Below are 144,179 nucleotides of genomic sequence, written 5' to 3' on the forward strand. Positions count from 1 at the left end.
TGATTGGTTTGCGATGTGTTTGCCGTGGCCAGGATCCACAGTAACAGGCTTTAACAGAATGCCTTGCGTGCCCCAAGTATCTAGTAAGCGTTTGGGAACTGGTTCTTACCGTAATTATCAGAATGAAAGGCACTCATAGGAAATGCATTGAATAAAGTAGTGTGCCATAAGCAGTAGAAGTTTACTGAGTAAATACTATGTGCATGCAGAATGCACTCCAGAAGGAGTGCTTTATCTTCCCATCAGAGACAAGGGCCTTTGTAGAGGTTTCATGAGTCAGGGCAACTGAGAAGATCCCTGAGTAGTAGTATTAAAAACATCCATACAGATGAGTTTTCTGTTATTTTGCTATGTGTTAACTTTTTCAAAAGCCAAGAGTAAAAAAAAAAAAAAAGCTAAGAGTATTTATTCTGTGACTCATACTAGACTTTATTTCAAAGGAAAAAAATGCCCTCTGTAAGTAATTTATTAATATTTTGATTATTGATGCTTTTTTAAAGGTAAAAACTGATACATCCTATACACAGCAAACAGAATTACCTCTTCAGCTGAGACCTGAAAATCTCGAAATACATAAGATAATGAAGTAAACGTAGTTGCAGGAAAATATGTCACTTATGCAGATTCTTTACCATCTGAGCCACCAGGGAAGCCCGTACATATTGTACAGTCCTATTAATTTTCTTATATTGAATGGCAGCTTAATAGCTATTCAAACTGAATTAAAAGTGAACATTCCTTTTTTAGAAAATGAAATGTAAATATCACTGTATTTTATGATATATTCACAGTTTGTATATTAAATATTAAATCACCAGGGTGTCTGTGTTCTATCACTTCTACTACAAATATGTCACTTTCTAATTAACAGAGAATTTTTCTTTCAATTTGCTTTTAAGTTTACAATATATAATATTTGACTTATTGAAAAAAAATCTGTAATTTATTCCTTTGTTTAGTAAAGATCTATAGCTTGTCTATAGTTTTTTATGGTAAAATATGCATAACAAAATTTACTACTTGAATCATTTTTAAGTGCACAGTTCAATGGCATTAAGGAAATTCATATTGTTGTGCAGCCATCACCATCATCCATTTCCTAGACTTTTTTCATCTTCCTAAACTGAAACTCTGTCCCCATTAAACACTAACTCCCATTTCCCAGACCCTGACAACCACCATTCTGTCTCTATGAATCTGACTACTTTAGGTATGATTCCATGAAGTAGAATATTTGTCCCTTTGCAACTAGCTGATTTCACTTAGCGTTAATGTCTCCAAGGTTCAACCTATGTGGTAGCATGTGCTGGAATTTCTTTCCTCTTTAAGGCTGAATACTACTCTGTTGTACACATGTATCACATTTTGTTTATCCATTCATCCGGAGATGGACTCTCGGGTGGCTTCCATCTCTTGGCCATTGTGAAGAGTGCTGCCATGCATATGGGCGTACTGTTTAGATTCTTTTAAAAATTAACAGAACAGTGCTGACTTTTAACAAGGCCATACATACTGTATGTAAAACACAAGATATTTTTGGCTGACACTTACTTAACCTCAGAATCTGGACCTTGGTGCAATATGAGAAGAGATTCATTTGTCAGTATGTGTCACCAAGGATTACACTGGGGATATATAAAGTCAGTCACTCCATACATAGACTATGTATAGTCAGTCTTTCAAATTATAGACAGCAATATATTTAAAGAGAGGACTCAAAACCTTTGAAACATTTTTTTTCACCCAGTCTTGAGCTATTTGGTAGGAAGGCTAGTCAGGTAGACTTAAAGTTCAAAGGCAGTCCATTTAACATAGTCAATTTCAAATGAAGGTAAAGCTCTTATATCTGAAGGCTATAGAAAAAAAGTATACTATTGATAGAATTCTGGATAACTTAATGTACAGTAAATCTCAAATAGTCTATTCCACCATATATTTGACATATTTGTCAAAAAAGTTGCCAAAAAAGCAAGTTACAAAAGGAATCTATTTTATAGCCAATGTTTATCAACAATTTGTAGAGTGAAGAAAGGAAAGGGAAATACTGGACTCACTGCAGCTGTCAGAGAAAGCCTTTGCATGCAGGCTGACCTGGATTTTAATCCTGGCTGCCAGATTTTCTAGGGGTTTGATTAGGCAAGACCCTTAATCTCTCTAAACCTCAGTGGTTTTATCTATAAAATGATAACCGTAAAGTTTTTGCTTTTTGGGTAGTCCTGAGACACAAAAATCTAGGTATCATATTCATTCTGGATTGGGTTATATGTACATATAATTTATCATGTACATAATTGATCAAAATAAACATTACACATTTCTACAACTATTAAACACAGTGAAAATTTTAACAGAAATAGATCTCTTAATGAGAAGAAAGAGCTTTTTTTCCTCCCAATAAGTTAATGGATCTATTAATAATGATTATTTCTTCCAATTCACGGGGTCGAAGAGTTGGACACGACTGAGCAACTGAACTGATAACTGATTTCTTCCAAGAATGAGATAGGATTCAGCATCCCTATCATCTTTGCTTTGTGTTTCTATAGATGCAAGCGCTGAGTAAAGCTGAGGGTATAATGCATTCAAAGTTGGACTCTTCTCTCCCCAGATCTTCCCCTGCTGGTTTCATTTCACTTTTCAGGTCTCAGCTCAAATGTGACCCTCCTCAAGGAGACCTCTCCTAATGGTGGGATCAAAAGTAATCCTTCTGAACCCGGTTATACAATCATCATCGCACCTGTCACTCTCTGCAGGTGTCTTGTTCAGGGACTTCCATTGCTCCTCTGGGCTAGACTGTCAGTTCTTGTGCCAGGAACCTTGTCTGTCTTGGTGATGCCTGGGAGGCACTGTGCTATAAATGCTGTTGGGTGAATGAATGATGCACTTATATGAAAGGATCACTCATTTATGGAGCAGCCACCAGTAAAGAAACCAGGCTCTCTATCATCAAACCAAGATCCTCCAAGCAACACAATGGAAGAGGAACCTCCTTGTGGGTCCGGGAGTCTAAGCTTGTATCCTGAGATTCACCCTGTGGTATAAATGATATTCCAGTCTAGCAACTAAAGTGTTAGTCCCTCAGTCGTGTTTAACTCTTTGCGACCCCATACCAGGCTCCTCTGTCCATGGATTCTTCAGGCAAGAATACTGGAGTGGGTTGCCATTCCCTTCTCCAGGGAGCAACTAAACAGCTCAGTATAACAAAAGAGAAGTAAACACATAAGAGTAACTGCAACCAGACAATCTGGGAGATTTCCTGTCTGGGATCCTACACATGGTTGGAAATGTGTGGAGACATTTTGGGTCAGTGTCGGGTGGAGAGAATGCCTATATTTAGTTGGCCCCCGGCCAGTATCAACAGTCCTGTAGTAACTGACTGGAAAACTGCTTGCTGCATCCCTTGCTGGAAAACTGCGCCTTTGTACCTCATCTTAGCTTCTAACACCCAGGGGTGCTTTCAAGCTAAGGCAGACAACGTGAGTCCCCATCCCTGTCTGAAGCCTGTTTTCTAAGATCAAGTTTTCAACAGAGCCTTCTCTTCCCAAATGACCATCAGAAAGAAAGCCCACTGCATCTGGAGACAGCACAACCACATCCACCCCATCCAAACAGCACAACCCAGGACCATCAGCCCCAAAGCAGTTAGAGGTGACTTTAATACTATGGTTACTATGACTTTAATACTATGGTATGGGTGTGGCAGGGTGGGATGAGGAAGGTGCTGGGGGGAGGGGAAGAGTGACTCTGGTTGATGGAGGAAAAGCCAGCCTAGCAGGTGATGGATTAAATAGAGTTAATAGATTAAATTATTTAAAACAGCTGCTCCCTGTGCATTACAGTTTACCCTTTTTAAGCAAACATACAACCAAACAAGAACATTCCAACTCTGAGGCTCCCGCAATGTTCCCTGAAACACTCCCTTAGTCTAGTCTTAGTGCTTGTTTTTCCCTCTGATTAACCCAAATGGCCAGCTATTTTGTAAACTGTCTTCAGGATTAGATTTATTTTATAAAGGTTTTGTGCCCTGTAAAGACACAAATGCTGGAAGTTCCCTAGTGGCCTAGTGGTTAGGATTCCAGGCTTTTACTGCTATGGCAGCTTCCTACCCTGGTTGAGGAACTGAGATCTCAAGCCAGAGGCACAGATCAAAGGAAAAAAAAAAAAAAAAAGGTGCACCATTGTTTTTGCTGAGCAGATTAGGCAGACCTGAGGGTGAAAATATACAGCGTATTGTCACCCTGCTTATTTAACTTATATGCAGAGTACATCATGAGAAATGCTGGAATGGAAGAAACACAAGCTGGAATCAAGATTGCTGGGAGAAATATCAATAACCTCAGTAATGCAGATGATAACCACCCTTATGGCAGAAAGTGAAGAGGAACTGAAAAGCCTCTTGATGAAAGTGAAAGAGGAGAGTGAAAAAGTTGGCTTAAAACTCAACATTCAGAAAATGAAGATCATGGCATCTGGTCCCATCACTTCATGGGAAATAGATGGGGAAACAGTAGAAACAGTGTTAGATTTTATTTTTTGGGGCTCCAAAATCACTGCAGACGGTGACTGCAGCCATGAAATTAAAAGATGCTTACTCCTTGGAAGGAAAGTTATGACCAACCTAGACAGCGTATTCAAAAGCAGAGACATTACTTTGCCAACAAAGGTCCGTCTAGTCAAGGCTATGGTTTTTCCAGTTGTCATGTATGGATGTGAGAGTTGGACTGTGAAGAAGGCTGAGCGCGGAAGAATTGATGCTTTTGAACTGTGGTGCTGGAGAAGACTCTTGAGAGTCCCTTGGACTGCAAGGAGATCCAACCAGTCCATTCTGAAGGAGATTAGCCCTGGGTGTTCATTGGAAGGACTGATGCTGAAGCTGAAACTCCAGTACTTTGGCCACCTCATGCGAAGAGTTGACTCATTGAAAAAGACTCTGATGCTGGGAGGGATTAGGGGCAGGAGGAGAAGGGGACAGAGGATGAGATGGCTGGATGGCATCACTGACTCGATGGACGTGAGTCTGAGTGAACGCCAGGAGTTGGTGATGGACAGGGAGGTCTGGCGTGCTGCGATTCATGGGGTTGCAGAGTCGGACACGACTGAGCGACTGAACTGAACTGAATTGAACCGAGGGTGAAAAATAATAGTCTTCCCAGAATGTTTTCCTGTTACAATTTAACCTTGAGTTTGAGAAGTGCCCTTTAGCAGAAAGATTCAAAAATCTTGCTTGTCTATCTTTACTGTCTATTAATAAAATTGAGATGAGAGGAGAAAGAAAAAAGAAAAACCATCGACTTTACTGAACGGAAAGAAATAGTGTTTAGTATGTTTCATACAGAGCCCACATGTCATTCTTCCTAACCCCAGATGCAGCAAGAAATTTATTGAGCATCTACTATACCCTCAAGACACAGTTGACTCAAGACTGCTGTTGCATGTACATGTATTAGTACCTTTTAAACGCATTATCAAATATTTTACACCCAGTGTTTATATTATAAACATTTCACTAATATTGAAAAATTTGGTATGCAAAACTGAAAAGGGCTGGTTGTCATTAACTTAAAAAGCTGCCTTAATTCATTTACTCCAGCTGCTGGCCTTGAGTGAGGATGCGGGAAAATAGAAATGCAAATCACTTGCGGGAGTCCCCCTCAGTTGTAGGAAACATCTAAAATAGGGTTTTGTTTTTCGATTTCACGAACACGTGGAAATTGTTTCAGGCTTCCTTTTATCACGGAAAGGCGCGGTCGACCCCAAGTCTTTCCAACAAGAGTGGCTTTTCTCAGGCAACACACCAAGATATAGCTTTAGAATTTCTTTCTAGGCCAAGGGTTCTTCACTTTTAAAATGGAATACAAGCCATTGAGGAAGGCGAGAGCGTCCACAGCCCAAGGCCCCGCGACCTCTCGGGACGCGACAGGCCGTTTCTCGCGGGATCGGGTGGGGCCTACGTCACTGAAGCGTCACAGGAAGGGGCGGAGTCTCGCGCTGTGGCGGGAAAAGAGACTCCTGGGAAGCGCTGGGAGGCCGTTCCCGCCTCCGTACGGCCCTCGCCGCCGCGCCCGCAACCAGCACTATGCCAGCGGCCGGCTCCGAGCCGTCGCGCCCGCCGTCGCCGCCCGGCGTGCAGGAGCAGAGCGCCGAGCCGCGGCCGCCGCCGCCGCCGCACGGGGAGCTGCAGTACCTGGGGCAGATAGAACACATCCTCCGCTGCGGCTTCCGGAGGGATGACCGCACCGGCACTGGCACCCTGTCGGTGTTCGGGATGCAGGCGCGGTACAACTTGAGAGGTGAGGCGGCCGCGTCATGGGGGCGGGCGGGCCCGGTGCGCGCGGAGCTGCGGTGGGGAGAGCGCTGCGGACAGGCCGGGCCCAGCGACGGGCGTTTAGCCCTAACCTCTGCTGCGTGAGTAAGGGGAATGGCTTTGGCGCCACTTTACAGACGCCGAAACTGGCTCGGACTCGAGACGTGAACTTGCATAAGGTCACACGGACTGGACGGACGGAGCAGGGAGGTAAAAGCAGGCCCTCTGGCTCTTAATCACCCTGCTATGCTTTCTCTGTCCTAAGCGGGCTTGGCTCTGCAGCGCTAGCCCCAGACTTGAGTGCGGGAGAGGATCTGCCCAGGCTTGACCGAGGCCTTGATTGCAGGCCCCTTTTTCGCCACTCGTCTTCTCTCCGCGTTGACTGTTGCGCTTTGTTTTTAAAAATTGGAGCTCAGGTGGCGTGGGCGGGGCCTCGGCGTGAGGAGACCGTTGGCAAGCAGGGGCGGAAACTTGGGCCTCGTGACGGTTATCGCATCTGGTCCAGCGAGCCAGCTTTCCTCCCTAATCTTGAAACAGAAACGCGAGAATCGGAGAAGTTCTTATTAATTTTTTTTGGGGGGGGGTGAGGGGGGGACCGTGCCACAAGGCTTGCGAGTTCTTAGAACCTGGGCCACAGCAGCGAAAGTGGGGAGTCCTAACCAGTGGACCTCCAGGGAATTCCCTTTTTTGCTTCGCTGGTGGCTCAGCTGGTGAAGAATCCGCCTGCAATGCGGGAGCCCTGGGTTCGATCCCTGGGTTGGAAAGATCCCCTGGAGAAAGGAACGGTTACCCAGTCCTGTTTTCTGGCCTGGAGAATTCCATGGACCGTATATATAGTCCGTGGGGTCGCAAAGAGTCGGACACGAATGAGCGACTTTCACTTTCCTGGGGAGAAATGTGTCTTGGAAGTTGTTAGTGCCAGGCTCTCAGGGGACAAACAGGTGGGATGGGGGTCGGCCTCAGACAAACGTCCGTGAAATAGGTGTGGAGGGTGATTGTGAGTGGGGAGACCAGCTGTTGAAGGAGGTGTACCCAGGTCAGGGCAGAAACCCTCTGCCACACACCCATTGCAGAGACTGGAAAATCCGGAGCTGCTGTGACCAGATTGGCTTGGACAGCTTGGGGAGTTTTGTCTTGAGTAGAGGGATTCACCTTCCTGCAGCTCCTGCATGGTAGCCTCCCGTGAGCCACAGGCGTCATTTTAACTCCAGCGTCTCTGCTTAGACTTGGGCGCTGTTGGTTATCTTCGCCTATCTTCAGCTTCCTCATGTGCTCAAACTGGAGGGAAATGATCCCCCAAATGGAGGGAGTGTAGGTGCTTGAAGACTCTGCCCTTGTTACATGAGTATCACCTGTACAGTCGGCTGAATAGGTACTGAATTTAGAGATAAGCTTTTACATTTTTCGCAGCTGTTTGATGCAGACTTACCACCTCCTGGTGCCTGTAAAATGGAGATCATAATGGAGCCTCAAGTAGGATTGTATTGAGGATCAGATAGGATTGTGCATATCAGGTGTTTAAACATATAAGTATTTTTAGTTCAGTTAAAAATTAAAGGTTGAGGGCTTCCCTGGGCCTCCCTGGTTAAGACACCATACAGTACAGGGGGCATGGGGTTCAAGCTGTTATAGGGGGAACTAGGATCCCACATACAAAATGGATAACCAACAAGGATCTGTTAACACAGAACTATAACACATGGAACTGTGCTCAATGTTAGGGAGCAGCCTGGATGGGAGGGGAGGTGGGGGAGAATGGATACCTTTATGCCTGAATCTCTTTGCTGTTTGTCTGAAACTATCATAACATTGTTCATCGGCACGAAATAAAAAGTTCAAAAAGAAAAAAGGAAACAAAAATTAAAAAAATATATAAATAAAGGTTAATTTTCTTTGCAAATATTTAAGAACTAAGAGAGTCCCTTGGACTGCAAGGAGATCCAACCAGTCCATCCTGAAGGAGATCAGTTCTGGGTGTTCATTGGAAGGACTGATGTTGAAGCTGAAACTCCAATACTTTGGCCACCTGATGTGAAGAGCTGACTCATTTGAAAAGACCCTGATGCTGGGAAAGATTGAGGGCAGGAGAAGGGGACGACAGAGGATGAGATGGCTGGATGGCATCACCAACTCCATGGACATACATGGGTTTGGGTGGACTCCAGGAGTTGGTGATGGACGGGGAGGCCTGGCATGCTGCGGTTCATGGGGTCGCAAAGAGTCGGACACGACTGAGCGACTGAACTGAACTGACTCACTTTTAGCCAGGGCAATATCTACTGTTACCTGGTGGTGAGCCTGTTCTTCCTGGCAAGGTAATCGTGCAGTAGGAGCCTTCACGCTGTGTCCTAGGGCACATTCTGTGTGTTCTCTTCAAACCTCTGGGAAGGGTTTGCACTAACTGGGTAGTGGCTGCTGGCTCTTTCCCTGTCCACATGGGCCTCCCCGCCCCATCTCTCTGTGTGAAATTCCTGTGTCTGGTGGTCAAGGGGTGCAGGAGGGTGATCTCACCTGAAGTGTGTCACTGACTTGGGGCTGCAGCCTTGGGAACCCCACTCTGATCAGGGGGTGCCCACGTGGCAGAAGTCACAGGTTTCCAGCTCCTCTGCAGTCAGTTCCCAGGCCTTCTCTCCTGGGGCATGTCCTCTCTTTTTACAGAAAAAGTTGGATGGCATGTTCTGTCTTCTCATCTTGAAATTACATGGCAAACTGTTTTCCAGATGAATTTCCTCTGCTGACAACCAAACGTGTTTTCTGGAAAGGTGTTTTGGAGGAGTTGCTGTGGTTTATCAAGGTAAAGAAGTTGCTGCTATTGGAAGTCAACAATCTGTTGTCAGTACAGCACCAGCAAAATCCTTTTAAAAGTGCATCATGTCACTCCTTGGCCTAAAGTCTTTAGTGGCTCCTGTTTTATTCAAGGTCCTTACAGTCCTGTCTCTGCTCTGGCCTCAGCCAGAGTCATGCTCGCTCTGCTCCTCTCACCCTGGCCTCCTTGCTGATCTTTGAGCACACCAGGATGTCCCCATTTGGGGCTGGTCCTCACCGCTCCTGCTCCTTGGAATCCCTACCCCTATGTAGCACCCTCACCTTCAACTCTCTATTCAGTTTTCCCTGCCTCCGATCTAAAACCATGATTACCCCCACTCCTCCTTTGTTTTTTCTCTAGAGAAGCCTCATCTTATATATATATATAATGTCTTCTCCCTTTACCCTCTTCAAGGGAGAAGGCAGACAAATGAATAAAATACTATCATTTAAAAAATTTTTATTTAAAAATTTTTTGACGTTTAGAAAAGTACTATAAGCTCCACGAGGGCAGAGAATTTCTCTTGTCTGCTGTTGCGTCCCCTGGAACACAGCCTGCCGCACAGTAGGCACTCACAGGGATTGCTGACTGAATATAGATCCCAGCCGTGCTCTCCTGGGGGGTAAGTTAGAAGAGGCTCTTGAGTATTAAGCTGAGCACGGTGATGGTGGGCAGTGGCCACACCTGTGTCTCCCCTGCATCTCTTCTTCATCTCCCCTTCATCTCACTGGTCTGAGACTCTGGCCAACACTGCTCACAGGGTGCCTAAAGAGATGGGCTCTCTTCTGCGCTGGGCTCAAGCTTGGGCTTTCTTCTGTGGCTTGTATCGTCTTGGGCCAAAGCAGGCCCAAGACCGCAATGCATTTTAGCAAAGGTTGAGGTTTGGATACAGATCTCAAAAGAGCATGTTTGCAGACAAGCTAGAGCCCAGGCTGAATGGATGGGGAGGGAGACTTTTGAAGCAACATGAGTGAACAAGAAATGAGTCACTGAAAGTGAAAATAATTAGTACAAACTCAATGACAGAAAGGGAAGAACTGAGATGCTCAGAAATAGAGATCATGCACTTGTTTGATCATAAAGCTGGAGTGCAGGATTCCAGTGAGTCCTCACCAGGAAGACAGCAGACCCGCCTCTGATAGTCACTCCATGGGTGACTCAAGATAGAGGAGTTGGCGTACCTACACTTCAGCTGGTGTCTTTGGGCAAGATGGGGAGATGCAGTCTGTGCCTTGGTTTGTATCTGTTGAGGGCCAAGCATTTGCTTGTATTATCTACTCATCCCAGTAATGTGGGTGGTGATTGCTACTTCTGTGCTCTTGGGTGCAGATACTGAGGCTAGAGGGGTCAGGGAGCTGGTCAGAGGAGAAGTGAGGAGACAGCAGGCCCAGCACCCAGGTGTGTGGCCTCACTGCCTGCTTGTAACCATTACAGCACATCCTACCCAGAGGCCAAATGGGGTCTTGACCTGGATGCACCATCAGGATACATGGACCACCTCTAATGAGATGAAATACATAAGAGGAACATAAAGCTTATACTTGGCACCAAAAAAACAAAACAAAAAAACCCACAAAAACCCGCCAACCTGTACTTTGCAAGTACAGGTTGATGAACATAACTTGACAGTGGATCTTGTAAAGGTATGTGGCTGACATATTTGACAAAAGCTAATACTGATCAGGCCTGTCCGTGGAAACATCCTATATACCAGGTCTAAGACGCACCAAACACATTGCGAGTGTGGAGTAGATTCCTTCTGGGGTGTTACACTTAGTCACAAGACACATTTAGTTAAGAAACAGAACTGTTAGATGCGAGCACTGAAAGGACTTGGAGATGTTTAGAAGTCCTGGTTGAGAATAGGGAAAAGGATTTGAGAGAGTAGTTGCAAAGAAGGATCAGACTGTCTCGGGGGTCTTTGGAAAGTCTGGGCTGGGACCAGCCTGCCTAGTGATGGGGCTCGTCAGGTACTGCCCCTATCTGTCAGCACAGGCCCACTTGTGGGCTTGGAATTCACTGGATGCCGCATCTCTTACAGGGATCCACCAACGCTAAGGAACTCTCTTCCAAGGGAGTGAAAATTTGGGATGCCAATGGGTCCCGAGACTTCTTGGATGGCCTGGGCTTCTCCGACAGAGCTGAAGGGGATTTAGGCCCAGTTTATGGCTTCCAGTGGAGGCATTTTGGGGCTGAATACAAAGATATGGATTCAGGTGAGGAGCTGGAGGGGGGCCTTGGATTTCCTGAGTGCCTTTCACAGACTGGGTTTGTCTTGTGGCTGCAAGTGAAGCCTGGGGGATAGGAAGCTGATGATGGGGAAATGGATATATAACTTGGACCTTGTGAGAGGCTGCTTCGCATCCAGGGGGAGGGTCGGGTCACATACCAGGTGGTCAGCACTTGTGGGTCTGGGCACCTTCCGTACCTTGTTCATCAGCAGACAGTGACCTGGTGGGTCGGTCGGTCGCTGTGTTGGAGGCAGGTTGGAAGTTCATCTGGGGATGAGTCCCAGGGACTGACTGCCCTGTGGTCACCTTGATCTTCCTTTTGAAGACTGAACCACCCAGCACGCTGCCGGTGGCGCTGATGTGACAGCACCCGTCTTGATCGCCCTCTCCTCCCCACCCTGGTGGGGTGGAGATGAAACATCTCACTCCTGGACGCCCACCCTCCTCTGTCACTTGGTGGCACCACCTCTCACACAAATTAGCATTGGTAAAACCCACAGCCCTTAACAGATTTCTCCAGCTTTGCAAATTTGTGTGCAGTTTCAGCCCATGGAGATTTATGTAGCCATCAGCACAATCAAGACACAAAACTGTTCCATTACAGGTCATCTTTTTAAAAATCTTTTTCTGGAACTGTGATAGTGACAGGGCTTTCTTTCCCCAAATTAAGAACTCCTGGACTCAAGCATAGTCTGACTCCAGCAAATAGACATTTAACCATAGAGATGGAAGGCTTTGCACATCTCAGCTTCCAGTTCAGAGGCGGCAAGTTCAGAGACCAGACATGAGAGAAAAGTACAGGGTGGTAGATAATAGACAGGTTTCCTGATGTTTACAGGTCAGTAGCAGTTTAGATGTTACATTGTAATTTTTGGTAGGAATGTTGGAAGGCTAGTATCTAGATGACAAAAAGGAATCCTCATCATGGGTTGTTGGACCATGTAGGGTAGGAAACATTCTACTGCAGATGCAGCCCTGCCTGGCAGTGAAGTGGGACAGGAATCGCCAATGGTACAGACACGATGTCCCCTGGGGACCGCTGGAAGAAACTGATTGTTGAGGATGAAGGAGGTTTAGCGATAGGAGAAGGGGAAGGAGGGACACCCTGGCCAAGTATTTAAAAGTCTCTTAAGTAGTGGGAAAATAGACTTATGGCTCCAGAGGACAGACCTAGGAGCCCAGACTCAACATAACCCAGCAAAGTATGAGACATCAGTACTGTTCACTGGATATTGTGTGACTGGGCCGGCGGGGCCTCGGGGGGAGGACAGCGTGCTCGGTGACCTGGGGCCCTCTCCTGGGGTGCCATGGTTCACATGTGCGGTGGTCTCTTCTTTTTGCCAATTCTGCAGAGTATTCAGGTCAAGGAGTAGATCAACTGCAAAAAGTGATCGACACAATCAAAACCAACCCTAACGACAGAAGAATCATCCTGTGTGCTTGGAATCCAAAAGGTTGATGGTGCCCCAGTCATCCTCCCGTGTCCTAACTGAGCCTTGAGCAGAGGCACCGGGTCGGAGGTGGTCCTGGGAACTGTCCCCAGCTGCACAGCTGCTCGTGTGACCCTGGTCATCTCCCAAGTGGCCCCGTTTTTACCTTCAGAGAGCGACCTTGGGCCCAGATGGAATTAATTTGTGTTTATGGGCTTTAATTATAAAAGTACCCATGAAAGTTTAACATTTTAAATTGGGACAGTTGGAATTTCAGATCGCCTCCATCTCACTATTATGAGCCTTTTTAAACAGTTGTAAAATTAAGTTCTCCTGAGGTGTAGTAAATAGCCTGAGTGGAATTTTTGCATTAATGATAGCAATTTGAGTACAGGAGGGTGAGCCTGAGTCACCAGTCTCTTATGGTCCCTGCAAATGAATTAATTCCCCCTGTACTTGTGGCTTGGTGCCACGGAGGTGGCCCAAGTAATTTATTTCAGCTCGGATGAGAGCGGGTGGCCTCAGCAGTCCTTGTACATCCACAGAGGTCTCACAGTGATGGGCAGGTCTCTGTCGGCGTTATGCCAATCTGGGGTGGGAATGGTTCGTGGGGGTCACTGGCCCAGTGGCTCTTCTCACCATCTCCACTGTAAGAGCTGGCTTCTGCTGCTTTTTGCTTTGCTTAGTTATGTTCCTTAAAAACCACCTCCTCTCCTGACTTGGACGTGTTGGCCCCTCAGATCTGCCTCTCATGGCCCTCCCCCCATGCCACGCCCTCTGCCAGTTCTACGTGGTGAATGGGGAGTTGTCCTGCCAGTTGTACCAGCGGTCGGGGGACATGGGCCTGGGTGTGCCCTTCAACATTGCCAGCTACGCCCTGCTCACCTACATGATCGCACACATCACGGACCTGAAGGTGGGCTGCTCTGGGTGGGGTGGAGCGGGGGACTAGCCTAGAACACTGGGCTGTGAGGTCCTGTCACGTGGGAGAACTGATGGCTGAGAATTCCAGCTCTTTGTAGTCTTTAGATGCGCTCTGTGTAAATGAATGAACTGCTTGCTCACTGACTTGCCTGGAGCAGTTAATATGACTTTGGATCAACTTTTCTCAAAAGCAATACTGGTTAAATTTTCTTGTGAAGAGCTTTGGAATGTCTGCATGCCCACGTGTTTTTACATGCTGTGTTATAAAGGAACTCAAACTAAAGCCTTGACAGTTTCGCTTTCTTCTGTGGGGTTTAGCCAGGTGACTTCGTGCACACTCTGGGAGATGCACACATTTACCTGAATCACATCGAGCCACTGAAAACTCAGGTAAGAAATGTACCTGTCACACTTTGGGGTCTGGTACCTTCTCTTGAGACCTTGTCCATATGGGATGTGTCCCTCTTGTAATAGATGTTCTCCTCCAGGCTCTGATGGAGCTAAGAGGACAGTCTTCCAGGTCTCTGGATGGTGATGGACAGGCAGGGACCAGCAGATGGGCCCCAGTGGCCACAGACACTGAACGTGACAGGTGCTGTGAGGTACTGCACGAGTATATATTCTTTCCCATTATGGTTTGTCCTAGGACATTGAATGTAGTTCCTGTGCTATACAGTAGGTTCTGTTTACCCATTTTATGTATATCAGTTTGTACTTGCTAATTGTAGCCCTCCACTCCCTTCCCCCTTGGAAACCACCAGGCTCTTCTCTGTCCATGATACTGTTTCTGCTTCAGGGATAGGTTCATTTGTATCACGTTAGATCCCACACTTCAGTGATGTCATGTGGTATTTGTCCTTCTGACTTTGCTTAGTATGATTTCCAGGTCCATCCATGTAGCTGCTAATGGCCTTTCATTCTTTTTATGGCTGAGTAGTATTCCATTCTGTGTGTACATGTGTGTGTATGTATCTGTATATATACATGTGTGCAGATATATACATATGCACAAACCTGATGGTTGTGTCCTTCTCTTGGCTATTGTGAATAATGCTGCTATGAATACAGGGGTGCATGTATCCTTGAATTATAGTTTTATCTAGATATATGTCCAGGAGTGGAATTGCTGGGTCATCTGGTAATTGTATTTTTGGTTTCCTGAGGAACTTTTCATACTGTTTTCACCAGTGGCTGCATCTGTTTACAGTCCCACTAGTATAGAAAGATTCCCTTTCTCCACACCCTCTCCAGCATTTTATACTTTTTAATGATGGCCATTTTGACTGGTGTGAGGTGGAACCTAATTCTGGCTTTGATTTGCATTTCTCTAATTAGTGATGTTGAATATTGTTTCATGTATCTTCTTTGGAGAACTGTCTCTTTAGGTCATCCGCCCATTTTGAAATTGGGTTTTTCTTGTTGAGTGTATTACAGAGCTGTTTGTGTATTTTGGAAATTAAGCCGTTGTCAGTTGCATTGTTTACAAATATTTTCTGTAGATTTTTTAGTTTTATGGTTTCCTTTTGCACATCTTACAAGCTGTGCAAAAGCTTGTAAGTTAGATTAGGTCCCCTTTGTTTATTTTTATTTCTATTGCTTTGGGAGACTGACCTAAGAAAACGTTGATATGATTTATATCAGAATATTTTACCCGTGTTCTCTTCTAGGAGTTTTATGGTGTTGTCTTATTAAGCCTTTAAGCCAGTTTATTTTCAACAAAGGATGATTTAAGTGGCAATTTTAAAAAAGGAGTGTCTTAATGAACTCTGAAGGAAAGGAAAAAAACTTGAACCAGAAACCTTTAGCCCCTTCTGGTTAGATCTGGGAGAGGGTGACCCCAGGGTTCATCTGGATACTCTGGTCATGCTGACAGAGGAGGAGGGCATGCCCTGTGTCCTCGTCCTCCTTGCTGCTGGTCCAGCCCAGGAGTCCTGGCTTCATCCCTATGAGTTGTCAACATGTGTCCTCTTTCCTTGTCCTTTCTGCCAGGGACAGTTGGGCTAGGCATCATGGGACTCAAGTAAACATCCTGTAACTACTTCTTAAAGTAAAAAACCGTGCCTTGTTTTTAACAAATTTAAGAACTTAAAGCCAGTGAACCACCAAGGCTCCTGACACCATGTGATCCACTGATCACCCTTCACTCTCCACGGGGTGAGAGAATGGGTCAGCAGCATTTAGTAACGAGGAGCGAGGTATCTTCAGTATTCCACCCCTACAAAATAATACTTGCCTGGCAAAATACTGTGATTTGTTTCATGAAGGGGCATGGGGAGCAAAAATTAAAGCAGGGCGTATGGATCTGGGAAGATAATGGTCTTATGTTGTTTTTAGCTGCAGCGAGAACCAAGGCCTTTCCCCAAGCTCAAAATCCTTCGAAAAGTTGAGACAATCGATGACTTCCAGGCCGAAGACTTTCAGATTGAAGGCTACAATCCTCATCCGACTATTAAAATGGAAATGGCTGTCTAGAGTGCTTTTAAAGGCATTGTTTGAAGGATATTTACACCCAGGTAAAAGTTCACTGGGCTCTAAAGGCGAAGGATCTAGGCCAAAACGTGTTAGTGATCTGTTGGTTGTTATCCATTAACTTTTAAGAATGTTGCCACTGGCAAATAAGAGCTGTGCTGTTCTCTTAGTAATAAAAGGCCTTGGGTTTGGGTGACTCACTGAGGGTGTCTGTACATACAGTGATTTTGAATAAAGACAGGAAAGAGAATTTATATATATTAATTCAAATTTCATAGTGTTTTTAGGAAAATGGTCAGTGCATTTCAAGAATTATATACACTATTTCCCTAAATCTGAGCAAGCTGGGTAACACCCATCCGTCATGTTAATGCCTAGTGTGGTTATGAACGTTTAAAGTTTTATATCTTGCTACAATAAATGTTCTGCGTTCATGTTTAAAACTATTATTTATCTGTGTAGTTCCTGCCTAAAGTAGATTAACTGAACCCTCCTAAATAAACACACATGTGCTGTGTTCTGGTTTGGATGTGGCTTAGAGAGGGAATATTTTAGAAATGCTGAGTAAGCTAGTTCACCCTGTTTTTCTGTGTTTCATCTAATTCTGGCTTTCTTTATCATTAAAAAACAATGATTATCTAGAATAAAGGCTTTAAGGGTTATAAAAATAGTTGATACCATTTTACCCTCATTAGCTTCAGCACAGTGTGAATTCTCTTGCTCAGTGTAAGCCTATTAGAGAGAGAGGCTGAGCCACCTCAGGGCCGTCAGTGATTTTTTAAACTTTTGTTGCAGAGCAGATACTGCACAGTGCTGCAGCACTGTCTGTATTACACTGACTTATGACAAGTGTCTTTTTTAAAAAGATTAAGGAAGTATTTCAGCATGCTGCTTGTTTTCAAAGTACAGTTCAACGTCTAGGTATCAGCGTGTGATGAAAAATTTAGGAACATCTTCCTGTACTTTGAATTAATTGGAGCTATTTTTGTTTAAATACTACACAGGAGAATTTTTTCTGCTAAAAGAATCAAGTAATAATGATGACTAAGCTGATCCCTGAGGTTAGTACGACTTTTAGCTGAACTTGTCTTGATTGGTAGGATGATTTTTTTTTTTTCTTCTATTTTTGTAAAACCAGACCCAAGAAATCTTAAGCCTTTTCACTTAAAGCAAAAGGTGTCAGAGCTGAGTGCTTAATTCCCTTGAGCACTTAGAAGCTTCTTCCAGACTTCACCATCTGGATAGCGGTGTCTCTTTACCGAGTCCTCCTTCATTTCTGTTGAATAACCAGCATCCTATCAAAGACAAAAAATGGAGTTGTTAATAACCTCCCAGAACAAAAGCCATTTATTTTACTTACTTCTGCTGCTCCAAGAAATGCTTTTAAGTCTCAGCCAGAGGCAACTGCATTAACATTTTTAAAAGTTCAGTTTGTTTGAAATGGTAGAGAGATGCCCTGCTGCTTCACAGGGTTAGGTAACTAATCACACTTCCTTAGTTCCACCTCTGCTGGTGAAAATGAGCCCCGATCTCTTGAACAGGAGGGTCAATGAAACAGATTTAAAAAAAAAAAAGGTGCAGTCCAAACCTTTTGCTAACTTGCTAGATGGTGCCTGGTTTTTCGTTCTGTTGCACGGGGCGGGGGGCAAGGAGTGCGTGTTTTCAGGTCCAGCTAGTGGGGAAAGGCTGCTGGGAGAGAAGTCTTGTTGGGCTATTTCACCCCAAACCCTGACCTTTGTGCCTGGGGACTTAAGACTAAAGAACCATTTGTTTCTAGATAATGAAAACGGACTCAGAGGAGACCAAGCTTTGTGCCCGGGGGTGGGGGTGGGGGTCTAGCTCTCCAGAACAGTAGGGCGGGGCCAGCAGACCTTCTGAGGAAGCCTGGGGGTGGGGGCACTGCAGGCTCACCTTTGGAGGCATGTAGGCAGCCTCCCTGATCAGCACAGGGTACTTGAAATGCTCATGCAGGTGGTCGACATATTCACACATCCTGGGAGGAAGGAGTCAGGTTGGAGTAACAATGCCTTCAGTTAGATGGGCTGCTGGGCAGAGGGCCGAACACCACTGAGAGAGATGGACTCGGTCTAGGGGTGGCTGATACCCCATGGTTCTAGGCAAACCCTTCAGCCTTTTTCTCATCCCTGAAAACCTGCAGGACCTTTCAAGGTTGGTCGAAACCTACTCCCCTCCTTGGTTCTGTTTTGCAGAACTGAAATGGGGGAGGCAGAAACCCTAGGAGTGGTGGTTTTTAGTTTAAAATCTCTCAGGTGTTTTAAAACTCAGCTGAAGAACCAAATATTGCTTTACAGAAGAAGTCCCCGTAAGACCCTCCCAGGTCCCCGTAGACAGACTCCTCAGTCCTGAACTTGATGTTCACCTTTCCCAGGCATGTCTTCATGCTCTCACTACATACTCCTAGTGATGTCTGAAGTACGGTATTTAATTCTGGGAAGAAAGAAAAGCATCGTAAAACCGTATGTGTGCAGGTGACTAGAAGGAGACTGTCCTAATTTAAAACTCATCTGGGGCATGTTGAGAAATGAGATGGAACTAAAAGATGCAGCCAGATGATGAAGACTCCAGCGTTGGGAAGAGACTGGACAGAGGCAGACAGTATGTGATGAAAGCGAGGCTTTAGAAAGTCAAAAATAGCAACTGGGTTTTGGGTTTGCATTTGGTTTCAACTCTCCCCCTTCCCCACCCCCCCGCCCCCAACTTATGTACCTAGAAAACAGCTACCAGGAAACCACCCTTTAAAAGAAAGAAGACTATATTTAGAGGTGGGTCTCTAAACTGAGTTCTAGGATGTGCCAAGTGGCCAGGGTTCTTTGTGGTCTGAGAGGCAGTACTGACGGTAACGCCACATCACTGACCTGTCTTGGAGGCTTGCAGAGACGGATATGAAGTCAAATATGATCAGATGCTGCACCAGTTCACAGAGGCCAACTCCCCCGGCGTGTGGGCACACAGGAACTAGAAGTGTAGACAGGTTGCCACTGAGTGCCAAGGAGGGCAGAGGGGGAGGTATGAAGGGGGAATCTGTGGCTTTTCTTAGTGTCTGCAGGTGATTATATCATTAATATTTAGGACTGAAAATCAAAGATTGCCTGATTAAGCTTGAGTTAGAAAAATGTCAGCATGGCAACTCCAGAGGGAAGCAGGGTATGTGATGTGTGGGGACATGGTGCCTGGTCCGCGGCCCCATGGCACCCTTACTTTCAAACTTCTTGGCCATCAGCAACACTGAGAGGTTCTCGTTGACACTTCCCAGCCTGCAGCTGTCAATCTGCAGAAACTTCAGGGCTTTCGCCTGCAGGAGTTGCTTAAATATCACTCTATTGTGGCACTGGAAAGAGAATTAAAACACACCAACAGGAGAGTCAGCCCTCGCCTTCAGGGTCTATGAACCTGGCACCGTGCCCACTCCAAGTCACTCGACAGTGGCCTCCTGGGAGTCTGGACTGTATGCATTCTTTATCCTCTGGGCGTGAGGCGAGCCCTGACAGGCAGGAGGGGACCACCTGCTCACCTCATTACAAGTCTGCTGGCAGAAGTGTGTGTGTGTGTGTCTCATGTAAAAGACCATAAGACTGTGTGTCAGTCTTTTGTGTGTCGCATAAAAGACCATCTATCAGGGCGTGGCCGCCACCAGCACTGGTAAGTGGGAGAAGCAGCATCGGGATGAGATACAGGGACCACGGTGAACAGGTGACCCGGGCGACAAACAGACACAGGGCAGAAGAGCGCGGCTCCCTTGGCCAGGAGAGCCAAGAACCCGCTCCTCACACAGCGCCGCTCGTGGGCAGTCTGTCGCGGGTTTTCGCAGGCACTTGTGCTCGTTGACAAGCAAAGAGAGGGAACACTGTGTGTTTAAGTAGTTTTGAGGCTGACTTTCTTAAACGGGGCCTACTAGACCCCTGCAGCTTTACATTGCTGCCTTGTAAATTCTGATGAGATACTTTGAAAAAGATCAGTGACCTGAGTCACAGGAATTGTAGAAGAATCTACAAACTCTTGACCATGTCTTGCTGTAAAGTAACCCCATTTCTTAGATGAAGAAAACCTCCCATCGCAGAACACAGGTGGTGTAGCCTCGTGGGCAGTGTCCCCAGGCAGTACCAGTGTGTGCCACCCCAAGGAGATGTCTCCTACCTGTTCTCCTGTGGCCACGCCGATGCCCAGGGGGGCCAGTGCCTGTGAATACAAGGCAACCTGATGTCACTTTCCTGTTTTTGAACTGACACTCCTAATTGAAAATATTTTTGGGCTGTTCAGCTATTTAGAGCCGAAGGAAAGAGCCCTGCTTTGGAGCTGTGTGAAGTTTCAGGTGCCGCAGAAGCGGGGCACTGGACCTCCTGGGTCTGATGGCATCACGAGTTCACATCCCACAGCTTGTTCCTCCCCCTGACTCCTCCTTTATAAGTGACCCCCTCTGGCTTCATAGTCAGTGCTGTGAACCTAGCTAATGGGAGACTCCCTGAGACATAGGATGTTTCTCACATTCTTATGCACGGAGTTCTTCTGACACCTGAAGGGGAGAGAAGCCAAGAGGGCCCTCAGTTTGGGTGGATCTGCCCTGGTTCAAGGGCTCTAGGGGAAACTGAGGGGCAGCCTTCTATGGGTCCGCCTGACCTTGACCTTAGCAAACCTCCACTTTGTTTCAGTCTGGGTGAGTAAAAGATCTGAATATCAGTTAGATTTCTGTATTTACAAAGTACAGGAATCAGGTCTGGTGACCTCTGGGTTGCTGGTGGCCTTTCAACTTCTAGTGATTACTCTCTCTAGGATAAATAGCAGTGTGAGAGGGAACAAGCCCAGGAATCCTAGGGTCTGAGACCACTGCTCTAGCAGCAGCAGTTTCTCTACCTTGGAAATGGCAGCGTGTCCCAGAATGTCGTCAGGGGAGGTGGGCTCCTCAATCCACAGTGGCTTGAACTCGGCCAGCTTTGTCATCCACTCCACGGCCTCGGGCACGTCCCAGCGCTGGTTGGCGTCCATCATCTGAAAGGGGAGAGAGACCCTTCAAGGGGAGGCTTACCCACTGCTGACCCTGCTGCAGGGCTGTGCCTCCAGGGAGGAAGTGCTGTCTGTTACTTGTGGTCACTCAGCGCCACGACTGTGGGGCCCAGCATGTAACTGAACAAAGGGGCTGCTGAGATGAGCCTGACATGCCGTCTCGGAGATGGCATCACTCGGAGCTGCTGTGAGATCCAGAAGTGCCCTGGGCTGGGCCCAGAAGTGCTGGCTGGCTCTGAAGCTCCAGCCTGATCTGCATTTGTGCATGTATGCTCAGTCGTGTCTGACTCTGTGACCCCATGTAGCCAACCAGGCTCCTCTGTCCATGGGATTTTCCAGGCAAGAATACAGGAGTGCATTGCCATTTCTTCCAGGGGATCTTCCTGAGCCAAGGACTGAACTCATGTCTCCTGCATTGGCAGGCAGATTCTTTACCACTTAACCTGGGAAGCCCAGCCTGCATTTAGAAACCACCAAAATACATTTGTCTTGCAAGGTTCGTAGTTTGTAGGAACTGTTTCATCACATTCTGAATCACTCACAGTTAATGCTGAGTTTGTTCTCAATGGTCTCTTACTGGCTATTGTCTACTCTGGTTGGCACGATAATAAATAACGCCAACTGTATCATTCATTAAGCACCTACTGCACAGGCATTTTACGGATCCTGTTGCATTTAATGTCATAATAACTTTATGAGGCAGTTCATATTAACCCATGCTACAGAGAGGAAAGCTGACATGCAAAGGAGTAACTTGCAATAAGTCAAGTAAATGATGATTTCAAGTCTAGGCCTCTGGAAGCCAGGTGCTGAGTGTGCAGAGGTAAGAAAGGGCTTCTCTGTCTCTGACATCATCATGCTTGGCCAAGTCAGACCCAGAGACGGATTTCTCTGGTAGAATGTGCTGAGTGGTACACCCAGAATCGATCTGTGTCATAAATTATTTAGATGAGGATGACCTCAGAAGACAAAAGTAGTGTTAATTCATATACAAATAATGGAGCTTTTGATCCTAGGTCAAGGACTCAAACTTCTATTTTAATATATGAAACATGCTTCCAGAACAATTTAAGACTATCTAACTGTGACTTTCTTTAAGGAAAATATTTTACATGTAATAAACATAAAAATACACAGGAGTGGCTGATCCTTACATTTATCTCACCAAAAGTTACAGATTCTTGAGCAGTGGCTCCCAGAAACCCACCTACTCAAAGGCAGCCGGGCGGATTTGTTAAGAAGGGAATTAAATGATTGACACACTGGGGCACCAATGGGAGACCTGTTTGTTCAGGCACAACCACACTAGCACAGAGGAACAATCTCTAAATCCATCTTACTGAATGGTTCTGCAGAATAAAATAGTTAAAAACTACCCACCCTCTCACTGATGTTTGTTGGTTTTCAGCTGTTTTTAAGATTTGCGTACTCCAAGGCCTCAAAGCTGTACCTCTGACATACAGTGTTAAAAATTCCCAATGTTCTTTAATCCTCGCTTGAAGCAGCTTGTTTTGGCCCTAGCCAGAGACTTCCCAGGTAGCACTAGTAAAGAAACTGCCTGCCAATGCAGGAGACATAAGAGGTGGGTTTGATCCCTGGGTCAGGAAGATCTCCTGGAGAAGGAAATGGCAACCCACTCCCGTAATCTTGCCTAGAGAACCCCTTGGACGGAGGAGCCTGGTGGGCTACAATCCATGGGGTTGCAAAAAGCTGGACATGACAGAAGCGACACAGCAGAGGCCTCGTAAGAGGCTGCTTGCTTCTCAGCGGCCAGGGAGGGTACTTACCAGTGTCTTCTCAGGCCCAATCATGTTTCTGACGAGTCGGCATCTACGGATGTCATCCTGGAGATCAGCACCAACTTTTACCTTAAACCTGTAACATAAATTTCATCTCATAATTTAGATCTGTTCACTGACTCAGTGGACATTTGGATTTTCTTTAGAAGTGACTGTTTCAGTAATTTACAGGTCCTGTCTTCCAGTAAACTCTTGCCCTTTCCTAATCAGTGTTCAGACAAGCCACTCAAAAATAACCCTGTAAGCATCTCTAAACAGAGATGCTCAGTATCAGGGCAGTAACTCTAAATGACCTGCTGACCTCAAGTCCAGGAGTGGACAGAGCACTAGAACTTTAATAAGATGATGGGTTTTGCTGTGCCATGGAAGGGAATTAAGAGGTGTGGTCAGACCTGGTAGGTGAGCCATATTCCTCTCCCCTCGCTCACTAGCTTCTGTCCTGCATGCGGGCATCAGCCTGCTGCTCTGGAGCCTGGATGGTCTGAGGTTCCCTACATTCCACTATGCCCACCCTGTGTGCTGACAAAAAGCCCCTCTTACATCCTCTGTGCTCAGCACCAAACACTGAAGACGACCTTTCCATCCTGGGTGGAAGCCTCAGGAGGACTCTCTGAGCTCAGGGGCCTAGGAGACCTCTCCTGGGCCTTCTCTGACCCCCGGTGGTCACGTGTCAGCCTCTCCCGGCTACTCAGAAGGAGGAAAGGTGCCAGCACTCACGAGCACCTGCTGCCAACCCCAGCCATGCTGGTCCTTTTCAGAAACAGCAACTTGGAGCGAGAACCATGAAATCTATAATTCCCAGTTTAGAGAGAAAACAAGGTTCAGAGAGGTTGAGCAATATCCCCATGATCACACAGCAGGTACTCACAGGGAGTGGGGAAAAGGCACAATGTTGATTCCAAATCCATCACATCCCAAGTGTCCTTCCAGTGCCCCACGCTGCCTCCATCAAGTTCTCACTTCCCTAGCCCTTAGCTGAGGAGTCAACAGGAATTCCATGCCTCTCAATGTTTCGTGGGCATGCAAATCACCCAGGGATCTTGTTAAAATGCAGATTTTTGGTACATGCATACAATGGAGTATTACCCAGCCACTAAAAAGAATGAAAGATTACCATTTGAAGCCACATGGATGCACCTAGACATTGTTATACTGAGTGAAGTCAGACAAAAAATACATCACTTATAAGTGGAATCTAAAAAAGTTACAGATGAACTTATTTATACAACAGATGTAGAGTCATGGATGTAGAAAACAAACATGGTTACCAGGGTTATGGTAAGGTAAGGTAAGTCGCTTCAGTCGTGTCCAACTCTGTGCGACCCCATAGACGGCAGCCCAACAGGCTCCCCTGTCCCTGGGATTCTCCAGGCAAGAACACTGGAGTGGGTTGCCATTTCCTTCTCCAATGCATGAAAGTAAAAAGTGAAAGTGAAGTTGCTCAGTCGTGTCCGACTCTTAGTGACCCCATGGACTGCAGCCTACCTGGCTCCTCCGTCCATGGTATTTTCCAGGCAAGAGTACTGGAGTGGGGTGCCATCGCCTTCTCCGTACCAGGGGGTGGGGGAGGGATAAACTGGGAGACAGGGATTGACAGATACACACTACTATTTATAAAACACATAACTAGTAAGGGCCTTCTGTATAGCACAGGGAGCTCTACTCAATATTCTGTAATGGCCTATATAGGAAAAGAACCCCCCAAAAGTGGATATATGTGTATGTGTAACTGATTTACTTTGCTATACACCTGAAACTAACAACTTTGTAAACCAACTATACTCCAATGAAATTTTTTTTTTAAAGTCACACAAAAAATACAGATTTTGATGTAGCAGGTCTGGGTTAAGGCTCAAGATTCTGCATTTTAAGTTAATTGGAGACTTTTTTTTAGTCCTTATCATTTATCAAGCAACCTACACAAATAATTTTCTTAATCTACCACAGCTGCAGCGGGGCTGGCTGGCACTCCTGCTCCACAGACCACTCTCAGACCAGCAGGAGGCAGGTGGCCAGATTCCTACAGAAATCCAAGTGACAGGCACACCGTCCACCGTGAGCCACACGTATGGACTCGCAGTAGTCACAGACAACCACAGCTAACCCAGAGGAAACCCCAGGTTGCCCAGGGGTCCGTAACCACACAGCAGGATGGACAAGAAGTGCAGGGGGATAGGCTGCAGAGGAGGTGGCCTGCGGAAGAGGAGGAGCTTGGCTCTTGGGAGAATTCCCAGGAGAATCATTGGGACCAATGGCTGGAAGGTATAGGGGAGTCCAGGGTTCATTACATCAAAGCTCTTCTAACACTCAGAACCCTTCCACTACACACAGACGCCCTACCAAGCTCAGTGCGTCTGAAAGTTTTCACACACAAGCTGAATCAACGCTTGGTACTGCAGTAAAGACTGGCTTTCTATTCTGGGTCGATGCTTGAAATCAATGATCTCATTTCACTCTGATGTGCCAGGATTCTAACTAGACTCGTCCTTGGATAAAGCTGGAAATCAGTGATCTCTTTTGACTCTGATGTTCCAGAATTCTAACTAGGCTCATATCTTATCTTTGGACAAAGGGCCTCAGATGAAACTTCTGAGTCCCAACATGCCAGGCTGCTCCTGGCGAATCCTGACCTCTCTGGTGCCCTTGGCTTCTGGCTCCTCTCTACAACCGGCCTCACTTGCCAACTGCAGAGTCAAGTTCACGATCACCCAAATGAGTTACCTGGTCCAGCCGTCCTTGAGCGCCTCGCTGCAGAGCTGTGGGGAAAGGAGCAGAGCCATCAATACACACCCTCCCTGGTCTCAGCAGCACCTCAGTCATCTCGGACTCGGCTTCACAAATGCTTCGGCCGCACCGTGAACCAGAAGAACAACCACATGTTGTTGAAATTCAGAGCACAAACAGCTTAGCCAACAGAGCAAGGCTGTTTGGTGACTTTCCTTCCTCATCTCTATGGGAACCACTTCATTCATTGTCACAACACCCCTGGTGGGAGGAATGGAGCATCTCTGTCCCTCTTTTTAAAGCTGGGATAGTCTGTAGCGTCCAGAGACCGAGCCGATGAATGAGTAACAGCCAGAAGCTGGTCCCCCTTCTCTGTCAGCTGCAGGTGAGCACAGGGCGATGAGAAAGGGGAGTGATGCAGCCATGGGCCACCTCTGGTCCTTGAGCATCACACAGGGCAGCGTTCATCGGGATCCTCAAAACCGCTGGGACAGCTATCATTTCCCACCTCGCAGTGAGGAAGCCAACGCAGAGCATGGTCAGGGGTCATGTTATACAAGGTCACACCATTGCTTCTGCCTGGAGGTGGCCTGCCCGTCCAGAACCGAGGCGGGCTTGCCAGGCTATAGAGCCCTGCGTCCACAAGGGAAACGCCTCTCCTTTTATGTGGAATGTGTCCATGTATCCAGGATGAAGCCTGGAACCCACAATGATTCAGGAAGGCCAAGAGGAAAATGTCACATCTCCTGCTGTCTACAGAAGCCGGTTCCGCAGCCTACCTGCTTCAGCGTGGCGTCAGGGTAGCCCAGCCAGGCGCACGATGTGGTGTAGGCGGGGTAGCCATGTGCCAGCATTTGCTCCTCTGTGGAAACAAAACCACCTTCAACAGTTTGCGCCTGCAGGACCTCCAGCTGTAGAATCATCTGTGGCTGAAGTGCTGCCCATGGAGAATCCAGCTATTCTGCCTGCCCTGTTCATCCTCATCCCCCAGCCCCAAGGACGTCACGCTGGGGCCAGGTTACCCTCCGGAAGGCCCCGCTGGCCAAGCCTTCCCCTGTCATGCGGTGTGACCCTAAAGCCAGCCCTGCTCCTGGCAGTGGCCGAGGTGAACCCTGACCTAAGACGTAACCCTTGGAGGCTGCTGCATCCATACCCAACCATCTGTGGGGGATGGAGTGGGGGACGTGATGTGAGCCCCCAAGGACAGGGACCTGCAGAGGTGCACAACGAGAGAAAAATAATGAGAGAATTTCCTCACAACCCACCTCGCTCTTTTTTCCCGACCTGACTTTGCTGCAGAATTTCTGGAAAAAATAAAAAGCGTCATACTCTTTTAGACAACGAGGCTCTGGGCCTGGTGGCTGCCAGGTCAAAATAGACCAGGAAGCTCCCGGTGTGTGGGGACAACTCACCGCAGGCTTCCTCCTCCGTCAGGACGTCAGTGATGTACCTGAAATCGATGCAGGACACCAGTGTCCGGGGGTCCTGGCGGCGAGACGGCAGGATGGAAAGGCCCACGTCAGTCCACAAGTGGATCTCGGTTCTAAGAATCTGCTTACGCTGGGCCTGGGCTCATTCTGTCCTGGAAAGGCCCTTTGGGCCCCCTCCTCCTCCCACCCTGCCCTCGGGGCTCTGGCTTCCCTGGAGAGGCCCACACTCTCAGCTGGGCCTCTGGCTGAGACCTCCCCCCACCAGTCTCAGTCAGTCTGTTGGGAAGCAGGTTGTACCGTGACCAGCAGTACCTACGCCACGGTGACTCTTCACTGTCATCAAAGCCCTTTGAACGTGGAGATTCTGCTTCTTTTAAGACCACTGGCTTTGAAAGAGGGAATAGGATCCAAAAGAATGAAAACTCCACAGCGGGGCAATCTCAGCTACCTCCTAGTGGTCATCAGATCATTCAATTCTGGGGGCCACCTCTGGCACCTCCCTGGAGAGGCCAGTCTAGAGCCTGCAGGTGGCCCAAGAGGTCCATGCCCATCCTTCAGGTGATGCCCCATGCCACCTGCAACCATGTCAGAAATCATGCGACAGCCTTTCGTTTCCACTTTCCTCCAACAATCTTCAAGGGCACGGTTCTTTGTTTCTCCTTAATTATCAGGCCAAATAATAACCAGGGCCTTTGTTAACCACCAGATTTTCAGTGACCATCCAAGACATTGCCCCGAGGTGGCTGAAGCTCAAAGAGGTTAAGAGGCATGCTGAAGGTCACACAGCCAGCAAGTGATGGAGCCCGGATTGAAAGCCAGGTCTGCCTGGGTCTGATGTTCACTCCCTTTAACCTGCCCAGTTTCCTCCTCCTTGGCAGTGAGATGCTTGTCGCTGGTATCAACGTGTCAAGGAGAAAGGAAAGGGCAGAGGCCTATCCTTAGAATTCACCCTGGGCTCCTCCTCAAGGGTCTGATCTAACATTTGCTTTTGATGTCAAAGCGACCAGATAATATCTTAGTAATAACACTTTGGTCTTCAGAGTTTGAAGCACTTTTCTCAACTAGTTTTTGAACCAATTCCGTGGCGTTTCTAGAGAAGTTAGGATTATTCCCTTTTCATAGTCAGGAAACAGAAGCTTGAGAATTTGTATCACACGTGGAAGGAAGCACCGGAGTGGGGTAGGTGGGACCCATCAGACACCCCTGCCCGTGTGAGCACAGCTCTCTGCCACCTCAAACACCAGAGAAGGAATACTGGACCTGACTGCATGCTGCCTGACAGGAGCACAGTGACTGATCCAGAGACAATGTTGAATGTATCCACTGATAATCGAAGGGCATGGAATCCATGAGATCCATTTTATTTACAGAAAACGGAGTATTAAAGAATTTACTTACCATGTCAACAAGTAACTTCCACAGAGGCTTGAAGAAAAGAAAAGATTTGTAAAACATGTGTGAGGCACCCACGTGCTTTCCAACAATAAATGTGCTAGTGGAAAATTCCCCCTATCAGCCCAATGCCTGCCGGTGCCCCAACCCACTGGCTCCAGCTGGCTCTCACCTCTGTGACCTGCTTTTCTCAGCCCTTTCTAACCTACTCCGATGATGTCCCAAATGCTGCCAATATCCCTCTGGGCAGACAAGCAATCGAACAATTCTTCTTATGTCCCCTGGGAGCCTACTGTACATGCCTTTGCTCGAAGGGGGAGTTGTGTTCCTCTGTCGTGTGCTGTATGTTCCATGGGGTCAGAGCTGCTGCTGGAGGATTACCTTCCCCTCCTGCTTGGCCCACAGGTCCCACACGGCGTTGAGCACGGCCGCCGTGGCCAGATGCACCACACCCTTCTCAGGACCGATCTGGTTAGGAAACAAAACACACCAGCACTTCTTAGAAAAGAAAAGGATCTTTAGGTCTCCTAGTCAGGGACATGCTTCATGAATTAAAAGGCAGCAATGGAAGCTCTGCCCTAATGCTGGGTAAGATTGAAGGCAGGAGGAGAAGGGGACGACAGAGGATGAGATGGCTGGATGGCATCACCAACTCAATGGACATGAGTTTGAGTAAACTCCGGGAGTTGGTGATGGACAGGGAGGCCTGGCGTGCTGCGTTCACGGGGTTGCAAAGCGTCAGACATGACTGAGCAACTGAACTGAGCTGAACGGAAACTCACTTGGAGGTTAAGCTCTTCTCCAGTAGTTTGCAACCTATAGAAGATCTGGAAGAACATTACAAAAAACTCCTGTATATTTCCTCTCTCTTTGTATTTACATATGTATATACATGCACAAACACACACATATATACACAGGTAAATAAAATACATAAGGAACATTTATTTTACTGAGTCACTTGAGAGTAAGTTGTAGATCCCATGCCCCCTTAATCCTAAATACTTATATATATATATAAGTATATATACTTATAGTATAGTTCCTAAAAACAAGGACATTCTCTCACACAGCCATAGTGCAAAGATCAGGGAATATAATATTGATAGAACACTATTATCTATGAAGACAGTCCATAATCAAATTGCACCAACTGTCTCAATAATGTACTTTCTGTAATTTACAAATGGCATTTAGCTGACATGTCACTTTAGTCTCTTTTCATCTGGAGCAAATTTTCTTTTCTAAAAAAATAATTATTAGTATTTTCAAGGACAGAGTTCCTCCAGCTGGGTTATCTGCAGCCCCATCGTGATTAGACTGCGATGCTGCCACTGCATTCTTGTTGCTGTTATCAGGGCTGTTATTGTTTAGGGCTTCTCTAGTGGCCCAGATGATAAAGAATCCACCTGTCAATGCAGGAGATGCAGGTTCCATCCCTGGGTCAGGAAGACCCCCTGGAGGAGGAAATGGCAACCCACTCCAGTATCCTTGACTGGGAAATCCCATGGATAGGGGAGCCTGGCGGGCTACAGTTCACGGGGACTCAAAGAGTCAGATAGGACTGAGCACGCACATATTATCTTTTAGTGCTAGGGTAAGTTAGTATCCTTTAGGCTTCTTCACTGTGTGGTTACCATTTCCCTTCCAAAGTAAGGAGATTAACGTTGCCCCTAAGTTTTAGCATCCACTGATTGTTCCTGCCTCAGTCAGTTACAGCCATGGTGCTTGCAATACGGTGGTTTTCTAACGTTACCATTCCCGTTATATTAGTTTGTATTCTGTGGTAATGACAAGCTTTCCTTTGTTGGTTGTTTGCTATCTGAATGGACTTAGGGACTCTTAGGTTAGTCAATGATTTATCAACCATGACTACCGCATTGTTTTTTTCTTAAAGCAAAGGATATAGTAAGAGTCTTTATTCCAAGTACCAAAATTCAGAAATAAGGAAAACAAGTAAAATGCCAACAGTTAAATATTTATGACGTAGTTAAATACCACCTTTATTGAATCGCCCCAGATTCGACCAATGGGAACTCCTTCCAGGGGATGCTTTTAAAGCAAGTTTCACTCAGTTTGCAGAAGTTAAGAATGAAATCCGAGGCAATGTGAACAATGTGCCTTTCTCTGTGCTCAGGAGATTGAACAGTTGGAAGAAGACAGAGCTGATGTCAGGAGACATGGGCAAGGTGTCAGCTACTGGACTGACCTTGAAAAAGTGAAAGTGTTAGTCGCTCAGTCTTGTCTGATTCTTTGCGACCCCATGGACTTAGCCTGCCAGGCTCCTCTGTCCATGGGATTCTCCAGACAAGAATATACGAATGGGTTGTCATTCCTTTCTCCAAGGGATATTCCTGAGCTGGGATTGAACCCAGGTCTCTTGCATTGCAGGCAGATTCTTTACTACTGAGCCAGCAGGAAAACCCTGATCTAACTGTGATAAAATTCCATCTCTAGAATCTCACTTTTTTCATGCTTTGAACTTAAGGTTCAAATACAGTCCTACACACATAAAGGCGCTCTGGTCTCTCTCTCCTTAACTTTTGCTCTTCTCTTACGTTTCTGTCCTTAATAACCTCCTCCCACAACTTCAATTCCTCTCCTATTATTTCTCTCTAAAAGGTTCCCATTTGGCACTTTATCTTCTAGGGAGTCTAGACCACTTCTTTCCATTCAGGGAGCAGAGATGAGGTCTGGAAGGGCAGCGATAGCTCTTGGGATCCAAGTATGTCCAGAGTCAAGTCTCACAGAAAGGACTAGATTACCTTAAAATACTGACTGTCCACCTGGTTCAAGCCCTAATTCATCTGACTGAGATGTTTACCTTAATATCTTAAACCTGTGTCTGTTTTCACAGTTGTTACAATCCAAGGACATGAGACTTCAGGAATGCTATTTACAGAATAGTTTCGCAAAGCAAGACACCTTACCCATCTGAGCTGCCCATCACTCGTGAGCTGCCTGTAGAAACCTCTGAAATCCCCAACAATGTCGCCAAGGTCCTTGTTCAGCACGTGGGGGGCCAGAGCATTCACAGCACAGACAACTGTGAAAGAGGATACAATTCTTGTTTAGTGTTGGTGTGAATAAATTAAGACACGCAAGTACCGCAAACGAAAGTGGGCATTTTATGAAGATAATTTTAAATATAAAAGGTACATGCCTTTAAAAATTGCCTCAAATATGTCATCTGTGGTTGTTACAACTAATAAACAGAATAGTTGTTCACCTATATTCAGAGCTTAATTCCTGAACAGAGCAAATCCATTTTGATTGGCTGCCACATGAAAAGAACATAGACCTGAAAGTTTAAAGCATGTTCCCAAATCATTCTCCTGTTCACTTTGTAAAGTGTCCATATGTCAGCTGCAAAACACAATCTTGCTATTAAATTGTTCCCAAGTAATAATAAGACTGATTTATAGAATTTTTAGAAATGTCTTTTCATCATTGTCAAGTATAGAATATATCTTGAATTCACAATGTAACTATATTAAAGATGAAATGAATTTGCAATTAGCTTAATATTTACATGTAAAATGTTAAAGTACATGAAAAAACTTCATGAACATTAAACTAATTTGAAGGTTAACCTTCATTTGGGTCAGCATTACCATCAATTACTTATTTTTGGTATTCTACTTAAATAAGAATTTGTAGTGTTATTTCAGATGAAGAATCAGTTAAAAAAAAAAACAACTGTCTGCAAAGACCCTTTTATTGTTTGCTCAATCTATAAAACTATGTTTAAATGGCCAGAATAATCAACTTAGCCTCAAAGCAATGAATTTATTATAAAAAATGTTGATTGACTTTCTGTTTGGCATAGCCGTTGCTTCAATATTAAAATTCTCACATCACTTCATAGGGTAGTCTCAGAGACACAGTTTTACTTTAGACAGACCTTAGGAGAAAGACATTTTGAAAGTATTTGAACATGTTCACAGGATACGCTTGGCTTCTGCGTGACACAGCCCTCAGGTGATGCTCATACTGAGTATTTAGGGCTGATCCCCATACCTTCCGTGTTCTCTAGGGCTCTTCTTACTAGGATGTGGAATGATTCCAGTTCAGACATTTACCCCCTCGAGTTCTGGGAAGACAGAGCTCCCCTCACCCCTTGGTGATTGGTGCTCTTAGATTAGAGACGTGAAGAGTAAGCTGGCAGCTCAGAGAGACCTGTATCAATACCTGCATCAAACCTCCGTCTCACTAAGGAGAGGGTTACACAACAGACTGGTTTGTGTCACAGAGCAAATGCATTTAACGAACTTTGAGGATGAGCGCATCTTTTTTGGCTCCAACAGAAGCACAAACAACACCAGTACATTCATCGAGAGGATATGGATTCTTCTCCCTCAGACTGAGTCCACTGAAAGAAGTTTACTAAAATTTGGCGGCTTCCATAGAAACTGGGTTGTGGTGACCTAACTCCAGGCTTCCCTGGTGGCTCAGATGGTATAGAAACCACCTGCAATGCAGAAGACACAGGTTCAATCCCTGGGTCCAGAATATCCCCTGGAGGAAGAAATGGCAACCCAATCCAGTATTCTTGCCTGGAAAACCCCACAGACAGAGGAGTCTGGTGGGCTACAGTCCATGGGGTCGCAGAGTCAGCCTGATTCCGGTGTCTGAAAAGATGAGTGGGAAATCTGTCTGGAGAAACTTGGGCCTTGAAGGCAGCTTACTGTTGACTGAAGCCAGGGCTCTCTCCTGTGACTACAACTGCCTAAAACTTTCTGGGATCCTCCTGCCCGGGAAGGACAAGTCAGAAAGGCTACAGAGAACGCGGGTCTGAGCTCTCATGCTGCCAGGAACCCTTGTGGCTGGCTATTTAGTCTCTTTAAAAATTCCACTTTTTTCATCTCTCTTTCTTTTCCTTTACAAAAACTATATTGGTCTCATCTATACTTAAAAAAACAAATCAAGCATAACCTCTCCCTCTCTCACACATTAAGGCCCTCTCTTCACGGTAATGAAAACACTGTTTTCTTAGATTATAAAAGAATGATTAGTTAAGTAAGCTGATAAAGGCTGCAGAAGAACCATGATGAGCTAATGGAGTTTTTTTCAACTTTAATTCGAACACCATGTAATGGTTCAGTGAGATGGCAGTGAGTCACCTGAAAAACGCAGCAAGGTCACAATTAAAATGGTTCTGTCATGCTGTGGTCTGAAACAGGCGGAAGCCAACTCCATCACCACAAAAGAGCCATTTGTTCCAGGCACAGAGAGATGGGAATTGATTTCTCCTGCCGGAGGTGTCCATAGGGACAGTGGGGGTGGGGAGGAGTACGGGAGGCCCCCACCCCATGAACTCAGCAGCACACCTGTACCAGGAAACACAGGCCCTTCACGGTGGGCCCGAGTGAGCACAGTTCCAAGTCCTGGCTGTTAACAGTGGTTCCGAAGGCTTGTTCCAGAACGCGCCTTATAAGCTTGCTGAGTTTGGCACAAACTTTGGGGGCCACCCTGTATGGTTAGAGCTTCATAAAGGTCTCAACCTATACCAGAGAATTAAAATTGCAGGAGAAGCTGAAACATACCTCTCCAGCCTGCGGGGTCAGTGGTCACTGCCCGGAGAAACATCGACAGTAAATGGTTGACTTAGGGGATGGAAGTCTGGGAATCAGTGCCCAGGTACCTCCATCTGCTTGGCCAATTCCTGGTTACCCTTCAAGGCTCATCACAGAGCCTCACTGTTGCTCTGAAGCTGTACTGACCCTCCTGGACAGTTACCGTGTAGTTCGTACTCACTTTAAAACAAATGATCCTTCTCATACTGCTCTATCGTTTCTTGTACGCCTGTCTCCCTGAGAAGTTCATGCATTCCTGTTCCTTGTACATGGGACTCTGTCCCCTTCCTCTCTCTCTTTGTAAAGTCATTCCTGCAGTGCCTGGCAGAACATGTAACACATGGGGGTACACAGGAGGGATTCATGGAAGGCCTGGTTGATGGATGACTGGACAGCAACCCTGGGAGGGGTGGGGACAGCCTAATGGCACCCACAGAACGTTCAAGAAAGGTTCCCTTGTCCCACACACACACACATCTCTTTTATCTGCTTGATGATATTAAAATCATTCAATCAGTCAAGACTGTTCTACAACTAGGAGAGGGCTGACAGTGCAAATATCCATGAGAGAGGGGTTGAGTCACCATCAAAGTTAGAGCATCTATTTCCTTGTTTCAGCCCCTAAGGACTCAGTGAAATTGATCTGGCAGAGAGGTCTTCTTTTGGTATGTATTGAATTTTGTTCTTTGTGCGTGCATAAACCAAATTATGCTTTAAAAAAAAAAAGCAAATAATTTGTACTTAAATGTTCTGCAGACTAGCTGAACAGCTGTCTGGGTCTGTTTCCTTGTCTCCAAAAATGTGGAGGCTCAAGACCATGGCTGAGCCCTCATCCAGCTCTGAGAAAAGAAAGACCGACTTGTGGTTCAACAAGCTGCCTTCACTGTCTTCTTTTCCCAAGTGAGAGCTCTGAAACCGGGCAGGACCTACGGCCTTTGCTGCAAAGAAGGGCAATGAACTTGAAACCGACTCCATGTGGAGGATTCACAAAAGCAAGTAGACTCTCTGTGTGCACAACAATAAGCCTTGTCCCATGAACACATGTCTCCCCTCTCAAGCCCCTCAGCTGCTCACCCACTTCAGGTTCAGGCAGAGAGAGAGAGGGGCTGAGCTTCAAAGATGTGCCTGCAGTGCTATGGATAACCACAAGGAGAGAAGCCAAATTCTGCTATTTAAAAAATTTCTCTGGAGAAGGCAACGGCAACCCACTCCAGTATTCTTGCCCAGGGAATCCCATGGACAGAGGAGCCTGGTGGGCTACAGTCCATGAGGCCTCAAGTCGCTAAGACACAACTTAGCGACTACACCACCACCCAGGAGGGTTAGCTGAGAACTAAAGCCAGCTGGAAGTTAAGTGGGAGGTTGGACGCAGGCGCAGAGTTCTGTCTGGGGGAGAAAGTAGCCTTGGACTAACTGGAGCAGGGAGCTGTGAGAGACACTGCTCAAGAAGTTGTTCCCCACAGAAGGATCAGGTTCAGATGTAGGCTTAGAAAGATAGGTAACTTGACCAAAGGCAGCAGATCAAGCCAGCCCAACTGGTTCATGAATATAGTTCAATTACATGAATCCAGATGGGAACAGAAATAGATTTAGAGTGACTGGAAGAGTGAGAAGGCTCAGCAGGGCCTGGCTGACCTCACCCAAAGCCTAGGTGAGGACTCTGGGACCAGGCAGAGAAGGGCTGTAAAGGCAATTGGGAAGTAGTTTGGGGAGCTTTGGGAAGGCAATCTGACTTCTCTTCGGAGGAAGTTTCGAGCTGATTGGGTTAGCAGCCAAGGGAGATGGGACTGAAAATGGAACTGGGGCCTCCGTACCCTTGGTGTCGGCTCAGCAAATATTTCTTAGTTGCCACTGGCCTGAAGAAGCTATGTTGTAAACTCTTTGATTCCTTTGATTGTGTACTTTATATCCCCCCCACCCCCGTTTCTTAATAAATTCCTTTGAAAAATGTGAAAAAAAAAAAATTTCTCCCAGTGAAATAAGCAAACCATCAAACATTGTTTTTTCTCACGGCAAGCAACATATGGAGGCAAATGAGGTCAGAACTGGAATGTTAGTGAAATGAAGGCATCCTAGGGCCGCAAGAGAGGCCCAACTCACCAACTTCAGTGCCTCTTCCCAGAGTGAAGGTAATTCCATAGCCCTTGAGTCCGTCTTCCGCATCCGTCTCCAAGACAACATAGGCTGCTGAGTAGTCAGGGTCTGTGTGCTGCAGAGGAAATGCCCCCCCAAACCCACAAACGTGAGAAATCCCCAAATAAACCCAGTAATGATGTCACATAAGAGCAGATGCAGTAAGAGCTCCCATCGGAGGAAACTGTTCATGTTCCCCAAAGCAAACACAGGAGCTCTGAATGGACAAAAGGAATGTCTTCCTGGAGGATGGCAGAGGGACCTGGGGTGAGAGGGAAGACCCAGAAATGAGATCTCTGTATAGCAGAAGGAATTATATTTAGTATTATGTAATAAACTACAATGGAAAAGAAAAAAGGTATCGGGAGGTGGTAGGCTCGGCTGGATCTGGGCTCTCTGAAACCTTGGTGAGCGCCTGGAACATCGAAGGCCTGAGTGGTCCACATTTTTTAAAAGGCTGGTAAGAAACAATTCAAGGACAGAGGAGCCTGTGGGCTAAGTCCATGGGGTTGCAAAGAGTTGGACACAAGTGAGTGCCTAATGCACACACACACACAAAATCATTGGAACCCTTTGCTAGAACAAGTATGGGGAACAGTTTCAGGGCTCCTTCGTGAAATTATCCTACTTGTGACCAGGAAGGCTTGCTGTGCTGGCATGTGGGAGCTGAACTGCTGAATCCAGCATGTGGTGAGGGCTGGGTGGCGGGGCTGGGTGGGATGGGGGCAATCCTGAAAGTCATGGCCATACTGCTGAGAACTGCCACGCAGACTTTCTAGTAAGAAGGCACTTGGGGGGACTTCCCTGGTGGTCCAGTGGTTAAGACTCTGCACTTCCACTGCGGGGGGCGTGAGTTTGAATCCTGGTTGGGGAACTAAGATCGCTATGCCATGGGGTGGCCCCAAAAATAAATAAAATGAAAATGGAGGCAGTTGGGAATGAGCACACAACACACACCACATCTCTAGGAGCTAATAAGTATTTATGAGCTTGCAAGGCAGGTGTCAGATATAATCTCTCATGACCCAGATGTCCTAAACCACTCAGGCCAGAGACAAATTCCATTTCTTATTCTACAGTGAGCCAGCAACCTTAACACTTCACAAATTCAAAGAGGAAAGTCAAGGTTTCAGTTCATCGGCAAGCAGTAATTACAGCCACACCTACTGACAGCCTTCTCTGTTTCAGACTCTACACACATCTCATTTACATGGATAAAGCAGATCCTGCTATACTAATTTTACAGGTTAGAAAAACTAGGCCTGGAGAAATTGTGTGGTTTCCCCACAGCTGCTATCCCACAGAGGGGCAGAAGCAGTTGCCCTAAATCAGGTATTTTAATTTGACAAGTCAGCATAACTTCAAACAGATGTTTGGAGATTCACAAAGGACAGCCCAATGGGTGGTTTTTGTCATTTACCATAAAATGATATGGGCTTCCCTGGTAGCTCAACTGGTAGAGAATTCGCCTGCAATGCAGGAGACCCTGGTTCAATTCCTGGGTTAGGAAGATCTGCTGGAGTGGCTACCCACTCCAGTATTCTTGGACTTCCCTGGTGGCTCGGCTGGTAAAGAATCCGCCTGCGGGAGACCTAGGTTCAATCCCTGGGTTGGGAAGATGCCCTGGAGGAGAGAAAGGGATAGGCTACCCATTCCAGTATTCTGGTCTGGAGAATTCCATGGATAGTAGGACAGCCCATGGGGTCGCAGAGTCAGACACGACTGAGCGACTTTCACTTCATAACATCATACGAGAAAGGACACAAGGGTTTTGAAAATCAGGAATAACCTAATCTCAGAACAAAGGATATTCTTTTAAATAACTTGAGCACTTTTGAACAAGAGGCCGTCTCAGTAGCACACAGAGAACGCGGAGTGTAATGAACATGCGCAGTGTGGCCTCCACGCTCAAGGGGCAAACGTTAGTTACAGTGTGAATCGGAGTCCTCGGGTGCCAGCCCCTCAGCTCCCCACCAGTAACAGGTAACCACGACCCTAACAAGGAGGCTTCCCACATTCACTACATGCAGGGCAACTTTGTTTTTCCCGTGTGGCCAATGGTGAGTGGGCGTGGGGTGCGGGGAGGAGCAATGAGCATCTAAGGCAGGCAGGCCTCATATTTGGGAGCCACTGCAGGAGACGTGGGTGTGGAGCGCCCTGCTAACACTCTCAGGGAACAAAAACACCTTTCAGGGCTCACTTGCCTGCGTCTCCAAAGGCGGACATCTACCTAACTCTTCACGGTGACACATCCTCTGTACTCATGTTTTCTGGGAACTTCATGGCATCATGGACTCAATGGACCTGACTTTGAGCAAACTTCAGGAGATCTTGAAGGACAGGGATGTCTGGAATGCTGCAGTCCATAGAGTCGCAGAGTCCGACACGACTGAGCGACTGAACAATGAACAACATGAGAGCCCCTTTCACATGACCCGACTGCTGTGAGTTTGTCCATGTGGTTTCCAGCCAGCCAGTGACTCCTTCCTTTCACAGATGGGCCCAAAAGGTCCAGAGAGTCAGGGCCTTCTCCTGGCCACACAGCAAGGTGTAGGGGGAGGCAGGGATCACCACCTGAAACACCCTGTGTGCGGGTTTCCTGGAGGAGCTCCTGCTGTTTTAGTGCTTCTCTGGGGGTGCCCCAACAACATCGTTTTGCAAATACGATTCGCATTTCCAACAGAATGTGAATCATAAATATAAAAACAGGAAATACTAAATGCCAGCAAAGAAAGGAACAATAAGAAAAAGAAAAAAACCTAGGAGGATGGAGAGTCTCTGGATACCTTCACTCCACTTACAAAAGCAAGGGTTCCAAAGGTGGGAAACCTTCCAAAGGGCCCCCTCCGGGTGCCCCGCGCCTAAGGGGCCCTAGCGTCGGTGGGGCGGGAGGGCACCGGGACGGACAGCGCTTACCATGGCGTCCGAGCCGTGGCCCCCGAGTGACGTGGGGAAGCGCACGTCGTGGACCGAGAGCCGGGAGACCCTGCCGTGCACCATGCCCACGCGCGCTGGGGCGCCACCAACTTCGCTGGACCGGACGCGGGCGCGCGGAGAGGGAGGGGCAAGGAGCCGGCGCGGATTGGCCGTGTGGCCAGGGGGCGTGGCCGCACTCGAGAACTCAGGGAATTGTCAAACTTAGGGGGGCCGGCCCGGTTAAGGGTCCCCTGACTCACACGTTTTCCGCGCCAAGTTTCCGCCCCGCAACTGGCGCACTGTTCCCCAAGGCGGATTCGCTCGGCGTCTCCACCGACCCCGCGCCCACTCCCCTCTCCCGTCCCTCCTCCCCCCAGGATCCTGCTCCGCCCAGACTAGAAATTGTCATGTGACCTTACCCGGAGCGACGCCCCGAGAGGAAGAAACCCGGTCGGTTCAGAGTGCGATCGCCTCGCAGCAGATTTGGACCAGCTCCAAATCTGAAGTCACTCAAGGCTGGCTCAACCAGGATAGCCTTGGGCCAGAGAATCTTGAAATGACCTCAGCCTGTTTGCCATTTGATAAACTAAGAGGCGGGTCACCATTTATTACATCCTTGCTGATGCAGAAAGCTTTAAATACAGGACCGCTTATCTACCCAGCCCTGCAAGGTAGGCAGGTATTGTCCGTTTTAATGAAGAAATGAGATTCAGAGAGATTAAGTAATTTAAGAGACTTGCCCGAGGCCACACAGCTAGATAAGTGGCTAAGAGTACTAGCTGCAAACCCAAGGCTCTGTCCTCTGGGTGGCAGGAATCGTGGGGTTCAGAGCTATAGGATCCCTCTGACAACATGGTGAGGGCTACGGACAGCCCCCCACGCCCAAAACCGCAGCACTGTGCACAGAGGTTAAGTTTTTATACCATTTTAGGGATGGTCCACGTAACCTCTTGCCTACAGCACGCCACCTTTCAGTTCCTACTTCTAGGGACTGTTTTGACGACTGTTTGGGAAGCAGTGCTATACAGATATATTTTTCCATTAATAAATGTTCCTGTGGGTATGGCAGGGATGTTTTCAGGGATCTCCAGGTCACGTCTGCTGCTCAAGGATGCATACACATAGAACCCTGGCAGATGAATTCCTCTGGCTAAAGACTGAGATGCTTAACTCAGAAGCTACATGGATGTTAACTCAATGCTACAGAGGCTGGGTGGGCACCAGGAAGCAAAGAGGGATGAGATAAGAAGCAGTGACTGCAGCTAAAGGGACAGCCAGGCAGCGCCAGTTGATTGTAGCCCTGTAGGAATTAAGAGCGCAGATTGCCGCATCTTCCTAGTTTCCAAGAGAAGTCTGAAATTTGAATGTTAATAGGAAGTAGCCTTTCTTTCCCCCTGGCCTCTCCTGCCCACTCTACAGCTTAGACAGTTAACTTTTTTTTTTGGCTGTCTTGATTTTTAGGGTGGGGGTGTCTGGCTGGAATATATGCTCAAGTTTTCTTTCAGAATGGTTCTTGGGGCTGAGTGATATATTCTGAGTACTTCATGTTCTGAACATGTCTTTTTCTTTCAAGATTTGAAGGATTTTACTGTATAGAATTATTAGTTCAAATTAATACTTTTTAAGGTAATGTTAAGTTTCATTAAGAATTTTTTATTCCCCATTCTCTGGAAAATGTTTGGATTTTCTCTTTATGGTTTTAAAATAACTACTAATATATATTTAAGATTCACTTAGATACTAATTTTACTCCACAGCTGATGGATTCTTTCAAACCAGAAGCAGCATACTGCTTTGGAAATTGTCTCTACTTGGTTCTTCCTTTTTTCCATCTGGAATTTATGTTGGTTTGGTATTAAACTTACTCTGAATCTATCACCCATGCTTTAATTAAAAAAAAAAAATTCCTTTTTGATTCTTTGAGTTCTGGGCATATCCTTTGGTTAACTATTCCAGCTCACTGACTGGGTCAGCTTATTATACAGGTTCAGTTCTGCCTACATAGCTATTCCAAATGCTGACACCCCCTCCCCACACCCCTGTAATAGTCCCATTACATTTTAGGAAAAATAAAGTAAAATGGACAGGATTTATATTCTTCTCGCAGCAACGAAGACCCAGCACAGCCATACATAAATTAATAAAATTATATATATACTGTGTGGGATGAAAAGCAGAAAACACACTGCAAAATAAGAGACTAGTGAATATGAAGACAGAGCAAAAGTATCCAAAATGAAGCAAATTACTGACCTGTGAGGCAATATTAAGTGGTCCAATATAGATATATAATGAAGAGTCCCAGAGTGAACAGGGAAAAACTGAAAAATAATCTCCCAGATTTTCTGACTTTGATAAGAACTATAATCCACTGAATCAAGCCTCTCAAACTCTAAACAGAATAACCTTTAAGAAAGTCAGGTGAAGCCACATCATAAATAAATTGCTGAAAACCAGGAATAAAAGACTTCTTTTCAGAACGTTTTAAAAATACTTTTATGGACTTCCCTGGTGGCCCAGTAGTTGAGAGTCCGTCTGTCAATGCAGGGGACATGGGCTCAATGCCAGGTCCAGGAAGACCCACAGACCGAGGAGCAACAAAGCCCGGCGCCACAACTACCGAGCCTGAGCTCGGGAGCCTGTGCTCTGCAACAAGAGAAGCCACCACCACGAGAAGCCCAAGGACTGCAAGGAAGAGTAACCCCCCTCACCTGTACTAGAGAAAGCCCTTGGGCAGCAGTGAAGACCCAGCACATCCATAAACAAACATTTTTCTGTATTAATATCATCTTTCTAATTTTCTAGCAGTGATATGGATTACAAAAACACAAGTTAGAAACCCAGATCTCTGATCCTTTCGGAGGGTTTGGGATCAAGAGATGTAAACCAGGCATAGTTTGCTAATTCCATGGTATATTCTCTCAGTGTTTTAGGAGACCAAGGCATTCCCAGAAAATAGCAGTTATGTGAGTGAGTGAAAGGACTCTGATAGCCTTTAAGGAACATATCACTTCACATAATTCAGTTTTTCTATTAGGATCACTGTCACTCCTTTGGGCCAATTGTTAAAAGTTTTTATTTCTCTCATCTCTATTACCACTTAGACTGCAGGCATTTTTTTACTTTAGACTCTCAGTCTTCCAGCTTACTCATGCTAATCTGACCTTTAAGATGTGAGTGAAGCTGGACTGAACTGCTTCCCTGTGTATGTGGGAAACCTAAGTGCCTGTGCCTCCCAGAGTCTCTGAAGCACTTAGAGGACTTTCTCCTCACTACATTTAAACTCCTTTGTGTGAAACCCACCTCTCCCCTTTGTCATCAACCTTTTTGGACATTCTCCTAATTCCTTTACTACCTTCAATGCTACCCACCCAGGTCGTAAAGCAGAGTTGAAGGAAAGTTTGTGGTAACAGGAGAACTTATCAAGCATCTTAGACATCTTGTTTCTTAAAGGTCTGTGGGCCTTTCCTGAGGTTCTCACACTATTTAACTTGGCTTTCATTGTTTTACTCATTTTCTGGGTGCTTCCTTTTTCTTCCATTTCCTCTTTTTCTTAGCTCAGCCCTCCTACTCCCTCATTCCTATTCATCATTCATTCTACTCATGAATGATTCACTCCTTCTTGGAGCGTTATACCCAACTGGTTGGTTCAGTGGCGTTTTACCACATTTGGTTTGCCAATTTTTTGAAAAATAGTTAATTGAAAAATCCTTAAGGTTCAGTTTAGAAATCCGAGTTCTGAATATGCTCAACATCTCATATGTTCTCTCCATTTATGGTAACCAGGGCTTCCCTAGTGGCTCAAATGGTAAAGAATCTGCCTGCAATGCAGGAGACCCGGGTTTGACCCCTGGGTCGCAAGATCTCCTGGAGAAGGGAAAGGCAACCCACTCCAGTATTCTTGCCTGGAGAATTCCATGGACAGAGGAGCCTGGTGGGCTACAGTCCATGTGGTCACAGAGTCAGACACAACTAAGCAACTAATACTTGCACTTATGGTTACATTTAACAGAATGACATATATTGCTACTGTACCAAAAATGTTACTTTTGTATGAAGTCTCACTTTGATGTAATAAAGTAAGATACAGCTAGTGGTAGCATGCTGAGTATCAGTAAGGGTCCCACATGGAAACGGATGTCATACTCCAGATAATTCTAGGATATTTACAAAGAGGTGGGCAGGAAAAGGGAACCACAAGAATCAACGCAGCAACCAGTGAGTAGAAGCAGCCCTAAGACAGAAAAGACAGGGGACAGCAGCTGCTAACAGTCCCCCAAACGAGAGAGGTCATACTGAAAGGAACCTGCAAGTGGAGAGGACACAGCCAGCCCAACTCCCAAGGAGGGAGGCAGGAGAATAAATACCTTGATCTCTCAGGTTTCCTCCAGTCTTCTGCCTGAGCTCCTCGCTGGCTTAGCTCAAGAGGAATCCAGAGCAAGGGAACCCACAGCTGAGGACAGGCAAGCCTTCCGGAGGAGTGTGGCTGTGAAAGGACAAATGGATGATACCAGGCACACACGGCTGGTTTTACTTATAACTATTCCTGTGTCTCAACAGCTTGAATGTGAATTAATCAGGACTCTTGATTGTTATGAAGGAAACTCAACTTGATGTCAAAAAAAGAAAAGGAAGGGAGGAAGGAAGGAAATGGAAGGCAGGGGAGGAGCTGATTTTACGGAAATAAATGCTGCTGGGGCCCATGCTCTCTCCCTCCCCTCTGCATGGCGGTTTGTTTTGGATCTAAGTGGGGACCTGGCCTCCAGCAACATCCGGATAGCATCTACAGAGCAGTATAATCAGACAAGAGATGAGACTCATCTTCCAGTTCAATGGAGAAAAGTCTTAGAGACTTTACTAAGAGATGTAAATCAAGATTTTGCATAAATGGGATCGGAAGACTGACTAGAAAAGATGGTAAGAGATTATTTTACCAAACTAATTTATATAAACATAGTATAATCCTAACTAAAATCTCCCCTGAATTTTTCTGGAGTATGAAAAATAAAGTCCACAAAGTTTATCAAGAATTTTCCAGAACATCAACATTGGGAAAAAAAAAAAAGGCTACTTGCTTAATTATTAAACTGCATTACCAAGTGATTAGTCATTGAAGTGTTATACTCGTGTCAGAATGTCAAGTTAATTGGACAAAACCAATGGGGTGGGAGATGCATTAACCAGTAATTGCTGCTGGGAAAATTAATGGTATGGGGGGGTGGGAAATCAAGCTAGATCCTTAAGTCACATTTTATGCCCTCAAAACTTCCAGGTGAATTAAAGAGTGATGTAAAACACAAAAGCATCAAATAGAACAGATGAGATGAATATTTAATCTTGGGATGCAAAGGATGTTTTAGGAATAAAAAAGATTTGACAACATACAAATGTACAACTTAAACATCAAAAAAAATACATGCAAAATTAAAAGGCAAACAGCAAACTAGGAAAACATTCTTAGGTTGAGAACTTATTTCTCTACTGTATAAAAATATTTAATAAATGTTTATTAAATGATGTGTTTGTTCATTAAATGTTACTTTTCTGGAATCATTAGGGAAAACAAAGCTAATAATTTTAGATAAAATAACACTAGAAAGCAATTAATACTATTACCTTATTGGAAATAACAAATGCTTTTGATTGGCCATTCATAATTTAGCATAATCTTATTTTCATTATACCTATAATACAAGTGTAAAACACACATAGAAATAAGGCTTGCATATTTTTCATTTTTAGAAAATTAAATCCCTTATGATCAAAAGTGGTTATTTTATTTTATATTCTTCACATAGAATCTTCTTCTAAGAATAACTTCACTTAAATCTCTTAGGTTTGTCAGTACATTAAAACTGTACTTGCTGATATTAAAAAAAAACAAACAAAAAAACCTTGTAAAAACAATGTCACTCACCTGACATGGAAAATTAATCACACAGAATAAGTTTAATAATGTTCTGAATTTAAAAAGAATTGATTTAACTCTGCTCAAGAGTCATAACTCAATACTTTTTTCCCCCCAATGGAAGAAGAAACTCAGAATATACTTTGCTTTAAATGCCATTTTTTTAAAAACTGATAGAACATATGAATAGTGGCTGAAAAGATAAATGGGTACATTCAATGAGAATTTTTATTTCAATTATCCACAAAACAATATAATAATACTTTATAAAAATATTAAGTTTTAGGCTACCATTATTCATTAAAAAAAAATGTTTGTGCTAGAAGGCTGTTTTTACCAACTTCCTTTCTTGGTAAGGAAAACAAATTAAGAGGCTGAAGAAAAGCTGTTGGAAAAAATCTTCAAATGTACAAACTTGTTTATTTTTCTCAGCAATTTAAAAATACATAAACCATTTAAACTGAATACACACTAAGTTAGTGTTTTATTTCCTAACTATACAATTGATATTATAAGGAACTGCTTCATTCAATTAAAATCTAATGAATGCCATCAACTTTTTCTGGCTTATTTTTCGGAAGGGAATTATTAGTACATAAACATAATTTTATCCTTTTTAAAATGCTTAGAAAAATTGAAATATCATAGTTCACACAAAGCCCTTTAAAAATCTGAAGTCACAGGTTGAGGATGTAAAAGGTAAATGATGACAGCAGTCTTCTTGGGAAAATCCTTGTGGAAGGATTCAATAGTATGCAAGTTACGTAAACATAAGAAGCCACTGCAAGTTTTAGTACCAGAACTACTGCCAACCTGCATGGAGTTCATCTGTCACATTTTAAAATGGTCTGGATCTCAACACAGATACCACAGCACAGAACTGTTTATTTAATGACCAAATCAGGTAAGTGACGATAGTTAGTAATGATATTCCTAAAATGCTGGGACCGGATGTGTTGCTATGTTTAAAATATAACTACAAAAGAGAGTGTTTTAAAACGTAAATACCAGACTTTTGTCAGACTCAGTTCCTTTGCTAGACACTTACACCCATGACGCTGCCATTCAAATTCATATTTTGGGATTTTAATTTTCTTTTTGAGTTGGTCATAAAAATCAGTATTATTCTGTACGTTTCACTGGCGTACTTTAAATATGCAACAACTATCCCCCTCTTTTCACCAAGTATACTGAGTACTTTCTCCTCAAATCAACTAAATTCTAAAAGGGGAAAAATGATCATCATTAAGTATACTTAAAAAGGGAATGCAGATTTCAACATGGACTTGAAAACTGGAGTTCTAAAAACGTTCTGCATAGAAGCTGTATCACTGGAATTAGTGGGAAGCCTTAACTTAAGTTATTTGAGGCTACAGCACTCATTTAGTGTTTGTGTTAAGAAAGATTAGTTTTATAGTCCTACCTATAGCTCTTAAAATCTCAGAAAACAGATTAAGTGAGGAGCTTTGAGTGCCAGCAAAGCCATTTTGTTACTCCATAACATCAACGTTAAACACAACATCCCATCTCTCTATCTGTAAAACTTTCACATTTTCTTTTCTCATATTTCTTTTAAATACATTTTCCTCTCTGTTAGTCTATATTCAGTATGAGCAAAAGTGCATTCAAGTCCCTGATCTAGTGATACTTTCCATTTGCGGCACCCACCGTTAACTACATATTAGCAATCTCACAGTACCAGTCTACTTTTCAAAGATGACTGTTAAAAAACGCTGAGTTTATTTTTTTCATGCTATCTAAAGATTAAAATATTTCCCCTTGGATTGTATATTGCCTTTAAAAAAAATCAATGCAACCTTACAAAACATTAGCTCACTTTCTAATTACCTTCATTATTTCAAACTGAGCTATTAAGAAATGATTAAAATGAAAAATGTCTTCTACTTTCCAGTTTCATGAGTATATTGAGTATTAACACAGTGCATTATACTTTCAAATTCCACTGCTGTCATCTAACATTTAATCAAGTTTTAGATGCCGTTTCCTTTCTGCTTCTAAAAACCTGGCCCACTTCCATGCAAACAGAGGCATATATAAAGGTTGCATATTAACTGTTCAACTTAGAAAAAACTTCTAAGAAGAATAAATGCAAGATATATTAAAAAACTGGAATGGAATTGTTTGGTCCCGTGAAAATTCCATAATTCTAGATTGTATTATGGTATAACTGATTTTAATCTCCCAAGTTTTGCCTATACTGATTGATAAATTTCTCTTACATTATAAGTTTGGGGAATAAAAGAAAGGGAGTGATTCATAAGCAGTGCCTTGCTGCTCTTCACTGTCATGCCATCGTTCACACGGTCATCCAAATCTTAACTACACTTTCTTTGGACCCTGAAATCAGCTGGAAAAATTCATCATTGGTACTTTAGAGTTTAACACTTGGAAAAAAAAAGTGGTTTTGTGCAACCATGTCTGGAATTCCAGTTTACCATCAAAAACATGCAGGGTGAAGAAGATTTTCTTCTTTTGATTCCTGTACGTAAGTGAGGAAGTCTACACAAGTTCTTTACAATTTTGGCAGATCGGTGCATATAAAATAGGCTTCGTGGATTATAAATTTTCTCCTGGCTGGTACTGTGGCTCTGTAGCAGTGAAATAGTCTTCCAGGAAGGACTGGATATACTCAAATGTTGGTCTCTCATCAGGGTCCTTCTTCCAACACAGATTCATCAATTCGTGGAGGGACTCTGGGCAGCCCTGCGGGCATGGCATCCTGTACCCTCGCTCCACCTGCTCCAGCACCTCGCGGTTCACCATACCTGACACACGGGCGCCAAACAGCGAGAAACAGTGAGAAACGGTGCCCCTACACACCACGAGCCAAACAGACCTGACCCCCACCGCTAATTCGACATATATTCAAGTGAGTTTCTTTACTGAAACGATCCTTTCTGACAGAGAAATAAATGTTAAATGTCAAAGGACATCAGCAAAAGCTTAGAAAAATGCTAATCTGTTTCAACATATCTTTCTTCATTCCACCTAAAATCTGGTTTTTAGTACTCATGCTTCTCAAAGCCAACCCCAAACTTGGGCTAATGAGGAACAGAGGCAAGACAGTGTCTGAAAGGAATTCAGAAGAATGAGTTCTAGTTCTGGTTTTGCCAAATATACTGATTATGTTACTTTATATCAAGTTACTTCCTTGAAACAGTTTCTTTATCTAATGTCACCTGTTTGACTTTGCTTAAATTTATTACACACCTCCTTTCTTGTATTCCTATGTAATCCCCAACTATTTCATCAGCAGCTCACCCTGTGTTATCACAGGCTAAGCATACCCTCAGTTACTTGTGGGAGGAAGGGAAGGAGATGACGGAGATATATTTATGCTCATCATCTGAGAAAACAGTAGAGCAAAAAGACCCTTTTAGAAAAGGGAGAAAGCTATGCATACAGAGCCCCATCTCAAGGACTGTGGCTCTCACAGACTGCTCACCATCTAATGCCAAAAAGAGAGAGGGAGGGAGGGAAGGAAGAAAGAAAACAGATAAACAAAGAGGAAAAAAAAGGCCTCTCCCCCATAAACTCCAGGTACATGAATGCAAGCTCACCTGGATATGGCACTCTGCCCTTTGTTACCAGTTCTGTCTGTAGAATTCCAAATGACCATACATCAGACTTGATTGTAAATCGACCATACAGTGCAGCCTCAGGAGCTGTCCACTTGATTGGAAACTTTGCACCTAAAACAGTATTGACCAGCTTGCTTCAGTAACTGGTTTCTTTCTGTGCACATATGGCAACAGCAGGGCTCGTTTTTTGTCAGTATCCCTACTGTACCTGTGATCAGTGTCAAATTCTTCAAAAGTACAAGATCTGCTTTAATACTATTTAAAATTCCCGTTAGTATAAAACACACTTCTTCCCGATAAGATATTCAATGACATAAAAAAGTGCACGGCTGGTGGGGACAGAAAACCATCCAAGAAGGAACAGAGGTAAAAATGCTAGTAAGAAGCAACCAAAAACATGCATTATAGGATCTATAACTTTTTCAGTCAGTCCAGCTGCCTGCGTGCTGCAGTCTGTGGGGTCGAAGAGAGTCGGACACGACTAAGCAACTGAACTGAACTGAGTTCCTAGTAGTTACCACTGCTGGCTGCCAAGAGCATATTCCGTTGGTTCTAATGTCTACTGGTTTTTGACCATAATCTCCTTTCTATATATGATCTCTCTCTAGAAAATTTTACTGTACTATCATTTTGAAAAGCCTGTACTAATTTACTCAAATATTTGGTGTCTTAGCACTTTTTTATGCACATTATGCTAATTGTTAGCAGAGGCACAAAAACACAGCCTTTGTGATGTTTATATACTTATAGTGAAAATAAGATTATAGGTGTCTTAAATACTTAAAGTTACTTATGTAGATATATAATGTTGTAAAATATAGTTCTTTAGATGTTCTGACAAACAGAAGATCAATTTTCATTAGCACAATCATAAAAGGTTTCATTCAAAAAGTGGTAGCGAAGTTTAGCCTTAAAGAGTGGTTAGAATTTCCACAGGTAAAGGCTGAAGAAGAACAGGAAGATACTCTAGCTGGAGGGGACAGCACACAGGTATGGAAATGGAAAAGAAAGCGCTGAGCTTCTAGTGCTTCATGCAGTAAAACCTGGATGGTTCTGAGGTTTGTTAGAAACGTTATTTTAAAATGTTTCTTATTTGTTGGCATGCCAAGGGAAGTGTGAAGAGGAGAACACTGCTCGCCGTATTCATAATGCAAACAACACCCACAGTCAGGTGCTTCTCTAGGGGAAAGAGCTATCAGAAAGCCACAGTATTATGCATTATGTATAATTTTATGATCAAAAATCAATGTTTCTCTGACTCTTTTGAGCAGGCCTAGAGCTGTTTGCTTAATTCTGTACAACCCTGTATGTTCAAAAGAACGGTAAGAAAATCCATTCATTGAAAATGAGGTTACCAGTTTATTTATTAAACAGTCATTTTACCTTGTCTTGCCGTATATTCATTGTCTTCAATTAACCTTGCTAAGCCAAAATCTGCTATTTTGCACACAAGGTTTTCGCCTACGAGAATATTAGCAGCCCGAAGATCTCGATGAATATAGTTCATTCTTTCAATATAGGCCATACCATCAGCAATCTTGGGAAGAAAAACAAACATATATGGTATGAAGGGAAGGATGGAGAGGGCAATTCTGGTTAATGTTAAACCACATCACTGAAGACATGCCTCTGGAAAAGAGATGATGGTAATGGGGCAGAGTCTAGTAGATGATAGGAAAAACAGAAAACCTTTTAATGGAGCAGGGAGAGAAGGATGAGGAGGAAGAGAGGGGTCGAGAGGAGGAGAGAAGAGAAGTGGGGAAGGGGGAGAAAAAAGATGGCATGTGGCCCACAAAGCCTGAAGCATTCAGCTGGCCCTTCACAGATGAACAGTCTGCCCGCCTCCACCATAAAGGGGCTCAGAGCCTGGAGCTCAGGCGTATGGACGAGGCTTGACATATGCTAAGGTCGCACAGGCACAGTTTTCTTGGTATAAAGTTTCTCTGAATTGCCAGATCCTGTGGACATCTGGACACTCATTATAATGAGAGGAGCCTTAGATTCAATGTGTCAACCAAAGCAATAACAGGCCCCTTGAATACCTACCACACATCTGAATAAAACTTAATAGTTCTCAATTACATTTAAAAACAAAAACTCAGAAGAGTAAAACTACCACATCTTAAACTGTATACCTGCCATCTAAATTCTCGTTTGGGACTATATTAAAAAAAGAAACTCAGCATATACTTTATTTTTCTTTATTTAAAGACCAATATGATTAATTACTTATGGTATATTGGGCCTTCCCTGGTGGCTCAGAAGGTAATGAATCTGCCTGCAATGTTCTAGAAGACCTGAGTTTGATCCCTGGGTTGGGAAGATCCCTTGGAGAAGGGAATGGCTACCCATTCCAGTATTCTTGCCTGGAAAATTCCATGGACAGAGGAGCATGGACGGCTACATTCCATGGGGTCCCAAAGAGTCGGACATGACTGAGCGACTAACCCTTTCACTTAGGTATATTACCTTTCCACCTTCTACCCTAGTAGGATCAGTGTGACCCTGTGTTGCTTAGTATCTGCTGATCTACCACAGCCCACTCCCAGCTTTGTTCAGCTCTTCTGCAGCACATACTTCAGATTTCTAATATTTTCTTTGGAACAGCAATCATTCACTGTCTTAACATGTGTCTGCTGAAGTATAAATACGTACAGAGTTTGTATTTGTGGATGCAAATGTTTCTGAAAGGCCACACGATACAGGGCAGCATGGTACTGGGATCACTGACTCTAATACTTCTAAGTTGTTCAAATCTTAGACACCTGGCTCCTCAGATACTACAGTATCTGTAATATTCAGAGATTAGACTGGATTATCCGTAATGTTCCTCCCAGCTCTAAAACTCCATGATTTCACCATATAAACAATAGTATTCTGAGGAGCCTGGCGGGCTGCAGTCCATAGGCTCACAAAGAGTTGGATAAGACTGAAGAGACTTAGCACGTGCACGCGCGCACACACACACAAGATTAGTTTACATTTTTAATGTGCACTTGCAGTTCAAATGGACACACAGATGAACACACAAGTACCTGAGCAGCCATGTCAACCAGCTGTGGGAGCTTCAGATACTTTCCATCTCCCTCCTTCAGGAAATCCAATAAGCTCCCTGTAACAGACAAAAAGACATTCATGAACAATAAACAAATTTAACAAGAGTAAAATGAACTAATTAGGATATAAAGATGTAATATTGTCTGTTCTCAAAAAAAAAAAAAAATCTTGACTGTGAAGGGAAGCAAGAGCCAGAGAGAAGTTGGCGAAAAGCGGATGCTGGGACCACAGGAGGGTTTTCTGTTTAAATGAAAAGATGAAGAACATAGTATAAGAACTGTCCTTAAATAGAGGAAGTGACACTTCTTTTTAGCCTGCAAGACAGACTGATGTTACATAAGTACTCTGCATGACAGTGGAGAAATACAGAAAGAAGCAAAAGCTGCAGTTCTTTGTTTCTGGGCTCAGAATCTAGATAAAGTGTCACAATCAATCCACTAAACAGAACATCATTCAGTATAATGATAATTGCTAAAACAGTACAAAAGCTGCAGAGCCCAGAAACAGCAGGAATCGGGGATTGGAATGTGTCATTTAGACCACTGTTTTTCTTTGCTCTTTAACCAGTTACAACAAATCCCCCCTCCCTTAAGTGTTCCTTATATCCATTCATCGGAGCGTTCTAGATGTACCAGTGGGCCTTTAACTTTTTTTTGGTCATGGGTTATTTTGAAAATCTGATGAAAACTACTGACTCTTTGTCTAGAAAAATACACATGAGTATGAAAAAACTGATGGAGAATGTCACAGGAAGTTTTCTGGACCCTCTGAAGCTCATTCATGGCAGAGAGCAGGTACTTGATAAGTAACTGTGAGACCAATTCAGAGCAGTCCTTCAGTTTGCCCCATGCACGTCTCTAGCCTTATTTCCAACCAGCTACCTTCTGCACTTTCCACTACCCATGGTTTCGTTTCCCATTTCCTTACAGCTCTGCAGAAATACCAGTAACCCTTGTGTTTACCCATCCACATCCCTCATCATCTTAAAGGACGGTACAAGACTTGTCTTTTCTACTGATTTTTCTTATTTTTATTCCAACCTAGGTAATCTCTTCCTCAATTTCTATGTTATTCACTGAATGTGTCAAACACCTAGAAATTCATTATGCTTTTGCTTGAACTTATTTGTTCATAGCAAGCTGTTATTTAGTTTTATACTGAAAAATTAAGTCATTGGGTTAGGTCTTCTTTCCAAATTCAATGTAAGTTAGTTAGATGGCTTTATTTCTTTGATGCCTTATAATACTAGCAGACTTTTTATATTAGAAGCATTCAATATATTTCAATTATTAATAATTTCTAGAGTATCCTGCTTCCCTGGTGGCTCAGATGGTAAAGCATCTGCCTGCGATGCAGGAGACCCGGGTTCAATCCCTGGATCTGGAAGATCCCCTGGAGAAGGAAATGGCAAACCACTCCCGTACTCTTGTCTGGGAAATCCCATGGCTGGAGAAGCCTGGTAGGCTACAGTCCGTGGGGTAGCAAAGAGTTGGATATGACCGAGCGACTTCAGTCCCAGTTTCCGAGTATCCCGATAATCGAGAGAACACAAGCAGCAATGAGTTCAGTTGGGTTACAGAGGCCCGATTCTAAGTGCGTGAAGAGCAAAATGGGGGACTACCGAGTTTAGAAATGGAAGGGGCATTTGTGATCCTGCATTCTAAATATCCCATCTAGATATAATCCTAATCTGTCAATCTGACAACACAGACCTCTACCACATTCCCCAATTAAATACTTCTTGATATCAATACACAAGCTAAATGGCCCATTAGCTTTATCTCCACAACACTCTTATACTCTCAATATCCTGATTTAAACTTCCTCCTGGTCCCTTTCCTGCTTTTTAGTTTACCCTAATATACTCTGACGTAGGATACCTGGCAGTTTTCCTGGGCAGAGATTCCTTGTTAAAAATGCCATGTGCTCTGATTCATGTTGACGTTTAATAGAAAAAACAAAATTCTGTAAAGCAATTATCCTTCAATTTAAAAATAAATAAAACATTTAAAAATGCAAAAAAAAAAAAAAAAAAAAAGTCATGTGCTTTGGGAGCTTTAGGTAATGTTTTAGCCACGAGTTAGTTCAGTTGCTGTCATGTCTGACTCTTTGCAACCCTGTGGACTGCAGCATGCCAGGCTTCCCTGTCCATCACCAACTCCCAGAGTTTATTCAAACTTATGTCCATTGAGTCGGTGACGCCATTCAACCATCTCATTCTCTGTCGCCCCCTTCTCCTCTTGCCTTCAATCTTTCCCAGCATCAGGGTCTTTTCAAATGAGCCAGTTCTTTACATCAGGGGGCCAAAGTATTGGAGTTTCGGCTTCAGCATCAGCCCTGCCAATGAATATTCAGGACTCATTTCCTTTAGGATGGACTGATTGGATTTCCTTGCTGTCCAAGGAACTCTCAATAGTCTTCTCCAACACCACAGTTCAAAAGCATCAGTTCTTCAGTGCTCAGCTTTCTTTATAGTCCAACTCTCACATCTGTACATGAATATTGGAAAAACCAAAGCTTTGACTAGATGGACCTTTGTTGGCAAAGTAATGTATCTGCTTTTGAATATGCTATCTAGGTTGGTCATAACTTTCCTTCCAAGGAACAAGCATCTTTTAATTTCATGGCTGCAGTCACCATGTGCAGTGATTTTGGAGCCCCCCAAAAAAGTCTTCTGTTTCCACTGGTTCCCCATCTATTTCCCATGAAGTGATGGGACCGGATGCCATGATCTTCGTTTTCTGAATGTTGAGCTTTAAGCCAACTTTTTCATTCTCCTCTTTCACTTTCATCAAGAGGCTCTTTAGTTCTTCTTCACTTTCTGCCATAAGGGTGATGTCATCTGCATATCTGACGTTATTGGTATTTCTTCCAGCAATCTTGATTCCAGCTTGTGCTTCATCCAGCCTGGCATTTCGCATGATGTGCTCTGCATATAAGTTAAACAAGCAGGGTGACAGTATATGTAAGTTAAACAAGCAGGGTGACAGTATACAGCGTTGATGTACTCCTTTTCCTATTTGGAACCAGTCTGTTGTTCCATGTCCAGTTCTAACTGCTGCTTCTTGACCTGCATACAGATTTCTAGGGAGGCAGGTCAGGTGGTCTGGTATTCCCATCTCTTGAAGAATTTTCCACAGTTTGTTATGATCCACACAGTCAAAGGCTTTGGGGTAGTCAATAAAGCAGAAGTAGATGTTTTTCTGGAACTCTCATTTTTTTCGATGATCCAACAGATGTTGTCCATTTGATCTCCGGTTCCTGTGCCTTTATAAAACCAGCTTGAACATTTGGAAGTTCACAGTTCACATACTGTTGGAGCCTCGCTTGGAGAATTTTGAGCATTACTTTGCTAGCATGTGAGATGAGTACAATTGTATGGTAGTCTGAACATTCTTTGGCATTGCCTTTCTTTGGGACTGGAATGAAAACTGACCTTTTCCAGTCCTGAGGCTACTGCTGAATTTTCCAAATTTACTGGCATATTGAGTGCAGCACTTTCACAGCATCATCTTTTAGGACATGAAATAGCTCAACTGGAATTCCATAACCTCTACTAGCTTTGTTCGTAGTGATGCTTCCTAAAGTTCACTTGACTTTGCATTACAGGATGTCTGGCTCTAGGTGAGTGATCACACCATTGTGTTTATCTGGGTCATGAACACCTTTTTTGTACAGTTCTTCTGTGTTTCTTGCCACCTCTTCTTAATATCTTCTGCTTCTGTTATGTCCATACCATGTCTGTTGTTTACTGTGCCCATCTTTGCATGAAATGTTACCTTGGTATCTCTAATATTCTCGAAGAGATCTCTAGTCTTTCCCATTCTGTTGTTTTCCTCTATTTCTTTGCATTGATCGCTGAGGAAGGCGCTCTTATCTCTCCACGCTATTCTTTGGAACTCTCTTAAGAATGTCAGTTCTTAACTTCTAGTTGTTCTGTTGCTTTTGGGGGGAAGTATTTTCCCGTCAATGGGCAGCTTGTAGTTGCTGCTGTCACCACTAGGTGGAGGCACCTCACTGACCAAGATGGACATCTGGAGAGCGATGACGCCATCAGAGGCTTTCACTGTGATTAGTGACTCATTAATACTGAAAAGAGGAGATAAAATTCAAGAGGGTAAAAAGCAGGCCTGTCAGCAAGCATTCTTGGTGACTTACTGGTCCCTCTTCCGATGCATCATCAGCAAAGGGGAAAGAGGGAAGAGAAACAACCTTTCCTTCTCCTTTCCCTGCCCTAATCCACCCTGTTACTGAAGATCCCACACCTTGGGGTCTGGGGTTTGGAGAAAGACACCCTTCAGCTGACAGCATTGGAAAAAAGAAGTTTCTAGGAGTCCTCAGAGTATATTAAAACTCGATAAAACTAATTTTCTTAACTTTACCTGATTTCTTCATTTAGCACTGAAGACACAAATACCGTTCTGACTGCGTTGTTTTAAATCAACTAGTGCAAATACTTTTTTTTCCTATTCTACTGCCTCTGGTCAAATGGAATGAAGGACTTTACTTTCAAAATAAATTCAGTGCCTTATTTTCTTTTTCAACTCTGTACTATCCTTCAGAATAACTGGGACTAATTACTAAGTATTCTGTTAACATATCAGATTTTCTCTTTTCATATGTCTACATAAAAATCTCCAATTAGAAAACACAATAAAAATCTGTATGCATAAAGATAGAAATGACAAAATTTATTAACACGAATATCCCAGAGATACTCACGTACACATACCTTTTGACATAAACTCAGTGACAATGTAAATTGGCTCTTCAGAAACAACAGCATATAGTGGAACAAGTTTATCATGTCTTAGTTTTTTCATTATCTGAGCCTCTTGAAGAAAAGCTTCTGGCATCATTGTACCTGGCTTCAGTGTTTTGATCGCTACTTTTGTGGTTCCATTCCACGTTCCTACAGAAACAACCCACATTTCACTATTTTAACCTATATTTTAAGAGATTTACAACAAACTTCAATGAGCAGCAGTAAGCTTACATATTTCAACATATCATAAATGATGGCCTTTTAATCTATGGCCAAACAATGAAAGAAAACAAAAGTTCAGGCTCCTTACCCATCCAAACTTCACCAAAACATCCTTGTCCTAGTTTAACCTCTAGTCGCAAAGATTCTCGCGGGATTTCCCAAGCATCTTTTGCTAGACCTTGAGTCTGGGGTTTCACAGTTGGACACACAGTTGTTAACTTATGGCATAAACCATCGGCATGTTCTAGATAAATGAATAAACTATACTGTAAATGAATAATTTACAAAAACTGAGGTATACATACTTGTACCAGTGTTTTTAAAAGTTTAAATCACAGGAAATAAAAACATGATGTTCTATCAGTTTTATTACAAAGGCACAAACACAAAAATGAAATTGCATAAAAGAAAACATACAAGTAGTGAAACATTTCATTAAATACATTTTAAAGTTATTATTTATTGAATACTTATGTCCCAACTATCGTGCCAATTCAGCACTTCACAAATTCATATAAAGGAATCTTAGAAAACTTAAGCAACTTTCTCAAGGCCACCCAGTAAATATGTGATGGAGATGGGTTTTAAACCCTAGATCAGACTGCCTCCAAAGTTCTGCTTGTGATCACTGTACTTTATTTCTTCCCCAAAGAGAATGTTACCATTAACAGCTATTTCTAGAATCCACAAGTGTTAAGAAGCACAATAAAATCAAGGAAAAACTTCTTTAAAGGACTGATTTTCAAATAAAGGGAGACACAAAAACAGGAAACTCCAAATTTACAATGGTTTGACTTGCGAATCCTGTTTACACACATTCTGTTCCACTCTTAACAAGTAACCACACACATCCACATTCTAACAAGTGCAATTACAACTGATGCTACTGCTTGGTAATGTGCTGAGTCAATGTCAAGACTGATGATTGACTTGATAAGACTCAATTTGCAGCTAGCTGTCACTGAAGAAGAAACTGTCAGGGAAACCTGTCACCATTGCCTTCTCCATCCCCTCCCCTAGTATTAATCATTTAAAGACTTGCGGATGCATTTATGTATCAAATTGGAGATTAAACATTTTGAGACGGAAGACTCTAATACTGACTACTGTTCAAAGATCGGTGAAGGACTGATAAATGTCTATACTTGCTACAGCTTAATTTTCCATGAAAACAAAATGCACCTTCAGATCACATTTCATTAGAGTCACACTTCACCAAGTCTTACGTAGTCCAGCTTATGCTGAGGAAGGCAACCCAACAGGACACATGATAACAGCTTTTTACTAATATGTTTAGTTTTACCTACTTAGTAAATATCCCAAAATAAAATTTTGCTTTTTCATTGTCACATCTATTTGGCACATCATACCGGAGCCCAACTCAGGTGGTAAGTATTTCTGTTCTTCATTTTAAAACTAAAATACACTGGGCACATTCTGTGTGAGAAGCAGCACACTAAACCTTCAGAGGCATGAAGACATGGATCTGTCCTCATGAAATTAAACACAAGGAAGTAACTTTCACCTGTGAAATGCACATACCTGTGTAGTGTTTTACCAGTTTCTGCAGAGTGTCAAACTGTGCTCTGGTTGTGATGTAGTATCCACCATTGTCAAGTTTCCTAATTTTGTAGTGCTTCACATTGTCACCCCTCACCTCATCCCAGTCCCGAATAGAGAGGGAGTAAGCACCTAGAGGGGAAATGGACACTCTTACTGTGTCTTCCTTAAAATACTGCCTGAGGAAAATTTTATACTTGGATTAACAATATTCATACCTTTAGTAGTTTCACTCTCTCTTACTAAGAAAATACCTCGCTGATTCCCAGGATTCAGAAGTAATCTTTCCGCATCTTTTCTCCCCATTTTGCCAAAATACCATCTGGGGGAAAGAAAGAATAGTGTTCTGAGTGAGAAAAGTGTAAGCATCAGAAAAATTAAGCACAGATATTAGTAAGAATGGAGTGGGGTAGGGAGGATGACAAAGAATAAAACACAGCTTTAAAATATAGCAGAACAAAATGGAAGGTCTTTCTTTAATAAGAATATTACAAGTATTACTGTCTGAATATATTCTGTCATAGTTTTTTCATATACTAACTATTCAACAGGTTTCTTAAACTCCACGTGGCAGTCAGAGGAACAGTAAATACAGCAGGAAAGGCAAGAGTGAGACTGCCTTTTAGACAATGACAGATGGAAACATTCACATTACAACAGGAAGAGGGAAAGGGCTTTCCTGGTGTCTTAGATGGGAGAGACTCTGACTGCTAATGCAGGAGACCTAGATTTGATCCCTGGAGATTTGATATGATCCCCCAGATTCAATCCCCAGGTTGGAAAAACCCCGTGAAGAAGGGAATGGCAACCCACTCCAGTATTCTTTCCTCCAGAATCCCATGAACAGAGAAGCCTGGTGGGCTAGGTGTTGCAAAAAGTCGGACACGACTGAACAACTAGCACACATACAGAAAGAGTAAAAGTGGTTCTCTAGCAGCAGTGATCATTTGCATTCTGTTTTGTTGTTCAATCGCTCAGTCGTGTCCAGCTCTTTACGACCCCATGGACTGCAGCACGCCAGGCTGCCCTGTCCTTCACTACCTCCCAGAGCTTGCTCAAATTCATGTCCATTGAGTCTGTGATGCCATCCAACCACCTCATCCTCTGTCGTCTCCTCCTCCTGACTTCAATCTTTCCCAGTATCAGGGCCTTGTCTAATGAGTTGGCTCTTCACATCAGGTGGCCAAAGTATTGGAGCTTCAACATCAGTCCTTCCAATGAATATTCAGGGTTGATATCCTCTAGGATGGACTGGTTGGATCTCCTTGCTGTCCAACGGACTCTCAGGAGTCTTCTTCAACATCACAGTTCAAAAGCATCAATCCTTTGGCACTCAGCCTTCTTTACGATCCTACTCTCACATCCATACACGACTACTGAAAAAACCATAGCTTTGACTAAATGAACCTTTGTCGGCAAAGTAATGTCTCTGCTTTTTAATATGCTGTCTAGGTTGGTCATAGCTTTTCTTAAAGGGGGAAAGCATCTTTTAATTTCATGGCTGCAATCACCATCTACAGTGATTTTGCTGCCCAAGAAAATAAAGTCTGCCACTGTTTCCCCATCTATTTGCTGTGAAGTGATGGGACCGGATGCCACAATCTTAGTTTTCCGAATGTTGAGCTTTAAGCCAACTTTTTCACTCTCCTCTTCTGCTTTCATCAAGAGGCTCTTTAGTTCTTCACTTTCTGCCGTAAGGGTGATGTCATCTGCATATATGAGGTTATTGATATTTCCCCTGGCAATCTTGATTCCAGCTTGTACTCAGTAAGATGCAAGTGAATCATACCTAAATTATTAGGGATCCTAGTGTGGGTTTGATTTTGTGAACAAAAATGCAATTTTGCTGTAGAGAAGCCACAGAATAGTGGAGAAGATAAAAGGAAAAAATAGAATAGTGGAGAAGTCAAAAGGACAAAATCGAAAGTAACAAGTGCCAAAGCATAACAGAGAGTTATGGACACATTATACATCACAAATATAAGCAAACAAACATCGATCGAGCACCTACTATGTGCAGGGTGCTGTGTTAACTGCTGTGATATGAAGTATTTATGGATCCCAGGCAAACCTGCTTTGACATAAAGGTACAGGCATGTCTCAACTGTGTTTTGCTCTACTGCACTTTGCAGATGCTGTCTTTTTAAAAACTGAAAGTTTGTGGCAACCCTGCTTTGAGCAGATCTATCAAAGTCATTTTTCCAAAAGCATGTGCTAACTTTGTGTCACTGTGTCACATTTTGCTGTCTTGCAATATTCCAAACATTTTTTTCCACTTAAGACAGCGAATTTAATTGACAAATGTTGTGTGTGATCTGACTGCTCTATCAACTCTCCATCTCCTCTCTGCATGCCCCCGACTCTCTGAGACACGCAATACTGAAATCAGGCTTACAATGATCTCGAAGTGTTCCTTTCTCTGAGTGAAGGAACAGTCGATCAATGCAGCAAATTTCACTGTTCTTTTAAGAAACTGCCACAGCCACCCCAACCTTCCGCAACTACCACCCAGACCGTCAGAGCCATCGACATGGAAGCAGGACCCTCCATGAGCAAAGGGATTATGGTTTGCTGAAAGCTTAGATGATGGTGAGCATATTTCAGCAGTAAGTATTTTTAAAGAAGGTATGTACTGTTTTCTTTAGACACAAGCTATTGCACACTTAACAGACTACAGTATAGTGTAACTATAACTTTTATATGCACTGGGAAACCAACTCACTTTACTGTAAAATTTACTTTATTGTGGTTGTCTAGAACCAAATCCACAATATTTCCAAATATGCTTGTAATGTCACTGAAGGTGAACTTTAACGTTTTAAAAGTTGTAAGAATGGTTGTAGAACTCCCACTGACCCTCCACCGAGGTTTCCTGTTAACACTGCTTTGTCATATTCTCTTTCCCTGTGACGTGTGTGTGTGTGTGGCTGTGTGTGTTTTCTTCTGAACTGAATGACAGTCGCAAACATGCTGAACCACTGCCCCTGAACACCCCAGTGTGCACCTCCTAAGAGACAAAGACTCTCCCACACCACCGTGGAGGAAGCACCTAAGTCCAGGAGTGAACACTATGACACAGTAACACCAACTGAGGACAAGTTTCTGAAGTGAAAGAGTCTGTGGAATATACAAAGGGCTAATGCGATGTTTTTAAAGTGGGGGAAAAAAAAAAAGAATAGGGACTAGGCATAATGCAGTATTATAAATGCAGCTTCATTTATGATCCTACTGTAAGCAAACACTATGGCATTAATTATTAATTCTCAAGTAACATCTATTAATACGAAACATTAGCTGTATTAAGACTGGCATGTAATTGTGTGTGTGTAAAATTGTGGCTAAGCAAAATGTGCATTAGACATTTTAAAAATCAAAATAATTAATAAAATATGAAGTGGAGCCGTACTCTTCAGCCTGAATGGAATCCGCCGGGGCTACGTAATTGCTTGGGATGTAGCCGTTCTTTCCTGTAGCGATTGATCTCGCCTCCCACCAGTCTCCTTCCCTGCAACACACAGAACAACAGTGACCACAAAGCGGACCGCAGCCCAGGACACAGTCTGCCGCAGTGCCGTCTTATATCTGAAATGGACAAGAGAGGTACTTCCAGTTTTAATTTATGCATTCGTTTGATCAAGAATTAAACTCAAAGAATAGTATTTAAAAAATAGGTTACATGAATTAAGGAAATAAGGCTAAGCAAAATCACAAATGCGTATTTTTGCTCTGAATCAAAAAACAAAACAAAAACCCTGAAAAACAAACCCCCTTAAAAAACCAAAACCCACCTTAATTTTACTTACAAAATCTCTTTTTTTTACATAACTCTTTCAACCTAAGACAATAAACTATACTGAATAAAACAATTTGGCAAGTAAATCTTTCAGATTACTCAGTTTCGAGTAAATGTTTTCTCCTTTAAAAGCTTTACTGAGATATAATTTGTATACCATAAGATTCCCCTAAGATTTTTTGAGTTTTGCAACCATCACCACTATCAATTTCAGAACATTTTCACTGCCCACCAAAAGAAACTGTGTACCCATTAAGAGCCACACCCCATCCCGACCCTTCCCCATCATTTCCAACCACTAATGTGCTTTCTGTTTCTATGGACATGCCCATTGTGGGGACATTTCATGTAAATGGAACCACACAATATGTGGGTCTTTTTGACTGGCTTCGTTTACTAAGCATAATTTTTTCAGCATTTATGAGGTTTTTTTTTTTAATTGCTAAATGATCTTCTTTTTAACAGTACAAAAAAGTAATGTTCCTTTTTAGTCATATTGGGGGGGGGGAGTTCAGATGCCCTAGAACTCTTATAGCCAAAATATTTAGCAATGAGCGATAATAAAAAATTTAACTCCTGGAACAGTACATATTTATAAGAATGTTATCCATGAATATCCAAATAAGACTAAAATTAATTCAGAACATGAGATGTACATGTAATTTTTAACATGTAAGCCTTGAACTTTCCCCGAATTAAAGGAAAGGAGTGTATATTATCAATCTACAATGAGGAAGACACATGGATTCTGCTGCTAAAGATTAAATGCATGTTTGGCTTCACCAGAGGAAAGGTACTGAGAACACTGTCTACACTGCAATTTTATAAATGCCTGAGGTGAATTTGCTCTCCAAAAAATGAAATGGAAAATCCTTTGGATTTTCAAATGTTTACAAACTCAAGCACTTGCCTTGTAGCTTCCTGGTATATATTAAGTACATTCAGACACACAAACTGAAAACTCTGACCCTGATAACCGTTCAACGATTCATTCAGACTTTCACTATCTTTGTAAGTGACAGACCTTACAATAGGGTGTACCAGAAACAGGGGAAAAGTCCTTAACTTCAGGTAACTCTGTGGAGGGCAGGATCTGTCAACCTCAGCATGACTGACACTCTGGGCTGGCTAACTCTTTGCTGTGTGGGACTGGCCTGTGCACTGTCTGATGTTGACTAACAGCCCTGGCCTCTGTCTACCAGATGACAATTGCAGCACCCTGGCTGTAACAACCAAAAATGCTTCCAGACATTACCAAATGGGCCCTGGGTGATTCGGCCTCTGGCTGAGAACCACTGATGTAAAAGAATGACAGTGAAGTGAAGTCACTCAGTCATGTCTGACTCTTTGCAACCCCATGGACTATAGCCTATCAGGCTTCTCCGTCCATGGGATTTTCCAGGCAAGAGTACTGGAGTGGGGTGCCATTGCCTTCTCCAGGGGATCTTCCCGACCCAGGGATCGAACCCGGGTCTCCCGCATTGTAGGCAGAGGCTTTTACCGTATGAGCCACCAGGGAAGAGCCAAAAGAATGATAGGCAAGTGATAAACTACAATTCAAAACTGTGGTGGCAGCTGTAACTGAGCTTGGCACAGGCTACTACGTGAACATTTAAGAGAGACACCCAATCCAGCAGGAGGTGGGGACTGGGCCAGGCAGGGAAGGTAGAAAGAAAATCAAGGAAGGTATCCTTGAGAAAGCACACAGGAAAATACACTTTGAACGACAGATAGGGTTGGCTAGATAAAGGAAGAAAAATGGAGACAAGAAGTCACATTTCAGAAAGAAGAAATCACATGCGTAAAGGCACAGAGAAGGGGAGAACCCTGGTGTATCCAGAGCCACAAGTAACTGAGTCTGGGAGGGCAGTGGAGTGGGGAAGGGGGAGAGGCTTGACGAACGATGCCCGCTCTTATTGCTGTTTCATCTTCACAGCAGTGAGCAGTTACTGAAGGACTTTAAAGAAGAAAGACAGGATTGTATTTCATGTTCTCGAACAATAACTGGTAGCAAGTGGGAATAAGGAGGGAAGAAAACATGCCTGGATGCAGAGAGACCATAAATATCTATTTTGAGAAGTTGCAAAGTGGCTGCTGTGCCTGCTAATGAAATTATGGGATCTGTTTTTCATAACAAGCATTGAATTTTCTAAGGTGGATAACTAAATGACCAAAAGTCTGAGAGTCACATAAGGAAGAGACAGTTTGGGACTGCAGGGGCTCCTCAGCCTTTTTCTTGTTTTTTTGAGAAAGAGATAAGATCTTTACACCACCTGGTACTTAGAGAAAAGGGATCATAGAAATCTCTTTATAAAGGGTTTTTTTTTTTTTTTTAAGTAATGTACTTACTTTCATATATTCCCTCAATCCTCATTCTTAAAACTGTTTATAGCAGAACCACAGCAATACAATTTGTAGAAGTTGTAACTTTTGGCTTGAGCAGTAGTCTTCTGCCACGTGTCTAAAAGAACCAATGTATCATCCAACCCAGTGGGCAGAGACCCATGCCCCACCACTCTCGTCTCTGAATCAACTAGGTCAGTGGTTTTGGTGTAAAGTAGGCTGCCACTGGTATTTCTCCCTTGTAAAAAACTTGTAACACTTACGTGTTGTTAATTATTTGAAATCTTTCACCTTTCTTAAATGAAAGGTCTTCTGTAGTTCTAGCTTCATAATCATATAAGGCCACAAATATAGTAACACCACCTATTGGGGGAAAGAAAGACCAAGGTAAATTATACAGACAAATTAACAACATAGAAATTTATCAGTAAAAACATTGCCAATGATGATAAAGAAAGCTTAAGCATAGTTCTCTGCCTAGTGTCCAGAATCAATTTTTAAAAGTTAGAGATTTGGGCCACTGAAGTTTTCAAGTTAATAAGATGATGTCTTAAGGTCTTCCATGAGACTACTATACTGTACAGATTCTAAAATTCTACAGAGCCAGAGAAACCTTTTTAATCATGATTCATATTTGCAACATCTCTAGCTTGAGAAGTGATGTGGTGATCGATGATTCAGTCACTAAGTTGACTCTTGCAACCCCATAGACTGTAGCTGCCCACCAGGTTCCTCTGTCCAGGGGTTTCCCAGGGAAGAATACTGGAGTGGGTTGCCATTTCCTTCTCAAGGGGATCTTCCCTACCCAGGGATTGAACTTGAGGTTCCTGCATTGCAGGCAGATATTTACTGCTGAGCCATCAGGGAAGCCCAAGTTCAAATCAGTTTTTTTTGGCAGAAAAAGCATTAACAAGTATTATAAACTACTGGCATGGATCACCTCAAATTCTTAAAAACAACAGGTGAACATTTCCATCCTTAATACTTACTGTGTAGCACAAGGAACTCTACTATGTGGGAATAGAAAGTAAAAAGAGTATATATAACTGATTCACTTTGCTGTACAGCAGAAACTAACACAACCTTGTAAATCAACTATACTCCAATAAAAATTAATTTAAAAAGACTAATGATTAACAGTAATAACTAGGTTTTTAATTAATATTATTTATTATATTTAACAGAGATTAAAAAACAGCATGTTTTTCTTAGAAAGTAAATGGTATGCCTGATAAGGATTATAAATTAAAAAAATAATCATGTCATATAAATCACTGTAGGTGGATGCTTAAGAGATTAGCAATTTAAATAATCAAATTATTATCTGCAAGGGGAAGAACAGAATCTCATTTATCTGGCTTTGCTCCTGAGGCCCAGCCATGCATTAACTACCCATTTGGCATTTCAATGTCTATCAAGCATTTACAATTTATTAGGTACAAAATAAAGGTGTTGATTTTTCTCCTCCAACCTGTATTGCTGAAGTCTTCACTATTTCAGCAAACACTACCAGCCAATCAGGTACTCAAAGCCAATCCCATTAACAGCATTGCCAGTTCTACCCCTTAAGTACCTTATCCACTTCCTTGTCCATTTCAGTGCTTCCATCCTAATTCAAGGATGTTATTTCTGTTATTTCTCACTGGGAGTGTAGTAGCCCAACTCACTCTCTATCTGCTTTCCCTATATCCATTCTCCACACAGCTAGCCAGAGGGAGTGTGGGGAATTCAGAGTTATGTGGAATTCAATTGTGCAAATCCTGTACTGATCTCTTCAATAGCTTCCTTCTGACTTTGAATAGGACCCAAACTTCATACTATGGTTTGTGTGTGTGTTTGAGTCACTCAGTGGTGTCCAACTCCTTGGGCTCCCATGGACTGTAGCCCATCCGGCTCCTCTGTCCATGGAATTCTCCAGGCAAGAACACTGGAGTGGGCTGCCATTCCCTTCTCCAAGGGATCTTCCTGACCAAAGGATTGAACCTGGGTCTCCCACATTGCAGGTAGATTCATTACCATCTGAGCCACCAGGGAAGCCCAATTAATGGTATAAACCAGTACATAATCACCATCAGATTATTGCCAAATTTCTGAGAATAATATCCATGTAGAGTTTACTTTGTATGTTGGAGATTTTTAATTTTCACATAAACTTAAACACCCCATCCCTAGCCCCTCGTAACTCATTTCTCTTACAGAAGACCAACTTGATGTATCTATTGCCCAGGGTCACATTCTCAAATAGACTGTCCATCTAAAGCTCACCTGTTAAACCAGCAGGATATGAACTTGGCACCACTGAAAAAGAGGAAGATGCTCCTCCAAAAGGTGTCACCGCCGAGGACCCTCCGAATGGCGTCATGGAGAGGCTGCTGAAATTGGCAGATGTGCTCTTCGTGGAGGATGTTGGTGCCACCACAGCGTGTTCTCCTCCATAATGGCCTACTCCTGTGCTGACTGGCTCTGGCGTGTTTTCTGGTCTATATTTAATGGATGGACTTTTGTTCTCTTTACTTTTAATGCAGCCCATTATCAAGCCTACAAAGGTATTAAGGCAAAGTGTGAGAAGCAGTTAACATAAAGGATACTTCAAAAGAGGTGTACTTTAACAGTTGCCTTTAAACCAGGCATTTCTCTCCTGCAAAAAAGTAACAATAACAAATAAACCAAAAAATCCTAGGCAGCTAAAAATAGTCTCTCCTCATTTATTTTTATTGTAGTTCTTCTAACATATCATTCTAATCATGTCATTCTCCAGCTCAATCACCGTTAATGGCTCAACGACAACATGCCACAGTGTCCTGGGAAAACCGTGGGCTCTGAAGTCAGAAGCCGAAGGTTGAATCCTGGCTTCCTACTTTCTAGTGGAGTCATTTCAGGTACGTTGCTTAACTTCGCTGCAACCTCAGTTCCTTGAAAAAGGAGAACAATATCACCTACTTCATAAGGTTTTCCATGAGAAGTAAGTTTATTTACCACAACTTCTAGACTATCTCTGAGACACAGCAGGTACTAGCGAATTCTGGCAGTTTTCCTTCTATCTATACTAGCGCTGTGTAACAGAAACAGAATCTGAGCTGTATCTATAACTTTATTTATTTTTTCGTATCTATAATTTTAGATTTTCCAGTAAACACATTTAAAAAATAAAAACAGGTCAAATTAATTTTAGTAATATATATTTCAATATGTCATCAGTATGAAAAATGTTAATGAGATTTTTATACTCTTCTTTTGTACTAAATCGTAGAAATCTGATGTGTATTTTAAACTCACAGTACACCTCAATTTGGACCAAGCACATCTCAAGTGCTCAACAGCTGTATGTGGCTAGTGGCTACTCCACTGGACAACGCAGTGCTATATCTTCTCCCTAGTGATGGACACACCCTCAAAGCTTGCCAAATCTGATTCCAGTCTATCTTTCCCACTTTATCTCCTATCATTTCCTCACTTATCTTATGCATAAAAGAGAAACAGTCTCAGATCTCAGAGTTGGAATGTCTTTAGATCACTATCTTAAAACCGGTATATTCAGAAGACGTGACAGTAAAGCACAGTACAGGAACATGACTGGGACTGGAAGCTTAAGTATCTACTGAAAACACTATGAGAGAATGACAAGCTAAATGTATGAAAAGCAGTTGCTTCTGAAAGTGTTAGAAGGAATATAAGGTAGGTTGGTTCATAACGCGGTAGTTGGAAAAGAAAAGCCTTTGAAGCATGTGAAAGATTCTAGAAACCCTGAAGGAAAAGACGAATATGATTAACTTGGGGGTGGGGGGCCGGTATGGGCATAGAAACTTTTAAGTGAAACTAAAGACATGAGAAGTAGGGAAAATGTCTCTGTACTTGCTCATGCTCTTACTTGCTCTCTCAACACAGGAATGTACCATATAAAAATTAGTTGAGGTTCTTAATATAGACAAGGGCTTCCCATGTGGCTCAGCTGGTAAAGAATCCGCCTGCAATGTGCGAGACCTGGGTTTGATCCCTGGGTTGGGAAAATCTCCTGGAGAAGGAAACGGCTACCCACTCCAGTATTCTGGCCTGAAGAATTCCATGGACTACATATATAACAGTCCAGGGGTTGCAAAGAATCGGACACGACTGAGCGACTTTCACACATTCACACAATATAGACAACTCTTACACATGAGAAAATATACATAGCCCCTTAGAAAAATCTGAATGCCTATCAGGAGACAATTCACAAATGAAACATGAAAGGCCAATTAGCGTATGAAGACATGTCCAATCACCCCAGTCTTCAAATAAATGCAAATCTCTAAAGGTATCCTTTTTGCTTATCAGATTGGCAAATTTTGACTCAATACTCAAGGCTAAGGCATGAATTTTAATCATCAATATGTTAGGTAGGTAGAATAGGGAAAAGGAGTCCAAAATGGTGGTGGCTAAAAGACAAGGAAGGTCTGAGGACCAGAGTGAAGACTTCAGGCAGAACAAACAGCACTCCTGGCTAAGCCCAATTTGCATAGGGCAGGCCCAGGTGGAGGAAAAAACATAAAAGGAGGAGCCAAAGCGCTTTCTCTTGAACTGTCTCTCCTGCGTGCGTGCGCTCTTTTCTCCCTCTCTCTCTCTCTCTCACTCACTCACTCTCCTGCTATCTTCTAAATAAAATAGAGCTGTAACACTGATTTGCCTAAGAGCTGTAGCACGGTTTGTCCAAGACCCAAGAGCTGTGACACACCGAGGGCTTTCATGTCCGTCACTCCCGATCTTTGTTGTGACGAGACAAAGAACCGAGGAACATACACTCACGTGACAAATATATACCCACAAAATACATTAAGTTGCAAAAAATATTTTAAAATCTGTACAGAGGATTTTCAATATTACCAATATCTGAAGTCTAAATATTAAGAAAATATTTTAATAATGACACAGACTTTGAAAAAACAGTTGTATGATGGAAAAAAAATTATGAAAGCCAGAATGGGTGCTAACTTACTTTAAATTGGATAACAAACCAATTGAAATATATCATTTCATAAAAGTTACTGTACCCCTCACCCACCCTCATTTCCATTTCCAGCTTTCTCAGTTCCTCATTTTCACCTTTTTCTTCACTCAGGATTCCTGTTAAGGTCTTTTCTTCCCATAAGACATCACACCTAACTTAACTCTTCCTCCGTAAGTTCTATCTTTTTCCCCCTCACCCTTCCAGTTTTCCATTACTTCTCTTAACCTGTCCTCCAGTTTCTTTTTCTTAATCCAGAATCTTTGGTCCAACTAGTCACAAATACACAGGAGCCATCACTGCTGCCTACCTCTTTTGGAAACATAATTATAAATGTGGAATGTGACTTCTATTTTTAAGTAATCTTCAGGTGTAAAATGTATTTAAGATTTTAATGGATTCTCTTAGAAACATAACATGATTTAAAATACTTATAAGTGAAAGCCTCTTTCAGGTTCCAAGCTACTAGCTTACAGATATATTATTTATTAATAACATATATTTATTAGACACTCTAAAGGGAGCCAAAGATGGCAAGAAATGGTTCTTTTTCTTTAAAAAGGTCGCAAGTAAGTGTAAGAAAAATCATAGTATTGTACAATGTGAAAACCCTGGAGGAAGGTATGGCAATCCACTCCAGTATTCTTGCCTGGAGAAGCCCATGGACAGAGGAGCCTGGCAGGCTATAGTCCATAGGGTTGCAAAGAGTTGGACACGACTGAAGCGAATTAGCACACATGTATGTATGCACAATGTGAAAACTGCAAGAGTGAAAACAAAAAATGCCAGAGCAGAGGTATATACGAACATGTCAGGAATACCACTGAAGTTATCAGCTCTGCTTTGAGAGCTTGGGAAAGAAAATTCTGCAGATGGTGGCACCGAGCTAGGTTTTGAAGGGCTGGAGATTTAGGAAAGAATATTCTAGAAGGAATGAAGAGTGAAGAATGGCTCCAATGTTTGGAAAAGCAAGGTGTATCAGGGAACAGAAAACCGTGGCAGAAATATAAGGGGGTGTTTTTGAGAATGGTGGGACAGGCAGCTAGTTAGAGGAGAATTTACATACACAGAGAGTTATTTGCTAAGAAGTAACTTTTAGATTTATCCAGGGAGCACTGGAAAGTTGAGATCCTTAAAAAGCTGAAGAGCAGAAAATATGTGTTTGAGAATAACTATGGTGGAAGTACGAGTTATAGCCTGGAAAGAAATAATGACGGCAGTTAGTCAAGTCATAAAACTGCAAAGATCCATGTGACGAAGTACAAAAGCAGGAATACTGTGGGGCCAAAGGTGAGGGGGAGACGAGAGGTAAACACTAAATACAATAATCAAGTTTAGATGAGTGGCTGGTTATGGGTGGATGTGAAGAAAAAGGAGTCATTTAATGGCACCCCACTCCAGTACTCTTGCCTGGAAAAATCCCATGGGTGGAGGAGCCTGGTAGGCTGCAGTCCATGGGGTCATGAAGAGTCGGACACGACTGAGCGACTTCACTTTCAGGCATTGGAGAAGGAAATGGCAAACCACTCCAGTGTTCCTGCCTGGAGAACCCCAGGGACGGGAAGCCTAATGGGCTGCCGTATGGAGTTGCACAGAGTTGGACACGATTGAAGCGACTTAGCAGCAGCAGCAGCAGCATGCACTCCCTACAATTTATCGGACACTTTAAAAGTAGTGACTAATTGTGTGCTAAAGGGCTGGATGACTCCAAAGTTTCTAGTTTGAACTGAACGGAAAGCAACACCATAACGGAGGTAGAGAAAAGAGAAACAGGTTTTTCTGGACCAACACGTTCAGTTTTAGAAGTTAGTTTTAGGGGCCTGCCGGGAATGATGTTGCAAAATCGAGTGGGGGACTGATAATAAAATCTAAAACTCACAATGAGGCAGAAACCAGAGAAAAAGTAAATGAAAATATTTTCACAGTGTTATCACACCATTTGGAGATAATAAAACTCACCAAAGGTACAGATTTGGAGGGGTGTGAAAAATTAATACAGTGCTGCAGGACATCTACAGATAAAGGATAGGCGGGCAAGGAAATTAGGAAGCAGCATTTAAGAGTCGGGAGTGCTTTCACAAGTTTCAATGGGCAGAGGGAAATGGCAACCCACTCCAGTGTCCTTGCCTGGAGAATCCCAGGGACGGGGGAGCCTGGTGGGCTGCCATCTCTGGGGTCGCACAGGGTCGGACACGACTGAAGCGACTTAGCAGCAGCGGCAGAGTTTCAACTGTCTCTGTAGCACTTTTCTTTTCTCCTTAAAAGAAATACGGTAATGAGCTAAGTGTGGGTGACATATAATTCTTTTTGTTAGTCTGAAGTATTTAACACATTTTTAACAAGTAGAATAGTAAAGTGGGAACAGCGAGATAAGACTTTCAAGAAGAAAATGGCTAATAATGGTAAAGACCAACATGAAATCAAGTGGCATTTAAACTGATTTTAAAAGGCCAGCTGATTAATAATCAGGAGCTCACTGATGACTTTCACAAGAGCATTTCTTAGCATCATGAAGAGAACAGATTGCAGTAAATAATAAATTTAATAACTAGCCCATGAAAATATGGTAAATTCTGGAATGCAACATCTTCATAAGTTGGGAATGTACACTTTAAAAATTTTTTGATTGATGATTGCTTTACAATATTGATTTCTGTCATACATCAACATAAATTAACTATAGGTATACATATGTCCCCTTCCTCTTGAATTTCCCTCCTAACTCCCACCCCGCTCTAGATTATTACAGAGCCCCAGTCTGAGTTCCTGGAGTCATACAGCAAATTTCCACTGGCTATCTATTTGCATGTTACGTATATGCTTCCATGCTACTCTCTCCATCCATCTCACCCTCTCCTGCCTCCCCCCAACCCGTGTCCATGGTCTGTTCTCTATGTCTGCATCTCCACTGCTGCTCTGCGAATAGCTTCATCAGTACCATCTTTCTAGATTCCACAGATATGCGTTAATATACGACATTTGTTTTTCTCTTTCTGACTTCATTCTGTAAGAGGCTCTAGGTTCATCCACTTCATTAGAACTGACTCAAATCAGAGAACGTACACTTTTTACCAAAATGTTTTCTATGATTCCTTTGTCTAGTCCACAGATCCTCTCCTTCAGAGTCTCAGTGTAATCTACTTCAACAGACACTCAGTTCTCAACAGCCATTCTCCTGCTTTGATAAAAGAACCCTGATTTTGTTCACTTTCCCCCCACTTGACAAGTCCTTCATTTGTCCAGCCTCAGGAAGTAAATAATGACTGATTTAAGCCACTCATATAGTCGTATCACTTTGCCAATTAACCATGTAAGCCTCGAACATGGGCTTCCAGGAAGTTTTTCTCACTTGTAAAAAGGAATACAAGACGGAAATATTCCATTTCCATTCCCTAGATGTCTTTACTGTTCTTGCCTAAATCAGACTACAACACAGCCGTGTGAGAGGAGGACACAAACATACTGAGAGAGGGAGGGCAGGAAGAGAAAAGGAACTTGGGTCCTTGACGCTGCTGCTCAGGTATTGAACTGTGTAACCCTATAACTCAATGAAATAACCCAAAGAAATGCTCCAAAAATCTTATTATGAGAGATAAAGTAGCTATTGTAAAAGTCAGTTTTCTTGTTTGGTTTTCAGTTACAGTTGAAAGGATCTTAAATAATAAACTACTCAAATCACATGACAATGGTTAATGCATTAAATACCTTTTCAACATATCCAGGTACAACAGCTTTGAAAAAAACTGATCTTTTCTCAAAGTATTTACATAAAGTCTGAGCTATCCTCAAAGTATTTACATAAATCTGTAAAATTTATAGTCTATAAAGGTAAACTTATATTTTGGGAGGACTTCTCTGGTGGCCAGGGGCTAAGATCTCAGGTTCACAATGCAAGGGGGTTGGGTTTGATCCCTGGTCAGAGAACTGGATCCCACATGTTGCAACTAAGAGTCTGAACGCCACAACTAAAGATCCAGCCAGCGGCAACCAAGACCTGGTGCAGCAGCCAAAGACATAAAATACAATTAAAGAAACTTTTTTTTTTTTCTTTAGCCATGGACTTTATTGTTTGAATATCTGCAATTATTATTCTATACACAAATGTTAATTTCTTACAAAACTCTGTATTCCATATTGCTAGGTCACTTCACTCTTCATTTTATGTCACATTTCCATCAAGAACTATTTCCCCAAATCACCATCTGCCTGATTGTGTGTTGTTGTTGTTCAGTTGCTAAGTTGTGTACAACTCTGCGATGCCAGACACTAGTCCACCAGGCTCATCTGTCCATGAGATTTTCCAGGCAAGAATACTGGAGTGGGTTGCCATTTCCTTCTCCATAAAGAAACTTTTTTAAGCAAACCATTTCATACTGGTATTTGCTTGAGCATAAGGTGCACAAATATTTGCTGAAAAAGAAGGTTTTACCTCAATCTGAATGTTACTTTAAGATTTTCTGATAAATATGAATTTAAAATTTAGATTATGGAAATTTCTTCACTTAGACCCTATCAGATAGTCTTTCTTAAAAAAATTTTTTAAAAATCAACTTTGAGGTATAATTTACATACAATAAAATGCACCCATTTAAAGTGTATAGTTCAGTAGAGTTTTGGCAAATGTCTATTATAACTGTATGGTCAATACTATAATTACAATATAGAATATTCCAATCATCCCCAAAAATACTGTTGTACCCTTTTCCCAATTAACCTAACCCCCAACCCCAGCCCGAGGCAACCACTGATTTGTTTTCTCTAACTATAGATTATCTTCTCTAGAGTTCCATATAAACAGAATAATTCTATATATAGTCGTCTTTGTGTCTGGCATGTTAACTAGCCACTGTGGAGGCACCTACGCTCGCCACTGTACCACCAACGCTCTACTAGGCACTGTGTAGCTGAGATACTTCCATATTGTTGCCTATACAGGCAGTTCATTAATTTTTACTGCTAAGTAGAATCCCACCATATACCATAACTGTTTATCCATTCACTTGCTGATGGCTATTTGGGTTGTTCTGGTTTGGGGCTGTTATAAATAAAGTGGCTGTGAACAGTCCCGCACAAGTCTTTGGGAGGGTAGATATGTGTCCTTCTCCCCGACCTTCCCCTTCCTCGTCTCCATCAATTCCTAGGATTGGACCTGCCTGATCATATAAAGTTAAGCATGACGATAAGAAGATACTAAACCGGTTTCCATAGTGACTGTACCATTGTGCATCCCCACCAGCAATAAAGGTGAATTATCTACAACAATGTGGAATTCCTGCAACTGCCGAGATGGTTGCCCTGTTCCTGCCGTTGCACCCCCGTATCAGACCTAGCCTTTTCCTTCTTTCTTTCTAAGTATTTTATTAACTTACTTTCGGCTGCACTAGGTCTTTCTGCTGCACATGGGTTTTCTCAAGCTGTGACTAACGGGCTCAGTAGCTGTGGTACACGGGCTTAGTTGCCCTGAGGCATGTGGAATCTTCCTGGACCACGGATCAAACCTGGTTCCCCTGAACTGGCAGGCAGACTCTCACTCACTGGACTACCAAGGAAGCCCAAGCTAGCCTTTTCAATTACCAATCATTTCACATCACGCTATGCCACAATCCGTCCAAGACCTTGCATTGACTCAGAATAAAAGCTACAGTTCTCACGATGGCTTTCGAGCTCCCACCATGGAGCTCCCAACACTTCTCCTACCTCATCTCCCACAACTCTGCCCTTACTTGCCCCACGGCCTTGCTGTCCTTCAGATGGGCCAAGCAACCCCCATCTTGAGCCACTGCACCTTCTTCTTTCTGCCTGGAAAGCTCTTCAGCTGCGTAACTGCCTGGCTCGCCCCTCAGTCTCGTCAGGTCTCTGTACTGCAATCATCTTCTCTGACCACCCTACATAAAGCAGCAATGCAACACTCCCCAGAGCACTGCCTACTCCCCTTTTAACCTGCTTTATTTTTTGATAGCACTGACACTATACAAAACATAAGGGCTGAGAGCACAGACTGTTCCATTATTTGTTTACTGGATGTACAGCACAGCGCTTAGGAACACAGACTTTAGAAACAGAATGTTTGAGTTCAAAGTCCGAGTCCACTGCTCACAGCTGTGGGAGTTTTGGCAAGATACTTAACATTTCTATGCCTCAGTTTCCTCATCTATAAAATGTGAATAGTAAAAGCAAGACTCAAGGGTTACTGTGAGGATTAAATGAGTTAATATATGTAATGTGCCTACAACAGTGCTGGCATATAATAACCACTAATGTTTGCTATGATGGTAATGTCTCTAAGGATAAAGTTGGCTTTCCCCTCCAGAATATAAGATTGGACTTTTTTTTTTTTTTTTTAATTTTACTGAGGTATAACACATTTGCAGAAAAGTAAATATAACCAACGTACAGCTCAATGAATGAGCACAAACCAAACACCAATGTACTTCTCACCCAGATCAAGAAACATGACTTAAACTACCACCAACCATCCTACTGGAAATATACCTGAGTGTAGACTGCTGGGTCAGAGTGTTTCCAGAGTGCTGTAGCAATTTATAATCCCATCAGCAGAATAGGAGAGTTGTCAGCGCTTCCTGTTTTCACCAAAACTTGGTATTTTCCATCTTTTAAGATATATCTGTTCTGGTGAGTATGTAGTGAGTGGTTTCTCACTGTGTTTTAAAATTTCATGTTCATAATTATTAATGAAGTGAGCACCTTTTCATATGTTTATTGGCCACTTCTCTTTTGTGAAATGTCTATTCAAAACACTTGTTCACTTCTGTACAGGACTGTCTCTTTTTCTTATTGATCTGTAAGGCATTCTCTGTAGTATTCCCAGAACCGAGAAAAGAGTCAAAGTGTTAGTCAGTCAGTCCTGTCTGACTCTTTGTGACCCCATGGACTGTAGCCCACCAGGCTCTTCTGTCCATGGGATTTCTAAGGCAAGAATACTGGAATGTGTTGCTGTTCCCTTCTCTAGGGGGTCTTCTTCACCCAGGGACTGAACCTGAGTCTCCTGCATTGCAGGCGGACTACCGCCTGAGCCATTAAGGAAGCCCATTAATAGCTGAAATACAGGAGACTGGGGTTCAACCCCTGGGTTGGGAAGATCCCCTGGAGAAGTGAATGGCTACCTACTGCAGTATTCTCGCTTGGGAAACCCCATGGACAGAGGAGCCTGGTGGACTACAGTCCATGGGGCCACAAAGGGTCCCATATCCAACCCAAGGAGGTTCTAACGTGAATAATTTTTATAAAAGAAACCTCTGTCTAGAACCTTGTCGAGGACAAGTCTTTCAATGAAAATAAGAACCAACTAGAGAATAAGAACCAACTCCTTAACTTCCCCAATTTACTTTCCCAACCACCTGCTAATCTTCCAAATTTAGATCTGGGATTGGGGGACGCAAAAAAGCCAATGAGACTTTACTATTCGAATCAGAGAGCAAAGACTGTCCTTTAGGCAGGGTAACAGGATGTGCAAAAGGTCAGAGACAGGGGAGAACAAAATGGGCTTTTGAAATCCTAGTTTGGTGCTAAAAAGTATAACCAGAAAAAGTACGAAGGGGAAAGATGAGGCCAGAAGAGACAGCAACATGGAAGAGAGCCTATACTACAAGGATCTTCTACTTCCTTCTCCTTAACACAAACTGCTTTAGATGCATGAGTATTCATTTAACTTTTGTTGAAAGAATAAATCACTGAATCGTAACTTGATTCTGACATATTCTTTTCAACAACTTGCCTAACATTTGTTTCTCTCCAAAGGGCCAAGCATAGCAAGCATTCTAGAAATACTTGTAGGTTTTTCCATTTCCTTATCAATTCTGTAAGTCAGAAGTTTTTCAAATTTGTATCAGGCACGTATATATCAGAGTTACCTATAGGGTATCAGAACACGCTTTGTAACAGCATGTTTCGCAGAGCTGGAGCAAATTTGAGATGGTCTGTAAAACACATCCAGCTCAGTCATTAGCAAGCAGCACTTCACTTTGTACTCTATGTTAGGGTATTTTGTTTTGATGATATTTTACACTTTGACAGTGTTTCATGTTTCAAGAATATTTTTTTATTATTCAATTTGATCCCATAATAATCCTAATGTTACGGAGGGGGGAAAGTAGGTATAATCTCCACATCTTTTATTTGAAGAACCTGACGGCTGGGTGGGGGAAGTCACCTGCCCAAGGAGATGAAGCTAGAAGTGAGCACAGCTAGGGAACTGGGTCTAAATGCAAGGCTGTCCTCTTCCCCCACACCCATACAGCCTCTGGGGGTGCTTGGGCATAACATTTTCTTTTCTTTGACAAGTTATTAAATATCTGCCTGTCAGAAAATGCTACAAACATGATAACATTATTGGCAGTCAGCTTCACTGCTCCACCCACAACACAAATCTACTAACTCTGAGAACTGCAACCCACCCCTCTCCACCATAACAATGTTGCTTTATTACTAGTGATAGTGACTAAACATTCTCGATGACTTATATTTTTGAACTAAAAAAATTTTTTAAACATATATTATTTCTATAAACTAACTCTTGCAAGTTAACCAACTGTGATATTATATGCTATATCCAGCAAGGGGATAAAAAGCTCTCATTTGTCCCTGTGCTCTACAGATTAAAAACACATTCAGTGATCTTTTCTCGAAGTTTCATTTTTAAATCCCCTCCCTTCAGCATAAGTACAGAAGATAAGCAGGACACAAAAGAATAGAAAACAGACGGAGAAGAGGAAACATCACCCTGCTGAAGGGCGTGTACTCTGTCTAGTAAAAGCAAACAAAGAACTTAATTTTCCAAGAGTCAAAGGAGAATAGAAAGTGTGAGCAATGGAAAACTGAGCTTGCAGTCTCACCGAAAGCAATCTTCTACCATCTTTTTTTTTTTTTTCCCCTTTTTTGTACTTTAAATACGCAAACAAGTGACCTTAAAGAAAAAGCCAACTCATTCTAAATTCTGGGTTACTCCCCATGGTTTCTTTAATGAAGTCTGGCATAGGATCAACCATAAGGACCTGATGTAAAGAACACTTAAAATGTATTGTTAGGAAATATAATAACAAATTACAAATTAATGGGAAACCCCAAGATATTTATTACCTGTATTTAGAAGCATCCTTCTCTCCACAAATTCAGTCAACTCTTAAAAAAAATTTTTTTTTAAATCTTCTCAGGTTTTCATGCCTTACCTACTGTTCTTTGTCAAGATTTTTGCCCGAGAAACTACAGTCAACAGTTGGATACTACTTTCAAGTCCTTATGGAATTTAAATGCCCCTCAGACATTGTATGGATTCTTTTTGCATTGTAGTTTGAAACCTTAAAAATACATCATGCAACTATTTCTACAATAATGTATATACCTTTTGTTTATCTTTTTAAGACTCAAGAAAAGAAATAAGATACACGCATTTTTAGAAACATCAGTTTATAAAACTGACCTAGAACTCTTGCTTTCTCCAAATTCCTGTAATAATTTTTTTCCACTATGCTTCTCCTGTGACAATATTTTGAGTTTCAATGCCTGTTTTAGTCAATAGATTTAAAACTGCAAAGTTTAATTGGTAAATAAAATACACAACTGTAAAGATGAAATGAACACAGATCTGAAGAGAGGGAGCTTTTGGCAACAGAAGTAACAGCAAGGAATAGTCAGGTGTGTTTCAAAAATTAAAATAAGTCACAAGGGGAGGAACGTGGGAAGAGTTCAGGGAAGCAAGGCGAGAAGTGAGTCAGTTTAACCTGTTTCCACCCTCAAGACACCTGGAATCTTTCTGATCTTTGACACCCTTTGGTGCATGTCTTGTACCCTGTAAAATCATAGTCCTTTATCAGCAATAAGCAGAAGCTGTGTCCTTGCCTCTCAAACTCAGGCTAGCATTTCTAGTAGTAAGAGAGGTTTTAAAAAAATACATTCTACTGGTATCCAAGAATTTAACTGTAGCATGTGCATATTACACAGGTTTAAAACAACTACTTATTCTGAAATAATATTAGATGTATGGAATAATTATAACCTTCTTTTAAAACCCTGTCTTTTTTTAGCTTATTTTGCTACCTAACATCCCTTCTCAAACAAGATGTTATATTACTCCATGAAGCAGTTTACTTTGCTTTAAAATACTTGTTTCAAAATCTGAATTGTCAAATATGTTAAAAAGATATTTAAAAAAATTTTAACTTCCATGAAGAAAATTCTGTCCTGTCAGCAATAATTTTTTTAACTACAGTTTTGTCATATAATATGTACTTAACAAATGTTTATTTTTTCTCTTTCTTGGCATTGATTATGAAGCAAACAAAAGCTAATACAAATCTCTAGACATCTACTAGGTAAAAGGATATGTTAAGTGCCAATTGTGCCTTTAAATAGGTCTGTTTTTTCTTCTAAAAATAGAAGTCTACAGAATAGTGGTAATTACACAGTAGAATGGCAAAGACAAGCAATGACTTTCTAGTGATTTGCTTGGAGTGAACATGACATTATTACTATTTTTTATATTAATGGAAAAGTCTTTCAGATTCTCTAAAGTATCAAAATTCACTAGATACCTACAGGCATTCCCCTCCAGAAACAAGGGTGAAGATGAAAGGCTAGTTTTATAGTCTTTATATCCACTAGTCAAAATATCCACTCTCTGCAGGAGGCTTTGTTAACCGGGACAGCTGTCTTCCAGGGATCTCAAATTCATCAAGTTCAAAATGGAACCTGCCGTCTTTCCCACCAAAAGCCACTCTTCCTTCTCTCTGTCACCAGGTCAGTGAATGGTGAGTACACTGTTCTAGTACCTGCTGCCTCAGTCAGACATCCGAGAGTCATTCTTAACTCATACCCCTCCCAGGCCCCACATATCCAGTCAGTCACTACTAACTGACCATATACCCTGTAATCTCCAACATTCTTCCACCTTCCCCCCAACTAACTACTACTTCCCTTGGCTATTAATCATTTACTGTCTGGATTATTGCAAAAGCTTCCTTCGCTGACCTTCACTGCCTCCAGTGTTAAGAGTTTCTCCAGTCTTTCCTGGGTGTAATGTGAAGGATGTTTGTGTTTTCTGAAGAGAAAATCTATTAGGAGCCTTCAATGTCCCTGTCCAGTACTCTTTCCAACATAAAGTCTAACTTCCTTAATGTGAAATAGAAGCCCTTGCAGGATTTGCTTTATTTACCTCTCCTGGCTCATCTCTTTCCAACCGTGTCCTTGCTCTCTGCATATGAATTTTTTTTAAAGATCCTCAAATGCACCATTTTCTTTTCATAAATGCTTGCTACAACCTACTTCTCTCCTTATGGTCAGCTCAGTGACTACTCAGCCTTTGGCTCTTAAAGGTTCGAGGCATCTTCCCTGACCTCTCATGTGCTCTTATAATACATTTCATTCCTTCCCCAAAGCATGTACTAAATTGCCACTGCCTGCGGGTCTCTGCTGTAGCTTGGCCTAGTGTCTGGCCCACAAATGATGGCCAATAAATATCTTTAGTGAGTGAGTAAGAATTGACTTTGGGATTAGACATACATTTCAATTCTGGTTCTATTTCTTTGTAGCTACTGGGATCCTTGATCAAATTATTTCATCTCTCCTAAAGCCCGGTTCACTCACTTTTCTAGAGGAATGATACCTATCTTGCAAGGCTGTGACAATTAGCTGATACTGTATGTAGAGCAGCTACCAGGACCCTACCAAAAGCAAACGCTCGCTTTAGTTAAGATTATTCTGGCTACAAGGACAGAACTAACTAGAGACAGATTAAGCAAAATGGGGGTTTTAAATAAAGATTACAGCAGTGTCTCATGAAATCCAACCCAAGGTCATAAGAAAAAAAACTAGAACCAGGAGCCCAAGTCATCAACAGTTACTTTGTTCCTTTTCTCTCTTCCTCTTGGGTCCTCCTCTCTCTGCTCACTTCCTCCCAATATCCCGCTTCTTTCCTCACCTCCCACTCTCCTCCCTGCCTATTTATCCCCTCTCTGTTCCACCCCCTTCCGGTATTTGTCCTAGTTTCTCTTTCGCCTGATCTGTCTCATCCTTTTCTCCTGTGGCACGATGGCTTTTGGGCTCTTCACACGCTGAAACATGGATGTCAGCAGTTCCACTGCTACAATCTTCATTTTAGAGCCAGAGGGTTCTCAGTATCAATTTCAAATTTTTAAAGGACTCTAGCCACTATGGGTCAGCTACCTGCCTCTGGGTTGGTCTCTATAGCCAAGAGGTGGGATCACCACCTGAAATAGCAGTTCCCACTTAACCATGAAATGGTGGAGAAGGTCCTAGAAAATGAGAGTCTTAGCAATCAAAATGCTAAGCTTCCATCATGTGAAAGCTATTAACATTTAGACAGCATTATTTTACTCAAATTATCTCCAGTAAGAGTATATTAGTAATTAGTCAAATTTTAAGTTACACTTCTTTGATTTTAAATTTTATATGAATAAAAACTGTGATATCAGCATATATAAAAAGAATTAACTCTATTTCTAACTTCCTGAACTTCTGATCTCAATAACTAGCTAATGATACAAAACAGACTACAAAGGTTTATTTATTATTTCTTATTGCCATACTGGCAATAAAACATTTACTATAAAAATGTCATCATTAATAAATCCTCATTTTCATGGATTCCACATCTGCAAAATAATCTGCTTGTTAAGATTTACTGCCAACTCCCAAACCAACGATAACTTTTGGTGCTTTGGTAGATTTTTGCAGATATGAGCAGAGCTGTGAAAAATGAGTTGACAGATCCATACCTCCCCAACTCAGGGCAAACAAGGTTCTCATACTGTAAACAAGTATCCTTTCCATAGCTTATCTAGTGCCACTTTTCTTTTTTGTTTTGTTTTTTTTTTTTTTGCATTTTTGTGTTTTTTTGTTGGTGGTGTCACTTTCTATTTTTAAGGCCATACTGTCCAGCATGGGGTATGGTAGTTCCCTAGCCAGGGACTGAACCTGCCCCCCTGCACTGAAAGCCTGGAGTCTCAACCACTGGAACACCAGGGAAGTCCCATCACTGTTTAAAACAGGATCCCAGGCGCTACTGCTGAAGTGCTGTCTACTGTTTCTAAGCATAAGCAGGGTGTGGTGTGCCTTTGGAGAAAACGTGCTGGATAAGCTTCACTTAGAACCAAGTTATAGAGCTATTTGTAAGTTCAAGGTTACTGAATCAATAATATACATTAAATACGGTGTGTCTTTAAACAGAAGCACACATAAAACAGATTATACGTTGATCAGTTGACAAAACGTTATAACCAGGGGCTTACAGGAACCTAACTTTGTATTCGGAGAAGGCAATGGCACCCCACTCCAGTACTCTTGCCTGGAAAATCCCATGGACGGAGGAGCCTGGTAGGCTGCAGTTCATGGGGTCTCGAAGAATCGGACACGACTGAACAACTTCACTTTCACTTTTCACTTTCATGCTTTGGAGAAGGAAATGGCAACCCATTCCAGTGTTCTTGCCTGGAGAATCCCAGGGATGGGGGAGCCTGCCGGTTATGGGGTCGCACAGTCAGACACGACTGAAGCGACTTAGCAGCAGCAGCAGCAACCTTGTATTTATTTCCTCTAGGAGCAGTGGCTCAGTATTCACTAAACAAGTGTTCAAGGTGACTTTCTAGAATACAGCTACTGCAAATAATGAGAAATGACTGTACATAATTATTTTGAGAGAAGATTTTCATAAGTGAATCAAAAGTTAAACTTTTTGAAAACTGATTCAGTTCAGTTCAGTCGCTCAGTCGTGTCCGACTCTTTGCGACTCCATGAATCGCAGCACCCCAGGCCTCCCTGTCCATCACCATCTCCCAGAGTTCACTCAAACTCACATCCATTGAGTTGGTGATGCCATCCAGCCATCTCATCCTCTGTCGTCCCCTTTTCCTCCTGCCCCCAATCCCTCCCAGCATCAGAGTCTTTTCCAATGAGTCAACTCTTCGCATGAGGTGGCCAAAGTACCGGAGTTTCAGCTTTAGCATCAGTCCTTCCAAAGAACACCCAGGGCTGGTCTCCTTCAGAATGGACTGGTTGGATCTCCTTGCAGTCCAAGGGACTCTCAAGAGTCTTCTCCAACACCACAGTTCAAAAGCATCAATTCTTCGGCGCTCAGCTTTCATCACAGTCCAACTCTCACATCCATACACGACTACTGGAAAAACCATAGCCTTGACTAGATGCACCTTTGTTGGCAAAGTAATGTCTCTGCTTTTCAATATGCTGTCTAGGTTGGTCATAATTTTTCTTCCAAGGAGTAAGCGTCTTTTAATTTCATGGCTGCAATCACCATCTGCAGTGATTTGGGAGCTCAAAAAACTAAAGTCTGACATTGTTTCCCCATCTATTTCCCATGAAGTGATGGGACCAGATGCCATGATCTTCATTTTCTGAATGTTGAGCTTTAAGCCAACTTTTTCACTCTCCACTTTCACTTTCATCAAGAGGCTTTTTAGTTCCTCTTCACTTTCTGCCGTAAGGGTGGTGTCATCTGCATATCTGAGGTTATTGATATTTCTTCCGGCAGTCTTGATTCCAGCTTGTGCTTCCTCCAGCCCAGCGTTTCTCATGATGTACTCTGCATATAAGTTAAATAAGCAGGGTGATAATATACAGCCTTGACGAACTCCTTTTCCTATTTGGAACCAGTCTGTTGTTACATACTGCTAAATTTCCCTCTAAGAATATACTTTTATATAATCTAAAATGTTTAAAGTATTAAAGCATTTTAGATTGTATTAAATACATTAAAAATGTATAGCTTATTTTTCTATTTTAAAATTATATCTTTAAACGTATTAAAACCCTCCAACAATTTCTATACCACTTTTGCATTTTTGAGTGAATTAAAACTCATATGAGATGTTACATTGTATTGTTTTGCCCCAAATAGAAAAGTATTGAATTTGGTAGCTATGTATTTAATTATCAATTACTAAAACAAAAATCAATAATGTAGCAAATGAAGAATAGGTAGTTAAGACATTCAAATTTTTTGTGTATCTAATACTATACACATTTACTACATTTCATATTTTTTAATAAATGAGTAAAATAAGTAATATACATAAGGTAATACACTGAAACAGCTGCCTGATTAAGTATATAGGTAAAATAATAAACGAATTTAATCATAATCAAGTAAAAATGTTTCTCCTGATTTGATGACAATGATAATTTCAAAAAGAGCTAACATTCACTGAACAGTATGTTATAGCTACTGTGCTTATACTTAAAAATGGATTATCTCATCTAATTTTCAAAACACTCTTAAAAAAACAATTACTGTTACTTTCCTTTATAGATGCAAAACCTGATACACAGAGGGTTAAGTGACTTGTCCAAGATCACACATCAAGTAAGGCAGTTAAGACTCCAGAGCTCCACGGTTTACCACGGTCAAACTGAACATCTTTAAAGTTTCAAGTTGTATAAATGTGTCTCTATTTTCTACTTTTCCATACTACCTGCAAGATATGGTCTGAGGTATTTATTACAAATGCAATTCCTTGCTCTGAATCCAGGTTTACTGAATTAGAATTTCTGGAAGCAGAACTTAGGAGCCTACATTTTATCAGACAGTCCCAAGTGATGAGCAGGCACTTATTTTTAAGTAATGATGAGAGCCACCATTGTTAAGTATATGACTAACCCCTTATTTCTATGCCTGGATATTTAACATTCCATGAAACAAGTTACATTGCATTAATGAATTTCTGACTGGACACAATTTTCTCCTGTTGTCATTTTTAAGTACTGACAACAGAATCCTATACACTATAAAACATAAAGAAATGGTACACAGAAAGTATTTTTTCAACTTTTCCTAAATAAGATGAACACATAAAGTTTTTCATGATCCAATACCACTTCAAGGAAGAAACAAAAACTGAAATTATAAAATAAAAATAACAACTTCCTACCAAATTAGTGAGCTACAGCCAAGGCTGTATTCAGAGCAAAATTCATAGCCGTACACACCTATTACTAAAAAGGAATTACTACAAATAAACTACTTAAAACTTAGGGAAAAACAAAACCAAGTGAAAGTGAAAGCCACTTAGTCGTGTCTGAGTCCAATTCTTTGTGACCCCATGGACTCTAGCCTTCCAGGCTCCTCTGTCCATGGAATTCTCCAGGCAAGAATACTAGAGTGGGTTGCCATTTCCTTCTCCAGGGGAACTTTCTGACCCAGGGATCAAAGCCAGGTCTCCCACATTGCAGGCAGATTCTTTACCATCTGAGCCACCAAGGAAGCTCAAGTAGCCACTAGAAACCCCAAGAAAGGATTTTTATTTGTAAATTATACTGAGATTTCTTTTCCTGCTATTTCTAATTAATTTTTCTTTTAACTTTATTTCATTATTATAATGGAAAAACTTACAATACGATTTACAAATAAAAATCAATGAAATAGATACACCACGAGATTTCATCTTAATCCAAACTTGAAAAGGGAGAGTACACAGTTTTAGGTGTGAGAATACTAGAGCAACAGAGGATCTGAAAAAACTATAAACAGGAACTTTGTACAGCTCTCTTCTAATAAAGTTTTAACAACTAGATGAAAGAGGTGACTATCTAGGCAAATGGAAATCAATAAAACCAATTCAGCTAAAAAGACAAAAAAAAAGAAAGAAAAAAGTTAGTAACTCAGTTAAAAGGAGACCTAAATAAATCAATAAGCATAAAAGCTGTCAAAAATTCTATAAAAAAATTATTAAAATATGTCATGGGTAAATTACTTGACACTTCTCAAGAAGAAATTAGTTCTATGCTCTTTTCGGTTTCCCTGGTGGCTTAGATGGTAAAGAATCTGCCTGCAATGCGGGAGACCTTGGTTCAACCCCTGGGTTGGGAAGATCCCCTGCAGGACGAAGTGGCAACCCAGTCCAGTATTCTTGCCTGGAGAATCCCATGGACAGAGGAGCCTGGCAGGCTACAGTCCATGGGGTCACGAAGAGTCAGACACAAGTGACTGACTATGCTCTTTAATCTCTGGATGCTTTGAGAAGTTCCCTTTTTACTGGCGTTCAGTACCTGACACTGGTTTGGGGTTGCTATGGAACAAGCTAGGGAAACAGGGAAGTATCTAGTGAAGAGTTTCTGAGTCAGGCCAATCTTCCCACTCTCAAGAATCTTCTCTTGGGAAGGCTGCTAACAAATATCAGTCCCTAGCAAATTAAGAGTTTTTCTGAGGAAGCACCTGCACTGAAAAGCCCTTAAAGCCATCAACAACCAGTAGCAGCACTTTCCTTGGCATCACCAGATGTGACCACTTACTGTAGGTTTTTTTTTTTTCAGACTTAGAATTTTTATTGCGAGTCTAGACCAGCCTAGCAAATGCAATGCAAACAATAAAAATGTATATTTTCTACTTCTTAATCTCAAAATATATCTGTCTTTTGATTTTTCTAATATTTTTGGTATAGAGATTTTCTACGAGTGAGGCCATTTGTCTTTTTAGGGATGCAATTTTCTTAGTTCTAAATGTCTTTTCAACAAACACTGGGTAATCAAGAGACCTCCTTCCAGATCATCACCTAGGTTACTCAGAAATTCTCCATATTCATTCATGAATTCAAAAAACACTTTGAGAGCCTAAAAGTGGAGTTACAGCAGAGAACGAAACAAAGCGCCAGTGCTCAGGCAGCTTGCACTCTTACTGGGAACAGTGACAGACAGCACTGGGCATTGACTGTATGCCAGGCACGAAGTACTCTGGCACAGGATAACCCACTTCATCTTTAAAACCACCCCGTGAGTTAAACGCTACTTTCTCTTTTCCTTTAAGGATGAGAAAACTGAGGCACAGGGATAATGTAACTTGCCTCAAATCAAAGATAGCCCCAGGCAGCCTGGCTCCAGAACAATGATGTGAGTCACATACGTAACTTTAAATCTTCTAGCAGCCACATTTAAAAAGGCGAAAAAAAATAGGGGAATTCCCTGGTGGTCTAGTGGTCGTGACTCTGAGCTTTCATGGCTGAAAGCCTGGGGTTCGATCCCTGATTTAGGGAAAGGGCAGCGAAAAACAAGCAGGTGAGATTATTTGTAATAACTTCTTACTTCAGTTCAGTTCCCTGGTGGCTCGGAGGGTAAAGCGTCTGCCTGCAATGCGGAAACCTGGGTTCGATCCCTGGGTCAGGAAGATCCCCTGGAGAAGGAAATGGCAACCCACTCCAGTACTCTTGCCTGGAAAATCCCACGGACAGAGAAGCCTGGTAGACTACAGTCCATGGGATCGCAAAGAGTTGGACACAACTGAGCGCCTTCACTTCCACTTTCAGTTCAGTTCAGTCACTCAGTCGTGTCCGACTCTTTGTGACCCCATGAATCGCAGCACGCCAGGCCTCCCTGTCCATCACCAACTCCTGGAGTTCACTCAAACTCACATCCATCGAGTAGGTGATGCCATCCAGCCATCTCATCCTCTGGCGTCCCCTTCTCCTCCTGCCCCCAATCCTTCCCAGCATCAGAGTCTTTTCCAATGAGTCAACTCTTTGCATCAGGTGGTCAAAGTACTGGAGTTTCAGCTTTAGCATCAGTCCTTCCAATGAACACCCAGGGCTGGTCTCCTTTAGAATGGACTAGTTGGATCTCCTTGCAGTCCAAGGGACTCTCAAGAGTCTTCTCCAACACACAGTTCAAAAGCATCAATTCTTCAGCGCTCAGCTTTCTTCACAGTCCAACTCTCACATCCACACATGACTACTGGAAAAACCACAGCCTTGACTAGACGCACCTTTGTTGGCAAAGTAATGTCTCTGCTTTTGAATATGCTATCTAGGTTGGTCATAACTTTCCTTCCAAGGAGTAAGCGTCATTTAATTTCATGGCTGCAATCACCATCTGCAGTGATTTTGGAGCCCAGAAAAAGAAAGTCTGATACTGTCTCCACTGTTTCTCCATCTATTTCCCATGAAGTGATGGGACCAGATGCCATGATCTTCGTTTTCTGAATGTTGAGCTTTAAGCCAACTTTTTCACTCTCCTCTTCCACTTTCATCAAGAGGCTCTTTAGTTCCTCTTCACTTTCTGCCATAAGGGTGGTGTCATCTGCATATCTGAGGTTATTGACATTTCTTCCGGCAGTCTTGATTCCAGCTTGTGCTTCTTCCAGTCAAGCGTTTCTCATGATGTACTCTGCATATAAGTTAAATAAGCAGGGTGACAATGTACAGCCTTGACACTCCTTTTCCTATTTGGAACCAGTCTGTTGTTCCATGTCCAGTTCTAACTGTTGCTTCCTGACCTGCATACAGATTTCTCAAGAGGCAGGTCTGGTATTCCCATCTCTTTCAGAATTTTCCACAGTTTATTGTGATCCACATGGTCAAAAGTGAGTGAAGTCGCTCAGTCATGTCCGACTCTTTGCAATCCCATGGACTGTAGCCTACAACGCTCCTCCGTCTGTGGGATTTTCCACACAAGAGTACTAGAGTGGGTTGCCATATCCTTCTCCAGGGGATCTTCCCAACCCAGGGATTGAACCCGGTCTCCCACATTGTAGGCAGACACTTCACCATCTGAGCCACCAGGGAAGTCTTCCGCACACAGTCAAAGGCTTTGGCATAGTCAATAAAGCAGAAATAGATGTTTTTCTGGAACTCTCTTGCTTTTTCGATGATCCAGCAGATGTTGCTTAACATACCCAAAATATTACCATTTCAACATGCATCAACAAAAACAGCTGAATTATTTACATTCTTTCTATCATATCAAGTCTTCACAATCTGGGTATATTTCACATCTCAATGTGGACCAGCCACATTTCAGCCGTTCAACTTCCCATGTGGCCAGGAGCTACCTGACACATGATAATTAACACTAAGAAACATGTATTTGCTTTTCCTTCCTATTCCTAGGGCTTCTCTTGTAGCTCAGCTGGTAAAGAATCTGCCTGCAATGCGGGAGACCTGGGTTCGATTCCTGGGTTGGGAAGATTCCCTGGAGAAGGGAAAGGCTACCCACTCCAGTATTCTGGCCTGGAGAATTCCGTGGATAGTAACATAGCCCATGGGGTCACAAACAGTCGGACACGAAAGAGCGACTTTCACTTCACTTCCCTGTTCCTAGCCCAGAGCTCCTAAAACCCTAGGAATCTCCTGATAAGAGCAATAAAAAGTGAAGGAACACCTTCTGTTACTTACAACAAGGCCCTGAGTTTCTCTCAGTGGTAACCCCTAGAAAGCCCTTAATGGTGGGGCGAGGCTGGATGCCAGAGGAACCAACCAGGTCAGTGAAGTGGTGGAACTCTCAGACCCACCAAACACTCCCACCTCGGGGGAAGGAACAGAAGCTGGAGGTTGAACTAGCCACCAAAGGTCAATGATTTCATCACTGAGTGAGTCCTTCAGTTGTGTCCGACTCTTTGCAACCCCATGGACTGTAGTTTGCCAGGCTCCTCTGTTGATGGGATTCTCCAGGCAAGAATATTGGAGTGGGTTGCCATTCCCTTCTTCAGGGGATCTTCTCAACCCAGGGATCAAACATGGGTCTCCTGCATTGCAAGAAGTGAGGCCTCTGTAAAGAAGCCTCCAGAAAAATCCTAACTGAAGGGGTTCAGAGACCTTCCAGGTGCTGAATCGACCTGGGGGTTCTGGGAGGGTAGCTCACCTGGAAGCCCCAAGCCCTTTCCCACGCCCCTTGCCCCTCTTCTATCGCCCGTTTCCAAGCTATATCCTTTTATAATAAACCAGGAGCCAAGTAAATGAACTTTTCCTGGGTTGTTAGCCATCCCAGCAAATAATCAAACCCCAAGAGGTAGACTTGATAATATTAATGGAAGGTAATGAAATAGAGATAAATGAGGTGAAAATTTTTAGGTGAACTCTTCAGGTATAATTATGCTTTGCTACCATGTAGTTCCCAGGTAGACGGTAAAGAATCTGCCTGCAATGTAGGAGACCCTGGTTCAATCCCTGGGTCAGGAAGTTCCCCTGCAGAAGGGCTTGGCAACCCACTCCAGTATTCTTGCCTGGGGAATCCCCACGAACAGAGGAGCCCGGTGGGCTACTGTCCATGGGGTCTCAGAGTCGGACATGACTGAGCGACTAAGCACAGTGCATGTCTATTTAAAAATAGTTTCTCCAGATTTTTGGTACTTGAAAGTTTATAGAGTTCTGCTAAATTAGGTTAGGGGCTTCCCAGGTAGCTCAGTGGTAAAGAAGCCACCTGCCAATGCAGGAGATGTGGGTTTGATCCCTGGTTCAGGAAGATCCACTGAAGAAGGAAATGGCAACCCACTCCAGTATTCTTGCCTGGAGAAACCTATGGATGGAGGAACCTGGCAGGCTACAGTCCATGGGGTCGCAAAGAGTTGGATACCACTGAGTGAGCACATGCACATGCGCATGTGCACACACACACAAATTAGGTTAAATGATGGGAATTCACTGAATACCCAGATCATTTCAAATAAGATAAAATACTGAAACATTAACTGCTAAACAAGTCTAAGTTTCCCTACTTTTTGAGAGAAAAACTAAAGATTCTTGGATTCATTAGAAATATCCAACTAACATAATATTGTAAATCAACACTTCAATTAAAAAAAAAAAAGGAGGACTTCCCTAACGGTCCAGTAGTTAAGACTGTGCTCTCAATGCCGCAGGGCCAGGTTCAATCCCTGTCTGGGGAACTAAGATTCCGCATGCCACGCAGTGCATCATGTGGCCAAAAAGAACAGCAAATTATGCTGTAAGGAAATGAACGTTTCTGGAGGTTATGGAATACATCTGTCAGTTTGCCAATGAGAAAATGGTGGTATGATAGAGAGTCCACAATTGATTACTTCTTAGTTTTCATCAGAAATTCAGGTTTTTAAGAGTTGAGAATTTTAATTAATATATGTAATTAAAACTAAAAATTAATAAGGAAAACATCTTTGTATGCAAGTAAAAAAAGTATAAGGAATGGAAATGCATTTTGTTAAGGGAACGAAAGTGGGGACAAATTAATATGGATACAGAAAGTTGTAGAAGATTTGCAAGAGAAAACTAAAAAATCTTTAGAAAGGAATTCTGTGTGTGGTCAGGACTAAGATTAGAATGAATTTCACTCAGTTAATGAATTTTAATATTAAAGGCAATATGGTACAAAACTTGAGTATGTTTTCTTTGTTAAGAGAACAACATTTTTGGGGGAGGAAATACTGAGCTGCTAAGTTTCCTTACCTTTTAAGTAATTTGTTAGAACCTTCTGTATTTCCTGTTGAAATCTTTTATTGTCATTTTATTAAATGAAAAGTACAAGTATTATTTCTCAGCGACCTGTGATCCTATTTGAAGCTTGGCATGCAACATTTCCATCCCCCAAATTGAGGCAGAACTACACCCTGTTTCGGCAAGAAGCAGCCAGAGCAGCTGTCACTCCAACCCCTCAAGGATCTGGGGAAAGTTAAAACAGTAGCGGGGACTCAAACTAAGTCCTCCCCAAACCAAGTTCCATTATCAAGTTTAGGATTAATCTCTTTATCCAAAACTTTATCCTTTTTTTGTCCCCTCTGACTGCAATTCTGTGCTAACTGAACACTAATCTACCGGTATCAGATCCCTACAAATAGCTATTGTAGATATCATCAGTAACATACAAGATTGGGTCATTTCTTTAGGGCAAGACAGCTAACTGACTCCTGAGCCATGGACCACCTGGGCAGAGAATCATAAACCAGAAACATCCTGACTCCCAAAACTATGATCCAGAAATGTCACAAGACCATGGTTAATCCCAGCCTCTTTGTTCTTCCCCTTTAAGAATATCCCCAACTCTGAGACCCACTCCGGTATTCTTGCCTGGGAATCCTATGGACAGAGAAGCCTGGTGGGCTACAGACCACTGGTGTCGCAAAGAGTGGGACACGAAAGACCAAGTTGCAGTGGACCCGAGGCTTGTCTCCCACTGCCTTGCGCAGGGCCCTTCATCAAATCCTGTTTTTGCTAACAACTCCCGCTGTCAAGAGTTTGCCTTTCTGCACTGCAGACACACCAGCTCTCTGCTTGGTTTCAGAGCCTGGGACATCTTATACCAAAAAATAAATAAGTAGTAATCAAAACAAGATGTGGATATATTGTAGTGTACAGGAAGCATCCTGAAGAGGCTCTTGCTTGCCAAATGTAGGATGAAATTGAGCAACAAAAGGAATAGCGACAGTAATGGATTATAACCTGTTGGCTAAAGAGAAAATCCAAAAATCACTCTGATAACACAGAAGAGTGAAAGGAAGATTTTCTTAGAGAACCCCGACTAATAAATGTAGAAGGAATTACAGGATTAAGAAAAGCATTATTCTGCAGTCATTTCAATAACCAATTCAGGAAAGACTCATGTTCATGGAAACTAAAACTATTTTTCCATGTATCAACTATTAATGAAGAAGAAAAAAATGCTAACTTTACAGTGGAGAAGCCCGACAGATATCACATTACCAAAGCAGAGTTAATACTGCCAATAACAGGACAGACTAACAAGCGGTGCCTTGTTCCTGACGGGCTCTACACGGCAGGGCACAACACCCAGACGCAGTATTCCTCCCGTAATCTGCATCCAATCACGAGGAAGCACAGAGAAATCTCAACGAGGTACACTGAACAAAACAAGCATTCTGACTTTTCAAAAATATCAACATCACGAAAGATAAAGGCTGAAGAACTATCCAGATTGAAGGAGACTAGAGAGACATAACTAAATGCAGTGCATTGGATTCTGGATTTTTGCTATAAAGGACATTATTGGGATAATCAGAAAAATGTGGATTATGGACTGCTGCATTAGCATCTTAGGGCTGCTAGAAAAGAAGGAAAGAATAAAAGAAAAGAAAAAGGCTTAAAACAACAGAAAGTATTCTCTCACAGTAAGGGAGACTAGCAGTTCAAAATCAAGGTGTTGGCAGGACCATGCTCCCTCCAAAACGCTGGAGAGAACCTCTCCCGCCCCTAACTTCTGGTTGTGGGTGGCAGCCCGTGGGGCTTGGTTTGAAGCTGTATCACTCCACCTCTGTCCCTCTGGTCACATGACACTTTCCTCTTAACAGGACACTGGTCATAATGCACTGCTGCTACTGCTGCTAAGTCGCTTCAGTCATGTCCGACTCTATGCGACCCCATAGATGGCAGCCCACCAGGCTCCCCCGTCCCTGGGATTCTCCAGGCAAGATCACTGGAGTGGGTTGCCATTTCCTTCTCCAATGCGTGAAAGTGAAGTCGCTCAGTTGTGTCCAACTCTTAGCAACGCCATGGACTGCAGCCTACCAGGCTCCTCCATCCGTGGGATTTTCCAGGCAAAAGTACTGGAGTGGGGTCACCCTAATTCAGTATGACTACATCTCAACTAGATCACATCTGCAGACACCCTGCTTCCAAATCAGGCTGCATTCACAGGTGGTGGGGCCTAGAACTTCTAGCAGAACGCAATTCAACCTACGACAATGGTCTATTAGATGACTGCATTATGGGGATGTTAAAACCCCCGAATTCGATTTGACGGTAGTGTGGGTGTATAAGAAAGTGTCCTTGCTTTAAGGAATACACACTGTAGTACTTAAGGGTAACAAGAATGACACTTGCAAGTAACTTTCAAGATGGGGGTGGGGGTGGGGAGGATACCCACCTCCAGGGGAATCTTCCTGACCCAGGGATTGAACCCCAGTCTCCTGCATTGCAGGCGGATTCTTTACTGACTGAGGCAAAATGTTAGCAACTGGTATATCTGGGTGAGAGAGCTCGAGGAATTCTTTGCACTATTTTTGTAACTCTTCCGTAACTTTGAAATTATTTCCAAATAACAAGTTTTTCTAAAACCACACATGAAATAATACCTATGAATAAGCTTAACAAAAAAATGTTCAGAGTCTATATTAAAAAAATAAAACACTGTAGGATATAAAGAACCTTAATAAATGGAACCATGCCACTTATTTTTAGATAGTAAGATCCATTATTATGATGTCCATTCTTCCCTAAATAAATCTAAATAATTAACAGTATCTACATCAAAATCACGATGTTCACATGAAGAAGTAGATGCATAAGAACAGCTGAGAAATTTCTGAAAAGAGAAAAAAATGAGGAAATGTGTCCCACTAGTAACCACAACCTCATGGTTCAAAGAATAGACTGGAGTTGGAAAGCTGGTGGCAGTCTTAGATTGTAATTTGAATAAACCTAACTTCTCAAAGCCTACTTCTTCACTTGCAAAAATAAAGACATTGAGAATACTTAACTCAGTTGCTTTCTCTGGCAGCACACACGCTAAGACGTGAACCAGACAGAAAAGACGGACACAGCCCCCACGCAAGGACAGGCAGGCTTGTGAGGGGCTTAGGGCTTCAGAGATTTCAAGGGAAGAAAAAAGTAAGAAAATCCTTTCATTAAACAAAACGGCTACACGTCAGAACATTTAAGCCAGATTTTCAAAAGAAAAAAAGAATACCCAACTCAGAGTTTTGTAAGAAACAATCAGGTAAAATACGTTAAAAGTATTTGTTGTTGTGATGGACACACATGTAAATAATGATTAGCTGCTGCTCCTGCTGCTGTTATCAAGGTCACAATTACCTTCACCTAGCTATGTGGTACTGGCCAAGGACTAAACACGTAAATATCAGAAAATAAAGAGTGCCCTCAAACAAGCCTGAGAGTAAGAATCTGTAAATGCTAAAGGTGGCATTCTGAATCAGTGGGAAAAAGGTAGAGATTTAATAAACAGCTGGTGTGCTCCATCATCTGACGAAGAAAAGAACTGGAGTCTTATCTCACAACATAGATAAATTTCAGAGTAAAAAGCTAGATTATTTGCAATATAAACCAAAACAAAAACCCATAAACAGAATTTTTAAAACGATTGTCAGTTGTGGAAAGTATTCTTAGAATACAAAATCCAGACGTTACAAAAGGAAAATTATTTGCAATAACTTTTTAAGATTAAAGAAAAATATTAGAAAAAATAAAGACAAGCAGAGATATGAGGGAAATGCTGTAACATTAAAGATTAGTATCCATAGTATACGAACAGTCTGTAAACATCTATCAGAAAAAGACATCTCAAGAGTAAAACTGGCAAAGGTTACGAGCAGCCAGTTTACCACCTGGAAAAATGCACAGTAGCCTTCAACTGAAAAAGCAAATAAAAATTGTTCACATATATAACTAACAAAAATAAAACAATGTTCACAGACATTATGGGACAAACACCCATGCTCATATACTCCAATTTATTTTTCCTTTAAAAAACAAAACCCAGAAATACATAAAAAGAGCTCTAAGCGTGTTAATATCCCTGACTCTGAATATCAAAAAGATAAAGCAAAGTTTATAGGGACATTAGAAGATTTAATAATTGTAGAAAGGGGAAAATACAACAGAAAAAGAAAAAAAAAAACATGGAAAAGGAATCATTGGCCCTTGCCTTTAGAAGGAAATGAAGCTTTATCAGGTCGGGCCACTCACCAACACAGGAAAAGTACCACTGACAGATGACCCAGAGTGAGTATTCCTGCAAACTCCAAAATGTGGGTAAAGGATTCCATAAAGCCTGCTGGACAACTGTTAAAGGTTACTTCTTTGTATTAATAACATTCCAATTGTTTATAAATGGTAACTGTTTAATAAACTGACAGAATTCTGTCCAGATTCAAAGGCAACTTTCAGTGTCTGCATTTATTAAAATTCACCTTTTAAGATGTCATTTAATTCTTTCTTTTTTTGAGATGTCTGTCTCCATGATTTCTATTACTGGTGGGGTCCTGCGAGTATCAGAAATGTCTTTCAGAACCTTCCAATGGATTCGTTGAGACCTAAAAGCCTGACATCAGTTAAAGCTATGCCCTCTTATTATCTCCTAACTAGTTTCTTATACTTCTTTACTAGCTTTTCCACGAAAGAATATCCTCTTGTTACAGAAGTCAGGAGATTAAAAAGAAGACATGTCAGCTCTTTTTTACTACCTATTATTTCAACTTTCTGCTACTGCAGATCTGTGGTTTCTTTCTTCTGGCTGTGGATTGATCTCTAAGAGTTGTCTATGCTGTCAGATTTTCCATCTTGTAAGCATCAATCATCCTAAAAGTCCTACTCATCCTCTGATGATATCCTAAGAGGTTCTTGATGCTCTCTTCCACTTGACCTTTATTACAAGCTCCTCCTTCTGACTTAAGTTCGATACATTAAAAAAAAATTCAAAATCAAAAATTAAGCCCCAGGAGAAGTGGCTTAAGGGAGCAGGGTGGGGGTGAGGGGTGGGAGGGAAAGTGCGCCTTGAGATTGGGGAAAAGGGAGGTTTTAGCTCCACTGTAATTTCCACCTACCACTACCCCCACCAAATTCTTTGATACAGCTACTGTCTTTTCTCAATCACTAAAAATGCTATAGAAATGTAGATAAAAGTCCCGTTCTATTCTGACCCCCTCCCCTCCCAGAGTGTTTCCTAAACTTTTCATATAAAAAAGTCTAGGGCATTTTTAGAGTTTTCATTACTTTAGGTGGTAAACTGCCCACTACAGTCTTAAACCATCATTATTAGTTTGCTTCTGTATTTAAATAAAGTGCTGCACTCAATATGCCAGCAAATATGGAAAACTCAGCAGTGGCCACAGGACTGGAAAAGGTCAGTTTTCATTTCAATTCCAAAGAAAAGCAATGCCAAAGAATGCTCAAGCTACCACACAATTGCACTCATCTCACACACTAGTAAAGTAACGCTCAAAATTCTCCAAGCCAGGCTTCAGCAATACGTGAACAGTGAACTTCCAGATGTTCAAGCTAGTTTTAGAAAAGGCAGAGGAACCAGAAATCAAATTGCCAACATCCACTGGATCATCGAAAAAGCAAGAGAGTTCCAGAAAAACATCTATTTCTGCTTTATTGACTATGCCAAAGCCTTTGACGGGGTGGATCACAAGAAACTGTGGAAAATCCTGAAAGAGATGGGAATACCAGACCACCTGATCTGCCTCTTGAGAAACCTGGATGCCGGTCAGGAAGCAACAGTTAGAACTGGACATGGAACAACAGACTGCTTCCAAATAGGAAAAGGAGTACGTCAAGCCTGTATATTGTCACCCTGCTTATTTAACTTATATGCAGAGTACATCACGAGAAACGCTGGGCTGGAAGAAGCACAAGCTGGAATCAAGATTGCCGGGAGAAATATCAATAACCTCAGATATGCAGATGACACCACCCTTATGGCAGAAAGTGAAGAGGAACTAAAGAGCCTCTTGATGAAAGTGGAAGAGGAGAGTGAAAAAGTTGGCTTAAAGCTCAACATTCAGAAAACGAAGATCATGGCATCTGGTCCCATCACTTCATGGGAAATAGATGGGGAAACGGTGGAGACAGTATCAGACTTTCTTTTTCTGGGCTCCAAAATCACTGCAGATGGTGATTGCAGCCATGAAATTAAAAGACGCTTACTCCTTGGAAGGAAAATTATGACCAACCTAGACAGTATATTGAAAAGCAGAGACATTACTTTGCCAACAAAGGTGCGTCTAGTCAAGGCTATGGTTTTTCCAGTGGTCATGTATGGATGTGAGAGTTGGACTATAAAGAAAGCTGAGCGCCAAAGAATTGATGCTTTTGAACTGTGAGTGTTGGAGAAGACTCTTGAGAGTCCCTTGGACTGCAAGGAGATCCAACCAGTCCATCCTAAAGGAGATCAGTCCTGGGTGTTCATTGGAAGGACTGATGTTAAAGCTGAAACTGACAATACTTTGGCCACCTAATGCGAAGAGCTGACTCACTGGAAAAGACCCTGATGCTGGGAAAGATTGAGGGCAGGAGGAGAAGGGGAAAACAGAGGATGAGATGGTTGGACGGCATCATTGACTCGATGGACATGGGTTTGAGTGGACTCTGGGAACTGGTGATGGACAGGGAGGCCTGGTATGCTGCGATTCATGGAGTCGCAAAGAGTCGGACACGACTGAGCGACTGAACTGAACTCAAATATTGTTGCCTGAATTAAGAAGATACCATCTATGTCTACATCTTTCAAATAAATATTCTAACCATGTTTACCTAACTAAATTGTACAGCTTCAGGCAACTACTAGGTTACTTCCTGTCCCCTACCAAGGCAGGGCCTGCAACTTTTCCACTAAAAAGCCCGTCTCCCCTTCTACGGTGCGACATTGTTACCGGAAGGTAACTGCCCTGCCAAGGACTATTTGTCTCAGTTCTACTTTCAACCAAACGCCCGCATGTGATACCATCAATGAAGGGAAACTGACAAGTGCCAGAGTTCTTAAGAGCATGGCTGCCAGAGACATAGCTAGGGACTTCCCTGGGGGCTCAGATGGTAAAGAATCTGCCTGCAGGAGACCCAGGTTCAATCCCTGGGTTGGGAAGATCCCCTGGAGAAGGGAATGGCTACCCACTCCAGTATTCTTGCCTGGAGAATCCCATGTACAGAGGAGCCTGGCTGGCTACAGACCATGGACTCTCAAAGAGTCAGACACAACTGAAGAAAAAAAAAAAAACACGAAAAATAAAAGCTAGGGACTATGACATAAAGAAAAACCCACTTACTAAAAGTACTTTTCTCACCTCTCCTTACATGTACACGTCACTGCTAAATCAAATCTCAGTTTCTCCATCAGACTCGAGTAGTGTTTATTTGAATTCATCCTGAGCATCAGTGCCATTGTTTAGCGCTGGGCCTGCCACTGCAAGGAGTCCTGAGGTTACCACGTGAGTTTTCAGCAAGGAGCTGGCTGCTGACATTGCTTTCTTCCATGCCCAGGCTAGACAAACACTGTCAGCAAACTGCTGCACTCTCCCACATTAAAAAAAATACATATATTTAACATGTGTCTACTATGTGTTATTGTTCTAGATACATGGGATAACTTCAGTAAACAAAAGCAAGATCCCTGCCCTTGTGGAGCTTACATTCTGGTGGCAGCCATTCCAAGCATTTAGAGTTGGCACAGTTTTTTGCTGTTTGGCTACGCTGCCTGGCATGCAGGGAGGCCAGCTCCCAACCAGGGACAGAACCTGTGCCCCCTGCAGTGGGAGCACAGACATGTAACCACTGCATCATCAGGGATGTCCCTGGCACAACATGGTAAAACCTATCTGCCAACCCTCATGGAGACTCAATACGCACAGGCAGTAATGGACAAGTGCTGGTGGTGATGTACTGTAGATGTTCTATGTGGGATAATAATGCTACAACATCAAGCTGTATTCCCACAGGAAACAGTGCTCCAGCTTATTAGTGAAGATAAAGGGTACATTCTTAGATGAGAAAATGAAAGAAATAAAAGGAAGCCAAGGTGGTAAAGGAAATCACTGCCAATGTAACGGACACAGTGGCCACAGAGTAGCAAACAAAATTTCCATTCAGAGCTTGAGATGAGACTTTTCATCCAGAGAGCAAGGAATTCAAAGAACAAACAATAAGATCTAAAGGAACAAGCCAGTATGGAAGAATCCTACTGGATTTCCTCTAGAAGGAAGTGCAGCTTTGAAGGCTGGTGGGTCTGCACCAAGTTCAGGAAACCACCATCCTCCCCATGGAGCAAACCAGAAAGTTTATCTCCTTCTGCAGCATGAGCCCAAAACGTGATGAGGACAATGTAGATAAGACAGAGCTTTCAGCTATTTCTACCAACTCATCTAGGAATAAATCATGTACTCAGCAGAAAAGAAGGCAATACTGTACAGCTTGACCCAGCTTTGAAATTGGAAAACTGATACGAGCATAAACTACAGACATATATATGGGGGAGGGGTGCTGACTTTATACATACAGACCATATATACACTTTATAAACCCAAGCTTACAAAAGAACAGCATTTACTGCAGTTGAGTTAGAGTAGTAACCCATTTCTGCATGCTTCTTTGTTCTTTTTATTAATAAATTTGAAAAAAAATTATTTAATTGAAAAAAATTTTAATGTCATTATTTTCTTTATCCACACTGTATGGCTTGTGAGAAGCTTATGAGATCTTAGTTCCCTAACCAGGGATTGACTCCGGGCTCTCCGTTCTAACCACTGGACCGCCAGGGAATTCCTTGATGAATTAAATTTAGATAGGAAAAAAAACTTGATTGGAAAAGCATGTGAACACTGTCTCTTTGCAATCGGGCTGTACATCCTGTTTCATAAAAAAGATAAATAATGCTTTGGAATTAGTACATTAATTTTCCATTACAAACCCAAACTTGTAAAAGGAAAGCACTTGCTACAGTCTACTGTAATAACCCATCTTTTTCAGCACATATAGTATCTGACTTTGACACCTATTATGAAATATGCACCACAAAGCTACTTCCATTAAAAAGAAAAGTCTAGGTGTTGAAAATTCTCAGCCCCAATGCAAATGCACACTTTAAAGAAGAAGGAAAAAGATAAGAAATCCCCCTTTCCATCGCTGCTCCTTAACCCTAAGGAAGGCATCTCATAAGAAACACGCTCGCTGTCAGTCATTCAGGCACATCAACTAGTCACGTGACCTCGGCAAATTACATATCCTTGTTGATCCTCAATTTTCCTTTGTGTGTAATGAAAGCCTATCTTACACATAATTCTTCTGTGTTTTTGGAAAGGCATTTCAAAGATTTAAGTTAAACATGATAATGTATAGCAAAGCATATGTCATAAAACAGGTTTTATCCCTTCCTTACCCAACGCCTAAGAGGAGGAGTGAAAGGGTGTGAGACAGATAAAAGGACGTGAAAAAGAAAATCACAGACTCCGCATTACGGCCACTGCCCAGTTTTCCCTTCTGCCTTCCTTGTTTTCGTTTCTCATTCCCAGTCTTTTGACCTGCTTCCATTTTTCACACTGTCCTACAGGGTCGGAGCAGGAGGCAAGCTTCAGTACAAGCGGGCGGGAGGAACTAGGGAATCTCCTGTCCTTATACCAAGCTTAGAGTCCTCACATCCTAATATGGAGCTCAGAGCAGTAATTTTTAAATAGTGAAAAGCAGGGAAGGTGGGGAGAGAGGGTGGCTGGCAGAAATACAGGTTCACCCACTGTATGATCAGAGCATTTGGTAGGCCAGGTATTTCCTGTGTTCACGGAGCCTGGTGAATTAAAAAAACCAAACCAAACCTGAAACCAATCAGAACATATTTACCATTGAAACACTGTTATATCTGTATATTAGGCTTTTACAGGTAAACTCTAATGGGCTGCCCAGAATCTAACCAAAAAGACAAACCCTACAGAAGAGAACTTTTTCCGGAAAAAGTATTTTTACTTTCAACCTTAAAATTGTAGCTTCTTTTCTTTCCCGTCCTTCTCTTTCTTTCTATTCAATACTCTGGAAATCTTAAAAAGCTAACCATTTTCAAATGCCCATGGCTTGTTCTAAATATTAATTACACATATTAAAGAAAAATATCCAAAACTACTAGTCTGCCCTTTTGTCAATTAAAAAAGTAAATTCGTTTTAACACTAATGGCTCTTTTCCTGACACAATGGGGCACAGCTGCCATCCAGTCATGACTGTTAACTGACATCACAACTATGAGCTTCAATGAATCAGTAAGTCCTCACTTTTCTAATTTTACTGCAAAATAAATCTGAAAAAAATTTTAAAAGCCTTGCTTTCAAATGTGTTTTCTTCCAGTAAAACTTCTAGGTAGGTGTTGGGGAGCCTGTGCATGTGAGTCACTAATACCTGTAAAGAACTAACATCTAGAAAAACATCAACTCAAGCCTAAATTCAATCAGTTTACTAGAATCTAAATCTATGCAGTGCAAAGAAAAGTTTCAGATGTATCACACCCTAATACCACCAAAAATCAGAGAAGTACTCTAACGGATTATCACACTAAGATCAATCTAAAAAATTCATAACAGCCTCCTAATTATAGCCAGCTCCACCCAACTGTGAATTCCTAGAAGGCAGTAGTCATGCTGCCATCATTTTCATAACATCAAAACTGGCACTGTATTTGCTGCATCATAGGTTTAATAAGTGCCCACTTATTGAATGGAATACACTGCATTTGCTTGAGGAAGTCCAGTGTTAAGTCTATTGGTCAATTTTTTACCCTAACTTTTACCCTAACTAGATATATGATATCTAATCAGGTCTCAAATTTTAGACTCCAAAGCATTTCCTTAATATTTTTATCAACATAAAAACCTTCAACTGTAGTAGAGTCACATAAGGCGTTAGAGAACATGTGGCCGAACTAGATCCCCATTTCAAATGGTGAGACTGAGGCCTATGGAGTTCACTGAATTGACCAAGACCACATAGCTTAGTGGCTAAGAATCCACTTGCCAAAGCAGGAGACGCGGGTTCGATCCCTAGGTTGGAAAGATCCCCTGGACAAGGAAATGACAACCCACTCCAGTGTTCTTGCCTGGAGAATCCCATGAACTGAGGAGGCTGGCAGGCTGCAGCTCATGGGGTTGCAAGAGAGTCAGACACGACTGAGTGACTAAACACCAACAAACACAGCTCTTTCCTGTCAGAAGTGGAGTTAAAATCCAGGTGGCCTTTGACCTTTTAGTCCTGTCCTTATTACATTATGTTACCTTCTCTGCTCTTTTTCAAATGCTTGACTGCTATTATTTAAAAAGTATCCGAAAAAAATAAAAAGTATCCGTAAGGTGGAAAATATCAATACTAATAGCATTAGAGTAAATGTAAGAAATCCACTGGAGAAGGGAATGGCAACCCACTTCAGTATTCTTGCCTGGAGAATTCCATGGACAGAGAAACCTGGCAGGCTACAGTCCGTGGGGGTCTCAAAGAGAAGGACACAACTGAGCAACTAACACACAAAAAATCAATAAACTTGCCATGGAACGGTTTTAAGTATTGACTTATGCAGCAAAAGCCACTGATTTTCTCCACCTCATCCAAATTTCTACTCAATGCTAAGAAACTGAAAGTTACATTAAAAAAATTCAAGAAGTGACTATCTCCTGTAATCAGTTTAGATCAACGCATTGTTAGGAAGAGGCTGAAACCAGACAGTCTTTAAATTTCAGTGGTCAGTCTTTTCCTCCCAGTACTTCCTGTCTCCACCCCCACCAATAATTCAGCAGACATACCCTATGACCTATGCATTCTTTCATATGTTAGTTACATCAAGAAGATGAAGATTTCTTCATCGTTTTGTCCTTGAATATATGAATATTATTAAGTCATAATTATAATACTGACTGTCACTGATAAGATACCACATGTATTTTCTTAGAATCTAAGATTTTGGGTTTTCAACATTCATAAACTTTACTAGAAACTAGTATAACTTCAACAACAAAGTTTCCAGTTTATGTTAGAAATATCAAAATGATCTTTAAGTTCACATTTACAGTTGAAACTTTTTAAAAAGTTTTATAAAAGTGATTTTCTAGGCCAAAACTTTGAAGGTTAAAAATCTAAACAACTTGTTTTAACATTAGCTTCTGAAAAAGCATTAAGCTACTTTTGCAAAATTTTAGTACAGGTATGTTCTTGCCTGGAGAATCCCAGGGATGGGGGAGCATGGTGGGCTGCTGTCTATGGGGTCGCACAGAGTGGGACACGACTGAAGTAACTTAGCAGCATCATACCTTAAAAACATGTGTGGATAAAGTCTGTGTATATAAACTCATATAAATATACACTGAACCACATCCCTGTATACAGTTCAAGATTTATTAAGGATTTATTCTCCTAGGGACTGATCTCAAAGATTCATGTGAAACAATTGCTTACTACAGGTCAAGTATATCACGGTCATGAGACAAAATAATTAGAAAGGAAGGAGAACTATGCTTTGATACCAGGGTTCTATGGGAGCACACAGAGTGGGGGTCAACACACCAGTGTCTTGTAGAGTATGTGCCACAATAACAATGTCAAGTGTGCAGTCTTCGGCACATCTTCCCTCCTTTTGGCTATGTAAGTTTAAGAGCTACTTCTCCCAACATTCTCTATCCCCTACCCCAAACTGACCAAATCTTGAACCACTAAATTTGAAAACCTGAACTAGCAAGGGGAACTACCTAGATCTTCCAATGGTATGGTAAAGAGGGGCTTCCTTGGTGGCCAGAGACAAGGGTTCGATCCCTGGGTGGAGCAGATCTGGAAAAGGAAATGGCAACCCACTCTAGTATTTCTGCCTGGGAAATCCATGGACACAAGAGCCCGGCGGTCTACAGTCCATGGGGTCGCAAAGAGTCGGACACGAATGAACAACAACAACGGTAAAAGAGAGAACAGATGTCGCTGCTCTCTGCTTGGCGTAATCATAAACTGAGAAACATTTCAGAACCTGCAACAATTTGCCTGCAGCATCTTCCAGGCTGGGGCTTGCCATATACAGCTGATGCCATGCATGCATTTGCTGATGTCCATCTTCTCATACCCCAGGAACAAAGGAAGAACAACAGGAAAAATAATCTGGGGTTCCCACTTGAAAAACTCAAGCAGTCACAGGGGAGATGCCCTGTGCAGCTAGCTCTAGAAATAATCCCTCTTGAAGGTCTTTCCACTTCCTGGAAGAAAAGCTGAGAGTCCAAAGAACCTGTGTATCAGCTCTGCCACCCACCAAACAACAGTAACAGCAGCAGCACTTCCAAGAGACACAGTTTAAAGCAGCAGAGTATGTGGTTCATATAAGCTTCAGAGAATCTGAAATCCCATCTATACTCAAATAAGGGGCACTGCTATGGGGGGGGCGGGGGGGGCGGGGCACGCAGGAAGCACGGCTCAGTCCATCAGTAACCTCATAGTACATTACCCTGTACTCTCAACTTACAGCATTCCCTCTCTGCCCTGGAGCGAAGTTCAAGATCTTAAAGAATAACACCAGGTAAACCCAAGCCAGGAGGTGTTGCTATCAAGTCTGCTAGTTCCAAGACAACAGTGGTGCTGCTGCAGCCAACGATTCCTTGGCACATAGACGTGTTAAAATGATACTGGCAGCGGCCCCGGCTCTTCTCTTTCACCCTCTGCTGTTACTACAGCTCCTTTGGCTAAATCTGCCTCTGAGTTTAGACAGGAGCTGGATGGTTCATAATCACCCAGCAGCTGCAGCTGAGCAATAGGCAGCCTAATTGTGGCGCTGGAGCAGCTGAGAGGAAGAAAAGAGAGACGACATACCCCACTGCAGCCACACACAAGACCAACCAGACACCAAGATACTTTAAGAGGAACAGATGACTTCCTTTAAAGAAAAGCAGTTGTACCTCGCTAGAGGAACTTGTATTTGTGTTATAGACCTGTTTAAACGTGAACTCAAGGTGACCTAAGCCATGCAGCGTTCTGAACAATGGAAGATCTTAACTAAAACTTCCTGTAAATATTTCACACAACAAAGCCAGCGCCACAAACATCACCATTATAACATAACTGAAAGTTCCTGTGATGTAAGAACGTGGCACAGACATGATCTCTTCAACTCTGCTTTACAGCAAGGCCAAGAAAGAACACGGCAACTACAGCAACCCATTCCATACAGCAAGTAAAGCACAAGACAACGATTCACAGCATTTCAGAAACTCCAGTACGACAGTGTCCCCTGAAACAAAACACTATCTCTTCAGGTGCTGTTCGGCACATCTTCATGAAGTCTGAGTAAACTAAAACTTATTTTAAGCTGATAATTTTAAGATATCCTTAAGAATATCAGAATGGAGGCTGAAATGACTGATCTGAAGGATTACTGTTCCAGAAAACTGAAAATGGATGAAAAGATCTATTGCTTTGATACCACAGTTAAATTGAGTCTTAATTACCACAACTTGCTGAAAAATAGGGTATATTTTATATCTGATGACAGAACAGTGTCCACTAGTTTAAAAACATACTCTGATTACCTACTATTTGTTACGTACAACATGCAAAACTGAAGACGATTTAAAGTTAAATCTGGTGTCTTGTCTCAAAATATTAACGTAATTAACGTGTTATTTACATGCAGAAGTAGTTATATACACCTGCTGGTTATCTGCCAGTTACCATTTAATAGGTCTAACCTGTTTGCAAATGGGCAACCCAAGCAGTGTTCTAAAGTCATCAAATACTAAGTTCTTCCATGAAGTCTTTCATAAAGCACATTACACATAGGCTTCTTTAAAGAGGGGAAAAAAAAAGTTTCACACAGACTAAAACACAGATTCAGAAAAGCAATCACGGCTTAATGAACCACACACTTGCAACGCCCTTGTAACCACTACCAGGAGCCAGGTCCCAATCACAATTTCCTCCCTCCTCTCTAATCTTGGTACTTCTCTAGAAATCACTTTCTTGCAGGTTTTTAAAAAAATACATAGTTTTATCACCTCAGTTTGCATTCTAAGTCACCAGACCTTGTACTGCTCTTTAAACATTTTTGATACTAGGCTGCTGCTTTTTTTTTTTTTTAAGCTATAATGCTAATAGGAACTAACAAATAAGCCTTGTCTATGTTAAAGAGATTCACTAGATTAAGAGCTAAATGTATATATAGAGAAAAATTACATTAATTATTTACTGCCTAAAGAGATGCAAAACTGACCTCTATTATATAAACAAGACTTAGAGCACGTGTCAGTAATGTTTCATTTACACTGGTTCACTGCTATTCTTTTAAAATATTTATTATTTTAACACAACATATCATGAAGATTTGCACATTGATTTTTCAGCTTGAGAACCTACTGATTTATAAAAAACAACTTGAGCCATGTATTAATATCACACTTCAGCCATAAGACAAATTCCACCTATCCCATAAGATAGGTCAAAGCTGTAATTTCACTTTCGGTTAAACAGAAAGGAGTCAATTTTGTGGTTTATGAAGTCAGCAAAAACATACTGCAAAATTAAAGCTATTATAACATTACGGTGGTTACAGCAGAGTATGTATTTTAAGAACCCTTTTATACTTCATCCTGGAAACGTGGATATGAACTGTCTTGTGTTTAGATTCAGAGCAGTCATTTTTTTTTTTTTTTCAAATTTAGGACCCAATGAATTGTCATCTAACATTCAAAATCTCCACTGAAGTTTAGCTAATATACAAAAATTAAAATACAATTAAATGTCCTTTTCTTAAAGGATCAACTATGGCAGGGGTCTAATATATTAATACAACAGAATAAAATATAAATATTGAAATACAACTTTCTCACAGAATAGATGAAAAACCATACTTAATGCATACAAGATCCTCGGCTTGTAATACAGGACACTTCATTACCTGTCCATTCAAAGTGTTTCCTGTCCATTGTGTGCTAACCATTGTGCTAGTTAAGAATTAAATTTACCACTTTGCCTTAAATGCCTATAGTCACATGTATGTATTTGTAATATTTTCCTTAGCGTGTAGTTTTAACTACAGATAATTTAACAGGATGGCTTAAACACACTTAGAACTGTCAAGATAACTTTGTCACTGCATTCCTGGAGCTGCAATGCACGAACATACCACAATCACATATGTGTGTACGTGAGATCACCTACGTGCACGCACGTACCAGTGGGAACACACATACATAATAAATGGCATATACATAAAGTTTGATCCCAGTGGAGACTGAACTTTTCATTTCTCTAACAACTTACAAATCGTTAGACCATGTGTCAGGCCGTGCCTGTTTTAATTAATTAAGCAGTAATTCTACCCGATCCGAACCGCCTCGGGTCCCACCCACCACAAAACAAGCTCAGTCCCTAGGTCGGACTTGATTTTCGAAGAGCTTCTTAAAACAACGCTGCCCCATGCCCAATAGAGCGAAAGCTGGAAGCAATTACCAAGAAGAAAAACACACATTAAAACAAGATTTTCTATAACACATGCGGACAGAGAACCGAAGCAAGGCGGGAGGCGGAGCGGCAGAACGGCTGTAAAAGTGCACGCTGAAAACGGCATATTTCCCAACCCCCAACCCAAAACAAAGGAAAACTTTAACATGTTGCGGTTTTCAATCAAACCAAGTGCAGCCGGAGGCTCCCCCGCCCCACCCCCGCCCGCACTCCCGGCACAGATGCCGTGGGCACAGCCGACCCGTGGACCCGCGACCCCGGGCCGGGAAGGGCCGCTGCCTCCGCCTCCCATTTCGGCCCGAAGGGGCCCCGCCGCCCCCTCGCCCGGAGGCCCTCCAAGCTTACAGACGCGGGTGCGGGACTCCCGCCGCTCCGGGGACCTTAGATCGGACCTGGGCGGAACTGGGAAGGACTGGACGGGGCGGAGACCGAGCAGGGGGCGAGCAGGTAGCGCCTGGAAGGAGACACGCCCGCCGGGCCGGCCGGGCCGGGGGAGGGGAGAAGTTTCCCCCGAACTTCCCGACTCGGAGCGGCGGGGGCGGGAGCGGCGGCGCCTCCGGGCGCTGGGCCTAGCGCTGCGGGGCCAGGGTCGGCCGCCTCCACCCGCGGGGCCGCCGCCGGCTCCTTACCTGCGCTCCAGCCGCGCTCGCATGAGTCGCCGCAGCAGCAGGGAAGGGTGGCGGGGAGGGGGCGGCGGGCGGAGACCAGGCCCGCGGCGCCCGCTCCCGTCCTCCACCTCCTCGTCCCGGGCGCCGGGCGGCAGCGACGACGGCACAGCCGGCCTCCGGCTCTCCACTTGAGGAGGAGGGAATTCCCGGGCTCCCCACCCCGCGGCCTCACGCTCCACCTTCTCCCCGCGCGGGGCCCGCCCTCACTCCCGGCCCCGCCCCCCATGCCGGCCCGGGGGCGGGGGCTACCTGCGCGCGCGGTCACCCGCTCACCGGAACTCGTGCCGCGCCCGGCCCGGCTCCGACGACCCCGCCTTCCGGCGCCGCCGCCGCCGTCGCGCGCGCCCCCTCGGGGGGCGGGCCGCCCCTCCCGCGGTCGCCGTCTGCGGCGAGACCGAGTCGCTAATCCCGACCCAACATGGCGGCGGGGCCCGGGGCGGCTTCCCGAGGCGGCTCAGGCTGAGGGGGCGTGAGGAGGCGGCTTTTCTCCACGCGGAGAGCAGGCCCACAGCGCCCCCTCCCCGCTCGGGGACCCCGCGGCTGCCGCGCGAGATGGGGTGGGCTGCCCGCCCCCTCGCTTTCTCGCGTCCCTTCGCCCCGCTCTGTGTAGTGCCGAGGGCTTTGTTTTCGTGGGGGAGGACCGGGGAGTTTGGGGGGCTGGCTCTTGGCTCCTCGATACTAGGCTTCCGCACCCTTTATCGTGGGTAGTAAAATCTCAGTCGCGCCGCGTGAGCCAGGGGGGCGTTCCTAACAACCTCATCACCCGCCTGATCGCCGTCCAAAAACGCTCGCGTCTGGCCGCCTTCCGACCCCGGGATCCTGTCCCAGCCCCGGGAGCTTCCTGTTGACTGTAGGTCGAACCAGCCTTGCCGGGAGAGGGGACCGAAGCCGAGTTCTATTGGCGACTCTCCCGGTAATGGTGGTTTGGGCTTATCTTGGGACCGCGTATTCTTAGGCGATGCTGGCGATGTCCCAGCGGAGGAACTGCGAGGCCGGGGGTCGCCGGAGCGGGCGACAGGTATTACTGTCCCATTTGACAGCTGTGGAAACTGAGGCTGCCGCTCCAACGGAGGCAGAGCACCCAGCAGCTAAGACTCCTATATTTTGCAGCCGGTCGCTAGACGGAAAGGGGAGAGTGTCTAGAAGGACCTGGAATTCTAAAATGTGGGTCAGTCAGTGTCAGAAAGGGCTGAACACGGAGTCTCTTCTGTGAAATCACTGCCCTGTCAGACTCTTAGATTAACTTCCTCTTCGTATTTCCTCTTTGGTGAGGTTATTAGAACTACTAATGTTGGGACTGTTGGTTTCCTTTGTGGTTTTTAGCGAAATTCAGAATCATCCTTGATATACACAAAATGATACAATCATATGTGTCAGTATTCTGGTATTCTAGGAATTTAGGAAACTCTATATAAGGGTATGAAAAAAATGTTTTTTCAGCTCACTAGATGAACCAAAGATAGGCTTAGACATTTACATTAACTAAAAGGTGCTTTAATATTAGATTTAGCTACCAAACCCTCATTTGCTCTTGAGTGTCATGGGCATTAAAAATTTCATGTTGGTTCACCAACCATGGTGGTCCACTGGTTAAGACTGCACTTCCACTGCAGAAGGCAGGAGGTTCCATCCCTAATCCAGGATCTAAGAGCCTCCCTGCCTCTTTGGCCAAAGTAAATAAATGAATAAATAAACATGTCATGAAACTTAACATTTAACTTTTTTTTAACTAGAAAATAAATTCCTTGAACTGTTACTTTTCTAAACTTATATTATAAACTAGAGATTATATCTTTGTCCTAAACTCATCTTCAAAACCAAAAAGACACCTCTCAGCTTCATAAAATCAATTCTAAAATACTAGTTAAAATATGCTAAAATCAATTCTAAAATACTAAAGTCAACTCTATAAGGGGTGAGGTGGCTTTGAAAATATTCTGTATGGAGTTTTAAAGGTGGGCAAGGGTGTCAAAATCTCTCCATGTTTTGTTACATTCACTCATCCTTGTTTTCATCCCTTAACCATCATTTTTATTTTATTTTTTTAAACCTCATTCCCTGTTTTTTCTTCTGGAATATTCATCTTAACATCAAGCTTCAGTCTGTGAATATTCTTGCAGACTTTTCAACCTTAAACTCAGTGGCTCATTTATTTCTAGGCATATTTAAAACAAATGGGACAGGACTTTTTTGGTGGTCCAGGGGTTAAGAATCCAACTGCCAATGCAGGGGACCCGGCTTCAGTCCCTGCTCCAGGAAAACCCCCACATGCTGTGGAGCAGCTAAGCCTGAGCATCACAACTACTGAGCCCTCGGGCCCACGAGCTGCACTAGAAGAAGCCACTGCAGAGAGAAGACTGTACCTGTAAGGAAGAGGAGCTCCTGCTACCTAAAAGTGAAAGTTGCTCAGTTCTGTGGACTCTCTGCGACCCCATGGACTATACAGTCCATGGAATTCTCCAGGCCAGAATACTGGAGTGGGTAGCCTTTCCCTTCTCCAGGGGATCTTCCTTGACTGAGGAATATCAGACCTAAGGATTGAACCTAGGTCTCCTGCATTGCCGGCAGAGTCTTTAACAGCTGAGCCACAAGGGAAGCTCCTACAACTAGAGAAATCTAGTTTCTGCTTCCTACAACTAGAGAAATCCTGCACATAGCAATGAAGACCCAGCGCAGCTAAAAATAAATACACACACACACACACAAAACAAAAAACAAGCAGGACAAAGAACCTCAAGTCTCACTGAGTTTGGTTTAATAGAAGTTGCTTTCAAGTGATTTCTGTTCGTTTGTGAAAAGGACAAATGAAGAAGCACAGCCTCCCACAGGGCAGGGAGATCTGCTATGCATTAACCTTATGGGTTAAGGGTTCAGGAGTCATAAGGAGCCCAAACCATGGGGTCCCTGGGTGAATCTGTCGGACAAAGGGGAAAGCTTGAAATAAATGAGTGAAATGTGTTAAGTCCTTTCAAAAGTGAAACACAAAATTTGTTTATTAATACTTACAATTACTTGACTGATATACAGTTTACAGTACATTTGGAGTTTAGCTAGGGCCACACCCTCTCACCCTGGAACATCTGATTCTGCCAGGAAATGGTTGTGTTTGGAATAAACCTCTCCTGCCTGCTGTCAATCCTCTGCTGCTGCTGCCTCCATCTCTCAGGCTGTGATGATAATCTTCTCTTCCTGGTAACTGGAGAGCCTTGTATTCCTACAGAGGGTGCATGCACTGGTCTCTGCTCTTTATCCTCACTACTACCCCCTACCCAAAAATGCCTTCCCCCAGGCTTGAAGTACCTGCCCAAAGCTTGGCGCTCCTTAGGTCCACTCAGCGCCTCAGGTTATCTTCACCATCCCAGCTTTGCCTCCTCCACCTGGCCAATTAGGGCGAACATGAGGAGCCCTCTAAGCAAAGATTTGGAAAATCAGGCAAAAGGAAATTATTCATCCTTGAATATTAGGCTCATTGTGCCAAGCTCCGTGGAGAGGTGCTGTAACCCATCCATTTCTGATACCTTCGTTGCTTCACAGACTGGTGCTCAACTGGGTAATTCATTGGATGTGTAAAGACATCTCCGACAATGAATAGACATAAAAAATGGCAGTCTTACATGAGCTTCAGCAAATCCAACCCATCTTTTTGCCCTGTTTTGTTGCTCTCTCCAGTGTCTAATTTCTTGACCACCTGGTCTATGATCTTAGATTTCCATCCTGTGCCTGGTTTGCCTCCCCAGCTCCAGGACTGTTTTTTGGAAATCTAGTCTTTGCTGTTGGAATCTATTCTCGGGTCATCCTGGTTTATTTCTGTGACTTCAGTTCTTCCTAGTTCTCCTGCATTTTGGTCCCAGGCCTGTTGCATGTAGACAAGTCCCTACCAGCGTCAGCAAACTTACCCCCACCCTCCACCCTGCACCACTTTGCCTATTCCTAGGTATTTTCTTTGGCTATACGAAATGGCATGTGAGATTTTACTTCCCCAACCAGGGATTGAACCAGTGCCCCCTGCAGGGGAAGTGCGGCGTCTTAATCACTGGACCACCAGGGAAGTCCTTGCCTATTCCTAGATACTGTTTTTCTGTCACTAAGTTGTGTCTGGCTCTTTGCAACCCCATGAACTATAGATTGTTGGGCCCCTCTGTCCTCCATTGTCTCCCAGAGTTTGTTCAAATTCATGTCCATTGAGTCAGTGATGCTATCTAACCATCTTCATCCTCAGTCACCCCCTTCTCCTTTTGCCTTCCATCCTTCCCAGCATCAGGGTCTTTTCCAAGGAGCTGAAGAGTCAGCTCTTCGCATCAGGTGGCCAAAGTGTTGGAGCGTCAGCTTCAGCATCAGTCCTTTCAATGAATATTCAGGGTTTATTTTCTTTAGGATTGCCTCTTTTGATCTCCTTACCGTCCAAGAAACTCTCAAGAGTCTTCTCCATCAGCACAATTCGAAAGCATAAATTCTTCCAGGCTCAGCTTTTTTTATGGTCCAACTCTCACATCCATACCTGACTACTGGAAAAACCATAGCTTTGACTATACAAACCTTTGTTGGCAAAGTGATGTCTCTGCTTTTTAATACGTTGTCTAGGATTGTCATAGCTTTTCTTCCAAGGAGCAAGCATCTTTTGGTTTCATGGCTGCAGTCACTGTCTGCAGTGATTTTGGAGCCCGGGAAAATAAAATCTGCCACTGTTTGCACTTCTTCCCTTCTATTTCCTATGAAGTGATGGTATCAGATGCCATGGTCTTACTTTTTCTAATGTTAAGTTTGAGTTTCAAGCCAACCAGCTTCAAAACTGCTATCACAGGACAGAGTAAGGAACCAGGGTGAGAGCTGGGAAGTCTGAGGTTATGGCTGAGGTTCCTAGGTAGTCTAGCCTTAGCCATACCTTCAGACTTTCCTGTCCTCAACTTGGCTCCTTACTCTGTCCTGTGACAGCAGTTTCAAAGCTGGATGGCACCTGGCATCTTCTCATGTGCCCTCCACCTCACAGAGTACAGCGGACACACAGACTGCGGTGGACACCTTTGGAAGGTGTCTCTGGAACCCAAGGTCCTCTCCTCTGAGAACCCCGCCTCTGCCCACAGCCGGTGTGTAGCCCTTTGGTCTGAGTACCCCAACTGTCAGGCTCTAGCTTGAAATTTGGAATTTGGAGGAAGTGACACAAAGGTGACTCAGGTTATTCCTGGTGGGGTGGTGGAGTCGAGGGTCCAGTGGCGGTAGGTGAGTCTCCAGGGGTCGGGGCAGAGGAGCCAGGAGCAGTGGTTTTCAGAGAGAGAACAAAGCAGATGCACAGTGAGAAGCTTGTGTGCAGATAAGAGCTTGTAGGACCCCAATGGTAACCCTACTTGCCTTGAGCCACATGTAAGACCCCAAGAGGGGAACACAGCTGGCTAATAAGCCCCACCTCTGGCTGCCCAGGGCAGTCACTGCTTTTAGATCACAGCACAGAAGCACATACATACACTAGAGCAGCGGTCCCCAGCCCTTTGGGCACCAGACCAGTTTTGTGGAAGACAATTTTTCCACGGACCCGGGTGGAAGGGGATGGTCTCGGGATGATTCAAGTGCGTTATACATTTATTGTGCACTTTATTTCTATTATTATTACTCTAGCTCCATCTCAGGTCACTAGGCATCAGATCCTAGGGGTTGGTGACCCCTATTCTAGAACACCACCTCCATCCTCAAAAGACTTCTCAACACAGCAATTCAGGCAGCAGACACCTGAAATTGACATTAGATGTTGAAGCCCATTTGCTAGCTCTGCCTTATAGGCTTGTAATTTCCTCCCAGGATCTATATTTGCAATTCCTGTAGCCATTATCCAGTGGTTAGCCTGATACATTAAGCCAATGTGTGGTCAGAATAAGTCAGTGTCTCTGACAGTGAGTTTAAACCCCCAACTAAAATTGCTACCAGATTGCTACTTCCTGGAAATCTTTTACAAATGGGTTATAGAAAGTAGAACATAACTTTGCTTGAAGGCAAGAAGTTAAAATGTTTACCTACATCAAAGATTTAGAAAAGAAACTGCAAGTCAGTCAGGCTCTTATCTCTTGAATTAACTGACATCAGATCATAAAACATAAAGGACTGGAATCAGGGAACTTTTTATTTTTAAATATTTTGGAAGATAACTTTGTGGTCTGGTTAACAATATGTTTAGAATAAATCTGTGTTTTTGAAAACCTATTTTAGTATTTCTTTAAGCTAGGCCTTCTTTTTGTATTTTCAGTGGTAGAGATCATTATTTTTTACATATGTAAGCAATTAAAATCAGACAAGATCTTATTATGTGATGTAAACCATAATGTATTTTTAATCCTTTAGCAAGATGTATTTATGCTTATTTTACTTGTATATGAAAAGGGCTTTTCAGTACTTGAAATAGCTCTTCCTTCTAAGGGAATAAGTGTTAGTTGCTCAGTTGTGTCTGACACCTTGCGACCCCATGGACTGTACCCTGACAAGCTCCTCTGCCCATGGAATTCTCCAAGCTAGAATACTGGAGTGTGTTTCCATTCCCTTCTCCAGGGGATCTTCCCCACCCAGGGACTGAACCAGGGTCTCCTGCATTGCAGGCAGATTCTTTGCCATCTGAGCCACCAGGGAAGCCTCTTAAGGGTATAAGGTACACAACAAATACTTAACATAACATCTATGTTTTGATGAAATGTCCTGTGAATGAATTACTGTGACCAACAATACAGATACAAGGATTACCTGCATCTTTCACTGAATCCTCATAAACACCCTGGAGGTTGGCAGTATTATTCCCATTTAAAGACTGGATCCCTTCAGCTTAGAGAGGTTAAAAAACACACAGCTAATAAGAGGAAATGCTCCAAAACCTCTTCAACAGAAGTCACTGTGATTGCAGAAAAGAATTTTTCTTTTTTTAGTGTTATTTCAATGACTATGTAAAACTGCATTTATTTCTCCAAATTCTAAAATAATTAAAATTGGTAAACTGCCTTTATAATTAGGAAATGCAAATAAAAAATGTGGGATTCTGGGACTTCCCTGACGGTGCAATGGTTAGGACCCAGCACTTCCACTGACATGGGCCTGGGTTCAATACCTAGTTAGGGAACTACGATCCCACAAGCTGCTCAGCATGACCAAATAAATAAACAATTTTTTTTTTTTTTAATGTGGGATTCTGTGCTTCCCTGGTGGCTCAGACAGTAAAGAATCTGCCTGCAATGCAGGCGACCCAGGTTCAATCCCTGGGTCGGGAAGATGCCCTGGAGAAGGCAATGGCAACTCACTCCAGTATTCTTGCCTGGAGAATTCCATGGACAGAGTAGCCTGGTGGGCTACAGTCCATGCAGTTTCAAAGAGTTGGATACAACTGAGCAGCTAACCCTTTCACTTCATTTTATATCTTCACATTCTATTTCTAATCCTACCTTTGCTGTCATATGAAAGCCACTTATAAAAAAAATGTGGGATTCTACAAATTCATAGGAAATTCTTTATTGGGTAATCTTACATCCCTAAGAAAGAGTTGGGGGCAAACTTAAAAAGATGTATGAGATTAGCCTTAAAAGAATGAATTCAATTCAGAAAGAACATATGAATTAAGTATAACTTTCTGGAGATGAGTATTTGGCATCTATCAAGGCAGTCTTCCAATGACATTTCCCTCAAATCATGGTCTTCAACTGAAGAACCTAATATCTGAAAAGTGACTGTATGTACAGCATATATAATTTACCTTGCCAAATACAAAGGATGTATGTTAAATCAACATTAAGGTTTACACTTTAATCTGCTAAGGTTAAGTAACTGTAGTTAAACCTTCCAAGTCAACTTAACTCAGTGCTCACAGTCAGTAAATAGGTCATAACCCACCCCTCCCACACAAAAAAGATAAAAGCAAAACAGAACAAAAACAAAAAAACACGTTCAAGAAGGAAGGGATATAGGTATACCTGTGGCTGATTCATGTGGATACCTGGCAGAAACCAACACAATATTGTAAAGCAATTATCCTCCAATTAAAAATAAATAAATTAAAAAAAAAATCATGGCTAAGAACCCAAATGAGGTAAGGTTGTTGAATCTTTTAAAAATCAGCTTATTCATTCATTCATAAAACATTTATAGAATGTCTCCTAACAAATTCTGTATATTTCAGTTTATGCTGTATTAAAAGACATCTTATGATTTTATTAACTTGAAGAACTGGAAAAATCAATGGCAGGATACTGTCTTTGTATTGGAATTCAACAAACCTAAATATTAAGATTTTCAAAGATGTTATGTGGATTTTTTTTTTCAGAGAAAAAGGAATTACTATACTACCAAATTTAATGTTAACATACATAGTTTTGGACATTTTCATTAAAGACTAATAAAATTAGTGTTTATAGCTAATTTAATTTTTTAAAGAGATTTTGTTTTGTTCAGAAGAGCTAGCCACTATTTAAAAACTTTTTCTTTTAGCTTTATTGTCATCATCATTTTTATTTCTTTATAGTGGACTAGGGCTTCTCAGGTGGCACTAGTGGTAAAGAATCTACCTGCCAACACAGGATATGCAAGAGATGTGGGTTCAATCCCTGGATCAGGAAGATCCCCTGCTGTAGGAAATGTCACCCCACTCCAGTATTCTTGCCTGGAAAATTCCACAGACAGAGGAGCCTGGTGGGCTATGATCCACTGGGCTTCAAAGAGTCAGACACAACTGAATACACACACACAGTGGACTAATCTACAGCTATTTCAAATTTTTGAGCACTGAGTTCTGGTCATTAGTTTCTGTGGGCCCCTGTGCTTCTGAATACTTGAAACCATGTTTACTAAAGAATCAACAACCGTGTACTGAAGAATCAGTGTACAATGATTCATACTTTAGAGGATGCTATTTAAAAATTCCAAATGTGACTAACTTCAAAGTAGAGATTTTTTTTTTTTTCGGACACCTGGTAATTTTGGCATAAAATAGAAAATTGGCATTCATGTTCATTTTATGTAAAATGAATTCCAACAAGTTTAAGTAGAAGCAGAGTTGGAGACTAAGTAATGGATGTTTTGAAAACCAGACTGGAAATTTTGTTTATATTAGAGTGAAGCCCTTTTAAAATTTATTTGAACTTCTGTTCAGGAAAATATTTAGATTCTCCTTCGCCCTCTTAAGGACCTATTGTCTAGGTCCTTAAGAGTTGTGGATTTTATTTGAAAACCTTGAAACAGAAAAAAAATAATTCCTCCTTTTGTAAAAGTCTCCAAGTCTCACATACTCTCTTTAAAAATCACCAGTCTCATTTCCTTTGAGATGATGAGCTATACATCCAAAGAACAAAGCATTTCCTGAGTCTGTTTAGTGTACATGTACATAGGGTTAGTTCCTGAGTGTTTGTTACATACCCTCAAGAATCTGGTAGAAATTAAAAAACAAAACAAAAAAGTCAGAGAATACAGAAATTTATATAAAACCCTGAGATGATAAACAGCACAGAATTATGTAAAGTCCTAGCAAGGATTTGATAAATTTGGTCATTTAGAAGTACGTATAAACACTTAATAAGCTTTACTTACCTTAAGGTAATCAGTTTGAAAATCCATAGAAAGCTATGACAGCGGAAAGATGTTTGGACTGGGAATAAATATCAATTCTTGTCCAATTGCTAGTGGGTATGGAATTTCTTTAAGGGTGAAGAAAATATTCTGGAATGTGATAGTAGTAATGTTTGCACAACCTTGTGAATATACTAAAAACCATTGAATTGTACACTTTAAAGGGTGAATTTTATGGTATGTAAATTATGTCTTGATTAAAAGAAAATCCTGGTTCCAGAATTTTATGCCCTTTTGGAACTCTAATCCTTTCCCCCCAGCTTTACTGAGGTATAACAGATAACATTGTGCAATAGGGGAGACCTGGGTTCGATCCCTGGGTCAGAAAGATCCCCTAGAGAAGGGAATGGCTACCCACTCCAGTATTCTTGCTTGGAGAACTCCATGGACAGAGGAGCCTGGCGGGTTACAATCCATTGGGTGGCAAAGAATCAGACAAAACTGAGCAGCTAATATCCAACAGTAAAAATTGTGTAAGTTCAAGATGTACAATGTGATGACTTTGATGCCTGTATACATTGTAAAACATTATCACGATAAAGTTAGCACATCCAGCACCATTTATGCTACATAGACTAGATCAAAGCAGTAAGTATAAAATGCATGCTAGGACTTCACTTTCATGCATTGGAGAAGGAAATGGCAACCCACTCCAGTGTTCTTGCCTGGAGAATCCCAAGGACGGTGGAGCCTGCTGGGCTGCCGTCTATGGGGTCGCACAGAGTCGAACACGACTGAATAGACGCAGCAGCAGCAGCAGCAGCAGTAAGGAAAGAAAAGCTATTATGTAATTTCCAATGGAAAGAGTAGGATACTGGGACAACCGACTATCCATTTGGAGAAAGGAAATTTTCTTCAAGATTTTCTGCAAATTTATTGGCCATTCATATTTCTAATTTTGTGATCTGTCCTTTAGCAACTTCGCGTTTAGGTGTGACTGTCTTTATGAATTTTGAAGTGTTCTATTTTGAGATTTTGAATTCTTCACTTTTCATAAATGATGGCAACATTTCCCCCGAGTTTTCACGTGTGGCTTAACTTTATTTGTGGGTTTTCTTTTAGTACAGAGAAACTGAGAACTATTTTAGTCAATTTATCAATCTCTTCCTTCTTGGTGTCATTTTTTTTTTTTTTTTAATTAAAAAATTATGTATTTACTTTGGCTGCACTGGGTCTTGGTTGCTGCATGGTCTTTCCTTTCTCTAGCCGCGGTGAGCGGGGGTTACTCTTCCTGGCGGTGCTCCGGCTTCTCACCGCGGTGGCTTCGCTTGTGGCGCCTGGGCTCCAGAGCGCAGGCGTCATGGGCTCCAGAGCGCAGGCGTCATTGGCTGCAGCACATGTGCTCAGCAGTTGTGGCGCACAGGCTTCAGCTGCTCCCAGGCACGTGCAATCTTCCCGGACCTGGGGTCCAATCCATGTCCCCTGTATTGGCGTGCAGGTTCTTCTCCACTGTACCACCAGGGTAATCCCTTCTGTTAAATCACCGGTCTTAAAAATCTCCTTTCCGACCCCTAAAATTATTTATATACTTTTCCCTAGTATTTTTGTGATTTTCTTTTGCATTAAAAAAGTTCATCCATTTGCCCGCTGTACAGCACAGGGAACTCTGCTCAGTGTTATGTGGCAGCCTGGATGGGAGGGGAGTTTGGGGGAGAATCGATACATGTATATGTACGGCTGAGCCCCTTCGCTCTTCACTTGAAATTATCAGAACATTCTTAGCGGGATAACCTCAATACGAAATAAAAAGTCCAAAAAAATTTAGACCATTTGAATATGTTTGATGTTGTAGGACAGGAAGTAGCAATTTTCTTTTTCTTCCCCCCCCGCCCCCGCAGTGGATAGTGAGTTGTGCCACCATTCTCTTCTTTCCACTGGGATTGCATTTCTCTCTTTTTCTTGCCTTTTTCTTGTTCTGATTAGAACTTTTGTACTGTGCTGAATAGGAGTTGTGAGAGTGGGCACTTTTGTCTCATTCCTGATTTTATAGGAAAAGCTTTCCGACTCTCACCAGTGAGTGTGATGATAGCAATGAGTTTCTTAGATATAGTCTATGTTATGTGAGCTATGTCTCTTCTACATTCGGTTTCTTAAGAGCTTTGATCATGAAAGGGTGTTGAGTTTTGTCAAATGCTTTTTCTGCATCTATGGAGAGGATCATATAATTTTTAGGCTTCATTCTATTAATGGGATGTATCACGTTTCGTAGCTACTTTCGTAAGTTTCCCAAGTTCTTAACACTTCAGTTTTTCCATTGTAAATTGAAGGGAGTTTATTAGAGCAAAGCTTTTCATACTGTGGTTTGTGATTCCTTGGTGAGTGGGAAAATCAGTTTAGTGGATAGCAAGCAGCATCTTTTAAAAAATGAAACAAATATATGGGCATATTTGTTGCTGTTGCTTAGTCACCAAGTTGTGTCCAACTCTGCAATCCCAAGGACTGTAGCCTGCCGGACTCCTCTGTCCATGGAATTTTCCATGCAAATGGAGACATAGCAAATAGATTTTTTTTCTTTTAGGATTTTTAAAAAAATGTGGATCATTTTTAAAGTCTTTATTGAATTTGTTACAATGTTGCTTTTGTTTTATGTTTTGGTTTTTTGGCCATGAGGCATGTGGGGGATCTTAGTTCCCTGACCAGGGTTCAAACCCATGCCCTCTGAATTGGAAACAGGGAGTCATAACCACAAGATAGGTGGAAAAATTTTTTTTAATTCTTTTTTTTTGTAAGGAGCATGATATGCAATGGAGATAATAGTTTTTGTAATTTGGTATAAGGATCATATCCTTAACACCAACTTAAGATTCAAGTCATTTTTTGTTGAAATGATAATTTTGACAAGATGATAAAATAATTAGAATGACCCCACGGCTGCAACTCTGATGGTGTAGTTATTTGGTATCACTGTGTACTTTTCTCCTGCTATTTCATCCCTCAAGTTGGTTTCCCAAAGCCCCAGCACAAATGGCTACCTGGTCATTTCCAGTGTGAGGACCGTGTCTTTCACTTCCGTATGTCCTCTTACAGTATCCATAACCATGCCATGCGTGCGGACGGGGCTAAATGTGTGCTTGAGCAATGAATATATACATGAAGCTGGTTTGGAAGAGACATAGGAATACTTTCTTTGTTAGAAGTGAAAAAGGATGCCTCAGCCCTGGGACATCAAGAACGACAGTCCCGTGCGGCAGTGCTGAGAAGCAGCAGACAGCAGGGCAAAAATGCAGTAAAGTCCCCTACGTACAGACCAGTTCTGTTCTGAGATCGTGTTCATTTAAGTCTAACAGAATGAGCCTAGGTACTCAGCCAACACGACCAAGTATGTAGTACCACCCTGTAATAGGTTTGTAATACTTGTCACACAAATAATATTAAAAAAAAAACAAACACACAAAATAAAGAGAATACTTGGAATTTTACAGTACAGTACCTTGTTGTACTATACTACAGCTGGCATACAGAGGTTGACATCGAGTGAACAGGCAAGAAGACACACTGCCTGGAGGAGGGAGAGGAGGTGGGAGATGGCAGAGAAGGGTCGTCAGCAAGAGGAGACGGAGGGCGAGCTGCAATGTCACTCCCGTCTGACGCTGATGGAACCCTCACTCGCATCTTTGAAAGTTCGAAACGTGAAGGTTCGCGTGTAGGAGACTTACTGTATGTAGAGGCGGCCCAAAGGCCACTCAAGGAAATGAAGGCAAACTGGGACCCGGAGACTAAGGGCAAGTTAGGGGAGGGGGTGATGTCATCAGAACAACAGTAGAGGAAGACAGTTTTGGCAGCAGACTTTGAAGAAAAAAAAAAAAAGAGAGAGGGGAAAAAGGAAACGGGAAAAGGAAGTCTGCTCAGCACGCAGGATGACATTGGGGTGGGAGGGGAGCTTCCTGTCACAGCTTGATGTTTGCAGCATCTGGTCACCTCTCATAACAGGGAGACTTTAGAAACCTGAGCTTTCTCAAGCTGCCGGTTTACAATATGTCCGGATTCCATGGCCTAACAGTGCTGGCAGACGGGCACATCCGAAGGCAGAAACAAAACACAGATGGAAGACAAATGTGTCTCTTACACTGAGGCCATTCCTGTTAGTTTTTCCTATTTGGAAAAGTATATAGGCTTCCCGTGTTTGGGGAATTTACTAGTTTTGTGCTGAAATTTTTCTTTTAATAAAGTGATTTGCAGATCGTGACATGTGGCTAAGAAACCAGCAAAGAAAACAGTTGTTTCTTTGTTATCACTATCAAAGCTAGTGATATTTTCCACGACCTATTTTTCTGTTGCATTAATTTTGCAAGATCCCACACCTCACTACATATACAGGATGGGTCCAAGTTTCCCGCAACGCCATTGTGCCCTCTAGCGTTTGTTAGTATATCATGACGGCTATGTTGGAGTTTTAAAAAGTGCTCAGAGGTGCACTGACTTCAGGAGCAAGAAAAATAATAAGGATTTCCACCTTATCATCTCTATCAGTCATAGAAGTGTGGCTATGTTATGGTAACAAATCTCAGTGGCTGAAAAAAACTAAAGTTTTTTCTTTTTTTTTTTCTTTTTCTAGCAGAAGGTACCAGACAGGCTGCTCACACCCATCTACACGCAGCATCTTGGGATCTAGGTTTCCCGAGTCTTGTGAACTCTGTCACGTGGGGATTCGGCAGGACAGGGAAACACACGGAGAAGGCCTGCTGGCTCTCATCTACTCTACCCTGGAAAGAAAACGTGTCACCCTGCTACTTTCCATTGGCAAGAAAGTGTCCCCAGTCCAATAACCAGACAGCCTGGAGGGCGGGGAGAGACACAGGGAAGACGTGGGGGGCACCAGCGGCCCCTGCTAAATCTTCTATGGGAGCGCCTGGGAATGAACGCATGAGAAATTCCAGCTGAATTATTTTGGGAAATATTTTTGAAGTTTTCCAGCAGGAGATTATTCAATCAAAAAGAGAATAACAATAGCACTTTTTAATGTTCATAATTCTTTATCTTTCAATATGACACTCAAATATCCCCCCTGTGCAAGAGCAGAAGTGTAGGGATAGATTTTTTTAAGATTTTTTTTTTTGATGTGGACCATTTTAAAAGTCTTTATTGAATTTGTTACATTATTGCTTCTGTTTTTTGTTTACTTTCAATGTTTTGGTTTTTTGGCCAGGAGGCATGTGGGATACTAGCTGCCTGATCAGGAATTGAACCCACACCCCCTGTATTGGAAGGTGATGTGTTAACCACTGGACTATCAGCGAAGTCCAAGGGACAGACTTTTAAGTTAGTTTCTGTTCTGATTGACTTGTGTGTGAAATGAAATGTCCCTTCCTTCCCTATTCTTTGTGAGAACTACCCTGCTCCTCCTGCCTCTCTTCCTTAGATGTTTAAGTTGTGATTTTATTTTTAAGAACTTCTTTCCAACTTTGATTTGGAAAGCTGTTACCCAAGCTGTTCTTTTTACTGATATCCCATCTTGGAGACATATATTACATTTATTTAAGAAAGTTTGCAAATTTTATCTATTATTGCGAAATATATTTAAGGAAACCTTATAGTTATTAAGTATTGAGCATGATGGCTCTTTTGATTTTTTTAATTGTAAAATATATATAACATTAAAATTTACCATTTTAACCATTTTTGTCTTTTATTTATTTTAAAAAAGTTTTGGCCACACCCTTCGGCATGTGGGACTTTAGTTCACCTGAGCAGGGATCAAACAAACCCTCACCCCCTGTACTGGAAAGCCATCTAAACCACTGGACCACCAGGGATGTCCCTAAACACTCTTTTCTGCTCTGTAGGACTGCTGTGAAGGTTAGGATGAGTTAGTACATGTAACTCTTAGTACCGCACCTGGAGGGCTCAGGGGTGCTTTGTGCTAGGTAGCCAAGGGTTGGTGGCTGCGTCTCCTCTGAGGGATTAGAAGAAACATCCAGAGATGAGAGGTGGTTTTGGTTGGAAAACCACTGGGATGAATTTGGGATTGACAGCGTGGAAACATGGACTTTGATCCTGCCTTCACCAGAGTAGCAGTGTGATTGGCGTCAGGTCCCTTACCTTCTCTGGATAGCAGTTTTCTCCTTGCTGAAATGGGCGGGGGCGCTCTGACACCCCACGTTCGAGTTCGCGGAGGCTGGGATTCAGCAGTACCCCTGCGCAGCGCCTTTCGAGGTCCGCGGGCGCCACCTTGTGGTAGAAATGGATAATGCCATCAACAGGCTCGGCGAGACAACACGCAGGGACCCAGTTTTCTAGATGGATTTTTATTTACATACAGAAAAATTTCTCCAGGGACAGGGGGCCTTAGCCAGGGTGGGAGTTCCCTCTTATTAGAATAAATGGAGCATGATCTGGACATGGCACGGTAGGCAGAATCTCATTATGGCAACGGGAATTACTCATCAAAACACCTGAATAATTTACAGTGTGCTCAGCCCGTTCCAGAGAGTGAGGACCAATAACACTAAAACTTAGAATCTGTTTAATTCAATGCGTTTTTTTCTGTGTTGAAACCGTGACCTTGAAAATGACTCTATCTTCAGAGTCAGGCCTAGCTCATGAGTTTCTGGGTATACTTGTTAAATCTGCTCTGTGTACTGTTTATGTCCTGGCGTTTGTTGAATTGAAAGTCAAGGTCACTCTTCCAGGAGACCCAAAAGCCTCTTCTGTCTCTAAAGGATTTTTAAATGTCTGATTAGTAACACTGGAGAGCCGGGTGTATGATTCAGAAAGGTTACTGGGACAAATGCTTCAGGGAATGACCTTGGCTTCTGAATTTCCTTCCATGGGCAGAGAGGGTGTTTGCAACAGAGGTTGTCAGGAAACAAATATAATAAAAAGATAACAGACCAGAAGTCAGAGGGAGTTGTTCTGTCATTTCACCAATGTTTGAACCCTGGAGGAACAAGATCCATGCCTCTGGTTTGGGACTGCATATACCCTCTCCCTAGGTTTAAACCCATTTTTTTTTTCCCCTCCCAGCAAAACTTCAGACTGAAATTTTACCTTCCGAAGAGCTAGCTTCAAAAATTGCTCAGAAAATCTCCTGTTCCATTATATTTAAGGTCATTTCATTCCTTCTATGAAGAAATCTGTGGATTACAAGCTATATCATCCTGGGAATTCCCTGGTGGCTTAGTGGTTAGGATTTTGGGTTTTCACCGCAGTGGCCCGGGTACAATCCCTGGTCAGAGAACTGAGATTCTGCAAGCAATGCTGTGTGGCCAAAAAAAAAAAAAAAAACCAAGAACTCCCAACTCCCTCAACACCCCCCCGCCCTGCCCCCATAGTATCCAAAAATTGTTATAGGCTGATATTAAACCAATCAGCCACTTTTGTAATCCTATAGGTCAGTCCTCCCTGGAGAAGGAAATGGCAACCCACTCCAGTATTCTTGCCCTGGACAGAGGAGCCTGGAGGGCTTCAGTCCATGGGGTTGCAAAGAGTTGGATACGACAGAGCACAAAAAAAAAAAAAAGCAAAAGAAACCCCCAGTCAATCCTGTCATCCTACCCTTCAGCTCCTCGCCCTACAGTCTCAGATCTAACTTTCCAGCCAAATATAGACACCCAAAGAAATGAAAACACTCTACTCCTGTGTGTACAAGGTTGGGATATTTATACTCATTCGTATTTCCTTCTTGTTTCACAACAGAAGGTGTGCACTCTCCACTCATGTTCTGGATCCTATGAGCTCTTATCTCCTACCTTGCTTGCTTTGTGCCATGTGCTCAATTGTGTCTGACTCTTTGTGACTCCATGGACTGCAGCCCACCAGGCTCCTCTTTCCATGGAATTTCCCAGGCAGGAATACTGGAGTGGGTTGCCATTTCCTCCTTTGGGAGATCTTCTCCATCCAGGGATCGAACCCACGTCACCTGTGTATCCTGCATTACAGGCAGATTCTTAATCTGCTGAGCCACTGGGGAAACCCTACCTCCTACCTATATATCAACTATCATCCTCTTGTGTATATCCAGCTTCTCCTCTGAACATACAGTCAGTCATGCGTAAGTGATTCCCATCTTCAAAGAAAGATGGAATCTCGATCCTATTCTCCACTTTAGTTACTGTTGGCAAGAATTCTCCACTCCTGGTCTGAGTCGACCCTCCTAACAGGGCAGGTGTGTTAATCTTTCTGCACCTCCACATAGGAGAATAATTCCCTATATGATAGTCATGAAACTTCCAACTCAGTCATGCTAAAATAACCATGGCCCGATTCAGCAGTTGATTTTCTGACCCCTCTCACATACTCGTGTGTAATGATGCCAGAACAACCAGATCCTCCCCTGTGATTTCCTTTCCTGAATATTCTGAGATCATTCACTGTACTAATTACATGTCTCAAATGGGTGATCTATCTCTTTTTGTCATTGTTTAGTTGCTAAGTTGTGTCCAACTCTTTTTCAACCCCATGAACTGTAGCCCACCAGGCTCCTTTGTCCATGGGATTTCCCAGGCAGGAGTACTGGAGTGGGTTGCTATTTCCTCCACCAGGAGATCCTCCTGACTGAGGGATTGAACCCACGTCTCCTGCTGGCAGGCGGATTTTTTTTTTTTTACCACTGAGCCACCTGGGAATTAATCGCCTGATGATTAACTTCCTCTTTTGTGACGGGATAGGAAGGGAAGCAAGGAAAAATCCCAACCTCTCAACTCCCTCAGAGGCTTTCATAAGATGTGTTTACAAAGGGACGATTTTAGAACACCAAACCAAGCCAAACAAAATCCTAGGGCCACAGTTTTCAATCCTTTTCTTGTTCACTCATCAGAAAAAGTAAGTGGTGCTGGTTGGCGTGACCAGCATGGCCTTCAAGAACATGTGAGTTCTCCTGATCTATGTTTCTGGCTAATCCTGCTTGAATATATACACCTCTTACTGCTGTGTGCTTGGAACTTCGGATCTGGAACAAATGTGATGACCCACTGAGCCCTCATTAGCCTGCTTAATAATGTTAGGAAATTCAAGCACTGGGATGCACGCTGGCCCCTATAAGTCTCAGCCACAGGAAGCGTGGGGTGGAGATTGCTTTCCTGGGGCCCATTACTCAGAGAATGCTTGCCTGCACCAAATGGAAACCATCTGGCCAAGTGAATTTATTGTCATGAGCTAATCACACTGTATATTTTCATGTAGATTTAAAGGTTTTTCTGGGAGGAAAAAATTGGCACTTTAATCCACTTAAGCCATTTTTTAAAAATTAATTTCAGTTTGAGACAGATATTTTATTTTATATTTTTGGCTATGCCAACAGCCTGTGGAATCTTTGTTCCCCGTCTAGGGATTGAACCCTCGCCCTCAGCAGTAAAAGCGCCAAGTCCTGACCACTGGACTGCCAGGGGATTCCTGAGGTAGGTATTTTAAATCAAATTAAAAGTGATCATTTTCCTTTATAAGTATATTTGGTTCCTCAATATTGTTGCTTTTCAAAAGTGTGTCTGCCTGTCCTTAACCCAAATAGTAAGATAATGGTGATAAAAATACGAAGGAGAAGTAGACATCTTTTCAATCCCATGAATAAACTTTCCAGCCAAAGTGTTTCTGGCAGAGGATTCCATTTTGCATAGTAAAAAGATTTTAGACAATCTGGAAACAGCCTAGATTGCTTGATGTAATAATAGCTATCAGTTATTAAGCATACAGAAGCTTCCTAGGTGGTGCTAGTGGTAAAGAACCTGTCTGCCAATGCAGGAGATGGAAGAGTAGCAGATTCGATCCTTGGGTGGGGAAGATCACCTGCAGAAGGGCCTGGCAACCCACTCCAGTATTCTTACCTGGAGAATCTCACGGACAGAGGAGCCTGGTGGAATACAGTCATGGGGTCGCAAAGAGTCAGACATGACTGATGGAGCACACACATACACACACACATTAAGCATAGAACACAGGCTCTGCTACATATATGTGCTACATATATGAGCTATAGCTCACTTACGGAGAAGGCAATGGCACCCCACTCCAGTACTCTTGCCTGGAAAATCCCGTGGACGGAGGAGCCTAGTAGGCTGCAGGCCATGGGGTCGCTAAGAGTCGGACATGACTGAGCGACTTCACTTTCACTTTTCATTTTTATGCATTGGAGAAGGAAATGGCAATCCACTCCAGTGTTCTTGCCTGGAGAATCCCAGGGACAGGGGAGCCTGGTGGGCTGCCGTCTATGGGGTCGCACAGAGTCGGACACGACTGAAGTGACTTAGCAGCAGCAGCAGCTCATTTAATCCGTACACAGTAAATACAGAGTAGTTAGCAGTTTTATCTTACAGATAAAGACACTAAAGTTTGAAGGAGCAGAGTACCTTGCTTCCTGCATGATGGGTGAAAACCCAGATTGGTCCAGATTCTGAAGTCTCTTCCTGGGAGCGTCTTAGATGCAGAATCTCAGGGCCCCTCCCTGCCCCGACCTGTTGCATTTTAATAAGACTCCCAGGTGAATAGTATGTACACTGTGTGTGTGTGTGTGTGTGTGTGTTGCTACAGTCGTGTCTGACTCTTCATGACCCTATGGACTATAGCCCACCAGGCTTCTCTATCCAAAGGATTCTCCAGGCAAGAATATTGGAGTGGGTTTCCATTTCCTCCTCCAGGGAATCTTCCCCACCCAGGGATTGAACCCACATCCCCTGCATTGTAAGCAGATTCTTATACCCGCTGAGGCATCAGGGAAGCCCAGTATGCCCATTAATGTTTGGAGTTAGATTACACAGCGATTTGAGAAGATATCTGAGATCTCCCTCCTCAGTCCCCCACCTCCAATTTTCTTCATCAATCTGTTAAAATAACCAAAAACAAAATTTTTTTAATTTAGTTGCTGCTGCTGCTATTTAGTTGCTAAGATGTGTTGGACTCTTTGTCGACCCCCATGGACTGTAGCCTGCCTGGCTCCTCTGTCCATAGGATTTTATAGGCAAGAATACTGGAGTGGGTTGCCATTTCCTCCTCCAGGGGATCTTCCTGACCCAGGGATGGAACCCACATCTCCTGCATTAGGCAGGCAGGTTCTTTACTGCTGAGCCAGCTGGGAAGTCCCCTGTTTAATTGCTATCACTCACCAAGACTTCACAAACACTGCCACATTTAAGCCTCATACCAAGCTCATAGTATCAATACTATCATTCATACTCATAGGTAAAGAAATTGAGTCTTAAGGAGATCAGAGAGCTAATATAAGAATTGGAAAAGGTACTATAAATACGCTCAGGTGAAATTAAAGTTCAAAATGGCATAAAATATTGCTTCTTTTGATTTCCCTTTTAACGAATATATCATAATAAAAAAGCTAAAAATTGTAGTTATTTGTTGAGTGCTCACACTTTGCTCAGCACTACAGTAAGTGCCTTATTTGACCTAAATATGTGAAACTATTATGTAAATGAATTTATTCTCTCTGACACATGGACCAATACCATAAAACCATTTGGCTTGTTTCATCACAAATTTATGGGGGCTTCCCTGGTGGTTCAGTGGTAAAGAACCTGCCTGCCAATGCAGGAGACACCAGTTTGATCCCTAGGTCGGGAAGATCCCCTGGAGGAGGAAGTGGCAATCCATTCCAGAATTCTTGCCTGGGCAATCCCACGGACAGAGAAGCCTAGTGGGCTACAGTCCATGGGGTCCCAGAGTTGGACAGGACTTAGGGACTAAACAACAACAGCAAATCTCAAATTTATGGGTGGAAAGAAGGAATGACAATCATTGATTAACTGTTACCAGCAAGCCATCTGACCATCAGCCGGAGACTCTCAGTCAGGTGTAGGGCTCCCTGCCAGGGACATTTGGAGCCACATGGGGGCCATTTATGGTGGTCATGGAGCATGGGAGGCACAACTGGTATTTAGTGTCCTAGGATGAGAGATGCCAAATGCTGCCAAGTATGGGATCTCACACAACCGAGCCTCAACTATCCCCAAATGCTCTTGGTACTCTCCTTGAGGAATGGAGGGAGACCTCTGCCACAGTTTTTGTGTTTATAAAACAAGGCTCAATCTTGGAAACAAGTGTACTGATTATTTCCATTCACAAACACTTAACACATCCTGCTGCCGAATCATTCTGATGAACCCACTAGGACACAGATTATACTGAGAACCTGGGGGCTTTGAAGCCATCAGAAGTGCAAATGGTCAGAGGGACCACAAGGATAGAGCTCTTCTCCCCTTACCTAGCCTCCCGTCCCCACCCTGGCCGGTGTTGGAGCATCATACATCCCTGGGAAGAGGAGGACCAATCTGAGCATGAGCCTCACATCCCACTGAGGCAGGTTTTCCTAGCAGGTGGGGTTCTGTGCTTGAGCTCCCCTTCCTCCATGACTTCCAGCTGTAGGAGTTCCTGCCCAAGCCCCAGACTAAAGGCGAAGGTCAGGAGCATGTGTGTGTGTGTGTGTGTGTGTGTGTGTGTGTGTGTACTTCACCCTTTGAAAGCAGCAGGAAGTGCACTCTCTACCCTTAGGCCTAAGCCCTTCTCCAGGCCTGCTATTAACAGAATTTATGTTAGGGGCTTTGCTTAGCTATTAACAAAGAGCTTCTGTCTTTCCTTTGGTGTTCCTTCCCACCGCGCATGCTCTTCAGTCAGCCTGCGGAAAGGCGCTGGAGGAGGGGGCTAGGGGACACTGCACTTGGACTACCGTTCAGTTGCAGGAGTAGCTGCCATGTCTATGAAGCACCCACAGTGTGCCTCAGTGCTTTTATTTACATTATTTTCTTTTCTCAAAACAACTCTGATAGGTATTGTCCCTGAAGTGGAAGGAGAAACTCTGATACATGAGTAACTTGCCCAGGATTACTTGATTGCTAGATACAAGAATTGAAACTAAGGGACTTTCCTGGTGGTCCAGTGGTTAAGACTTGGCATTTTCCACTGCAGGGGGCACAGGTTCCATTCCTTGTCTGGGAACTAAGATCCTATAAGCTGTGCAGACCAGCCAAAAAGAAAAAAAAAAAAGCATTGGAATTGAGGTAGTTTTCTAAGGTCTGAAGACATTAAATAGTTTACAAGACAAAGCAATTTCTTCTATGTTTTATGATACAGATTTATCAACAAAGTACTTAAAAAAACACTTTATGGGTAGATTCTGTTGGCTGAAATAAAAACACATGATGTAAAAGCTGTGAATTAAGTTTTATTCAGGGGTAGAGAATCTGCCTACCAATGCAGGAGACAGAAGAGATTAGGGTTCAATTCCTGGGTTGGGAAGATCCCCTGGAGGAGGGTATGGCAACCCACTCCAGTATTCTTGCCTGGAGAATCCCATGCATAGAGGAGCCTGGCAGGCTGTGGTCCACAGGGTTGCAAAGAGCCAGACGCAACTGAAGCAACTTATGCTCACACGTACCTTACTGAGGACTGTATCTCAGGATACAGGCTCTCAGATAGCTCTGAGAAATTTCTCTGAAGAGGTGAGAGAGGAGTCAGGTTATAGATGATTTTTTTTTTTCTGGGAAAAACATATAGTTAAGCATAAAAAGATTATTGCTAATCCCAAAGAACAAACAACTCAAGTTAATGATTTTAGTGCTTTTCTATGTAAGGGAAGATTCAGGAGTCTGGGGTCACTGAAAATTTTCCTTGGATAAGTATTTTAACTATCTAGAGATCAGTATATTCAAAGCACAGCATGCTTCCTGTTTTTCTCCATAGTAGTCCCCTCAGGGTGCACTGTCAGTGGGCCAGTGCAATGACTAATGGCTTCATCCCAGTAGAACTGGAATGGCAGGCAAGATTTTTTTCTTTATGATCCAAAGTTGTATTTTGGGGAAAAAAAATTCACTGTTTCTTCCCTAGGAATGCAGGCTGCTCTGATTCTCTGGCAAGGATATAAACCAGGTTCCTAAAATTTCCCAACACTTTCAAATGTGCCATCTGCATGTCTGGGATCTAAAGCATATGTATTTTCCTCCATTCAACAACACAGAAGACTGGCATTTTAGTCATTTGTCACTACGAATTGATGGCAATTCAGCCCTTGCCAGAAGTTTGCTCATGACATCTGATGAGAGAAAGAGAAAAGAAAAAAGATTTGTGGATATTATTATGGTCATCTCTTTTTCTAGGGTCTCTAAGTTATTGGATTGTGTTATGTTAAGTGATTAGAGAATAATGTTCTGACTCAGTGCGTGTGTTTGCATATGTGTGTGTGTGGATAATCATGGTGGTGTCACTAAGTCGTGTCAGACTCTTGTGACCGCATGGATGTAGCCTGCCAGGCTCCTCTGTTCATGGCATTTCCCAGGCAAGAATACTGGAGTGGGCTGCCATTTCCTTCTCCAGGGGATCTTCTCAACCCAGGGATTGAACCTGGGTCTTCAGCATTGCAGGCAGATTCTTTACTGACTGAGCCACCAGGGAAGCTGTATATAATCATACTTCCTTTAAAAATATCCTTATAGGAGGATGCTGTGCTGCAAACAGCAATGCTCTTTGGCTACTCTGCCATTTGACTAATTTCTAGTGCTGCTATAATTGATCTAGCAGAAATGATGGGTGTTCTTTCTTATCTTACAGTTTAGGGTCTGTTTTACAAAATTGGATGTCTGATGGGGGAAGACTTTCCTTTCAAATACAGAAGGCTGGTTCTTCAGTCAAGGTATACAAATGTCCAGATTTTCACACTATTTGAATAATTATCCACTACCTTATTGAACGTATTTATATAAGCATTCTTTGAGAAGTTCCTGCTGGAGTCTAGTTTGCCTTTATGGAGGAATATTGAACTCCAGGAGTTGGTGATGGACAGGGAGGCCTGGCGCGCTGCGATTCATGGGGTCGCAAAGAGTCGGACACGACTGAGCAACTAAACTGAACTGGACTGAACTGATATGTGCCTTATTCTATTTGGAAGTGAGAGTTCTTACTTAATACCTTTGCTTTATTGTTTTTGGTTCCCAGAAAACTCATGGCCAAATGAGTACTTGACTGTACTGCTTAATTAATTCCAGATGATAAGTATACATATTATCTTTAAAACATTATATTTAAATTATTAATTGTCAGCTTGTGTCTTAATATTTTGTAAGTTATCTAAAACACCTTCTCCTTCTTAATTTTTGGCAATAGGCTTAGAATTATCCTACAGATTACTTGCTAACTGCCAAGGACAAAAATACCTACAATGGAGAGATCTGGCTTTTACCATCCCAATCCAAAGATCAATTTCACAACCACTCACAGTAGGACAGTCAGACAGTACGTGCCTCCTGATGAGATACAGTACGATGTATGTATTATCACTTGCCAGATAATGTGAATTTGAATCAAGTCTTTGGGTCTCATTTCCAGTTCCTAGAAGTAGAAGGGATACATTAAACAGCATCACAAAAAGATAGATCTAGAATGAGGGAGATTATACCATACAACTGACTGGGCATCTTAGAAAGCTAAATGTCGTGAAAATAATTGGGAAGACAGAGTCAATTCTAGATTAAAAGGGATGGAAGAGGGAATTCCCTGGCAGTCTAGTGGTTAGGACTCCACACTTTCACTGCTGATCCCACAAGCTGTGCAACTCAGTCAAAATAATTAATTCATTCATAGGGATGGGAGGAGGTGCAGAAGGCAGATTAACAGTCATTATTTTTAAGCATGTAAAATAGTGCAGCCACTTTGAGAAACAGTTAACCAGTTACAAGTAAATTCACTATATGACCCAGCAATTCCTCTTCTAGGTATCTTCCACCCAGGAGAAAATCTATATCCACAAAAGGATTTGTATGTGACTATTCATAACAGTATTATTGATGAAAGACAAAGGCTAGAAGCAATTTAAATGTCCATCAACTGATAAGTGGATGAACAAAACATGATCGATCCATACAATGGAATATTACTCAGGCATAAAAAGAAAAAAAACTACTGATACATATTATAGCATGGATGAACATCAAAGACATTATATCAAAAATGTTTCAAGAAGCAAAAGAAGCCAGATGCATAAGATCACATATTGTGTGGTTCCATCGATCTGAAATGCCCAGGAAAGGCAAATCTAGAGAGACAGTTGGTAGGTTAGTGGTTGTTGGGCGCTGAGGATAGAAATGATGATTTACTGTACAAGGTCATAAGGGACATTTTTGGGGTGAAAAAATGCTTCAAAACTGGATTGTGGTGATGGTTGCACAACTCTGTGAGTTCACTGCATTGTCCACTTATAATGAGTGGGTTTTATAGTACATAAGGACCTGGTTGCTCTCCTAGCAGAGCCACAGCTTGTGGGAGCTTAGTTCCTGACCAGGGATTGAACCTGGATCACAGCAGTTAAAGTGCTGAGTCCTAGCCACTGGACCACCAGGGAATTCCTTCTGTTCAGTTTTCTAGTGGGTTATTTCTCTCTCTCTCCCTTTTTTGCTTTTGATTTGTCAAATTTCTGAATATGTTCTTGATACTAATTATTGGTAAGGTACATGAAATACAGATATCTCCTACCACCCTGTGGTGTGTCTTTTTATTTATAACTTTTTGGGAGTTTGTTTTATAGCATTTGAGCTCAGGACATCCACTAGAGGGGTCTGGGTGGGTAAAGATCTTGGGATCTTGACTGTTGAAATTTAAACCTCACTACAACTTGTATAGGGGGCTTCCCAGGTGGCTCAAGGGTAAAGAATCCACCTGCCAATGCAGGAGACTCAGTTTAGGATTCCTGGTTTGGGAAAATTCCCCAAAGAGGGAAATGACAACCCACTCTAATATTCTTTCCTGGAGAATCCCATTGACAGAGAAGCCTGGAAGAGTGCAGTCCATGGTGCTGCAAAGAGTTGGATGCGACTGAGCACACACATTAAAAAACAAAACAAAACACTTGGGCAGATTATTAAAAACTTGGGCAAGTCATTCAATTTTCCTGTGCCTCATTTTTCTTATTTGTAAAATAGGAATATTAATAGTACATAGATTATTGTAAGGATTAGAGTGTATTAGTTTTCTATCACGGAGAAGGCAATGGCACCCCACTCCAGTACTTTTGCCTAGAAAAGCCCATGGACAGAGGAGCCTGGTAGGCTGCAGTCCATGGGGTTGCTAGAGTCAGACACGACTGAGTGACTTCACTTTCACTTTTCACTTTCATGCATTGGAGAAGGAAATGGCAACCCACTCCAGTGTTCTTGCCTGGAGAACCCCAGGGACGGGGAAGCCTGGTGGGCTGCCGTCTATGGGGTCGCACAGAGTTGGACACGACTGAAGCGACTTAGCAGCAGCAGTAGCAGTTTTCTATCAATGGTTAACAAATGATCACAAACTTAGCAGCTTAAACAGCACAGATTTATTATCTTACAGCTTCTGTGGGTCAGGAATTGGGTCAGGAAGCTCAGTTCTTCCTCCTGTGTCTCTTTTACTCCCTCACTACTTCCAAACTCATGACAGTTCCAACAACAGAGGTGTGGGGATTCCTCCCCACTAAGGGACTGTGGCACTAACAGGGTGTCTGACGACTTAATTCTGACGCTATCTACCTGAGGATAGAGGTAGACCTGTCTAGGTAGGTAGACCCAGAGATTAAGCTCTCAGTTCTATAAGACTTCTCCCCCACAGCCCCTGTTCTTTGGCTGCACCAAGTGGCTTGCAGGATGTAGTTCCCTGACCAGGGATCGAACCAGGGCCTGCTGCATTGGGAGTGTGGAGTCTTAGCCACTGGACCACCAGGGAAGTCCTTTCATCTTCTTCTCAGGGTGGGCTGACAGCTGAAGCCAACGACAGGTCTTGTGTCCGATGGTTGGTTGCCCAGATGAATAACTTCTCATCAGGTTTTCTCATTCACAGTTGAATATGTCTTCATTCTCTTTAGAGTCTTTGGCAAATTAGATTTCAGAGTCATTTTATAAAAATTTAAATTAGTTATTTTTAATAATGACTGGAGGAAGGAAATGAAATCATGCTTCACAGAACTTTTAATGGGAAAAGTAATTTCTATATTCTTTTGGGTGAACACTTTTGGGCAAACACTTTTGGGCAAAAGTTATTCATAGAATCCCAATGGTTATTACTTCAAATATGAACCTGAGTCAAAAGAAGAAAGATTTGCTATTTTTTGTGTTTGAGATTCATGTACCTGAGGCACAGAGAGCATTCAATTTATTTGTAATACCATAAATTATGCAGTAGATGAAAATTTTTTGGTGATTCATTTTCTCACTTATTAATTTAATGAAGACAGTGTTTCACAGTGAGATTTATTATTGTGAGTAACACAGTGGTAGTAAGGGTGAGGCAGACATTTATTCTGGGTTAAGTGAGTACACCTTCATTTTCATAACTTAGAGCATTATCCGTCATATAGAGAGACTGAACTAAATGTCACACTTCCTGTATTTGTCCAGAGAGCTTATCAGGATGGTTTGTTCATGAGGAAACAGCTTGTGTTTGGCAGAAAGTAGCAATTTAGGAAAAAACTCAGGAAACTTTTAGGAACTGAACTGATTTCATGCTTCTAAGAATAAATGAACTAACTGTGCAAATGAGAAGAAAAAAAGATTATCAACAAGGACCTACTGTATTGCAGAAGGAACTCTGCTAAGTATTATGTGGCAGCCTGGATGGGAGGGGAGCTTGGGGGAGAATGGGTACATGTATATGTATGGCTGAATCCCTTTGCTGTCCACCTGAAACCTTCACAACATTGTTAATGGGTTATACTCTAATAGAAAATAAACATAGTTAATTGGCTATACAGCCAGCAGCAAATAAAAAGTTTTAAAAATGGTTATAATAGATAGCCAGTGGGAACTTGCTGTACCACACAAGGAGCTCAAACCCCATGCCCTGTGACAACCTAGAAGGATAGGAAGGGGAGGGAGGGTGTTCAAGAGGGAGGGAACATATGTATATCTATGGCTGATTCATGTTGATGTATGGCAAAAACTAATAGTATTGTAAAGCAATTATCCTCCAATTAAAAATTTTTTTTAAATAGTTATAAAGATTATTTCTTAGCTTGAAAGAATATGAACTATGTGTCATCAAGAACTTAAAAACCAGTTTTGGTGATACATATGGAATATAAGGAACAAAAAATTATGTTCTATCTTTTATTCTAAGTATCTGTAAGCATATAACCAACTAAATAACATACCTAGCTTACAATAAAGCCGTGAGTCACTGGTGTTTATGAAAAAGAAAATTCATCAATAAGCTTTAGAAGAAACAAAACATACTCAACCTTGTGTCCTAAGATACAGTGATATTACCCAGTGTGTATGTTGAAAATGCAACTTGCCAACACTGAGAGAGTCAATTCCTAGGCAGATTGATAAGAAGTCCAGGAGAGAGGGGTCTGGAGTTCTCAAGGAGGAGGAAAGGACAAACTTTTTTGTCTCTCTACATTCCTTAGGATTATATAATGATCCTGTATCCTGCTTGAGGATAGTCTCTGGAAAAAAAACTTCTAGCTAATCCTGTTATCTTAAGATGTAAATTATGGGAGTAGGTCTCATGAGGTCTTTACAACCTCCAGACATTCTTTTGATTCACTGTAATAACTAATTAGAGAGTATATAACTCCATGGCTAACACTAGCAAGTGGGTACTCTTTCTGCCGCCTTCTGATGCCTATGTCAGAAGCTTTCTCTATCTCCTTTATACTTTAATAAAACTCTATTACACAAAAGCTCTGAGCGATCAAGCCTCGTCTCTGGCCCCAGATTGAATTCTTCTCCTCTGGAGGCCAAGAATCCCAGCGTCTTTGGGTCGTTCAGCAACAACCTTTCATCTTGGGGGCTCATCTGGGATACTGCAGGACAAGGTAAGGATGCTTGGAGCTATAGTTCTCTGTTCTCCTAGCGAACACGTTTTCTGCTGTACTTTACTAACTCTATGGTATGCTTGCATGAATGAATGAAACGCCCTGCGCAAAGCAAGAGAGGAGCCCTGCTCTGCAGTTCCACGGCGACCTCATACGGCTTATGGCAGAAACCTGTATAAACCGGGGGTTTATACCGACCTGACAATGCCAAGAGGCACCCAATGTCTCCTTCAGTGACTGACCATCAATGCGCAAAGCGTGTAGACTGGACTCTCCTTTCTTGGTCAAACTTTTCAGTCTCTTTGACCATTTCATAACTCCTTGGAAATTAGAAGTACTAACCTAATCTGTCACATCATAGACTTTCAAGGGACTTGTGATCTATGCTGTTATTGTGTACTATGACTTAGGTCCCAAACTTGGATTGGTAATCAGGAAGTGCCTAGCCTTGCTAGGAATCGAAAGTTCAGAAGATGTAGCTAGATGGAGATCTAGCTACAAGAGCATCTCTGAAGTTAAAGGTTACTTGGATTGGAACTGCAATGGGGTGCTTTCCTTTTGTAGTGCTGGCTCTTAGTGGACCAGAGTAGACTCTTATACCGGTGGGGTGATGCTTGGAAGGAACATCTCAGTTTTATGTTCATATTGGTCTTATGATGGTGAGGAATATACTCAGGGTTGTGCACAGGCACTCAGGTGACAAGTGTTTCCCCCGGCGGTTTAGCCTGGGAGGCATTCTGTAAGGTTACTCTGATTGCACCCCGGGTAGCATCAGAGGTAATGGTGAAGAGCTGGACATCAGTTAGAGATGCCATCAGGTCTACCCCTGGTGCATCCCCACCCCATCTCGATGGTAGAACCAGGAGGGATGAGTATGGCGCCTGCATCGGTAAGGGACAGATTAAGTCCAACCAGGAAAGAAAAGCTTTGGTGTTAAATCTGTCTACACCCCCATCTAGAGTAGGGAGGGACGCCTCTAGTAGAAAGAGGGCGCTGGTCGCTTTTTTTCTCTCTTGCAGATGGGAGCTAACAATCCCAGCCTCACTCCTTTGAACTGTATCCTGAAAAACTGGGATAGATTTGATCCCCAGGGCTTAAAGAAGACACACCTGGTCTTCCTATGTGATATTGCGTGGCCATGGTATGCATTGGAGGACGGTGAACAGTGGCCAGTTGAAGGGTCTCTTAAGTATAATACTGCTTTACAATTAGACCAGTTCTGTAGAAAACAATGAAAATGGGTAGAAGTAGCATATGTGCTGCCCTTTATCTCTCTGTGAAATATGCCAGACTTGTGTCTTAAGGGTATAGATTTGGGTGTGACTCCTTCAGCTCCCTCCTGTCCTCCGACTTTGCTAGGTGAGATGGAGGACAGGAGACAAAGAGATAAAGAAAAGCAGATTTCTCCAATCTATCCCTGGGATCATATGCACAGAGCAGCCACAGAGACTGAGGAACAGACACACAAGCTGTTGCCTCTTCATGAAGCACCCACCGGGAGAAATAATCAGTCTATGAGAGTTAATAAGCCTTTTTCTTATAAAGAAATACAAAAAATCAAGGAAGATTTGGGAGACTATTTAAAGGACCCAGAAAAATATATTAGAGCTTTTAAAGATGTTACTCTGCTTTATGACCTTACTTGGAAGGATGTGATATATATCTTGGGACAAATGCTGACTCCCGACTCAAAAAGTCAAGTTTTGGGAAAAGCAGTGGCTTATGGAGATGAATGGTTTGGTAATGAATCAGTAGGGAAGAGGGAGAACGAGCTAACCGCCCTCCCCACTGGGAATCAGGTGGTCCCAACTACAGAACTAGGCTGGGACTATAACACAGCTAAAGGAAGATGGGATCAGAGTCATTTTGTCAGATGTATTCTTGAAGGACTCAGGCAGGTGCGTGCTAGGCCTTTAAACTATGGCAAATTGGCAGATATAGAACAGGAGGAGAAGGAAGCTCCTGGTAAATTCCTAGACAGATTGAGAGAAGCCCTTGACAGATTCAATGAGATTGATCCCGACAATGAAGAGGGAAAAGTGATCTTAAAGGATAGATTTCTCACTCAGTCAGCTCCAGATATCCTCCGAAAGCTATTAAAACGGGTGTTTGGATCAAATCAATCTTTAGATACTCTGTTACAACTGTCTCAGACAGTCTATTATGGTAGGGAATATGAGGAATAGAAAGGAAGGCAGAAAAAGACAAAGGAAAAGGCGGAAGCCTTTGCCATGGCTATGAAAAACGTTCTTAAACAGCCTGAGAAAAATGCCCAGAGGGACCCAGGTGAAAAGGGATGGGCTTGCTATTACTGTGGAAAGGAGGGGTGCCTCAAGTGGGATTGCCCTCAGGCATCTAAGCCGCCCCCGGCTCCACGTCCCGGCTGCAAAGGACCACAATGGAAGAGAGACTGACCCCAGAGGCGTAGGTTTCAGGGGTCGGACTCTCAAGACAATCAGGACTGAAGGTGCCCAGGGGTCCCCACACAAGCTCCGGTCCTAATTACACCTGAGGAACCCCGGGTATTAATAATTGTGGGGGGGCCAATCCGTTTATTTCCTTTTAGATACTGGGGCAACTTACTCCGTGCTTACTGAAGCGCCTGGCCCACTTTCTTCCCGACCCGCTTCCATAACGGGACTGTCTGGATGAGCCTAAACGTATTACTTCAGTGTTTCTGTCAGTTGTGACTGGGATTCGGTGCTATTTCACACGAGTTTCTGATGTTCACATGAGTTTCTGATTGTGCCAGAGTCTCCCTCACCCCTTTTGGGGAGGAATATACTGAGCAAGGTCCATGCCTCTGTTTTCATGAATATGGAACCTTTCCTTTCTCTCCCTTTAATTGAACAAAATGTAAATCCTAGAGTATGAGCTCATGGAAAATCTTGGGTCGAGCACAAAATTCTATTCCTGTAGTTGTCAAGCTCAAAGACCCACACTTATTTCCTCATAAGCAGCAGTACCCACTGAAACCTGAAGTTAAGGAAGGGTTAAAACCCATCATCAAAAATTTAAAGGAGCAGGGACTATTAATTCCCTGTAACAATCCATGCAACACTCCTATTTTGGGTATAAAGAAATCAAATGGTAAATGGAGACTAGTTCAAGATTTACAAATAATAAATGAGGCTGTAGTTCCTTTATACCCCATGGTGCCTAATCCTTATACTCTATTGTCTGAAATTCCTGAACAAGTCAAATATTTCTCAGTAATTGATTTGAAAGATGCCTTCTATTCAGTGCCTTTGGCAGAGGAAAGTCAATTTCTATTTGCCTTTGAGGACTCTACACAGCCAGCTTCTCAGTTAACCTGGAAAGTTTTGCCGCAGGGATTTCATGACAGTCCTCACTTCTTTGGACAAAGTTTGTCACAGGATCTACAAAACTTTAATAGCTCCGAAGCAGTGGTGTTACAATATGTAGATGATATTTTGCTCTGTGCTGAGACAGAGGAAGCTTGTTCGCAAGCCTCAGATTTCCTAAACTTCCTGGCAGGTTGAGGTTACAAGGCATCAAGAGAAAAGGCTCAGCTTTGTCAACAATCTGTTAGATATCTGGGCCTAATCATATCAGAAGGAACTAGGGCCATAGGCCCTGAGAGAATCACCTATGACTTTAAGGCTGCACGGGTGCAGGAGGGCCTAGAGGAGCTACTCCATGTTCAAGGTCAGGAGGGACAGTGGCGAGGAGATACCCCTCATCCAAGGTAAGGAGCAGCAGCTGCGCTTTGCTGGAGCAGCCGTGAAGAGATACCCCACGTCCAGGGTAAGAGAAACGCAAGTAAGATGGTAGGTGTTGCAAGAGGACATCAGAGGGCAGACACACTGAAACCATAATCAGAGAAAACTAGCCAATCTAATCACAGTAGGACCACAGCCTTGTCTAACTCAGTGAAACTAAGCCATGCCCTGTGGGGCCACCCAAGACGGGCGGGTCATGGTGGAGAGGTCTGACAGAATGTGGTCCGCTGGAGAAGGGAATGGCAAACCACTTCAGTATTCTTGCCTTGAGAACCCTTTGAACAGTATGAAAGGCAAAATGATAGGATACTGAAAGAGGAACTCCCCAGGTCAGTAGGTGCCCAATATGCTACTGGAGATCAGTGGAGAAATAACTCCAGAAAGAATGAAGGGATGGAGCCAAAGCAAAAACAATACCCAGCTGTGGATGTGACTGGTGATAGATGCAAGGTCCGATGCTGTAAAGAGCAATATTGCATAGGAACCTGGAATGTCAGGTCCATGAATCTAGGCAAATAAGAAGTGGTCAAACAGGAGATGGTAAGAGTGAACATCGACATTCTAGGAATCAGCGAACTAAAATGGACTGGAATGGGTGAATTTAACTCAGATGACCATTATATGTACTACTGCGGGCAGGAATCCCTTAGAAGAAATGGAGTAGCCATCATGGTCAACAAAAGAGTCTGAAATGCAATACTTGGATGCAATCTCAAAAATGACAGAATGATCTCTGTTTGTTTCCAAGGCAAACCATTCAATATCACAGTAATCCAAGTCTATGCCCCAACCAGTAACGCTGAAGAAGCTGAAGTTGAATGGTTCTATGAAGACCTACAAGACCTTTTAGAACTCACACCCAAAAAAAGATGTCCTTTTCATTATAGGGGACTGGAACGCAAAAGTAGGAAGTCAAGAAACACCTGGAGTAACAGGCAAATTTGGCCTTGGAATACAGAATGAAGCAGGGCAATAATAGAGTTTTGCCAAGAGAACGCACTGGTCATAGCAAACACCCTCTTCCAACAACACAAGAGAAGACTCTACACATGGACATCACCAGATGGTCAACACCGAAATCAGACTGATTCTATTCTTTGCAGCCAAAGATGGAGAAGCTTTATACAGTCAACAAAAACAAGACCGGGAGCTGACTGTGGCTCAGATCATGAACTCCTTATTGCCAAATTCAGACTTAGATTGAAGAAAGTAGGGAAAACCACTAGACCATTCAGGTATGACCTAAATCAAATCCCTTATGATTATACAGTGGAAGTGAGAAATAGATTTAAGGGACTAGATCTGATAGATAGAGTGCCTGATGAACTATGAACGGAGGTTCATGACATTGTAGAGGAGACAGGGATCAAGACCATCCCCATGGAAAAGAAATGCAAAAAAGCAAAATGGCTGTCTGGGGAGGCCTTACAAATAGCTGTGAAAAGAAGAGAAGCAAAAAGCAAAGGATAAAAGGAAAGATATAAGCATCTGAATGCAGAGTTCCAAAGAATAGCAAGAAGAGATAAGAAAACCTTCCTCAGCGATCAATGCAAAGAAATAGAGGAAAACAACAGAATGGGAAAGACTAGAGATCTCTTCAAGAAAATTAGAGATACCAAGGGAACATTTCATACAAAGATGGGCTCAATAAAGGAAAGAAATGGTATGGACCTAACAGAAGCAGAAGTTATTAAGAAGAGGTGGCAAGAATACACAGAAGAACTGTACAAAAAAGATCTTCATGACCAAGATAATCACGATGGTGTGATCACTGACCTAGAGCCAGACATCCTGAAATGTGAAGTCAAGTGGGCCTTAGAAAGCATCACTATGAACAAAGCTAGTGGAGGTGATGGAATTCCAGTTGAGCTATTTTAAATCCTGAAAGATGATGCTGTGAAAGTGCTGCACTCAATATGCCAGCCAATTTGGAAAACTCAGCAGTGGCCACAGGACTGGAAAAGGTCAGTTTTCATTGCAGTCCCAAAGAAAGGCAATGCCAAAGAATGCTCAAACTACTGCACAATTGCACTTATCTCACACCCTAGCAAAGTAATGCTCAAAATTCTCCAAGCCAGGCTTCAGCAATATGTGAACCGTGAACTTCCAGATGTTCAAGCTGGTTTTAGAAAAGGCAGAGGAACCAGAGATCAAATTGCCAACATTCGCTGGATCATGGAAAAAGCAAGAGAGTTCCAGAAAAACATCTATTTCTGCTTTATTGACTATGCCAAAGCCTTTGACTATGTGGATCACAAGAAACTGTGGAAAATCCTGAAAGAGATGGGAATACCAGACCACCTGACCTGCGTCTTGAGAAACCTGTATGCAGGTCAGGAAGCAACAGTTAGAACTGGACAGGGAACAACAGACTGGTTCCAAATAGGAAAAAAG

At 42.7% G+C, this 144,179-nt stretch overlaps 3 protein-coding genes across 7 annotated transcripts; 1 reads left to right on the forward strand and 2 right to left on the reverse strand.

Moving 5' to 3' along the window:
• The first annotated feature begins 5,978 nt into the window (after positions 1-5,978).
• Positions 5,979-31,760, forward strand: TYMS (thymidylate synthetase). Of its 3 annotated transcripts, XM_070778859.1 has the most exons (9): positions 5,979-6,290; positions 9,025-9,098; positions 11,152-11,326; positions 12,694-12,795; positions 13,512-13,687; positions 14,014-14,085; positions 14,184-14,297; positions 16,030-16,208; positions 31,386-31,760. In XM_070778859.1, exons 1-8 carry the CDS (start codon positions 6,077-6,079, stop codon positions 16,165-16,167), a joined length of 1,065 nt encoding a protein of 354 aa, XP_070634960.1. In that variant the 5' UTR covers positions 5,979-6,076; the 3' UTR covers positions 16,168-16,208; positions 31,386-31,760. The 3 variants fall into 3 exon arrangements, with proteins under 3 accessions (XP_070634960.1, XP_019842391.2, XP_019842392.2); XM_019986832.2 differs by lacking the exon at positions 31,386-31,760 and having other exon boundaries at positions 16,030-16,610; XM_019986833.2 differs by lacking the exons at positions 14,184-14,297; positions 31,386-31,760 and having other exon boundaries at positions 5,981-6,290; positions 16,030-16,610.
• ENOSF1 (enolase superfamily member 1) lies at positions 16,401-39,310 on the reverse strand. 2 transcript variants are annotated; one of them, XM_019986829.2, is made up of 16 exons: positions 39,154-39,310; positions 36,205-36,313; positions 31,459-31,574; positions 28,910-28,996; positions 28,535-28,561; positions 27,119-27,191; positions 26,972-27,010; positions 26,486-26,568; positions 25,704-25,738; positions 22,971-23,058; positions 21,034-21,168; positions 20,320-20,361; positions 19,384-19,513; positions 19,041-19,140; positions 18,076-18,157; positions 16,401-17,459 (listed from the first exon to the last, which is right to left on the reverse strand). In XM_019986829.2, exons 1-16 carry the CDS (start codon positions 39,235-39,237, stop codon positions 17,358-17,360), a joined length of 1,332 nt encoding a protein of 443 aa, XP_019842388.1. In that variant the 5' UTR covers positions 39,238-39,310; the 3' UTR covers positions 16,401-17,357. The 2 variants fall into 2 exon arrangements, with proteins under 2 accessions (XP_019842388.1, XP_070634959.1); XM_070778858.1 differs by lacking the exons at positions 16,401-17,459; positions 18,076-18,157 and adding an exon at positions 18,179-18,206.
• A 5,153-nt stretch (positions 39,311-44,463) lies between these two features.
• Positions 44,464-108,870, reverse strand: YES1 (YES proto-oncogene 1, Src family tyrosine kinase). Of its 2 annotated transcripts, none has more exons than XM_019986817.2 (12): positions 108,714-108,870; positions 66,669-66,941; positions 64,667-64,766; positions 61,674-61,772; positions 58,486-58,589; positions 58,250-58,399; positions 56,796-56,951; positions 56,453-56,632; positions 51,699-51,775; positions 50,047-50,200; positions 48,643-48,774; positions 44,464-47,847 (listed from the first exon to the last, which is right to left on the reverse strand). In XM_019986817.2, exons 2-12 carry the CDS (start codon positions 66,931-66,933, stop codon positions 47,639-47,641), a joined length of 1,626 nt encoding a protein of 541 aa, XP_019842376.1. In that variant the 5' UTR covers positions 66,934-66,941; positions 108,714-108,870; the 3' UTR covers positions 44,464-47,638. The 2 variants fall into 2 exon arrangements, with proteins under 2 accessions (XP_019842376.1, XP_070634961.1); XM_070778860.1 differs by lacking the exon at positions 108,714-108,870 and adding an exon at positions 108,430-108,522.
• Between the last annotated feature and the right edge of the window lie 35,309 nt (positions 108,871-144,179).

This window comes from Bos indicus, chromosome 24 (genome assembly GCF_029378745.1).
Source record: "Bos indicus isolate NIAB-ARS_2022 breed Sahiwal x Tharparkar chromosome 24, NIAB-ARS_B.indTharparkar_mat_pri_1.0, whole genome shotgun sequence".
Classification (NCBI taxonomy): domain Eukaryota; kingdom Metazoa; phylum Chordata; class Mammalia; order Artiodactyla; family Bovidae; genus Bos; species Bos indicus.

Bases quoted from the DNA above. Each gene is read 5' to 3' on its own strand.
- TYMS (XM_070778859.1), top strand. From the start codon at position 6,077: ATGCCAGCGGCCGGCTCCGAGCCGTCGCGCCCGCCGTCGCCGCCCGGC. The intron at 12,796-13,511 runs GTTGATGGTGCC...TTGGCCCCTCAG, and splicing joins GTGTGCTTGGAATCCAAAAG to ATCTGCCTCTCATGGCCCTC. The intron at 13,688-14,013 runs GTGGGCTGCTCT...TGTGGGGTTTAG, and splicing joins CACACATCACGGACCTGAAG to CCAGGTGACTTCGTGCACAC.
- ENOSF1 (XM_019986829.2), bottom strand. From the start codon at position 39,237: ATGGTGCACGGCAGGGTCTCCCGGCTCTCGGTCCACGACGTGCGCTTC. The intron at 36,314-39,153 runs GTAAGCGCTGTC...TTTCCTCTGCAG, and splicing joins GCCACGGCTCGGACGCCATG to CACACAGACCCTGACTACTC. The intron at 18,158-19,040 runs GTCAGTGATGTG...CCTTCCTCCCAG, and splicing joins TCTGCAAGCCTCCAAGACAG to GATGTGTGAATATGTCGACC.
- YES1 (XM_019986817.2), bottom strand. From the start codon at position 66,933: ATGGGCTGCATTAAAAGTAAAGAGAACAAAAGTCCATCCATTAAATAT. The intron at 61,773-64,666 runs GTAAGTGTTACA...TGTGTGTTGCAG, and splicing joins TTTCAAATAATTAACAACAC to GGAAGGAGACTGGTGGGAGG. The intron at 58,400-58,485 runs GTATGAATATTG...TTTCCCCTCTAG, and splicing joins AGAGAGTGAAACTACTAAAG to GTGCTTACTCCCTCTCTATT.